General features: G+C 41.1%; 4 protein-coding genes across 6 annotated transcripts; 2 read left to right on the plus strand and 2 right to left on the minus strand.

Annotated features, from left to right (window-relative positions):
- Positions 1 to 17,264: 17,264 nt before the first annotated feature.
- CRIPT (CXXC repeat containing interactor of PDZ3 domain) lies at positions 17,265 to 26,982 on the minus strand. Its single transcript, XM_019748592.3, has 5 exons — positions 26,838 to 26,982; positions 24,795 to 24,860; positions 23,978 to 24,032; positions 20,697 to 20,800; positions 17,265 to 20,388 (listed from the first exon to the last, which is right to left on the minus strand). The coding sequence occupies exons 1-5, from the start codon at positions 26,851 to 26,853 to the stop codon at positions 20,324 to 20,326; spliced, it is 306 nt and encodes a 101-aa protein (XP_019604151.1). The 5' UTR covers positions 26,854 to 26,982; the 3' UTR covers positions 17,265 to 20,323.
- Positions 26,983 to 27,075: 93 nt separating this feature from the next.
- Positions 27,076 to 54,468, plus strand: PIGF (phosphatidylinositol glycan anchor biosynthesis class F). 2 transcript variants are annotated; one of them, XR_012496343.2, is made up of 7 exons: positions 27,076 to 27,206; positions 29,061 to 29,309; positions 29,934 to 30,025; positions 31,271 to 31,387; positions 43,759 to 43,867; positions 47,231 to 47,377; positions 54,162 to 54,468. XR_012496343.2 is itself a non-coding variant. In XM_019748619.3 (6 exons), exons 2-6 carry the CDS (start codon positions 29,082 to 29,084, stop codon positions 54,273 to 54,275), a joined length of 660 nt encoding a protein of 219 aa, XP_019604178.3. In that variant the 5' UTR covers positions 27,077 to 27,206; positions 29,061 to 29,081; the 3' UTR covers positions 54,276 to 54,468. The 2 variants fall into 2 exon arrangements, 1 of the variants encoding a protein (XP_019604178.3); XM_019748619.3 differs by lacking the exon at positions 47,231 to 47,377 and having other exon boundaries at positions 27,077 to 27,206.
- Positions 51,545 to 90,062, minus strand: RHOQ (ras homolog family member Q). 2 transcript variants are annotated; one of them, XM_019748620.3, is made up of 5 exons: positions 89,244 to 89,998; positions 88,619 to 88,677; positions 58,513 to 58,677; positions 58,102 to 58,197; positions 51,545 to 54,822 (listed from the first exon to the last, which is right to left on the minus strand). In XM_019748620.3, exons 1-5 carry the CDS (start codon positions 89,383 to 89,385, stop codon positions 54,667 to 54,669), a joined length of 618 nt encoding a protein of 205 aa, XP_019604179.1. In that variant the 5' UTR covers positions 89,386 to 89,998; the 3' UTR covers positions 51,545 to 54,666. The 2 variants fall into 2 exon arrangements, with proteins under 2 accessions (XP_019604179.1, XP_019604180.1); XM_019748621.3 differs by lacking the exon at positions 58,102 to 58,197 and having other exon boundaries at positions 89,244 to 90,062.
- Positions 90,063 to 90,080: 18 nt separating this feature from the next.
- On the plus strand, positions 90,081 to 112,144 carry ATP6V1E2 (ATPase H+ transporting V1 subunit E2). The gene is made up of 3 exons (XM_088796180.1): positions 90,081 to 90,881; positions 105,341 to 106,040; positions 109,891 to 112,144. The coding sequence occupies exon 3, from the start codon at positions 109,992 to 109,994 to the stop codon at positions 110,670 to 110,672; it is 681 nt and encodes a 226-aa protein (XP_088652306.1). The 5' UTR covers positions 90,081 to 90,881; positions 105,341 to 106,040; positions 109,891 to 109,991; the 3' UTR covers positions 110,673 to 112,144.
- Positions 112,145 to 124,670: the final 12,526 nt, after the last annotated feature.

Below are 124,670 nucleotides of genomic sequence, written 5' to 3' on the forward strand. Positions count from 1 at the left end.
GTAAAGCCTGGAGTTTTGGGACCAGTGTCGGTCCTTAAAGTCCTCGTCACTGTTTCTCCCCACAGGCCCACAAGGTCTCTCATGCAAATAGGCTCTTTAGGCCTGTCCTCCTATCCCTAAATTCAGGATATGTTTGTAGACTCCACCCCACCCCAGATGTGCACTACTGTACTCATTTGGCCATTTTCTTAAACCGCTGGCTATTTTTTTTTTATAGTTACAGCAAGTAATACATGTATCGGCATCCCAATTAAGTAGTGAGGTACTTTGTGTTTAAGTACGGAGCACTTACTGTGTTGCTAAGTGCCTTATATAGAATATCTCATCTAATCCACACAATAATCCTATGAGGTAGGTAGCATAATTTATAGCCCCACTTTTCTGGGGGAATAAGGGAACATAGATGTCAACAAACTTGCAAGTTATAACCTCTCTGTGCCTCAGTCTCCTGATTTGTAAATGGGATGAATAATAAAAGTACCCACCTGATAAGATTTCTATGAGAACTGAATGAGCTGATATGCGTCAAGTGCTCAGAAAAGTGCCTGGGTCGTGTGCGCTTGCTAAATAATAAATGAACATCTAAATTGCAGAGCTGGATATAACCCAGATGGTTTGATTCCAGAGCACACATTCCTAACCACTCTCCATTTCCTTGTTGATTGCGTCCTGTTCTGTTTCTTCTAAAAGCTTTTGGCAGAGCTTTTGATTTCCACTTTAAAAAGATGGGGAAACAGCTATAGAAGGTGATCGGTCCAGGGTGATACACGTTTCTCTTCCTGAGAATTACATGGTGACACTTGATGTATTCTTCTGGGCCAGCCACTGATTGGAGCACTTTACACATATTAACTCACATACTTCACACACACACGCTTAGGAGGTAGGTACTGTTATCCCATTTTACAGATGAGGAAACCAAGGCACTGACCAGCCTGAGTCTGCTGTCATACCTGTCTTCTACCCGAGCCCTCCCTCAGGCCTGAGGCCAACAAGTTCTGCCCTCAGGGCCTAGAGCAGGAGCCCTGAGCTGATAACCCAGGGACTCAGCACAAAGTGATCTTCCTTTGTCCCACCTTCTCTGCCTTGGTCTATGACCAAGCTCCCAGTTGGAGCCCCCGTTTCAGGAATGGCCCCAGCCTAACTTCCATAGGTATATCAGACCCTTCTAGTCTAGCCCATTTCTGGGATGTCCAATCATCATGGTTTACCCAGAAATGTCCTGCTTTTAAAGCTGAAAGTCCTGTGTTATGGGAAATTTTTCAGCCCTGTGTAAACTACCCTACCCATTGCATAGGCTTGTAGCCATTTCCTCACCCAGTCAAGTTTTGTTCTTGGTGCTTGGTAATCCTTGAATTTTCCTATAGGTCTCCAGACAATAATCTCTCTCCTCCAATTGATCCCTCAAATCATTTTAATTTAGCACCAGCTGCATCACAAGAGCATAATGAACCTTATTAGGAAGACTTTCTTCCCTGATAGAGGAGACCTCTCAGGTTCACTTTTCCAAAACACACTAATGGAGCATCACGAGGCAAGTCAGCAGCTTCCTCTCTGCCCTTCACACATGACCCACCAAGCTATTGTTCTAGTTTCCCTTCACGTTTTCATTCTTTCCAAATGCTTCTTCTAGTAGTTTCCTTTCGGCCACATGCAAGCAGCAGAATAAAGAGGTCTGGGTTTGGCATTGGGGAGACAGCACAAGCAGCGGAAAGAATATGGACTTTGAAGGCGGAAGGACTTGGGTGTGAATCCTGCCTGTGGCATGTCATTTTGTGTAAGTTACTTACCCTTTCTGACCATCATCTGTAAAAGGATGTGAGATCGGTGATGGTGAAGGCACAGTGACTTGCATCGTGGAGGATGTGATAGTTACAACACGACTGATGAAAGAGGCCACAGTCTAAGACTGGATCGCCAAATAGTCTGGCAAGATCCTGCTCTTAAACGGGAGTTGAGGTATCCAGAGAGATGCTAGGTGTCTGATGCATGCCCGATGTGGTCTTTTAGCCAACTTCTCTCCTTACCCTTATTGCCCCATCCCTAGGGAAGTCTTATCACAGACGCACAGGATTCTGTAGTCCTTCATACCGCTTTTCAGAATTCGAATTCAAAAGTTACGTGGACAATGATTTAATTTCTGTCTTCCCCACCTGCCTGTAAATGCCTTAAAGGCAGGGACTCTATCTGTTCACTGTTGTTGCTTCAGCAGCCAAATCAGTGCCGGCACACAGGAGGCATCCAATAAATGCTTGTGGAATGAAATCAACAAATCAATCAAGTGACTATCAAAAGTATGTACAAGGGGAAGACGGAATTGTGTAAGGAAGCTTAGGCAGGGGCACACCACTAGGAGGAGCTAATACCAGGCATGTGCACTATCCAGCTGGCTTCTGAAACCAGAGGGATGGGTGGACCATGCAATTTCCAATTTGAATTGGGAACGATTATGCGGAGATTATAACATCGATCTCTTATTGAGCAACTTGATAGATAATTAACAATGAATTTTCTGTAGTTCTGACAATAACCACAGGAGAAAATACCTATTTTACAGATGAAGAGAGAAATTCCTAGTAATTTTGAGTAAATTTTGTAAAGATACACAACTTGTACAATGTGTCTAAGGCTCTGAACCTGGGTCTGTTGGCCTCCAAGCCTGTGTTCTCTTCAGTATACCCCAGTGCTTCCACTTTCGTGGTCTAATGCAACCTATAAACATACCTCCTACTGTGACAGGTTGCCCCGCCCCCTTTATCCCCCTCACAGCTGGTTGTTATTTTATCAGAACTCTTCTCACAGGCACAGATTTCTAAACAGTCAGCTGACAGGAGAGGGGGAAATGAGAGGGAGAATAAACTCAGTGGCTCTTAGACCTGACATTTGATTTAAATCTTGGGCTCATTAATGAGCTAGGTTGTAGCATTCTGAGTGACGAGGAAATAATCTTCAATTTAGCAATCATCAATAGTTCTTCACTCAGCATGTGTGCTACACACACAGGGATAAGCAAACACAGATGGGCTTACAATCTGGGGATATAAGACATAAGAGACATATAAGACATATGGGACTGTCATGCGGGGGACTCTGCTCACTGCGCCATTTGTTGTGCGGGGCGGCCTGCGGGGTCTCAGCTCCTGCTCCCCACACAAGAACGCAGGACATGGTGAGGCCAAAAAGAAACACCTACGGAGCCATAGGTAGGAGAGTAATACTACTATATTCTCGCTGGCGACTGGGTTGGAGAAACAGGAAGCAGGAGCCACAGAATCTGCAATCCACACCACCACACTCTGCGCTTGCTAGCTGCAATCCGTGCTTGCTAGCTCAGCCACCATCTTCTTGCTGGTCCCCATTTTCTGCTAGCGTAGCCACAGCAGTTATATTAGTGCCCAATGGCTTACTGGTTACAGCTGACGGCCAAGTAGCCACCGCTGATAGCCATCCAGTCACAGTTGATGGCCATTTACTACCTGAGCCAGCACCTTTCTATGTGAGTCCGAGAGCCTGGAAACTGCTTTCTGGGGCTCTGCCCCCACACTCCACCCCTATCGGGTCTCCCCTCACAATCTACGCGACAAGCGTCTTCCGCGAGGGGCCCTGTGCGAGAAGCCTGGAGGTGAATGCAATATCCTGGACACAGCCAGTCTCTCTGGACACAGCCAGAGTTTCTCAGGGCACTGCCACTCTCTCTGGGCACAGCCAGACTTCCTGGACACAGCCAGGGCTCTCAGGGCACTGCCGAAACTCTCCGGAATATACTGGAGCATTTTACACATAAAAGTTCAGTTTCACGAGCAGGGTATGGTGCCGGCCAAAGCTCTCAGAAGGGTGGTGGAGCAGTTTGTGCGTATCAACACTCAGTCTGAGGAAGACCAGGAGGAGCAGCTGCCAGAGAACTGGACCCCTATGGAGGGGTGGGAAGACGCGGACGGTTCTCCAACCAGCACAGGCCGGAGAAAGCAAAGGTCATTGCGGCCCTGTGGGCTGGGAAGTGCTTGCTGAGGCAGCACGGATGCAGGACTTGTCCCAGGAGGAAATGCTTGCTGAGTCCTCTGTGGGAGATGAGGGTGAGGTCAAGGTCATCCCTCACCCCCAGGACAGCCCTGGCGAATGACTATGGACTATGGGGAATTGCCTTCCATCCCTAATTTAATGGACCGCATGACAGGGACATAATACACAGCAGTACCTAAGTGCCTCCTGGATTATACATACAAACAGAAGAGTCCTAGGACCAGAGGCCAGAAGGATTCTTATGACTGGGGTGGTCACAGATCTGAAAAATCAGGGTTGACCTTCATAGAAAATGCATTTAAGAAGGCAGGTAAACTAGTTCCTTCCTACTAAAGGTGTGGACCAAAGCTCAGTGGGATTGACACCACCACCTGCCACCACCACCTGAGAGCTTCTTTAGAAACGCAGAATCTTGGGTCTCATCTCAGACCTCCTGACCCAGAATCTGCATTTTAACAAGATCCCCAGGTGATTTGCACACATTAAAGATTTTTGGGGACTAACATTTGTATTCATATGTCCCTTTAAAATAACACTCTAAAACACTCTTTAATTTCACTGTTTCGTTTTAACTTTGGATTTTGATTTGCTTTTAAAAGAATGCTACTAAATATTCGAAGCTTCTGCCACTCCTCTCTACAAAAACCTATGACGATTCCTAATAGCTCAATTTTCCTTGGTCTGATGATTTATTAACTGGGACGAACGCTCTTATCCAAAGCCCCTTTGCATGTATTTATGCAATGGGAACCGTTCTCCAAGAAACTAGGCCTTGGAAAATCCTAAAGGATATTTTTTTAATCACTAAAGGAAGTTTACCTTATGTTCAATATAATTTTGGCACATCCTAATTCTTTGCAAATGGCTCATGTATGTATGGTATTTGATGGAACCACGTTAGTGGATCACGTCTCCTCAGATCACGTCTCACCTCCTCACTCTGTTCTTCCATCCATCATTCTGGGTAAATGAAAGTTGCTGGAATTTGGAATTTATAACTGATGGAGAGAGTTACACACTCGGACGCCAGCATATTGATAAGACTTGATTTAACACCTTAATAAGAAGTGATGATGACCTTATGTCTAATTGTGGTTCCATTTCTCTTATCCACTCGTGGAAGTTGAGTCCATTCAAAAAGGCAGCATGATACAAAGAAAAGAGCACTAGAAAACTAAGTGAGGAAACAGGGGCTCAGGTCTGAGACATCAGCTGTGTAGCATCGCTTCTCTGAGTCTTAGTTCCCCATCTATAAACCTGGGAGGTGGAGCTAGATAATTGCTAAGGTTCCTTCTTGGTCTAGCATTAGATGAGCCTAGTTAACTAGAATTTAGAGCATGGGTAGTTAGTCATTAAACCCAGAAAAGATAATTCCAAATAGAAATGGCCCACACCAGCCTAATTTATGTTAAAGTTAAAAAGGCTGGTTTCCATAGCAATTCACCTTCATGAAGTCATTTACAAATTCAGTTCTGTAAAGTGACAATATTCTGTACTGGCACCTGCAAAACTCCCTGTTTCCTTTGCTTCCACTCTTGCTCCAGGCTACGGTGCCAAAAGTTGTCCCAATCTGGAGAAGCAGTCAGAGTTCTCAAGCTGCCTGTCGGTCTGCTAGAACAGAAGGTGCTGACAGGGGTGGGAGTGAAGGCAGGCCTCCTTTCAGTTTACTTATTCTGCAGCCGCCCTTCACAAACTTCGGCAAATATTTTGCGATGTTGCAAGGTGTTAACGAGAAGTGAAAAGCAAGCTGTGATTCAGCTGGTATGAAGACTTTGCAAACAAAAAAAAAAAGAGTGATCTGTTTTGCAGCAAACTATTATTTCTGCCAGAGCCCACAGATTGGAATACTGAAAGAAATATTTATGCAAGACATTGCCATCATCCATTTTGGAGTTTCCAACTAAGACCAATTTCAAACTGATTGCCCAGCGTGTCCTAACTGGTGGCTGTGGGGTTAGATACCTTATAGATCTGCAAACCCATGTGCATGTTCTGTCCGTAGACTGGATGAAAAATGTACTTATTCATATGCATACATGTTGTGATGAATAAAAGAAATGAACTTACAATGCACTGAGTATATCTTAGCTTTTTGTTATGTGTCTTCTTAATCAACTGACACTAAAAGTAGAGTTAATACCGTGCTTGAGTTTAAGAAGAAAACTTTTTCTGATGTCAAAACAGTGTTCACGTGTCAGATCATTTGACTTCATTCTTAGCTCAGTAAATATGGACACCTTGCCACTAGCAGAGAAACTTTCCCTCTAGGTACCAGTTCTACTGGCAATTGTTGGATAGTATACCATCATTTGGTGTCTAGAACCTTCAAACCAGGTAGGAAGACATTTAAGTAGCGAGTTGAGAACTGCTCCTCTGTGAGAAATGTCATCCTGGAATACAAGCTGTAAGCAGTGGATACATTTCTTAGTCCACACCTTTCTATAAAGAAATATAACTTCATTTTTATTTCAAGCTTCCATTTTTTTTGGAATTGTCAGGAACTCGATCTCAGATAACTTGTTGATTTCAGCCTCCCCTTTCCCAGGAATTGTGTCTAGTTTCTGGGAGGTGATTATGCGATGCCAAGGTATGCGATAGGGGGAGGAGTGGTGCGAGTGAGGAATCTGGTCCCCAGTGGCATCCTTCCACACTGGTATTTATCCACCCATCCTTCATCCTGTTTGCATGACACTTTCAGGTCCAGGAGCACCCTCCATTTCTCCAGTGTCCTCTTCAGTACAGGAGATATGCTTCCAGATCTCACTGGGGCACGGACAATTCTGCAAGACTTCTAAGGCCCCTTCAGGGGGACCTACTATGTACCCATTTCTTCTCTGAGGCCTTGTAAATTTCCTGGGGCTCTACTGAGGATGCAAGAAACATGTCCTCTCTATTCTGACACCCCACAATCAGGGATTGTGCCACCTTCCCAGGGTGAGCCTGCAGAGCAGCGCACAGGACCGAGCAACATCTCCGCTCTTGGTATTTTCCCATGAATTTAGTTCATCTCCCTCTGCCCCCACCCACCTCCCCTCAGGAATAGGGAACTTTTTTTACCTTAATTATCTTCCAAACATTTTGTTTAAGCTACTAGTTTCTTATTTTCCTCCTCCTGCCTCCCTCCGTCTTTCTCCTAAGGGCAGCTTCTGAAACCAAAAGCCAGCAAGACACTCTTATTTCTCTGCCTCTTGCTATCACATCCCTCCTCTGATAAAAGAAGCACAAACTACACTAGCTGCCGCTTGAATGAGGCGAAGGAAGGAGGAGGATAAATGTGGGGGAAAGGAATCGGCTGATATCATTTTGCCACATACACAAATTAATATAGATTTCATGGGTCCAGGGCCTGCAAAAGAGGAAGTCAGCCCCCAAATGAAATCAGACACCGAACAAAAAGTGCATGTTTATAGAACAATTAAAATAAGTCCCCCAGCACTGGTACAGATTTCCTACACGCTCTGCACATTGTCTGCAGTGCGGCATCTGGAGCTAAGTGACTTTTAGACACAACACGGAAACACAGGGATCTTTTCTAAGAATGGGGTGAACAATGAAAGCTCCATTAGTGGTATATGGAGGTTCTTCAGCCAATTAGACTGCGGTGTTGGGAGAGGAAGGGTGGGAAGGGGAGGCAGCTGCAAACTGCCAGGCACCACCTTGAGCTCTCCTCTCATTTAGGCCCTCGCTGGAACTTCCCTGTCTCTGGGGCTGTAAAAGACGCAGCTGCCTCAAACTCTCAAGTTCCTGCCCCAGGCAGATCTAAAGTCCCTCATTCATTCCTTTATTCTTTCATTCCAAACCACTGAATTTCTATGCAGGGCTATATACTGGGGAACAAGTAACCCTATTTTGGTCTTGGTGAACTTATCTGAGAGTCTTATTGAACAAAAAAGACCTAGTCTCTGGATTTAAGGATTTTACAGTTCAGTTGGAGGGAGGAGCCCATGAAAAAAATAAGTGAAAGAGCGATCTCAATATTGTGATGGAGAAAATGCAGATTGCACCTTGAGGTGTCAGAGAAGGGTTTCCGGGTAGGACAAGAGGGAATAGATGGAACTTGAGAGAAGGAACACCAGAGCTCTGAGGCAGGGCAAGCTCTGACAGGCCTGACTACAGGCTAGACAGATACCTCTTAAGTGGGAAAGGGCTCAGGGAGCAGCCGATCTGACTCTGAACCAGCCCCAAATTTCCAGCAGTGATGGCTAAACATTTCAAATTTGGTGATTATGAACACACATTTTTCTAATTCAAAAGAACTAACTACTGCATGTCTAGGCAAGAACTTTTCATTTCCCTGTTTCTCAACTTTTTGCTATTTGAATCAGGAGCCTCGGGGAGCAACACGGGGGTGGAGAGTCCTTCACGATGGATGCAAAAGCCACAAAGTCTCTCCCCCGTGCCTCTTGGATAGAGAGTGGCGGATGACTTAAAAGCCCTATATTTCAGGCAAGGAAGAGTTTGTTGGCAAAACCACACAGGAGGCAGCAGAGTGCTAAATTAGAGCTTTCGCAAGCAGGGTATTTTTATCACTGAACTCTTGGCTAACACTCCAAATGGTCTGCCTTAGCCGAGTCCACTCACCTGCGGATGGGTGAGGGCCTTGAAATTACAAGTTTGTTGCAAATGGTCCACAAAGAAACCAAATTAACATTTATCTTACTTTCTATAAAAAGATAGTATGAGAAGAGGAGGCTCTTTGGCTACTAAACTGTGAAACAGGATTATGTTTCTCCGGCTGTGAAGAGTACAAATTAATATTCTATTTGGGGAACCTCAACCACATCACCAAAAGGCCAATTCCATGTTGTAGAATCATGTCGCGGGTAGATATGGAGTAATGCCACAACATTCCAGATCACACAAGATATAAATGACATACTATTCATCTTAGGTGAATGTGGCAAGAAAATATAATCCTTGGGTGAGTAATCAGAACAGACTAAAGACATTTGGGTTTCACTGTAAACCACGTCCTCTAGATCAAATTACGTAATAGGTTAGCCCATGAGTGTAGAATAATACATGCATTAGCTTATGACAATAAGACAATCTTCAGAAATGCCTTAGTCACTTCTGGCCCTAAATTTAGTCCACCAAGTGATTAAGGAATTAAGAAATAATAAAAATAGCCTGGGAAAAATTGTACCGCAACTGTGCAGCCACTAACCTTTTACATCAACCCAAGGTTTCTCCAAAAATGCTAATCATTTCTAGAACTATCCAGGGGGGGGGGAGCAGAAATTTTTTCTTAAAGGGCCAGATAGTAAATATTTTACGCTTTGCAACTCTGCCATTGTACACAAAAGCAACCATAGACAACCTGTTCATGTATGGCCATGGCTGTATCCCAATAAAACTTTATATTCAAAAATAGGAGATTGGACTGTGGGCCATATGAGCTAACAATTAAGTTCGCGAACTTGTTGCAACGATGTCGCTAATTTTTTTTTGGTATCAGAGGGATTATTCATTATGAATTTGTACCAACTGGACAAACAGTTAACCAAGTTTATTATTTGGAAGTGCTGAAAAAGCTGCATGAAAAAACGTAGACTACCTGAACTTTTTGCCAGCAATTCGTGGCTCTTGCATCACAATAATACACCAGCTCACTCGGCACTGTCTGTGAGGGAGTTTTTAGCCAGTAAACAAATAACTATATTGGAACACCTTCCCTACCCACCTGATCTGGCCCCCAGTGACTTCTTTCTTTACCCGAAGATAAAGGAAATATTGAAAGGAAGACATTTTGATGACATTCAGGACATCGAGGGTAATACGACGACAGCTCTGATGGCCATTCCAGAAAAAGAGTTCCAAAATTGCTTTGAAGGGTGGACTAGGCACTGGCATCGGTGCATAGCTTCCCAAGGGGGGTACTTCGATGGTGACCATAGTGATATTCAGCAATGAGGCATGGAGCGCTTTTTCTAGGATGAGTTCACGAACTTAACCAACCTTATTTCTCACTTCATTCCTATTTCCATGTCTTTGCTTATTTTTGTCCCCACTATTTCTCCTATTAATTAGAATACTTCCTCCCTGGGTCAAAATATAACTATAATATTACCTATAACAAATATAAACCTAATATTATCTGTAAGAAAGAGACAGGGTGAAAAGAAAATGAAAGCTGTATCTGTTCCCTTCCCTCTGACAGCCAACATTCTGAAGTAACAGTCAATGTCTGGTGACCATTAGAAACATGACAAAACTATAAAAAATACATGAAATTGAAGCTTCTGGATGAAGATAGCAGAATGAAACACACATTTAGGTTTTACGCTTCTCAACCTCCCCACATAAAACTACATTAAAGGTATTTATTTGGGTTAGGGAGTTGGAGTAAACCGTAAGGATAAAGAGAGCGAAAGAAGATACCAAAAGAACCAAATTTTTGGAGGGTAGCAAGCAGAAAAATGGTATTGGACTTGGCTGACAAAAGACCAAACTGTAAACTGACTTTAGATAAAGATAAAAATAAATTCTTTATCTTTCTTTACCCAATATGTGCCCCAGAATCCTTCACACAGGTGAGGGTGGGTATGAAGTACTTAAAACAGGAAAAATAACCGAATGCATATATACTGAATACTAAGTCTTCCTGCTTTCCTCCTCCACTTTACCTTTCAGACAAGAGAAACTGGAGTACTACTATTCTGTGTAAAACATGATCATCTCCAGAGGCATTATCTAAAGATGCTGACTTCAACAGTCCCTTCACAAACAACGCAGAGATCATCTGACATCAGTGATTCTCAACTAGAAGCATATGGCAATGTCTGGAGACGTCACAAACCTCAGAGGAGTGGTACTGGCATCTAGTGAGTAGAGGCCAGGGACGCTGCTAAATATCCTACGATGCACAGGAAAGGCTCCACAACAATTATCCAGTCCAAAATGTCCGTAGTGTCACTGCTCACAAGCTGCCTGACATGAAACTCATGGTCAACCTGCCCACCAACACAGGCAGGTTTCCAATACTCTTCCCACTCTGTTAAGAATAAGCAGAAAACAAACAAACAAACAAACAAACAAACAAAACCTGACCAGACATATGAGGAAAACTTCTAACAAGGAAGATAGAGAACTAGACAGAGAAAAGCAATGTGAAGAAAATAGAGTGTAGGAAGAGGAAAACTCCAAAAAACTATACTTGACTTTCACTTATGACTATGATGGATTACTGGGGACATTTACCTTTCTGCTCTAAATTAGAAAATTAGACATTTAGATAATTGCTTTCTGATATTGAACAGCAGGCACAGGAGGACTGCCTTTCACATTTAAGTCATGGATTTGACTTTTGTGTGTAGGGATCCAGTTTGAATTTACTGAAGAATTTCCCCACTGATTTATAATGCCACCTGTGTCATATACCACCTTTCTATGGATGTACTCGTCTACTCCTGGACTCTGTCTGTCTTTGTTAGGTACCATACTGTCTTCAGACTTCATTTTTGTAATAAACTTCTATACTTGGTACCGCAAGTCCCTCCAACTTGTTATTCTTTAAAAGTGCCTTTTGGCCCTTTGCTCCTCCATATAAATTTTACAGCTTGTTGAGTTCTATCTTGTTTGATAAAATTTTATAACTTTCTACATAAATGACTTGGACATCTTCTATTATATTTATTATATTTTTGGTTGCTGTTACATACAGTGTATTTTTTAATTACATTTTCTGTTTTGGCTGCTATGTAGAAATGCATTTTACTTTTGTGCAATGGTGTCCTTTGTGGTAAATTGGATAAACTAAGTTTATTCATCCTAATAATTTGCTGTGGATTCTTTTGGAATCCACAAAGTACTGGAATACCACAAATAATGACAGTTCTGTTTCTTCCTTCTGGTCTCTATATTTCTTCACCCTTTGTCTTGTTAGGGTCTCCAGTATGTTGCATAGAAGTGGGAGAGTAGGCATTCTTATCATTACTGATTTTAAAGGCAATGCATTTAACACTTGATATGAATTTGCTGTGGGCTTTTTGATGTTACCCTTTACTAGGTTAAGAAATTTCTGTTCTAGTCTACTTACAGTTTTCATTATGATTGGTTATTGGATTTTATCAAAAATAGCTTTTTCATTAATTTGTTAACGTGGGTATTAATAGGTTTTTCTAATGTTGGCCAATCTTGTATTCTAGAGATTAATCCACATTTGTCACAAAATACGTATTAACTGTTGTGCATTGCTGGATTCATTTTCAAATATTTCCATCTCTGGTCCTGATTGATAATGCCCCATAATTTTCCTTTACAGTATTTGCCTGGTTTGGGCAACAAGGTTATACTAGCCTTATAGGTGAGTTGGGGAGTATTCCCATTTTTTTCTATTGCTTGAAAAGTTTAAGTTTGGAATCACCTGTTATTAGAATTTTTATATAACTCACCTATAAAACTATCTCATTCTGGTTTAACGCCTGATAAAATTTATGGTTTCTTTAACTTCTTATAAAATTTCTTTAACGATTATAGGTCCTTTCAGATTTTTAATTTATTCTTGAGTCAGTTTCAATCCCTATTATTTTTATATGAAAGTGTTTCCCCTAATATTTTTCAAACATTGGAATAAGATTCTTGAAAACATTCTTTTTTAAAAAAACCTGTGCTGCATCTGTAATTACATTTATTTATTCCTAAAATTGACTGTTCCTTTTTATCAGTCTTGCTACAAGTTTTAGAATTTTACTAGTCTTTACAAAGCATTTTTTGTTCTGTTGAGCTCTATTTCTTCTATTTTATCTTTGTTTTATGTAATTCATTTATGATTTTATTTTTATTAATTCCTTTTTCCTGTCTTTGGACTTGCTTTCTAACTTAAGTTCAATTCCTAGCTCATTGTCAGACTTTTCTTATACAGCATAAGCATTTAAAGCTATATATTTCCTTCTAAATTCCACAATATTCTAAATTTAGCTGTATCCCACAAGTTTTGATAAAATATTTTCGTTATTGTTTGATCTTAAGTATCGTCTAATTCCGCTATGAGTTTTTGATTCACTGGTTATATAGTGTTTTAAATTTCCAAATATATGGTTTTTAAAAATTACCTTTCTGCTATTGATTTCTAAGCTAATTGTATTATGGTTAGAAATTGGTTTTTCTGATAGCAAATTTCTGAAAATTGTTGAGACCTGTCATGGCTTAATACATGGCTACTTTTTGTAAATGTTCCTTGCAAGCTTAAGAAGAATGTGTATTACTCAGTTATTGGGATATTTTATATGTCTATTAGATCAAGCTCATTAATTATATTGTTCAAATCTTACTGAACTTTTATCTTTCAGCTGTTTTCCCAACTACTGTAAGAAGTGTGTAAAATCTTCCACTACAGTAGTTTGTCATTTTTGCTTTATGTATTTTGAAGTACATTACTAGGAGGATAAAAGTTGAGGTTTTTTTTTTTTTAATCTTCTGGAAAGTTCAGCCTATTATCACTGTGTAATAATGTTTTTTCTTCTAGTTATGCTTTCTTGCCTTATTTTCTCTATATTAATATAGCCATATCAACTGTTAGTATTTGCCTGATATACTTGCCCATCCTTTTACTATAAACTCACATTTAGCATACATTTAGCTGGAACTTAAAAAAAAAAATCAATGTGATAATATTGTCTGCTTTAACTGGAAATTTTAGTATATTCACATTAATTGTTATTAGAGACATATTTGCATTTCCTCCATCTTATTTTCTTTTCTCTTTCTTTTCCTTTCCTCTCCTTTCTTGACTTCTTTTACATTGGTATTTTTTCCCTCATTCCACATACTTCTGGTTTGGAAATTATGCACTTTATTTTATTCTTTAGTCATTTAAGAAATTTTAATATATATTTTTAACTTGACCAAGTTCAAAGTTTGTCATTATCTTTTACTTTTTGAATAGTTACTCTAATCAACCAAACTATATTCTATTATTTTCTAGTATTTTAGTTATTTACTCCACAAATGTGATATTATCATTTTATATAATCAATGTTTTTCTACAATTATAGGTGTATTTACCATTTTCTGGGACTCACTATTCTTTCTCACATTTTATATCTTTCTTTTGAGCTCATTTCCTTCCGTGTGCCTTTTGGAATGTCCTCTAGTGAGGATGTTAGTTGTAAACTCATTTGCTTGCCTAAAAATGTCTATTTCATTTTTCTGTTTTTTAAAAGAACAATAATGAAAAAAATTTAAATATATCTGTTCTGGAACATTGGGTGGTAATGTCAGACCATTTTTCCTCTTTCATGTTTCAATTTCGATTTCAATTTTTGATTTCTGGATTTTTGTGCTGCAGTCTCTGGTGAGATTTTTTTTCTCCCTGGTTTTCCCAGAGCTAAGGCCAAGACACAAAAGTATCCCCACTATCTTTGTGCATATGTGGGGGTAGTCTAGTAAACCGACTGAAATTGTTGCCTTGCAGGGCTCTATACTTCATGCACACGTCTCTGATCTAATCTTCCCATCTTGCTCAAGCCCAAGGGTTTGTCTTCCATGTATGTGATGCCCTTTAAAGCTTAGGTTTTAGATCCTGGGAGATTGGCAGATATTCCTTAAGGCAAGCACTGGCTTTGGTGTTAGTTTACCTTTTGAATTTGTACTTCTCCTTTATTTCTGGCCTCCGAGGATCATCATTACTTTCTTGCCAGTGCAATCATGTGCATATTTAAAATTACACACATACATATAAATTTTGTATACTTATATGCATACGAGGTCAGACAATTGTTTGTGAACCCATCCTAGAAAAAGTGCTACATACCTCACTGCTGAGTATCACTAGTCACCTTCGAAAAAATCCCCATGAGAAGCTATGCACCTATGCCAGCACCTAGTCCACCCTTCAAAGCAATTTTGAACTCTTTTTCTGGAATGGCCATCAGAGCTGTCATTGTATTACTCTTGATGTCCTGAATGTCATTAAAATGTCTTCCTTTCAATATTTCCTTTATCTTCGGGTAAAGAAAGAAGTCATTTGTGGCCAGATCAGGTGAGAAGGGAGGGTGTTCCAATACACTTACTTGTTCACTGGCTCAAAACTCCCTCAGACAGTGCTGTGTGAACTGGTGCATTGTCACAATGCAAGAGCCATGAATTGTTGGCAAAAAGTTCAGGTCGTCTAAGTTTTTCACGCAGCCTTTTCAGCACTTCCAAATAGTAAACTTGGTTAACTGTTTGTCTAGTTGGTACAAATTCATAATGAATAATCCTTCTGATAACAAAAAAGGTTAGCATCGCTCCAACAAGTTCACAAACTTAATCGTCAGACCTCGCATGTATGTATGTATGTAAATATTTTCCAGGATTTTTATTGTTATATGGTTAAGTTTCCCTGGCTATCTTGTTCACAATTTTGTTGGAAACTTAAGTCCATTTATTTGATCTTTAAGTTGCTAAAACTAAATCTTTTAGTATGACGAAAAATTAAAAACCAAGAAAGAACACCATTGCCATCTGGTGGAGAAAGCTTCTATTACCACACCTAAATGAGACCCACTATGACTAACCTCATTCCCCCTACATTTAGTCAACAAATCCTGTGGAATCTTCTTTTACCAGGTCTTTCCATATCTATCCTTTCATTTCCATTCTCCTAGTACCACCTTAGTCTAGTTCCTAGTTTTTTGTTTTGCTAGTATTGCTTTTGAACCAGCTTCTCTTTAGTCACTATTTTTTCAATATATTTTCTTTGTTCCTATTGTCACACCTTACTTTTATAATTTTACATTAATTTGATGGGTTATCAATTTCCTGCTTAAAAGAAAACATTTTAGAACCAATAACAGCAGTCTGACTAGGTATGAAAAGAAAGTATAGATCCAATAAATGTTAGCTGAACTGAAAAAAGTATTTAGTACCATTTGTTCATTTGTCAAATTTACCTGCGAGGCAGCTTACGTACAGAAGTTTCCAAGGTTTTTTTTTTGGTAATAACAGACTGATGAATGACACTCACATGTGTAATTCCCCTGTGGGCTTGGCTTACCTAAATTTTTTAAAAAACTTAAAATTATTTTTAATTACAAAATGCATGACCAATATAAAAAATGAGTAATATATTGTTGGGAGCTAGCATTCCCACTGTAGAAGATACAAATACGGAATGGAGAAAGGCAAGGAAGAACCCTGTGGGGTTTGAATGGAATTGGAGTTATCGATAAAACCTGTGATGTTTAATACATATGTTTTCTAGATCTTTCTGTTGAGGCCTAGAGGCAATGACAACCCAACAGGCCCAGATCTTAGTTTCTAAACACTATTCTCCACTAAAAAAAACAAAGGATCTTTGGAGAAATGGCTGATTCCAGAGCTGGGGTGGGGGTGGGGGGGAGATAAACTTGGAACACTTGTGCTGGGAAGTATTTTTCAAAAAAATGGTAAGAACATGTCAAAAAGACCCAAGAGACAGCTTGAAAGGTCTCCCACTGGCCAAATCTAGGACAATTTGACATCAAAACATGAAAGTAACAGACTGAATAAAAAAGGAATCCATTAGTTCATACTAATATAAGTGAGAAGAAAGAAAGTATTTTCTTACAATAGAATGCCAACTAATAAATGTAGAAGGAATGATAGAATTGTAAAACCACCATTTGGCAACCATCAGAGTATTAATTCAACCAAGAAACATCACTGGATTAGTGTGAAAGTTTGCTGAGAAACAATAGTCTCAAAGAATCTCCCCATGAAATGCTTAATTTAATAGGAAAAAAAAACACTTTATAATGGAGAAATCTAGCAGATGCCACGTAAAACAAGTAATCAAAATTAACACCTTGAAATGGGACAACCGACAGCATATGATGCACTGAAAAATACACATCACTTCTATGACATTCAGGTCAAGATGTATAAGCTCAATCTAATTGTGAAAAAACATCAGAAAAACTCAGACTAAGGGGCATTCTATATAATAACTGGACTATATCGTTCATGAGTTTGACATGTTTGACAGATTGAAGAATTGTTCTAGATTAAAGGAGACTATAGAGACACAAGAGGTAAATGCAATATGTTATCCTGGATTGGATCCTGGCCCAGTTTTTTTTGTTTTGTTTTGTTTTTTGACAAAGGCCATTATTGGAACAACTAGTAAAATATAGAAAAGATTATAGTATTGCATTAATGTTAATTTTCTCGTTTTGATAATTGTACTATGGTTATATTATAAAATATCCTTGTTCTTAGGAAATACACACTTAAGCTTAATTATTTGAGGTAAAGAGGCATCATATCTGCAGCTAACATACAAATGGTCAGAAAAAAGGCATTTATTCTATATTGATAAAGGGAAACCTGTTCCTTAGAGTAGAATGACAACTAATTAATACACAAAGAATAATGTAGTTAGAAAATAACAATTTTGTAAACATCACAGTAAAATTTTTTTCAGATAAGACTCATCAAAGGATGCTAATCTAGGAGGGGCGGATTTGATGACTAGAGTATCAAATGGTCTCAAAAATCTCTCTTCACAAATTAACCACTAATTGCAAAGGAAAAACAATAACTGTGCAGTGGAAAACTGGCAACATCTTACCGAAGCAACCAAAGTGAGTATCACCAATAAGGGGCAAAGGGAAGTTCTATGAGTCTGGATATGACACTGGAGGATGCATCAGAATATTTCAGCCCACACTGCATAACCTGAATTTAACCATAAGGAAACATTGGAAAACCCACACTGAGGGATGTTTTATACTTTTTCTGTCCTATAGTCTTCAAATACAGCAATACTACAAATGACAAAGAGAGTCTAAAGAACTGTCCCAGATTAGAGTCATGATAACGTAACATGATCTTGGACTAGATCCTGTAACTGAAAAAAAAACAAACAAAAAACAATTGAACAAATGAAATTGGAATAGGGACTATAGATGAAACACTGTTACCGATGTTATAATAAATTCCTGAATTTGATAACTGTACTCAGTATGCACATCTGTTGTACTGAATGGTAAAGGGTATAATGTCTGCAATGTACTCTCAAAAGGGTCAAGGAAAAGACATATAACAAGAGATCGAAAACGGTAAAGCAGATATGAGAAACATTAAAAAAGAAGTCAAAGTGCAGAATATATGTATTTTTTCTATTTAAAATTCTCAAAACAAATACATACATGTGCATGTAATTGTCTATTTCTAGGATACTAAAATTAGTAGTACTCTCCTGCTCCCCTAGGTAAGGGAACTAGGACTAAAAAGTATTAGGTGATTGGCATGAGGCTGTAAAGGGTTAAGTCTCTCTTTTCCCAACCCTGAGTTCCACTGCTCAGAAAAAACAACACTAATAGCTTTCAGATGTTTCCTATATGTATACCCAAACTTCTGCACATATATAATTCTTATATCATCTTGATGGCTACATATTCAAATGAATAAATGTATTGAAGAAGTGTTCTATTGGTACTTAAGTTGTTTCTAATATACTGGAGGTGCCAAAAACAAGTATACACATGACTTGTATTCAACTTTTATTATCGGTATATATTGAGTATTACAATTTTAAGTATTTTTCCTTTCTTAAAATGTGTATGCATTTTTTTGGCACCCTCTGTATATATTTAGATACGGTCTGAGATTTAAAAAAATACCTTATTTCATCACTTTTTCATTTACTTTGATGAAAACTATGTTTGGCCCTAATTGTGTCATCTTATTTAATGTTACAGTTTCTGTTTTTATGACTTTTAAAAAAATATTTTAAATTCATGTTTTGTTTTGGGATTTGACTTCTCATCTAGTAACGTCAATGTATGGAAGTCATATTATTACTTCAACAATATGAGTATTTATAATACTTATATTCTGTTCTGTGATTTAATATGAACAAAATTCTTCATAGGAGAAACTGAGTCTGGCCACTGGATCACTTATGGAAGGAGGCTCCTCAAGGTAGGAATATGAAATGTGAGTTGCGGAAGACCAGATCCCAGTTAATACCTAAGAAATGCACCTTTCCCTAAGTCGACCAACCCAACTTTTAACGGATCTGGGCCACTCTCTAAGTGGGTCCTATTATGAGTCCCTTGTGGTAATTTTAACTGAAAATCCCCAAAGTGACTAAAGCATGAAAAGATACTTCCTGTCTTCACAGCTATTGTTATTTATTGTATTTTACATTCTTCTTGTGCTTTCAGAATATGAATAACGTATCCTAGAAACACTATTTAAACAACCTTATAAACAGTTAAAACTTTACTTTCCATAATAACTTTAATATAAAAAAGCAATATCTATACTATGTATAGCATCATGTTACCTATTCTACACATTTTATAGTGATAAGTATTTATACATACTGTACTTGGTAGCAGGGAATGCTTTTTTGGTCTCCCCTAGTAGGCTGCAGATTTCCAATGAAGGCAGCACAAGAAAAAAATCTTTCTTTGAAACCTAAAAAATATATATATATATATATATGTACATATATACATACATACATATAAGTATACATATATATATGTATACATATATATATCAAAATGTTCGTTTTGTTCTATTTATTTCTTTTGGGGGGCGGGGGGGAATACAAGAAGTTTGATTTCTGCTTCAAAAAAACTTTCCCAAAGAGTGGTGACTCATTTTCATTATACATCATCATGGATGAACACTGTTCTCCAGGCTTTTATGACAGTATGAATTCAAGGTAATGTGTATGACATATTTTTCTGAAATCCAGTGCATTTATTTGGACATATATGGGGTGTCCCTTGTGTTCTTGTTCTCAGATGAAAGGTATTAGCACTTTGGCTTCAAGAACAAAGTTTTAAAAACCATAAATACAACTTGTGTTTGATTTGGGTCTTGGGAACCATTCAGCAATAATGGTCTCAGATATTTAAATACTCTGTGAAGCTGCAATTAATTAAGGGACTACTGATTCTAAGAACTATGCAACCCACAAGAGAATGAAGGTAGAATTATAAGTCTGGATGCCAAGTTCTGAGCAAATATCAATAGTTTCCTTCTCACTTTTGCAATATCTATAAATAAAGGCGAGGGAGAAGAATTATATGAATAATGTTAAATAAAAAGTGCATATAGAACTGGGAAATTTTTTGTTGTTGTTAAATTTGCCACTTAATTCCAGTTCAGTAAGATGCTTATAAAGAAAATACAGGAGCCTTAGTTACATTGTTGCTATTTAGAACTTCTTGAGAGCAAAGAATGAATACCAATCAACTTCCCTGGTTTAAACTTAATTTGTCTTAAAACATGTTATTTTGTAACTTGAACAACTATGATACACCTTGAAAATTTAAAGCAAAAAGCAAAATGATACAGAAAGCCAGAAACTTCATCAATACATCTAGACAGACGTTTGTTTGTAGTTCTTGGTATCCAAAACCTTTTTCCCACACATTGCACAGATGCCTAAAACAAACAAACAAACAAAAACATGTGAGCAACCAAATCATAATACAAACTAATAATACCAATCAAATATCTAATACTAACAGTTTGGTTAATATAAAGCAATACTGAAGCTAAAAACATAATTTAACAGCATCAGAAAAGAGAAAAAAAACCTTTTAATAATGAACAAGTTCTATTTTGCCTTAGGAAAAAAGAGAATTTTACTACAATAGGATTTACGAAAGGCTACTCCTTTTTCTCTATTATCCAAATCAGTACTAAATGAAACAGGTTTGATATGAACAGAAAAATGGTATTAAACTTACCCTTTTTGTAGGCACAGCCCTGGCAGTAATGAGAACCGGGTTGGTGCACAGAACTTTTACAAATTCTGCAAGTGGAAAATTTATTCTTTCCATATGGATCGAATCTAGAGATTTTTTTTTAAAAGAAAGAAAAATGTATAATGGCAACACTCTTAAATAACCTCACTTAAGCAATAAATGAGATTAATCCATGCTCTTTATCCCGTCAAACTCTATAACTCTTCCAGATGGCTACTCTCTAAAATGCCTACACACCTCTGCCCCTTCCATGTAAGTTGTATGCTTATAAAGAGTCATTTGTACTTAACCCCAAACCTGTTTATATTAGCTGTATTTGGCAATCTATTTGTGTGATAAAATTAAATGCTATGAAAACTGATGAAATATGAGTGCAGAAACAGTGATTGATTCTATGAAAAACCAAGTGAACGCTTTAGGATGACTATGTAAGTGTGAATCATTAAAACTTCGATTGTTTTAAGTATGGATAAGACAACTGTTAAAAATTGGGGAAAAAATCATAGCGGGAGGATTTGGTACTTTGCTACTGTTAGTTCATGCTCCACTTTAAAGATATTGGAAATATATATTCTGGTTATGATTTGTGGGAGAAAAATGTAGAACTCAAACAGCCTTATGTCAAAATCAAGTGGTTGATGAATTCATGTACAATTATGTGCTTTAAAATAAGGTATGTGTATTTTTAATGATAGTCTAATTTAACTGACATCTTCAATTAAGTGATCCAATATCTTCAGATAAAAGGGTTCCTACTATACAAAAATGCCACCTTATAGTGATTGAAGTGCAAAATAACTTCAGAGGAAATACCTCCCCCTAAATTGGCAATAACTTTTTCTAACAATACTCATATACTGAATAGCAAGACTGTTTCTTCTCTTGGGGTACAGTACAATAGTTCACATTCAAAGGTTAATTTTCCCAAACTCAAAAGAACGTCACTTTACTCCCCACAAGAGAAGACAGGCACTATTCTTCTTTTCAATAAGCTCAATTTGTTTGGACCTGTATGTCTGGAGATTAGTTTTTCTTAAAACCGTATTTTATCATTCTAAGATGTATATTTTATTATCTCTGAAATCTTAAAATTAATTGGCAGAGCTTTTTCTTTCTTAAACCAATGATGCACCCTATAAATGATGGTATCTTAGCTACAACACAATACAGTAGTAAAAATTTCCAAAGTGAGATATTTAGAGAATCAAAACTAATAGTTACTTTTTAATATCAGAGTAAGTTTGGGAACATAAAGGAACTAGAAGTATGTAAAATTTTACAATCTATAAAAATAACTTAGTAATAACTGAATGGTCATAGAAGAGCTCATTAAGTCTGTCAACAATATAGTGTGACACTACTTGTCACTTAAAAGATTAAGTCTATTGTGCTATTTTACGTGCCAGGTACTGTATACAGTAAAAGTTTTACTTTTATTATTTCTAATCCTTGGGATGAAGTCATGAAACAGGTATTTATTTATTCGTTCAGCAAATATATACTGAGTGTCTACTATGTGCCTATTACTGTTCTAAATACTAAAGATGAACTTGGCAGTCAAAGTGTCTGCCCTCATCAAGCTGACGTTCTAGTGAGAGGAGATGGGCAATAAGTAATGAAACAAACATGCTTTTCAGATAGTAATATACAGTGTAGATAAAATTCAAACAGGATACTATGGCAAACATGAGGGGAAGGAGGGAAGACATTAGTTTAGATGCCAGTTAGGGACACTCTCTGAGGAGGTGACATTTCAGTTGAGACCAAAGTCACAAGGAGCCAGCTATTTAAGCTCTGAGGGGTGAGCTGTAGGAGAGAGAAGCAAACACAGACCTCTTCCAGTGGGAGCGGGCTTGGCATATCTGATGCAGAAGTTGGTACAATAGGAAGCAGGAGGGGACAATCATGGAGGACCTTGTAAGAACATACATAGTAGGGAGCTTGGATTTTATTCAGTACAAAAAGAAAACCAATGGAGGGTTTTGAGCAAAGGACTTACATGCCCTTTAAAGGACCACCCTGGTTACTTTACGACTTAACTGTAGGGAACTAGAGAGGAAGCAGGGAGACAGACAGTTATTAAGGTATCCAAGTAGGAAACGACAGTGGTTTGGAGTATGATAATAGCAGTGAGATGGACAGAAGCAGGTGGATTCAGGTTATATTTTGGTGGCAATGCCAAAGAACTTGCTGATGGGTATGGGAAGTGAGGGAAAGGAGGCAACCGGTGAGCAATTCTAGCTTTCAGGCTTACACAACTGGATTGGACAGTGGTGCAATGATAAGACAAGATTAGAAGACTGAAGGAAAAAGAGGTTGCCTGTTAAGACATCCAATTGGCTAAATCAAGTGGGCAGCTGGAGACATGTCTGGAGCTCAAAGGATAAGTCAGAACTGAAGATACACACTTGGGAGTCATTAACGGACAGTTTGAACTTAAAGCCATTGTACTAAAGTCACTTGAGGAAAAATTATAAATTTATGAAAGTCTAGGATTGAGTGTAGAGGCACTTGATTAAGAAATAATAGCCAATAAGTTGGGAGGAAAGAAGAGCACGGTGTCCCAGAGCCAAAAGGCCATCAATTTTAAAGGTAACGTGTGATCCTGACAAGAGTAGTTTCAAAAGTGTGGTGGGGAGGAAGTCTTGACTGGAGTGTCTGAAGGAGAGAATGAAATTTAAGGACACCGAAAGTATCTAATAAGGCTTTTGAAAACTTCTGCTATAAAGGGAAGCAAGGAAATGGGGTGGAAACTGGAAAGGTTCATGGGATTTTTAAGACTGGATATAATAAAGCACGGTGTCAAGAATTGTGTTTAAGGTGGGAGACATTTTTATTCCCATTCTCAGATGAAAAAGTAAAGTTCAGAAAAGTTAAGAAAACTGACTTAACTTGTGTAAGGTCACACAGATAGACAGTGACAGAGTCTGGATTCAAATTGAGGTCTGACTCTAGAACTCTTTCCACATTTCTGTGCAGCCTCTCATTTGCAGGATAATTAAGAACTAGGAAATAAAAGTCATGTTTCTGGTGAAATTATAAAAAGAAAGTGGCACTAATAACTTCATATAGTGATACAGTGAGGAGGAACAGGGTGAAACTAGCAGGTTATAACAGATAGCTTGGTTTTGCGTGACAGGAACTACCTAACTCTATGTTTTATCACAATAGAATGATGCACACCAAATTCACTTCAGCACGCGTAATATTAAAAAGAGTGGTAATTTTATATATTACTGCTCTACAGATGCTCCTATACCTACCTTGCTTTTTTTGAGGTCAAAGCTTTATTTTCATTCAGCTTTCTTCCACCACTTTCTAGATCAAAATATACATGTATTTCAGTGAGTCATGTCTACACATTTCACATATAAAATATACGTATAACATTTAACAATGAGTTTAAAAGTTCATTTTGACATCCTACTAATAGACTAGCCTATATCAATATTTTCAAAAATCTTCATTTAATATCCAGGTTCTTAAGACACTACTTAAAACATTTATTAGGAAAACAAAAAGAAAAGCCAAAAAAAAAAAATTGGATAACACAATCATTTTATTTCTCAGACTCAAAGCAAGACTTCAGGAATAGGTCTACGTTTAATGTATGTATATAAAACCTAGAAGCCACACTTTGGTGCCATAGACCTTAAATACAGTGGAAGTATTTATTTTCCTTCCATTTGACATTTTCACTGTATTTAATGATTAGGAAGGGGAAAACATTTAAATGATTTGTTTAAGAATATAAAAATCAGGTGAGGAAAGGGGGAATTAAACACCAACTATAATTATATAAACTGAATCAAATCCATTACTATGATATACTCATTGCTTGAAAATTATTTAATTATTATGTCATCATATGCCTACCAAATTAGGAACTCTGACATGTAACTGAGAGAACTAAATAGAATAAGATATTAAATTGCTGGGGGATCCAGTATCCAGTATTCTTTAATATTTAATAGATGAAATATTTTGTACCCATAACATTTCATTTTACAAGTAATGTAAAAGTTAAAACATTATTCACAGGAAGTTTCTGATTCAACTGTGTTCAAAAAGGAAAAATACCTGTGGTATTCCTTGCACCATCTTTCCATGTATCTGGAGTGATAACAGTACCAAGTTTCTTTTCACCTGTTATAACAAGATATTAAAAAGAAGGGGAATTAGTCTTTACTATCTAATAAATACACTACATTGTACCTCAAGTTCACAGTAGCATTAACAGTCACATTATAGTAGGAGCCTGTTAACGCTAATGCTGGAGTCAGGGCCAGTGACCTGAGACTTCAGATATTAACTGTGGGCAATGGAAAACTGACTGACTCTTAGTAAAATCTGTAGTATAATAGTATGGTTTATAATAAGCTTCCTCTGTACATGTATACTTTGAACAAATCAGGTAAACGTATCTGTTAAGTATATTCATTCCATAAATAGTTACAAAGCATCTATAAACCATTCATACTATGTATAAACTATTGTACAAAATACAAAAGAAAAACCCAATGAGTTACAGTTCTAAATTTCAAGGAGCTTGCTGATTTCTCTAACAGTAACTGGGTTTCACCGGTGGACCTTAGGAGATACGTGAACTAGATGAAATTGTACACAAACCTTTTGTATATCCCTTTTTTAATAGATTTTGGTCAGAACTTACAGTTTTCAACAGATCCTCAAAGGGTTAAGAGAACCGAGAAAAAAAAAAGTTAAGAACCATTCAACTAAATATAAGCTACAAAACAAACAGTGTAAGCATTGAGAACTAAAATATATTGAGAGCTAATGTACTAGGAAAAATCCCATGGAAAAGAAATAACCTTGGCTAGGAAAATCAGGAAAACTTTGTGGGAAAGGCAACAGAGAGGATACGTCACAATCAGACTGTGACGAAAGAGGAGGAAAGATGATGGAGACAAACTAGAAGAACACATCCTGAAGAAAAGCCTGGAAAGCTAAAGGTAGACATGGGCATGCAACATAATTTGGTTTGGCCAAAGTGGGAAGACGATAAAGGTTAGTGAAAATGAAACTGGAAAGATAAGCTGAGGCCTTATTGTGGAGGGTGGTGCTGAATGCCAGGCTCCAAATATAGAAACCACAAACTATTCTCTGCAATGAGAATTTATGAAAGTAACTCGTCCATGTTCATTCTTTCACCTAACGAAAGATCTGTGATTCAAACTCATGGGTGTCTGTGTTCAAAGTTTTATCTACTGGGGGTATATAAACGAAATGGATCACGTTAGAAAGTAATCAGGATACGAGGACTTGAAACATGCCACAGAGGAGCCGGGGATGTCTAGCCTGAGGAAAAAGAGACTTGGGTAGATGACAGCTGTTTTAAAACAAACAGTTTGCAAGATAAAAAAAAAATCATAAGGTAGCTTTTATAAATCTCACGGGTTGGCATTAGAATCATTGATGGCAACTATAGGGAGGAAAGATTTTTCTGAAAGCCAGTGAAATCTACACACACTACTTGGAAGGTGTTGCGAATCTCCCACCACCACGCCTCAAGAAAAGAGCGCTTAAGTAATTGGATGGGAGATCGACTTAGGGTTGTTGGATAAAATACAGGATGCATAATTAAATTTAAATTTCAGACAAACAACGAATCCTTTTTCTGGAAAGACTGTCCTAAAAGTAAAGTGCTTTGGAGCAGCAAACAACCAAGTCTCGAATACTGCATGGGATATACTAAACATTATCCGTTCTTTACCTCAAATTGAAATTTAAGTGGGCGTCGATATTTTTATTTGCTGAAATATGGCAGATGCAGAAGTGACTAAGATCCATTCCAACCGTGAAGGTCTGTGAGGCGAGGGAGCCCGTTAAGAAGCTGTAGGGGATGAAATCCGGGGTAGGAGGAAAGCAACAGAAATGGACAAATAGGTGCCAAAACTAAAACCACCCCGAACGCACAACATATAGGGCTATATGGTCGTTGGGAAGGGGCAGGAATCGTCAGAGGGTAGGGGAGACGGACAGAAGCTATAACCAGAGACCTGAAGCCGAAAGAAAAACAAAGAAAGGGCAAAGTTTCTGGGGAACTTCAGTTAGGTTGTTCTTCCCTTTTCCCGCTCCCGCAGAAGCGACCCCTTAACTCACATTTTTCGCACACCATCCTTCCGCGACTGTTCTCTTCTTAGCCGCAAAAGCAGCAGCAGCTTGAAAACGTCAATATTATAGCCAGGGAAAGATCCCTCTTCCGGGTTACGAAAACCCACTTCCGGTCCCTCCTCCCTCCGCCCCGCCTATCATACACCTGGAAAGGCGAGGGAGGAATAAACAGCAGCGGGAAGGCGGGGCTGCTTCCTTTGCCCGCCCCTCCACTTTTCCGATTGGCTTTGCTACTTTGCGTCTCCGCCCCACAGGACTGCGCCTGCGCCTGCGCCTGAGCGAGGGTCCTGACGGCTAGGCGCACCTGATGGTGGGAGGTAGTGGCTACCTTTTCCTTTGTGCGGGCTGGAGAATTAGGTAAGCAAAGCCGAACGCTCCATCACGCGGGCCTCCTGGGTGTGCAGGCAACTCCCGCTAACTGCCCAAATGGCTGCTTGCTTCTGTGCCCCCGGCCCTGCCGCGCCCGCCACCTGCTCGTGCGCCACCCTTCCTGCGTGACCCACGGGCTGCCGTGATGGACGGGTGCTCTGACTGTGTCTGCCCCTCCGTTTCTCCTGGTCTCCACGCCTGTGCTTTTTGATTATGCCTCTCAGCTCGTCCCGCGCTGCTAAGCCGGCTGAGCCTTGGGCAGAGTCCCGAGCGACATAGTTTGGGATGGGGATGCTAAAGGTCCGGCGATCCCGGCGAAATCGGGAGCCGTTCAGAAGGGCCTTCTTTCCCGCCACAGTATCTGCGGGCACTGGCCCGGTCAGACCTGGGACGCCAGGGCCGTGGCCCCCGGAGGGGAAGCCTGACGGGTGTCCTCGTACACTCGCCCGGGCCTAACACAGGACTGGTTTCTCAAGAGGGGCAAACCCTTGACCCATTCTCCTTTGTTTCTTCGTTGCCTCGTTCATTCGTTCATTCATTCAGCAAACATTTGAGTTGGGGTACTGCTCACTGTATTACATCCAAATCTGCTCACATCAGTTGGGATTCTGAGAGTGGGCCATAAAGAAATGCCCGAAGGAGCGTCGAGACATGTATTGTGGATCCCCCTCCCTGCCAGGATAGGACCTGTGAGAAACTTTTCCTTTCTCCCTCCTTGCCATTCATTCTCTTCTTGAGCCCTAGTATATACATTTATAACAAAGAGGCTAGGCTTTGAAATGGCTTTAACACTTGGGACCTTGGACGTGTCCCTTAATCTGTCTTAGCCTGTTTCCTTATCAGTAAAATATTTGCCTTTGAAAATTATAATGTGAATTAAATGAGAGCTGTTTGGATAGGGCCTGGACTTTTCCCTTTTGCGTTAGTGGGTGTCTCCTCTGTGTGTGTATAATATATACATATATAATATATATATTATAATATATTCATATATAATACTATATATTATATATATATATATTCTGGAATATTCACCACAGTGTAACTAAATTAATAAGGTCCTTAACATTAGTCAGTGCTATGTATAAACTCTGTTAAGTCATTACAAATAAGTATATATGTATAAAATGTTTTATTTATATATATATACACACATATATATAGAGGAAAAGAGAGAGAGAGAGAGAGAGAGAGAAAGTAAATTTTTCTGCTCCCTCCCTTTATGCTGTACTTTTGATTGGAAGCTGCACCTGTAACAGACATTGTCATTTTGGTATTTCTGGAACACTGGGATCTCTTAGTTTAGCACAGTGTTCTTTAAACTCTCTTGATTACACACTGGCCACGGTTTGAATATTCGAGTGTGTATTGGTGTCACTTGGTGTTTGCTAGAAGATGTGAACTACTGTGATGTTAGGCAAGGGTCCACAATGGCAAAATATGCCAACAGTTTAGCCAAAGTATATTCAGGGAGGTTCTAGAAAGCCTAGGCTATATTTCCTACAGGGGCAGATCACAGTTTGTTTTCACCTCTGATTTTGGCACAAAAAAAAGAGAGAGAAAAGAAATTGCTTACTTGGTCCTAGCACATGACCCTTTGCAGAAAACAGTCACACATATTTAAGAAATTAGAAAATTTGTTCTTTTTAGGTTCTGAGAGCTGTTGACCATATTAGTCTACATGTGCATTTATACGTATGTATCTTCCTATATTCTGAAACTAATATATTATTGCCCATAGAAACTTGTCTTTGGTTCGTGACTTATTTTCAGGTGTTGGAGCATTTAGGACAGTGGAAAAAGTATTATTGCATATGCTCTTCTTAATTTGCTTTTCATTAGGTAGCCACTGAAGAAAACACCATGAAAGATACTGATATCAAGAGACTACTGTATATCCATCTTTCATGCATATTCTCAGTTATCCTAAGCATCTTCATTCCATCATTCTTCTTGGAGAACTTCTCAATATTGGAAACACACTTGACGTGGTTGTGCATCTGTTCTGTTTTTGTAACTGCCGTCAATCTAGTATTGTATTTAGTAGTGAAACCAAATGCATCCTCTAAAAGAAGTTCATTATCATATAAGGTAAGGCTTATTTCTTGATAACTGATTTTTACATAGAGGTTGTGTTTCTCATAATGGAAAAACAAAGCATTAGTCAAGTACTTATTAGGTTATTTACAGTGAGTAAAGAGGACCTAATTTTTATTTCAAATTAGTAACCTGTTACTTGCTGGAAGGCTACCCACATGGAAGGATTTATGTTTGATAAATCCTTGCCTTGCACTAATTGTGGAACTTGGATGTCTTCAGGCTAATATAACAAATGTTCCATGTATCATCACATAATAAGGACTGTGTTTGTGTTCTTATGTTCTAGCAGTCTGTTATTGGCAATTATTTCATAAGTACTGATTCACAGCATAGCTCAGTACATACCATACAAATAGGCAGGCTTTTTGACTCTAATGTTAGTTGGGTGGGTGGAATATGAGGGGATTCTTGCCTTACAGACATGTTTACAGGCTGTACTGAGGGCTGTGCACGTGACTATGCACAGGATATGTGATCTGACTTCAGGATACCCACATCCAAGGAACATTCAACTGTTTCACACATGGGAATACGCTCTATTTATATATAAAATGGAAGCATTGGCTGCCCTTTAGGCATTCTCTTGAGTTTTTAAATTATTCATTTCTTTTTTAGGTAACCAGATTTTTGAAATGCTGTGTCTACTTTCTTATGTCTTGTTTCTTCTTTCATGTAATTTTTGTTCTGTATGGAGCACCACTAATAGAGTAAGTCTGAAATTTCTACCTTAAGGCAATTATATTTTAAAACATTCGTTGACTAAATAAAGGGCTAATTCTTTTGGTGATTAGAGAAAACTGGTGTGTTTGATTACTGGGTCATGGAAGGATACTGACCTCATTGCCCTTCCTTAGCAGTGTTATTTTTTTTAAAAACAGTAGAATAACTTAATTCATCAAACGCTCCTATTACCTAGCCTTCTATTACCTATTGCATGTGGGAGGAGGTCATGAGAAACTATACTATACCAATAAATGTGTGGCCCTTAGGAACCTCTAAGAGAACTTGTTATAGTAATACGGACAAGTTAGTTATAGTAAGCATGTAAGTTCTTAGTAAGTGTGATTCTGAAGTGCTTGAGAATAATTTGTTTTCTTAAGAAAAGTCAATAGAGTCCTGTATTTAAATGCTTGGTATGCTAATGTTTATAGTTTAATGGTAAAATTTAGCTCAATACTTTTTCAAATCTGACCAATTTTAAATTAGTGAAAATTAAATTCATGAGTATTTCTTATATAATGTTTATTATAGTTTGGGAAACTTTAGTTTAGCAGTAATTAATGATCATGGTGAAATGAGTGATGTTTTTTATATTTATACACACAAATATAGCTATACAGCTATATTTATACACACACACACACACACACACACACAGTAAATTAACAGGTAATTCTTTTCTAGAGAAGGGAGGACAAGACCTTTGTAATGGTAAATGGATGTTTGTATCTAGTCCTTATTAGAGGAGAATGAATGTCTAGACCAGTGGTTCTCAAACTGTGGTTCTAAAACCAGCAGCAGCAGCATTTTATCGAAATGCAAATTCTCAAGTCTCGGTAGAAACTCTAGAGGTGGGCCCCCCCATCTTTATCCAGCTTTCTAAGTGGCTCCAAGATAAGCTAAAGTTGAACTACTGGTTGCAGAGAAAGTTCCAGCGACTACTGAGGAAGAAAGTTAATGATCTAGAATGGGGTTTCTTGCAATGGACAGTATGGATCATAGGGTATTTAACACTTGTGAGCTCATTAAAGTCAGATGTTTGATAGATTTTTTTTTTTTTTTTGCTTGCATTTTTTATAGTAATCATTTGGTAGGACTTATGTTACCTTTCAAGGTAAAGTATAAGTAAAATATTTTCATATTAAATCTACTTAAATAACAAAGGTTAGGTATGTGTGTATATGTGCTCCTTTAACATTTTTTAAAAAATTGACGAAAATTTTTTTTTCTAGGTTGGTGTTGGAAACATTTTTATTTGCAGTTATTTTGTCTACTTTTACTACTGTACCTTGTTTGTGTTTGTTAGGACCAAACATCAAAGCATGGCTAAGAGTTTTCAGCAGAAATGGGTAAGTTTTAATTTTATATTTTAGTGATGTTTGAAAATCTTAAAAACGTAATGTACTTTTCTATTAATGGCAACTTGCTGATTGTTCCATGAGTGTTTCTCAGCATTGTATAGTTCTTGGAGATGCCTAACGGCCCATTGCATTTGGGGACCGGGGACAGGGAAGGGGTGGTGTGAACTTGTGGGGGATACAGACACAACTACAGGTTCCTCCCTCTACTTTAGCAAGATCAGCTCTGCATTTTTTCTGTGGTAGAATTCCACTTAGCCTTTTGTTTGAAAAAAGGTTTCTGCTACCAAAGGTTTGAAAAACCCCTTCTCAGGGATAATTTGTCACTGTGATAAAATTGCTACAGATAAAATTGCTTCCATCCATCTTATAATGTAGAATTGGGGTCCACAATCTAAAAATGTAAGAACTGTTAATTTCTCGTTTAGCCTCTTTTGTGATATGACATCCGGGTACAAGTTTTACAGGATTTTATTTCCTTGGCAGCCATGTGTATTTTCAGTATAGCTAAATGAAAATGTAAGCTTCTTGAAAGGCATTGAAATGATTTCTATCAGAAATGGTTAAGTTGTAACTAACAAAACTGGAAGGTTATTTGGTGTCCACGATTTTGTCCTGTTTATCAACTAGCAGTAAAAGCTCTTGAGCTCTTCCTCTGTGTTCCATGTTGTACAGCTCTGTGTGGATTCTCAAGTCTTAGCCATGATTCTCTCCCTGAGGAACTTGTATGTTCAAGGGACAAGAATGAAGTGAGTAAACTGTGAGGCTAAAATTGTGTAAATCAGAAAATCAGGATTCAAAGCGGTAGGCGACCACCGAAGAATGAGCTGGAGGGGGCGTGATCTCTGAGGGTCTTGGATCAGGAACATGAGATTTGGTGAGACGAGGGGAAAGGGAAAGACACTTCGTGCTAGGAGAATGAATGAAACCATGGAAACTGAAATGAACGTGGTATTTTTGTGTGATTTGGAAGGGAACAGCCCAAGTAGAGCAAAGGTTGCATGCTGGTTCATAGGCTCCATAAGATTACCAACTTTTTCCTTTTAAAATGAGCACTGTTTGTTCCCCATCAGAATCATCCTGTAGTGTTCACAAAGTTTCTGGAAAACAAAGTGTAATCGTTGAAAACTTTTCCCACACTGTTACCATAGTATCCCAAATGGCATTACTTTCTTTTAGCATTTTAGTTTCAAATTTTTAAACAGTAAAAACTGGTTGAAACCTTGTTGGTTTGGGTTGGTGATCATCCAGCTTTGAATTCTGTTTTTTACAATGGTGTATTTGGGGGAGACATTGTCATCTGATTCCACAGTTAATCCTGCTGTAACATGGCACATGCATTCCTAAAATCCCTGCACTGTGCAAAATTGGGCAGTAAAAAACAGAGCTTATAGGAAAGATGGGATTGGGGTATAACACTCAGAAACTTCATCAATAACACATTTGAAAAGATAGGAAATTAATAAAAATGGTAGGACAGTTTTACACATTAAATAGTTAAGGAATACATGAATATTATAAATAAATATGGTACTGTTCCTTAAATTCGCTTTTGGGAGTAGGTATGGGAAGGGTTGCCTCTTGCAAGTTATGAAGTAGTAAAGGAAGGTTGTTGGAAATCTGACAGAAAGTTAAGAACGGATGTGGCTCATACACATGAGGGGAATTGAGGTAGCCAGGAGGAGAGATTTTTTTAAATAGCATTACAATATAATTCAAATACCATATGCTTCAGTTAAAGTGTACACTTCAATGGTCTTTAGTGTATTCATAGAGATGCACGATAATCACCACAGTAAATTTGAGAACATATTCATCACTTCGAAAGGAAACTGCATACCCTTTAGCTGTCACTTCCTTTTCTGCTCTTCCTAGCACTAAGCAACCACTAAGCTATTTACTGTCTCTATAGGTTTACCTATTCTGGACTTGTCATTAAATGGAATAATATAACATGTTATCTTCTGCATTGGGCTTCTTTCACGTAGCATAGTGTTTTCAAGGTTCGTCCATGTTGTAGCATGAGTCAGTACTTCACTCTTTTTTATGGCTGAATAACATCCCATTGTGTGGATATATACTACATTTGTTTATCCTTTTATCAGTTGATAGACATCTGGGTTGTTTCTACTTTTTGCTGTTATGACGAAGCTGCTTTAAATATTACTGTGCAGGTTTTTGTATGACATATATGTTTTTATTTCTCTTGAGTATATGCATAGGAGTAGATTGCTGAGTCAGTGGTAACTCCGTGTTTAATCATTTGCGGAACTGCTAGACTGTTTTCCAAAGTGTACATTTACATTCCCACAACAGTGTATGAGGGCTCCAATTCCCCTACCTCCTCACCAACAGTTGTTTATCTGACTCTTTGCTTATCACCGTTCTTGTGGGTGTGAAGTGTTATCTCACTGTGGTTTTTAATTTGCATTTCCCTACTGACTGATGATGGCATCTTTCATGTGCCTGTTGGCCATTGTATGAGGTCTGAAAATTAAGTTCACGAACTTGTCCTAGAAAAAGTGCTCCATACCTCATTGCTGAATATCACTATGGTCACTTTCAAAGTACTCCCCATGAGAAGCGATGCACCGATGCCAGCGACTACTCCATTCTTCAAAGCAATTTTGGAACTCTTTTTCTGGAATGGCCATCAGAGCTGTTGTCTTATGACCCTTGATGTCCTGAATGTCATCACAGTGTCTTCCTTTCAATATTTCCTTTGTCTTCGGGTAAAGAAAGAAGTCACTGGGGGCTAGAGCAGGTGAGTAGGGAGGGTGTTTCAATACAGTTATTTGATTACTGGCTAAAAACTCCCTCACAGACAGTGCCGTGTGAGCTGGTGCATTGTCGTGATGCAAGAGCCATGAATTGTTGGTGAAAAGTACAGGTCGTCTAACTTGTTCATGCAGCGTTTTCAGCACTTCCAAATAGTAAACTTGGTTAACTGTCTAGTTGATACAAATTCATAATGAATAATCGCTCTGATATAAAAAAAGGTTAGCAACATCATTGCAACAAGTTCACGAACTTAAGTGTCAGACCTCGTATATTTTCCTTGAAGAAAAATCTCTTGAGATCCTTTGCTCTTTTTAATTGGGTGATTTGTCCTTTTGTTACTAACTTGTAAGAGTTCCTTATGTATTCTAGATGCTAGTCCCTTATCAGATAAATGAGTTGTAGATATATTCTCCCTTTCTGTGTGTTGTCTTTTCACTGTCTTAATAGTGTCCTTTGAAATACAAAAGGTTTTAATTTTGATAAAATCTAATATATCTTTGAGTTACTCTTATGTTTTCTTTTAAGAGTTTTATAATTTTAAACTTAACATTTGGGCCTTTGATCCATTTGTTAGTTTTTGTACATGGTGTGAGTTAAGGGTCCAACTTCAGTCTTTTGTGTGTGGCTATTCAGTTGTTCCCGCACCATTTGTTAAAAAGGCTATTTTCCCCCTTTGAGTGATCTTGGCACCCTTGCTGAAAATCAATTGATCATAAACAAATTTTATTTTTTGGACTTTCACTTCTTTCTGCATTGGCCTATAAGTCTATTCTTATGCCAGTGCCACACTATCTTGATTAGATGGTAGATGTTTGAGGGGTGTGAATGCTTTACCTATTCTGTTTGATGAATTGGGTGCAGTTTTTTGTATTCAAATTAGTGTTTTAGACTAAATTGCTCATATTATTCCTTGATATATCAGTCAAATTGAAACAACTTTGAATGTTCAAAACAAGCATTATAGCAGAACTGATTGTATATATAAATTCCTAACATTCTAAAATTAAAAAAACAACAACCAAACTTTAAAGCTCAAGGGATTTAAAACTTAGCTATTTCTAGTTTCTCTTAGTAACTTGTCATGAATTTAATATGTATACATTTTCTGAACTTGTTTTAATCCTATTTCTACTCTTGCCTAAACCATATCTTACAGTAATGCCTATTATTTTCTGCTGGGTTAAAAACTTCTTATTTTTTATTCATTATAAAATTTGCCTTTTGCATCTTGGGAGATTTGCAAAATATATCTGTTGTCATCTTGTTTCATACCTACCAGCACTTCTCAGAAGGATCTATAACAAAAGTAAAACTAAAAAGTATAGGAAGAGGAATACCATTTTCTAGCTAGCAGATTCACAAAGATCCGTAAGTTTGGTAATACATAATGTTAAAGATTTGGCGGAAGTAAATGCCAGTGGGAACATAAATTGGCTCTAACTCTATGAGGGCAGTTTGGTAATACCTATAAAAATTACAAATACCCATCTTTGACCCAGCAGTTCCACTTGTGGGATTTTATCATAGAAATATTTGCACACTTACAAAATGTATATATAAGATTACTCATTGCAGCTTTGAAAATAGCTTAAATGTCCTTTAATAAGGGATGGATTAAACTTAATTGAATCTACACTATGCAGCTGTGAAAACAAACGCCTAACCCACTATTTACTGATGTGCTGTTAGGTGGAAAAAAGCAAGGTGAAGAAATGTGTGTAGGATGCTACCATTTATTTAAAAAGTTGGCAGGAGACAATAGATATACCTGTATATCTTTGGTAGGATACATAAGAAACTGATAAAATACTGGTTCTCTCTGGGGAGGGATCTGAGAAGCTAGAAGACAGGTAAGGAAGCTTTCCACTGACTGGACTACCCTTTGGTATCTTTTGAAATTCAAAGCATACTAATGCATACCTACTCAAAATCAAAATGAATATATTCAATCTGTACTAGTTTAATTTAATTTGTGGCCTTAGTATTATAATTGTTGTGGGTTATTTTTCATTTGCAGACTTTCTTATGACGGAAAGTAATAATCTACCTTAAACCTATGCTTCTCATTGAAGTTTGCTTTTTCACTTATTACTTCTTTTGTGCCATTATTTGAATATTTAAGTCAGAATCGGATCACTTCTGGTGAAATGAAAAAATAATTTCTGAATAGATTCCTAAATCTGGTTGTCTTGCCAAGGTGAAGGTAGTAGATCTATTTGTGTAGACAAAGACAACAGGCCTCTTTTTGTCATCTTTGTATTGAAATGGATTTTGTATTGAAAAAACCACTGTGAACACCAAGTAAAACGATATGAATAACCAAAAATGTATACATATAAAAAATAGGTAATTTAGCCTAGATGTGGGCACAAAAATTTAGTGGCAAAGAGGTATATTTTAACTAAATTTCCTCATGATCTTCATATTTCTATTTTTTTTTTTTTAAGAGGCAGTGATTTTAATAATCATTCAGTGGCTAAGGGGAAAGTTTATATAGAATTATGTGAAACATCTTCAGCCACTAGGAGGAGTTGTGTGGTGTTTCTTTTTCATATGAAGAGATGAACTGTTAAAAACATCATCTCCATCTAAAAAGCGGTTGTGATGACAGGCTGTCTAAGGCATAGTAGTTACTTTTAACTACCTCAGGTATCTGATAAAGTCTGGCACATACTAGCCATCAAAATGTTCTACTTATTTCAATTAATGTTTGATGTAGTGAATTTCAGTGGAGTCAAATAATGTGGACAGGTACTCGGAACTCATCGTCATAAAGACTGATCTGCAATACTGCTTTAGTTACTTTTTAAGTTTATTCATGGTGAGCCATTTATTCTATTCTCAGCCCTATTGATTATGTGTATACAATATGAAAAAAATAGCCAAAAACCATAGAATTCAGATGACTTTATTAGGGAAACATAAAATGAGAATGAACCAATGTCAGTACTGCTATAAATTAGTTTGTAGAAAGGAACTTCCTTTTTGTTTGTTTTTATCTTGTTTATTACCAAAGAATATATATTGTAAACATTCAAATAATAGAAAAATACAGAAAGTTAAGCATCCCACTAATCCTATCAAAGAAGCAGCCATTACTAATAGATTTTATATATTCTAACTTTGTCTAACATGTATGTAATTTAAAAATAAAAATGGTTATACTAGACAATGCTTTATAAACTTGCTTTTTTCCCACTTTTTAGGAACGTTTTTAATTGTGTGTATATATTTCTTCAAAGTGTCCTTAGTATGTCTTCCTTCATCTATAAGTAATAGAAAACTTCAGCTTATTCTGGTTTGAACAATAGGGAAACTGATTATCTCACATAACAGGTTGTGTGGTTCTAGATACAGATGGTCAAGGTGTGGCTGTGCTTCTCACTGATCCTCCTGGTTCTCATCCTTGGATTGGTAGTGAGATGGCAGCAGCTTCTCTTCCTTGAGTTTTCCTTAGCTAGTCACTGGGAAAGAGAATGGGATCACCATGGTTTAGTCTAATCATCAGGTGTGAGATGAATGTAGGGTAATTAATCATCATTACAAGTATTCCATGTACCATGAGTTATTTAACTAACTTCCTGTTGAATGTTATCAAATTTTCATGATTATAAATAATGTTGCTATGAACATCTTTGAACCATTTCACTGTGTATAATTATGCAAGGATTTCTGTAGACTAGATTCCTGGAGTAGAATTTCTAGAGTAAAAGAAGTTGCTAGGCAGTGCCAAACTAAAGTTCTAATTTGAAGGATATGTATATACTTACATACCTGTATACATATGTATAAAGGTGCTGGTTTCGCTGAGTCCCCATCAAAGCTATATACATTTTATCAATCTACCAGGGCTTCTGTCTACTGGGCTCTGCCAAAGGGGCAGATTGTGCTACAGTAGCTTCATCTGATTTCTAATGGGATGCATAATCCGGGGGCAAAATTTTTTTAAAGTTTGATTTGTGGAGCTACCACTTATTAAATTTCAACTGAATATTACTGGTTAAACCTCAGAAATAGCATTTTCCTTTCTCTGTCTCCTTGAACCCATTCTCTCCTGCCTCATATTACAGAAAACTGGATAGAAAATAACAGCTAGTCCTCAAAAGCAGCTTCAGCACAGGAAAAATTGGTGCCGGTTAAGATGGGATGACCACTGATTGTATCTGGGCAAATAGGTAGTCTGGGCAGCCTGCCCATGTGAAGTGTGGCTAAGATGAAAAGAAATGGCATGAAAGCCCTAAAAACGCACTGTAGAAGAAGAAAAAGGCATGTGGAAGACAAAGAATCCAGCCTGGAAGAAAAATACTGCCCAAGGAATAAAACCCAGAAAACACAGTTTACCATAGAGTAATGTTATTGAGGATATAATTCAATATAAGAAGAGCTCTGAGATGAGATAATGAAACAAAATGAGATGGAGAAGGAAATTCCAAATTAATGAAATAAATTGAGAATCCAAACCACACCATTCAAGATCATAAATTAGAAACAAATGAGAAAATCAAATTCTAGCATGGAGGAAAGATTTGAGCTGAGGAACAGCTCTCAATGAATCAGGGATAGGGAGGGGGTTGGGAAGAATAAAGCAATTCGAGAAGAAATGACAAATAGAGAACAAACAAATGAGATCAACTTAAGATGAGTTAGTGCCCCTGAAATACAAAATAAAACATTAATTCAAAGATAAGATAGGAGACAAATTTCCCCAAATGAAATAATTAGTTTGCATATTAAGGGGACTCACTGTATCAATGAAATAATTGAATTAGGGTTACAGAACAATGTAAATACTATAAAAATAACATAAGCAATAGAAGTTATACAGTAGGGGAAGGGAAGATGGAGAAAATATAATTGTACCCCAAACTACTCGCTATCGCCAGATCCTGAGCCTATTCGGTGCAACTTCTTCAGAGAATAAGGATTAAATAAAATTCTACATACTGAACAATGAGTCCTCACCTTACGCCTAGTTCTTTTTATCTGCTTGGCTTAGAATACTGACAGCCAGGCTATATCACCTGGGTAGAATGTTGAAATATTTCTTTCTGGGAAAAATGGTACAAAAGAAAAACAGCTACTGACCTTTGGGGGTTCTCTAAAAGGCAGGGGTCCTACCCAGTCCCTAGAACAGTGAAGCCCAGCAGTTGAGTCGTGCTATTCATGCACAGTGAACATCCAGTCAGCTGTTTAGTGTTTCACTTTTTGGTATTTAAAAATAACTTTATTGAGATACAACATCATACCATAAAGTGGTTTTCAGTATAGACACCGTTTTGCAACCATCACCACAATTTAATTTTAGATCATTTCATCACCCCCCAAAAAAACAATGCTTACTAGCAGTCATCCTCCATTCCTACTTTTCTCTCCCACCCAGTCCAGGCAACCACTAAAATACTTGCTGTGTCTACAGGACGTTTCATATATAGTGTTTTAAGCAGAATGAGAAATGAAGAGTCACTAGACATCTGAGTAACAGTTGTCTGAAAACAAAAAACAAACTCAGTGGAAACAAAGGCAGAATAAAGGTAACTAAAAAAGCATATGTTTTACATCCATAAAAAATGACCAGGAGGCAATCAAAAGGAGTACTGAGAGAACAAGAAAGCTCTTGAGAATTAAAAATACGATAGAAAAAAAATTTAGTAGAAGTAGAGACAAAGTTAAAAAGATCCTTTAGTCAAACAAAAAGTCAAAGATACAGGAAATGAGTTAGAAGGTAAGAAAATAAGAGAATTAATTCCAAATGGTAGTATTCCTAGCAAAAGGGTAAGAAAAACAAAATTCTTAAGGGATCTGGACAGAAGAAAAGCAAGCCTTTAAATAAAGGAAAATTTCAAGAACCGAAAGACCTGAGATTCTAGATTAAGGAGGCCCATGTATGTCCAGCATAATGGATAAACCCACTCAAAGACACATTATTGTGAAATTTTAAATAACCAGGAATAAAGGGTCCCAGGGAGGGAATGGGACAGGGGAAACATCTTACCTACAGAGGACTAGGATCTGCATGGCTCTGAACTTCTCAGGTGGGAATCAAAACAATGGCGTTATACCTTCAGAATTCTGAGGCAAAATGATTTCCAACAATTACAGCCAAGTCATTTTCAGACTTAAAACATCTCTCAAATCTGTTTTCCGCGTACTCTTTTCAGGAATCTAATGAAGGAGGTGCTTTAAGGGGGGAAAAAAAAAGGCAAATGGAAGCAGTCTCGGAATCTAGGAAACGGGAGACCCAAAAGCACTGAGAGGCAAAGGGAATTCACAAGATGATGGTGTAGGGAGCTCGGGCAGCAGCTGTGCCTCAGGCTTAGGGAGCAACCAGTTCGCTTTGAAGCAGGTGAAGTGTCTCCACAAAAGAGAAAGCTCAAGCGAGCATTTAGAGGTGACGCTTAGTTTCTGTGGAATATTTAAGGATGATTTCATGACAAGTACGTAAGCAAATGGAGGCGAAAAGGGAGGCAGTTCTTAACATCCAAGGAAAATTAAAAATTATATGTACTATAAGAAAGGAAATATAATTGTGGCTTACTGCGTGATTCAGCTGTGATGAATATTTTCATAATCGTAATACTGTAGATACTGTGTTCGGGATTCAGCCGAGAGGAGATGTTATCAAAGAGGGGGCGATGAGTCAGAAATGTGTATGTGGGAATAGGAGGCTTGTGGGTAGAGTGCTAAATCTTCCATCATAGAAAGCAGAAAGTAACTAAATCTTGAAAAATCCATACATAATGTATATTCTTTGGAATTTGAGGTACACAGAAGAACCCGTGAAGAATTGAAAGCGTCTGTCGCAGGAAGGGATTTATATTATGATTAGCCTAATTGTAATCTTTGACTTTAAAAGTATTGATATATATTACTTTGATAAATATAAAATTTTAATTTTAAAAAGGCTACAGAGTATTTTTTAAACTAGGCTTTGGTTCCATTTTCTTTTTACATTTATTATATGTAAGATCATAAACACTCTTGGATACATCAAAAAAATAGAGGACAGCCTCTTAGATGTTTGCACTTTTTAATCTTAACAATTATAGGATGGCCACAAATGTGCTGTAACAAAACTGTGAAGCCATCGGTCTTGCCCCTTAGCGCAAGTAGCTTGAAGCTTAGAGGTTCGACAAGGCATGTACATAAATCCTATTGAAACGCAGGTCTGGTCATACTGCTGTCTTGATGTAAAAACTTCAGTGGCTCCTTTACTCTGCCTTTTAAGGCTTTTCTAAAATGCTTACCCTGAGTCTACCACAGTGAGATAACACTTCACATCCACTAAGATGGCTGTAATCAATAATAGCAAATGTTAGCGAGGATGTGGAAAAATTGGAGCCCACATACACTGCTGGTGGGAATATAAAATGGCTCAGCTGCTTTGGAAAACAGTCTGGTAGTTCCTCAAAAGGTTAAACATGGAGATACCACATGACCCACAAAATCTATTCCTTAGTATATCCCCAAGAAAAATGAGTGCATACTTCCACATAAAACTTGTACATGAATGTTTATAGTAGCATTATGCATAATAACCAAAAAGTCAAAACAACACAAATATCCATCTACCGATGCATGGAAAAAAGAAAATGTGCTGTGGCCCTACAACAAAAGAGAAAGAAGTATTTTTACATACTACAAAATGGATGAACCTTGAAAACATTATGCTAAGTGAAAGAAACCAGTCATAAAAGACCACATGTTGCATGATTCCATTTACATGAGATGTCCAGAATAGGCAAATTTATAGAGACAGAGAGTAGATTAGTGGTTGCCTAGGGCTGCGGGGAAAGGGAAATGAGGAGTGACTCCTAGTGGATGGAGTTTCATTTTGGGGTGATAGTTGCACAAGTCGGTAAATATACTAAAAAAAAAATTGGGTTGTACACTTTGAATGAGTGAATTATATGCCTGGAGAAGGATTTTTTTTTTTCAGCAAGTGTTTACTCAAAAATCCTAACTGTAAACTACCTGTCTAGTCTTATTTCTCATTCTTCCACTCAGTTTCAACCAATTTTACTACTAATCCTTTTTTTACCTGCAGTGCAGCTCTTTCTCCAGTTCTTCAAGACCAAATGCTGCCAATTCTTCCAAATCCAGCGAAACTTCCTCCTCTTCCATAAAATGGAAAGAGTAAACTCTTCTGAGCAGAAAGTAAACTCTGCTCTCAACCTCTACCAGACTTTGTGTCTTTAGGCACAGCATGTTATGTATTGCAACATAGAGGAGTTTCATGTTAACTGAAAAGCTACTCAATATTTGTGAGCCACATACAAGTCAAAATTACTCTAGAAAATCCTTCAAATTGCCTGAACAGTACAGTTCTCTACGTACAACTTGCTAATTTTTTTTAAAGCTTGTAACAGATATCTGTTCTGTTGAATGCCAGTTGAAGAAATTGACTTGCATTTATAGGTGTTATGTAAATAAAGAACAATAAAGCCCATCAAATAACAAATTTGCATATGTGGTGATTGGCACCAACCTTCTTTCAGCCCCAATTTTCAATAGAACAAGCTAAAGCTCTTGTATAGGTGAGGAAAGCAGAGTAATGAGATGACCAGGTGATGGAGGGATTGGTTTATGAACTGACTTCTCATTTGAGACTTCTTTAATTCAGTGTACCTTTTGGTGTAACAATTGGCTTATTTCTAATAAAAGAAATTATCTAACAAAACAAACGTTCTCCCCTTTTGCCACACTAGCTGGAAGAAAGTGCATTTCATAAAATTCATAATAACCCCGCATCTTAAACAATTATTTGGACCCTACTTACTGCATTGTGGTGGGGTTTTACTCTACTGTAACCAGACTCAACGTTCCCCATGGCTAAGTGGTCACACTGTTAGGAGCAGGCTGAAACCAAGACCTACTAAGAGAATGGCAGAATTATGTCTTTCCACCTTTGCACTCTAAGATGTGCACTTAATAAGAATGGTAGGCAAAATTACTGAATCTTTTGAAATATTTTGTTCTTGTTCTCTACTCCTCCACCAAATAAATAGAATTGATTTGTTTAAATAAGATGTGCCATAAGAAGGACTAGCTGAATAAATGATATTCCCTCCTTACAGTGGAATACTATTATAACTATTAACGAGGGAAAACATAACAGTAAAACTGGGTTTATAACATGATGCGTTGAGTTTTGTTTTGAAGGATATATACATATATGTGTGCATATATGTAAATATACATATGTCATTCTAAACAAAAGTGTGTGTATTTGTGCATGCATAAAACATTTCTAGAAGGATATGTAATACGTTGGTAATAGCAGTTGCTTCTGGGGAAAGAAACCAGCGGTGATGATAAGGGTGGGAGGAAGACTTAGATTTCACTGCAAATGCTCTGTCGTATTGTTTGACTTTTACTATGTGCATATATTACTTTTCCAACTGAAAAATACTTATTACCATTTAATTGTTAATATTTCATGGTAAATAATTGTCAATTTGAGATGCTTATTTTAAAGGAAGAGAACATATATGAGTATGTATAATGTTCCTTTTGTGCTTCTGTTTGATTCTCCAGCAGCTAAAATATATACCACCAATGATTTACGTGTTTGTATTTTACAGACTTACATCCATTTGGGAGAATAGTCTCCAGATCACTACAATTTCTAGTTTTATAGGAACATGGCTTGGAGCCTTTCCTATTCCACTTGATTGGGAAAGACCATGGCAGGTTGGTTTCAGCTACTTAAAGCAACAAAATAAATGTTTGTACAATAATAAAACTGATGAAGCTATAAACTGAAACTGATATATGTATAAGTTGTTTTGTTGTTCGATTAAGTAGGGACGCCAGTTCCCTCTGTCACTATAACCTAGGTGATTTCTTTTTGGGGCCTGTCTGTGTCACAGGCGTCTACAGCAGTCTGGGTCTATCTTCCAGCACTATTTTTTCTACATGTATAGGTGAATAAACAAGCTTGGTTTGTGGGTATGGATAGGAGTTTTTGAAAAATAGGCCAGAAGTTGCAGGGATTCCCTATTTTCAACTTGATATTCATTGTCTTTGTGGTCTTAGATTCATATTTTTGTTAACTTGATTGATGGCCAAATTGAATGATCTTGAAATATTTTTTAAAAGCATATAGCAAAATAAGTTTTTAAAAGGGATATGTGAGACCGATGTACGCCTATAAACATCAGGTTTTTTGTTTCCTATCCCAGTAGGATATAGCTAATATGCTAGGTAAAGCAATTTGACAAAAGTGTTCTTTTTATCCCCATTTTACAGTTGAGGAAAACAGGTAACAAGAAGATATGCAGTATTTCCAAGGTCACTGAGCTAGTAATGCATATATCTTTGTCTTAATTTTTAATGGCTTACTAGTATGCCATTACATAGTTATTCCAAAATTTATTTAACAAATTCACTATTGATCATTTAGGTCATTATCAATATTTTACTATTAAAAATAGTTCTGTCATAAACATCTTTAGATCTGTATGTCTTCATAGATTTTTTTACAATTATTTTCTTAAGATAATTTCCCCCCAATTTAACTGCAATATTAAAAATATACTTTCTTTTTCCAACATGAAGATAATTTTTTCTGATTACAGTTTATATTTAGAAAATTTAATCAGTATTAATAATTATAAAGAAAAAAGCAGAAATTCTCAAATATCCAACCACCTAGAGGCAACTCCCATTTGTTTTTTGGTGATAATTTTTGCAGCTCTCTCCATGTCTATTAACTATTCATAACATGTTATTTTTAATCTGCTTTTTTTTTTTCAATGGAGCTTCAGGTGGAGCTCATTCTGTATCAGTGAAAATTTACATACATGTAATATTCCATTATTTGGGTAAAATCACATACCAATTTCTTATGAATGGACATTTAGATTTTTTATAGTTTTCCCTACTATTTTATTATTATTATTATTATTAAGGGTGATTATCATACTTAAACATAGATCTTTGCATATTTGCCCAGTTCCCTCTTTAGTATAAATTTCTAGGCAAGGAATGGCTAGGTTAAATCTTTGATACGTATTTCACTTTCCAAAGGCCCTTGAGGGAGCCAGGCTGTATGTCTTCCACTTAACTGCCTGCTTTTAAGTCCTTTCTTTGTGCTTTTTAGTAGATGTTGTGTCTCTCCCAGACAAGTTGTTCTTGTACATTCCATAAGTCTGGTGGGTTTGCCATTCCCTGTATTGGTTCTTCATTTACTATACGTTATAGAAATCCCTAAGGGTTTGGAATATATGCTGTCACTGATACCCTTCCCAAGGCTTTTAGTACTAAAAAAGGTTTCCTTTATATTTCATTGGCCATCTCAGTGATCATTGGGAGATGGGGATTCATTTGTACTGTTACTATCCGATGGAACTTAATTTCATTCAACAGTGTCAGTGATTTCCAAATTGGGGGACAATAAGAGTCATTTAAAAGTACACATGGAGAATTGCGTTTTAATCTGTAGTAGAGTCATTACTTTCAGATACATGCAATTAAATCTAAAGTATTGATATACAAAGCATCATGGACCATCAACTTTAATGAGTTGGTAAGGTAATGTGTAATTAACATGTCAGTTTGCATATAGATGGACTATTTTATAGTGTAAAAGTTTGATATCTTACACTTGTTTAAAACTTCTGTTTACAAGATTTAGAAGTAGAAATTGAATTATGGGGAGTAGATGTTTCTTTGTAAAATCTGGGTTTAGGTTTGTGTAGAAAATATGTATCTTATTTATAATCCAATTATTCATTTTGGATTGTTCAGGCTTTTAGCTACTCTCCTTTTTCAATGTCAGTGCTTGTTTACAATAAGAGGTGAGCTGGATCAAAATTGAAGGAATCAGACTTTTAAAATTAATATAAAGTTTCCATTTGAATTACTGACCTTTTTTTTTTAAGTTTATTGGGGTGACAATTGTTAGTAAAATTACATAGATTTCAGGTGTACAGTTCTGTATTACATCATCTATAAATCCCATTGTGTGTTTACCACCCAGAGTCAGTTCTCCTTCCATCACCATATATTTGATCCTGAATTATTGACTTTTTAAAAAGATTTCTAGCTGTCAATTTAAATATGTAACAAGTGTTGATCTTCATTAAGAATGTTTAATTCGACTAGAATATTACTGGTTGTTTAATTATCTTTACCGTTGTGTTGTTTTTAGAATAGTCCAAGTTAATGACCCACTCATCACTGTTTTAAAATTATGATACATACTGTTGGTGGAATGGTAGAACTGATGTATAACGAATCATCTTTTATTTATATGATAACTACCCACCCCTCTCCCTTTTAGCAGTTATTGGCTAGAGAAAAGGTGAGGATTCATTTTTTTGGCTTTCATTTTTTATTTTGAGCAAACAAGGTTTTTTATTTTGTTTTCTTCATGAGTCTGACTGCACGGAGTAAGTACTCAGTGTGGCTCATTATGCTGACAGAATCTGCCAGAAGAACAATAAACCAGATAAAAGAACATGGCATTATCTCAAAATGGAGACTTTTCTAGAATGTCTTCATGAGAAGACACTACTGTATTTTGTATCTAAAATATAACATATTAAGAAGAGATTTTAGTTTTCTGTCCCTTGTAGCCCAATTCAGATTTGATACGTTTGTGGTAAATCAAACTTTACTGGATTGTGATCAAGTTTTATTTGTATTCCAGTCAGAAAAACAAGAGTATCTGGTTAAGCAATTATACCTTCTTTAAAAATGCTCACGCACACTGCCACAAAAACTTTTACGTTTTATTTCAATTTTCTCTACTTTGAACTCAAGTCTGACTTTGTATAAAGTTCCAAAGGCAAAATGTAAGATTATAATGGTGTGAGTTCTGTATTGAGCAATTTCAAGCATATTTATATTTTTAAAATTGTTTTATCATTAAAGGACTGGAAAGGCCCACTGAAAATATGTAATCTCAATGAAAAAGTTTTACTTACTAAGAGGAATTTTAAATAATTGTAAATAATGACAAGTGACGAAAGATGTTATTCATTTTTCTCAGCAGTCCTTCAGTTGGTAGAGTGGATTGTTAATTCATCTTGTTGTTTCTCTGGTATTTAGGTTTTTAGGGTATTTGGACTTCAAATAATTTTCAATCCTGACATTTCAGATGGCAATAGAAAGAAAGCCTAATGTTTAGATAACCCTATGTATGTGGAACTTGGCACTGTCACACAAATATCTTAATCCTGACAACCGTAGTGCGAGGTAGGTTTCATTCCCATTTTTACACATAGGAAAGTTAAAGTGTGGGGAGAGGAGTACGTATCTTGCTTAACATGACTTGGCTGATAAGAGGAAGACTTCCTTTAGGATCCAAACCAGACCACCAGGACACAAGTCTCTTCATTGCTGGAGACACTAAAACAGTTTTTGTTTTTAAAAAACGGCCATAGCTTACTCGTACATCTTTTCGGAAAAGCTTTAGTTGTTACATTGTATTTCTCTTCCCACATAAGAATTTCATTTAAATGCCATGACCACTCTGCTGGTGTATGTATTTTAGACCATAAAATTTAATACATTTGTAGGAGAGCATTTGAAGCTAATATGCAAAGCTTTTGTGCCTCGAAAACCTACAAATGCCTTTAAACTTTGGACTTAAGTGCTACTATCTCCAAAATGGATTTGAACCAGGTAATCAAATCTCTTCTGACCTTACTTATTTTTTAAAAAGCAAAGCTGAGATTGTCTTTAAAACAATTTAAAATGGTTTTAAAATCCTTGTATGTATTCCCATCAGATACCAGATAAAAGAAGCATTGTTATATTTAAAAATCCTTTTTGTTCTCTCTGGTATTATTAGGTTAAAAATGTAATATTTGGGAAACATATTCATTTTGTAAAGTCACAGATGCCACAGATAATTCTTCCATAAATTGAAACTAGAGAACATAAGGATTATGACTAAATGAATGACTACAAATAATGCTACGTGGAGTGGGGGATAAAACAAAGATTATGGCTTTAATTATTGAAGAGTTGCCTGTTTCTAGGTTAATTAGTGTTTCTGTTGCCAAAGGTATTATACAGTGTTTTAGACAGACCAAAATAAATTTATATGAATATGATTTATATGTTCCAAACATGGGAAAGAAACTGTAACACTTAACTGACAGAAAGCGGTCTTGGATTTAAAGGCAGGTTCATTATAGGGTAATCATGTTGCTCGTGCTCTGCTCGCAGGACTTTCAATGTGAAAGGAACAGTGCTGGACAAGTTACCTTATTTGCATGTGATTGTGGCAAGGTCCATTTAGTGTCACTGACAAGAAGTTCCGACCAGACTGTACTCTGAGGCGTAGGACAGCAGTAGCGTATACATGCATCGGTGCAGATTTACAACTAGAGAAGTGTGTGCAGAAGAGATCATCTGTACATGTATTCCTGCATCAGACAATATTTGCTTTAAGAACACCTGGAAAAACATCACTTACAACCAAATTCAGAGGGAAATATAAATGGCCATTTAAAATCAGTAGAAGTGTCAGCAAGCTTTGAAAGATGAATTGTCTGTCCTGCAGATACAAATTTGTGATAAGCACAATAAACAAATATTAGGTTGGTGCAGAAGTAATGGCGGTTTCTGCAATTTGTAATCTCTTAAACTGCAATTACTTTTGCACCAAGCTAATACATTAAAAAGTAGCTCGTGAGAAGTTTAGAACCGACTGCCTGGGTTTTATCTTCCTTTTTTATCTGAAAAAGCCAGTAATCCTAATGGTTGTTGAGTTGTTCTAAGTGTTTTTAGGTGTTCTGGTATCTGTGATGGCATATACCTCTCCAACACTTATAATTAATTATATTGCAACACATTTTTAAGAATTTGTTATTCAAACATATCTAAAATTAAATAATTTGTACCTTAACTGCTTGGTTTATAGAGACATAATAGTTGTGAATGAATGGAATCATTCATAAGAGACGCTTAAAAATGACACAAATGTCTACCAGTGGTTGGTTTAGAACCTACATTGTTCTGTACTGATGCTTTTTAAAATTTATGAAAAATGACAGCTAGGAGCAGGAATTGCCCTATTTCTGAGGTGAGGCTGCATATGGTTAATACAATGCAGTGTGTTTTCTGTTGTAAGCTTCTTATTCCCCAGGTATTTCATGTAAAGAATAGCATGGATTAAAGATGATTATATTACAAGGGCAAGGGAGTAGTTCCTACAGCACAATATAACATTGCTCATGAACCATTTGTTCTAAACTGCTGGATCTAATTATTACCTCGCAGTGTCGTTACCTAAAAAAGATTTACATTAGTGATCATAAGTTTAATGTTTTTCAAGTTAGAACATGTAATATACAAAATGATACTGATGCATACATGGTACTTTACAGCTTTCATGACAATGTAAAAATGTTACTTCATTTAATACAGTAGCCCCATGTTTTAAGTACTAGAGGTGCTAGTATCCTGGTTTGCACATTGGGAAACTGAGGCTCAGGTGTTAAGTGACCTGGCCACGGTAATGTGGTCAGTAAGTGGCTGACTTGGCCCCGCAAACTCACATCATTCTCACTCCACTGTCCCATGCTGCGTCCCAGAAAAGCAAAATAAAGCTCCCAAGTAAAATGTGAAGTATTTTTAAAAGTAGTCTAATGTTTTCCTATAATTATTTTTCAACTTTTTGTTGAATATTTTTAATTTGAAAAAAATCATAGCTATCTAATTTCAAATACATGACCATTTTAGGAAATCTGCAGCAGCTAATAAACAACCATAGTCAGTGACAATACCAACTAGCTGTTATATGGAGTATGAAAAACTCGGGAATGTCATTTTAATGACATTACAGGGTTAAAAATCTATTTGTGCTTAATATAACAGGAACCTACATAATAATGTGCATATTATAATTAAGTACAATTTAAACTTTTTACTCAAATCATATAACAAACAAATGCTATCTACATCACTGAAAATGATCCTTAAAATTCTGAAACCAAAATGTAAAAGGTCATCATATTTCTTTGGCTAACTAGAACTGTTAATAAAAATACTTGTTAAGAGTGGTGGGCTTCTAACCCAGGAGTCCATAGATGGGCTTTCAGAGGTCTATGTACCCCTGAAGTGTGTATGTATGTATATATGTATTGTGTTTGACAAGAAGGAAACATGATTCTGTTAGATGTAGTTTTTTAAAAAAATATTTACAGTACTTAAAATTTGGGCAGGACTTTTTTTTTAATAGGGGCAGCGTTAGAGATGGTGTATTTCGGGAATGACGGTGTTCTACACTGTAATACACTTATTTCATATGTGCCCATTGGGAATATGAACTGAAAGATTATCAAGGACAGTTCACGTGTACTATGTGCCAGATACTGTTATAAGTGTGGTTGTAAGTACTACATTTATCTCATTTAATCATTACAGCAACTCCAGGAGGCAAGTCTTATGATGATCATTTTGCAGATGAGTAACCAAGGCACAGAAAGGTTAGGTGACCTGCCCAGCGTCACATGTTAACAAATGGCAGAGCTGAGGTTCAAATCCAGTCTAATACAAAAATCAGTGTTCTTAATCACTGTTCTGTACTACTTAATACGTGCTTTGAAAAGTAAGCACTACATAGGTACACTGGTGCTTTCCTTTCCTAAAATGTAAGCAGAGTTCTACAGTAATGCATGATCAGAAGAGAGCAATGTGGTTTTCACCTTGCCATAGTGTAGTTCTAAATGTTTTAAAGCAATTATAAGGTTAGTGAGAAATTGCTTGAGGAAAGTTTCTTAGTGGGCAACCTCCCCCAATTCCCTTCAGCTCGTCCTTTGCCGTACCCTGTCTCAGTCCACAAAAATCAGGAACGTTGCCCTTGTAGAGAGATTCTTTTTTAAAAATGGCTGTTACAATTAAAGACAACTTAGGAAAGTCAAGCTGGAAGACGTGATCCATCACTAGGAAACAGTCTTCAAAGCCAGTCTAACATTTTAATTTGCTGATGGCATGAATTTCTCGAGAAATTTAATAATAGTAAGTGTTCCAAGCCTTACCCCTTCATTAGACAAAACTTCTAATATTTATTTCATTTTTTGGCTTTCCACTGGAGGTGAAGTATAGCAGCTGTTTAAGGAATGTGTGTGTGTGAACGTATGTGTTTAGAAACAAAGAGCCATACTGAAATTACAACGTGATTAAAAAAGAATTTAGTAACCCAAATTGGCATTTGGCAGGGATGCACGAGGGGTTATTGTTCTCACCACTCTGACACTGAGCTTTTTAACAAAGTGCAGGTGCTCACACTTGGCCGATGATGAGTAGACTCAACAGCATGAGAAACAAAGGAAAGAATATTATCCCAAATATTTACATAGGGTGTTAAATAAAAACTATTAAGGTAAGAAGTTCAATGCTTTACATAGATAGTAAACTATGCATATTATTTTATTTGTAACCCCATGTGTTAAGATGGGACACTGTTAAAGTAACAATCACTTAAAAAGCAACAACCAACAAACCAGTATTTAATTTGGTACTTAAAATTAATAAGTAAAAATCAAATGGAAGCAATGTCTAAAGTAACTAAGATAATGCACAATAAAAACCATTAGTTCAGGCTCTACTTATTGGAAATATAGTAATTCAAAATGGGCTAACCTAAAACGTACCTTTAGAGATAGGTGTAATGTAAGTTAGCAAAGTATTAAATAAGATTTCAGGGAGCCTGTAAAATCACTTTTAAGAACTTCAGAACTGATTATACACAAAAAAATATTAACCAAGTTTAACTTCATTCGTACATGGCCTTATTTGAAGCAGTATATTTGCATTCACTAGCAAAACTCATGTAAGATATTTTTTGAAGTATTTAATATCCCAGGTATTTCACTAGTTTGAACTAGCTGTTCCAGGACTAGTTTGAATTTCTGTTGAAACCTAAGCCTTTAATGAAGATGTACTTCTGAAAATAAGGCAATTTTCTACAATCTGCTTATGAATAGAAAACAAATCTTTGGTTTTTAGTTAAAGCGGCAGGAAGGGTTTTGCAAAAAAAAAAAAAAAAAAAAAATACTAAAGAACCAAAGCAATGAAATGGCTCTTAATAAGCAATGGGAAACTCCAAACCCCATCAAGGTCAATAGAATACCTAAGGCACCTCAGGTTAATGATACAATCGTCTTTGCTTAGAGTTCTAATAATCTATATACAGGATTTTTACCACCTTAAGAATGTGAAGCTGAAAAGGTAATGTCAAACCATTATTGTGAATAAGAAACAAGAGAAGCATGAGTTGATGAATGGGAGAGATACTGGAGAGCATCTCTTCTACCTCTCATATTTATAGATGAGGAAACCGAGGCCCAGTCATGAAACCAGATGACACCAGAGCTGTGTTTCCAGATTCCTAGTCCATTTCTTAGGGTAGGACAAATTCTAGATTTTAAATTTCATTGGCTAGTAAACAAGTGTGAAGAGTTTCAGAGATGAGAATTTGAGGGGGGAAAAATCCCATCAAATCCCCAAAGGCAAGTTGGAAATGTATAATACTTTAGTGTCTTAATTCTTTTATACCAAGTGTTGGACAACTTAGCTAATATACTAACTGATTTATACAATTCCTTTCAATTCTATCTAAAAATAGCAGACCAAAATTAAAGGAGAAAGTTACATAAGATTCCATTTGAATATACATAAGGCCGTGGTACTTAATGTGAACGACCACTTCTTGGGAGATAGAAGACAACTCCACTGTCCAATTCCGAGAGAAAGCTCCTGACTAGGTATCCAGTAGACTCTCCACTCCTCAGTAGGGAAGATGATGCTTACATTTCTTAAAATCTTTACAAAGCTCACATACAAGATTGTACATCCCAGATTTGTGACTGATATGATGAGCATTTAAGGCTGTCATTTTCAAGTATAAAAGTTTAGTGTTCCATTACCCAATCTGTGCAACAGACACAGCTATAAGCTCAAGTCATGGAAATTAACAGGAGCTCACAAAAGGCATAAAGAAATCATAATTTAGGCAACAGCAAGTTTAAATGTAAGAAAGACTGTTGGGGGGAGAAATCTATGAATTAGGTTGTTTCTCTGAACTGCACTAGTTTGTTCACACCGAAACCTTGTCTAACACTACTGTCTGTTGCATGGCATTTGGAATAAGGCAGATCCACAGCAGACCAAACAAGGAAGCTTAATTAGGTAACAACCAGTAATTAAGACGGTTCACCTCTAACACAATTCTATGGCCTATTCACCCAGAGAAAGGTTAGAAATGGCTCTACTATACCAAATAAGTTTCATAGTTGAACATGAAAAAAATTTTAAAGCAGGACTTTTCACCTAGGGACCAATATACACTGCTTGTGGATGAAATAAATCAACATTTACTTCTGGCTTGATGTAATATTGTGAAATGTAATATGGCTAGGGAAAATATGGGTATTTGGAAGCAAGTATTTTGTTTAACTTACATTCTAGGCATTTGACTTAAGTTGTAGTTCTGTAACTTCTGCCATGGTGCCAACATCTGTGTCTGAAAGGTGACATCAGTTTTATAATGGAAGCAGTTGCTTTGTTATAAATTCCATGTAACATGCTTGAATTGGAGGTCTTTTCTCTTTAACACAATTTAAAATTTCTCGTGGTTTGGTCAGCATACATACTTCTCATTTCATTTGCTATACAGCCAATGTGGAAATTCAAAAACAAAATTACCAACTAGTTCAGAGAGCTAAACTGAGTCCAAGATTATGGTCAACTCTGACCCAAAATTTTAATTTTAGGATGTCTGTCATGCAGTTTGGGGAGCATCAAACTAAATCTACAGTCGCCAGAAGCCTTGTTACAGTTAAATGCACATGAACTAAAACGTGTACATTTTTAGTGTTCATGATAAATGCAGTTACGACCTTATTACACTTTTGGCATTGTTTAAGAAAGCACATTAAGCTTTAATATAGAAATATGTAGGTTACACTTGTGCTCAAGTAATAATAAAACATTTGTTCTTTTTTGACCTCATACATTCTCTCCTCAGGTATGGCCCATCTCCTGTACGCTCGGAGCGACCTTTGGCTACGTGGCTGGCCTTGTTATCTCACCATTCTGGATATACTACAATAGAAAGCAACTTACATACAAGAACAATTAATTGGAACAAAGGGAGAAGATATTTCTTTGTGCAGATTCCATCAAGACTGTGCAGAAATGTATATGGTCTAAGCCAGGCAGTTCCATTTACAGCACTGTTTTTTATGTAGTTACAGGATGTGACTGTAGCTTTTTAAACTATGAAACCCCTGAGAGATTGTACCTTCTAGTTGAAATAAAGTATTTATAATGGATTGTGGCTTCAGATGCTGTTTGCTGCTTCTTGGACCTTTAAGAAACATTCTTAACTTTATAGAATTCTGAGGAAAGCTTTGTTTTTTTTCTTTCAAGTTTTAAACTGCTTCAGTGTTTATAGGAGGTCTGGGTATAGCTGTAGCATTTCATACGCTTTCTTAGAAATGGGCAGTTTCCTTGGCCACTGAAGATGTTTCTCACGTTATCAAACAACAGTTTATACATCTTGATCCTATTCTTTTTTTTACTGTGTGTTTCTTTGGAGTCAAAATGGCTATGATAGCCTCATCAAAAACAGTCTTCAGTCCCTTCTGGGTTAAAGCTGAACATTCCACATAGCAGCACGCTCCTATCTGGGAGGGGAAAAAAAAAATCACAAATATATAAAATCTTTTTTACATAATTGGAATGACACAAAGATACCATTATAAGAGAATTATAAAATACAGCTATGCAAAAAGAATGAAATCATAATACCCAGAGATAGCTAACTTAAAATACTAGTGAATATCCTTCCAAACTTTTTCTATGAAAAATTCCTTTGTTCATCAAATACTGGGTACCTACTATTATATGCCAAGCACTGTTTTAGGTGCTGGGGATAATGTCAGTGAAGTGAGTGGTAGAGCAAATCCCTGCTGTGTGATGCTAACCTTTGCTGAGGTCCTACTGGGGGCGGGGAAAGGAGGCACTATAGAGCAGATGGTGGTACATGCTCTGGAGAAGAAGACAGCAGACTGAGGGAGATGAGGAGAGCAGAAGACGGTGGTGGTGGTCAGGGAAAGCTGCTCAACAAGGTGAAGTCTGGGCAGTGGGGGATACCTGGAAGAATTTCTAGGCAGACGGAGCCACCAATGCAAGACCCTGATGCAGGAGCTAGGGAGGGGTATTCAGGGACCAGTAAAGGAGCCAGAGTAGCAGGAGAGAGTGAGCAGCAGGGGGGATGGCAAGAGATGAGGTCAGTGAGGTGGCCTGGGGCCACCCTAAGGACTTGCACTGCTTCTTTGGGAGGGAACCTATTCATTTCCTCACTCACAGAAAATGTATTGAGTACTCTTTGCCAAGTGAGAGAGTACAGCAAGGAAAAAAGTAAGTCTGCTCAGGAAGTTCACACTTCAGAGGGAGAAGACCATGAACTCATAGAGACGTAGAATGTCCAAAGGTAATATGGAGTCTGGAGAAAACAGGTCAGGAGTGGGGACAAGATCAGGCAAGGTCTATTAAAGTGATACGTGAGCAGAGATCGGTAAGAACATTCCAGGAAGAGGGAGCAGCAAAAGGAGCAAAGCCCTGAGGTAGACTTCGGAAAACAGCAAGGCGGCCTCGTGTCTGGAGCAGTGAGGCGACCAGGTCTCGGGGGCCACAGTGAGGACTATCGCCGTGACTCTGAGTGAGCTGGGAGCTGCTGGAGGATTCTGAGGAAAGCAGTGAGCTGGTGGAGCATATATTTTAAAACACTCAGGCCGCACTGTTGAGCACAGATTAGCATGCGGCACAGACCAACGCAGAAAAGTGAATTAGATGCGGTCCCATAATCCAGGCCAGAGATGGAGGGGCCTGAACCTGATCGATGGGGGCAGGGTGGGGACAGTATGGTGCGGAGGGTTTGGATTCTGCAGGAAGAGCAATAGCTTTTGCTGCAGGGTTGGCTCTATGCTATGCGAGAAAGATGCAAGGTCAAGTGTGACTTCAAGTTTTTGACCTGAGTAACTGGGAGGATGCGCTTGGAGGGTAAATTTAGGAACTGTTCTGCACATGTTAATTTTGAGATGCTCAGCCACCCAGGTGGACGTGTCAAGGGAACAGCTAGATAACGAAGTCTAGAGGTTAGGGAAGCGATCCAGGATGGAGACAGGTATTTGGGAATCTTCAGTCACAGACTGTTCAAACCACAAGACTTCCTATCAGCTCACCTAGCCCTAGAGAATGAGTGTGGATATAGCAGAAGAGATGTCAAAGCAGTTGAGTGCTGATCCCTGGGCCCTCCAACATTCAGACACAGGGAGATGAGGAGATAAAGGACAGGCCAATGATGGGGGAGAAAAACCAAAGAGAGGGCATTCAAGGAAGCCAAGTGAAAGCATTTTAAGAAGGAACCAACTGCCACATGCAGCTGAGAGGTCTAAAAAATGGGATTGTATTGTTTTGCAACCACTTTTTTTTTTTCTTAAACTACATAAAAAATATGAACATCTCAATGGATATATTAGTATAAATTTTTAATAGTTGCAGAGTTTTTTGTCCTTATAGACAGTGTAGCAACTTTGTAGCCATCTCTTGAAGTACATCCCTAATGATTTTCTTAGGATAAATTCCTACGTATGGAATTGCTTGATCAAAAGTGCATGATTTTAAGGCTTTTGCATATCATCGAGACTGCTTTTATGCAACGACCAACAGTACAACAGACTGCCCACTTCCTTGAACCCACAGAAGAGTAGCTATTATAATTAATTTCTCATTTGTTGCCAATTTTGGAGGTGGACATCGACTACTAAGGAGTCTGGACATATTTCCTAACTTCAACGGCAATCTGCATTCTAAAAGTTTTCCACTGATGTTCTTTTCTATTGGGCTATATGTGTCTTTTTCTGATTATTTCATATACAATGCTTCCTGTAAACCAAGGATATTAACACATTTTTCTGCCATATTTGTCAAGTTTGTGATATGACTTTTAATTTTATTTCTGGCATTTGACGTATTAAATTTTTATGTAAATCATCAATATTCTCATTTATGACTTTTATCTTCATGACATTTAGAAATTCCTTCTCTCCCCAAGATTATAAAATTGAATATGTGGAAGTTTTAAACTGATTGGCTGGTGAAGCTATTTATCTTTTGCTTTAGGAAAAACTGTCCTCCAAAAAGTGTCCTTGCTTTCTCCTGCCTTCTGATAGTACAATTTAAAAGACCTTATTAGATTCCGTTTTCCCCAAAGTCCTATTAAAGTCACAACATATAAAAAATAGAATCCAATAATGTTAGGACCCAATGGAGAAAAAAGTAAGCCTAGCGTTAGGACAAGGGAAGAATACAAGTTACAAGGTAGTATGCATATCACAGTTATGTGTTTTTTAGAATGCTACTATTTTCCTATCTTTCATAAAAAGATTGGAAGAAAATTCAACTCACTTTTCAAACCTACCCATCATTTTTCGTTTTTAACAGATTTAAACTGTCACCCTACGCCACTCCACTACCTTCTCCATGAGTGTTAACTGAACCCAGGGCCTGATCTGGCACAGTACAAATATTTAAGTGATTACGAAGAACTTAAAGATCAGCACCTTTTTCTGATGTCTCTTTCTACACATGACTTATTAGGAAAATATTGGTGGTAGTGTAAGACCCTGGGCTCTAGAGTCAGGCATTGACTGAAAACCAGCTCTGCCATTCATTACCTGTGAGACCTGACAAGCTACCTGACATAGCCAAGCCTCCGTTTTCTCTTCTGTCAAACAGGGAAGTAGCCAGATCTACCTCACAGTCAGCACAAGGATGAGATAATGCACGGAAAGCACTCAGCACAGTGCCTGGCATACAGTAAGTACACAATAAATGTTAGCTTCTATTATCACCTTAGCTGCCCTTACATTTACTTTTAAATTCTTTAAAGATTTCATTACCTCTTTTGCTAGTTTCTGTCCTTGTTCCACACATATAGGTTTTTCTTTCATATCATTCAGTCTTGCTAAAGTTTTGGGGTCATCCCGGAGATCAATCTAATTAAGAAAGGTCAATAATGTCCCATAATATTATAAGTCTTTAAAGATAAATCAAAGCATGTAGACCCATTTAATCCCCACATTCCAATAAAAGATTAAACACAAGAACTTAATTTTTAAAACCAACTAATATAATAAATGCCTCCTTTTGGCACTACTTTTTCCAAAAATGTGATAGCATTTGTTACAACTTACAACTGAGATTAAACATGTGCACCATTTGCTAAACCTTAGGACCATTTGTCTGAAAGCAACACCACAAGTTAGGCCAGAGAAATTCTTCTGAAATGGGTAAAATCAAAGCAGACATACCTGAGTTCCTATTAATAAAAAGGGTACATTTGGTGCGTATTCCTTCAGTTCTGGTACCCACTCCTCTTTCACATTTTGAAATGAGGCTGGATTTACCACAGAGAAGCATATAAGGAAGACATCAGTCATTGGGTAAGATAAAGGCCTCAGACGATCATAGTCTTCCTAAGGAAGAAAGAAAAATCTCATTATTTCCATTTCTTTAGTTTACTAACAATATGTACCTTAGATCACATGGTCAAAGAAGCAAAGTCAGGAGTACTCCACAAGTGGAATATATGGTACTCTACGTAAAATAAGATAATGCCATTTATTTTTGCTATTTTTTAATCTCTGAAGTTCTGAACACCAGTGGGGTAAAAATATGACAAGATCATTGACGACTACAATGAAACGTGGAGAAAACATGTGGTTACTAACGCTGTCATTGGAAACATTTTTAACTGAAAAGTTTGCACAATGAATTGATTGTAGCTAGATGTTGTCTAAGTATTATCATTTATAATAACTAACACCGAATGTTTACTGCGTCAGGTACTGATTTGTATGCTCTCCCAAGTATTATTTATTTAATCCTCATAACAACTACATGATAACGTAAATACCATTATCCCTGTTTTCCATTTGAGTAAACTGAGGCACAGAAGTTACATAACTTGTGTTAAGGATGTGAGGCAGTAAGTAAAGGAGATGGGATTTAAACCCTGGCCGTTTTACTCCAGAGCCCATGCCTTGCCCACTATACATCTTCGCTGAGACCGTAAATCTTTGCTTTCCCTGTGTTTTTTTTTTAATTGTGTGTGTGTGTGTCTGAAAATTTAAAGATAGAAAAATATAGAATAAATCCACACAATGCCCCCATTTCCTCCACAATTTCCAGTCCCTTCCTGAAATGGAGATGTTTTCACATGTATCTTTCCAGTTCTTTCTCTGTGCATGTGTGTACCTACAACTGCACACATTCAAACACCTGTACATAGAAGAGACCGTGCAATCTGCGTTGTTCTGCACCCTTCAGTATGTCTTGGAGATCTTTCCAGACCAAAATATGTTAGACTACAAAGTCATTTTAAACGGCTGCTTCATATTCCATAGGAGAGCTGTGCTACTGGTGGCTGTTGTAGCATCTCTGTCACAAAAGGCAGCGAAGATCTTGTCTGGCTTAGACTATTTTCTGTGACACAAAATTCTGCTTATTTACATTCTGGTGAGTGAACAGAGGCAGGATTCCATTTTTTTTCAGGGCTAGCCTGTCATTTGGTTTCAAGGAAACTATTTTTGGCGTAGGCCACCACCCCACTTAAATGACCCACTTTACTACTAGAACTTCAATGAACGTGGAACTAAAAGAACATTTCAACACATCTTTCACTCTCAGTCTCAGCAGTAGAATTTCCCTTGTGGAACCATTTTCCTGTCATGTCCTCTTCTAACACCTTTTCTTACTGCAATGTGCAACTCAAGCATATGAATATCTCAGAGTCATGATTTTGGAGTTAAGCCTGTTTTTCTGCAGTGTTTTCGAAGAGCCCACCCACAGTCTGGAGCCGTGGGCACTGAAAGATTTCTCAGGTATTAGCTATTACCCGACAAGAGGGGAAATGCCATCTCCAACCTTCTTTACCCTTTATTTTCAAAAGTGGAGGCCTCTAACTGGTCTTGAATAAAGCAGTGTCTGGTGTTATGAAATTATTCATGAAGAAATCAAGTAGAGGCGGGTCCCAGCCAGCTACTATTAGAGGACTATTATCAAAAACAGAACATGTTTTGAAAAATCAGTTTGAATGTTAAGTAGTACGATTGGGTGCATTAAATATACTGTCTGTGCTCTGCTGCCTATTTCAAACTGCATGTCAGTGGTGGTGGTGGTGGGGGGGGGAGAGACAGCACTTAATCTTAGTATCTAACCATAAACTACATTCCAAGAGAATTTGGCATGGTCAAGGAATGGGGGTACTTTTGTTTAAAAGTCTCTCCTCATCCATATGTAGACCTAACTTTCACAGAATTAGAAATGCAGATACTATCTCATTGGATTATGAGGAATGAATGAAATAATGCCACGAAAGCACTCAGCGTAGTGCCAGGTACAGAAAAGAATTCCTCCAACACTTTCACATAAATTTTTCATCCCACGGGAAACTTGATTCTCCTGTTCTTCCACAAATCCAAGCAGGGTCCCAGCAGTCCCACACCAGGCCTGCTTTTGCATCTCCCTCCAACCACAGAGAAGAAAATCCTTTAGTGAGAAATAAAATTTTTTACACTGGCATCGACACACACGAATCAAACTGAGGTCTCTTGAGGACAGTATACTTTTCAGATTAATAAAAAATAATATTATTACTGTACTAATTAGTCATTTGGGGACTCAAAAACCTTTCGACTATTTAAAATGTAACCAGAAAAAAAAAAAGATTTATATATTTCTAAGAAAACCAAATTAGGTTTTTTAAATGAAATTTTTACTTTTCAAGCAAGTTAACCTACCTCATTGGGGAAACAGAATGTGCACTCTTTCTCTAGAAGAGTATTACAGGAATGAAAAGTAAGTGAATGCAAAGTTCCCTAGAAATGCTTAATAATATTACTCCAAATATTCTGCAGAACATAAGTTTGTTATATGATTTGCCTTCATAACCTTGGTAAATACTGACTTTCCTCAATGAGAGACATGTGAGCACAAAGGAAAGATGCTAGACTAATCATTTCTAGATATTTGTTAAATTGCAGATTTTGGTGAAATAATTAAAATGTGAAGGATTTGGGTTATAAAAAAACAAAGACAAGTATGTTTAGAACTCCTTAATAAATAAATTTTACCCCTTAAGTCTGAAGTCTACTATCTAAAATGAACTCCTATCTGTAATCTCCAGGTAATAAATTGGCAGTTATTATAAGAATGAGACCTTCCTACTTCAATCCAGCCAGAGTAATGAGAAGCCTAATAATAAATAGCAAATTAAAAAAATAAATTATCCCCTATGCATACTGTACCCTGCATCATATAAAATCATGTATATCCACTGAGCAGGATCTTGGGTGAAGTTAATGGGAAATTCTGGATTTGGGGAAAAATAAATTGAAGCACGCATCACCTTTCATCTCCAGCTACTGAAATTTGACAACACAAAGAAAGTTAAAATGTGGCGCAACTGCCCTACTTTTAAATAGCCCCTTATCAAAGACAGAACTTCACACTAATTCTCTAGTGTCCTCCTAATTAACAAATCAATTATATTTTACTGCTTTAAAAAAAAGGTAGGTATTAAAACATTTCAACATGGTAACTGGAACATAGAGAAAAGTGTATTAAACACTTTTAGGAATAAAGTGCATTAAACACAAATGTTTTACATCAAAACCATGAAAAACAATGTGTGAGTTCGGTCAACAGGATTGTTGGACTACTCTGTAACATCTTTAGTTTCTAACCAACTGGCTAATGACCAATTCTTTAGAAGTGTCTTTTGGTAGCTTAGGGATTAGGCTCTCCATTCTTGTCACGACTCTTTAATCTGTGAAGATGACAACCTTAACACCCGAGAAATATCCCACACTGACAACCTGACAAGGATTCACAGACAGAAAGAGACCGAAGAAATGTGCTCTGAGAGGAAACCAAAGACCTTCCGGTGTAACAGAGCTGTAGCCAATGACCATCAGGTGGGAGACCCCCTTTTTATGTACAGTTCAGCCAGCAGTGCCCAGGAGCACCCCTACTTCTCTATTACCTTTGTCTCCCTCATGTGGACCTGGGGCTCCCTTCTATTTTAGTGGATTCTCTTTAAAATACACATTTTTTAGCATGTGTATTTTAAAAACATATCCAAAACATGAATTTTAAGCAAAACCACTCACAGCACAGGCCTTGCCGTGCTTTGTTAACTGGCAGGCTGTCCCACACTGGTCACTTCAAATCAATTAGCAAAGATTTATTAGCTCCTACTGCATGGAAGGATACATCTAAGGATACACATAAATATAAGAAATAACTGTCGCCCTGGAGCTGATAGTTTAGTTGGGAATTTAAGACACATACATATAAAAAGATAGTCATACACAACAATGGGAGAAAGAAAAGTGTAAACTGAGCAGATGAATATATAAATGCTTAATCCAAGAGACATTAATAAGGCACCTAGTATGTGTCCAGAATGGTGCTAAGTGTAATGAATCACCAGAGAAATGAAGGAAGGACAAGATTCAGATCCCATCTGATTTGTATAACATCGTAAAAATATTTGCAAAGATACCTGGATGGTAAAAATAAGGTAACGAGCTCAAATGAGCAATAATAGTACACGCAATGTAGCCGTGCACCTCAGCAGGGCTTTGCAGACCTCAAAGCCACAGTCTAGAAGAGAAGAAATCGTGATGCTGGTGTGGGAACATGCATAAGGTTAGCACAGAGGAGGAAGAATTTGATAGGTGGGGAGAGACACAAGCATTTATAACAGGCTCTGCTCTTAAGGAGTTCATGGTAATGGAGAAAAATGTATGTGAACGCAATACTACAAGTCAGAATATGGTAAACAGCAAGAGTGGTAATTAGGAGACACCAAGGAAAGACTTCTTAAAGGAGGTGGTATTTGAGTTGGGGCTCACAGAATGGACGGGATTGGCACATACACAACCTATTAGGTTGGTGTAAAAGTGATTGTGGTTTAAAAGGTTAAAAACAACTGCAAAAACTGCAATTACTTTTACATCAACCTAATATTAGCAACGTGGCCCTGGTCAAGTCACTTATTTCTCAGAGGCTTAGTTTCTCTGTAAAATGGAAGCGTGTCAGTGACAAACGCTTTGAAGACTATAAAGTGCTATAAGAACATACGCTACTCCTGAATAATCCAGGATGTTCCTTTGATTTCAGAAAGTCATTTACCAAAGCCTCTAAGCGTTTCCCTCTGTAACAACCTAGAATGAGAAAAAGTGGGATCACAAGCAAATAATTCTTTAACCGACACGCCCCCGACTTCAGAAGTTTAAAACAGCTTCTAACTACTTTAAGAAATACAGAAAATGTAAGACAACTAAGAATGCCCCTGACAACTGGTGGCTTGTGGTATATGAAGGAGCAACTCTGTCACTTCCAAAGTGCACAGTAATTTCCATCTGAAACATCTGTTTCTCGTGAGAAGCCCAAAATAGGTATCAGGCACGGCTCTTGAAGCACTGCAACCCCCAAAGGGTGCTGTACTAAAGCCAAGAGGCCACGTGGACCGAAGCTAGCTTCCGAAGATGAAAAGTGTTTTGTCATAAATCTAACTTATAAATTACAAACATTCCTACAATAATGCTTAGTAATAGTAGTCTATGAAACCTCATTTCCTTTGCATATTCCTTTTTGTCATTTCTGAGTTCATTTTGTATTTAACTTTCCGAAATGAAAATATTGTTTTTCACCCCCTTAACAATAATTCTGTTTTCAAAGGAAGCTGGGTTGGATCCATACGGGAAGCATTTTGATAAGTTTGGTTCCAAATGCATCAGTAATGAGTTTGTTGAATTTGCCTGCCACCACCTACTACTGCTGGATGAAACAAAGTTTGGGGAGGAGAAAGAACTTTTTAAAAGTGCTATACATTCCTAAGAGGTAACTGTTTTTCAAAAAGTTTCCAAACATTTGGCCTTTTTAATAATCTTCAGTTCAGTTGTAAAATGGTATTTATAGCTATCACTGACCTGATTAGCTCTTAGTAAAAGAATTCTTGAAATTGAGGGTTTAGCTTCTAACTTTCAGCAACTGTCATCTTCATATATTTTGATGTATAAGTCAGTCTCCCAAGTGATTTACCAACTATTTAAAAGCTAGTGAACCAGACAGTTGGCTTCTTTCCCGTCACTATTTTCCTTTTGACTGCCTGACTGACCCTACTAACTCCTGTTTAGGTTGGCTGGAGAGAAAGGAGAGAAAGTTTAAACGTGCTATAGCAGAAAGACAATCCGCTAGAGAACTAGCCCAGCCCTTATCTAAACATGTCATTATGAACCAGCACTTCCTCTTCTCTAAAAGGACAGGACTGAACTAAATCGCCCCATTACATGCTTCAAAATGCTCAAACTAACACTTTTTACCCTGGTGAGCAGCCCTAGTAACAGATTTAACGTGGGAGGAGATTTAAACGACGGGTAAAAAATCAAGCTTTAGGATTCTGTTTTATCTAAGCTGACCCCACAAGGCAGAGGATCAAGACTTAGCTAAATATGGCCCTCAGGCAAGTTCCCCATCTGTGAGGGGAGAATAAATATAGCATACACATGTTAAGATAAATGAGGGAGCTGGTCAAGTGTTTTGAGCTCTTCAGTAGACGAGCCTGACTTGCCAAAAAAAGACAAACCACAACTTCAGAGCTGGTGCAGTTTTCTTTTGTGCATGGTGAGACGACTTCCCTCATTGTAAAGGATTTAGAACCGAAATTCTACATAGTCTGGAGCTATAATGACAAATCTCTTTCACTAAAACAGAGGTCAGCTGGCCTACGGCATGCAGAAAGAAGGTAAATAAATGTCAGGTCATGCTTCCAGGCGGTCTATTCCTTTTTGAACTTTCTCGGCACAAGTTTCATGCTGGTGGACTATTCATTCATTTATTAATTCTAACAAATAACGACCAGCTCGGTGCTAAGCATTGTATGTGCTCTAGTGAAAAACAGAGCGGGTCCCGGCCTTCGTGGAGTTCCTAGTGTAAGCGGTGAGGGAGCAAGAGCCTCTCAACTAGGGCTGTGCTACTCTACGTCTGGCGTCTGGTGGACGTTTTGGAAATGTGGGAGATGTTTTTGATTGTCAATATGAGTGGGGGTCACTATGAATGACAGCAACTGTCATTCAGGGGTGGGAGTCAAATGTTACCACCTGTGTGCATGACTGGTGAGTGTATGCGAGGCATTGATGAACACGAAAAACCCCTTTTATAATTACTCGAATCTTAGGACCTCCTAACTCGTGTACATAAAAGCACAAAGTATGTTTTGTACGGTTTTAATGAATTTTCTAGGAAGGTAATTTTAGTGCAAATTGAAGGAGACTGTGCTTACCACTATAGAAAATTGTACAACACCGGCAATACTGCTCTTAGTATTTGAATCACCAATAAACCACAACTACGTCAGGCAACATTTGTAGCTGTTGTATTCATGGTAATTATACTTCTAGGTGCAGGCACAGGACTGCTCATTATGACTTCTGGAGTACTTCAGCTCTGGGAACTTAGGAATTCAATACTGAAATAAATATTTTTATTATGAATTACTTTCTTTTTATTTCCCCTTCATTTACTGCAAGGATGTTATACTGATTTAAAACTATGTGTACAGAGAGGTTATATTACCTGTAGATTTCATTTGAGGATAAGAAGAAACATTTGTTTAAAAGTGGGGATAGTTCTGATGGGGTTGGGGTACTGAGCCAGGCATTTAATAAATTGGACAAAAATGACTATAAATGCAAATTGGAATATGTGCTATGAAGGAAAAGAGCCAGGTACTAGGAGAGAGGACAACCAGCTTCAGTCTGGGTGGTCGGAAAAGACCTCTCAGAGGGAGCAACATCTAACCTGAGGTATGAGGGAGGGTTTAACGAGCTAGATATGGGTCAGTGTGTGCAACAGTCCACAGCAGAAAAGCCCTGACAAATTCTGAAGGCCCTGGGAAAAACGCAGGGTGATTCAGTGGGGTTGGCGAGGTAGCCATTCTGAGTCATAAGAGCCCACTGCAATGGAAAGTCAATGAAAGGTTGAGAAAAGGGAATCATGTAATGTGTTTTTTATAAAAAACAATTCAGGCTGCTTTGTGGAAAATGAATTAGAGGTGGACAGGAGCACAAGGGGAGAGAGTATTACAATAATTCAGGTGAGAGAAGATGGTGGCTTGGACTAAGTGGTAGCAGTTGACAGCTAGAGAAATGGTGGATTCTAGATATATTCTGGAAGTAAACTTAGGCTTGAGTGATGGGCTTGATGTGGGGCTCAAGGTCAGGGAAGTCTCTGGAATAATCCATGGTTCAGCTTGTTTAGTTGCCTGGATAATGCCTTTTACAGGGATGAGGAAGGCTGAGGGTGGAGAAGAACATTAGGGAGAAAACTCAGGAAGCCAATTTTGGACATGTGAAGCTTGAGGTGTCGAGAAGACTGTCGGAAACGTCTATATGGAGGAGCTCTCTACCTCTGGAGTTCCAGACTCAGCGACGGACACCTCCTTTTGGCTAAGAAGCATCTTAAATTCAGCATTTCTAAACTAAACTCATTTCTTCCCCCTCACATCTGCAACACCTCCTGTGTTCACCATCTCAGTAAAAGACATCACCACCCAATCAGGCTCAAGCCAGACCCCTGGAAGATCTCAATATCCACCCCAAACACACAGCAACTCAGTCACTTGCCCAGCCAGCATCCCTGTCCTTTCCCTCGCCACACTCCCTTACCTGAGAAGCTCTTACTCATCTTTCAGGCTTTGGTCTAGAAATTTCTTCATCCAACAAATCTTCCCTGAACCCCCATTCAGATTTAGCATCACCCCTTAGTATTTCTGTAGCACCCTGGCTTTTCCTGTCATCCCCTTTCTTACCCTGTAATAGAATTGCCTCTTATGTGTCATCTCCACAGGACTCCCTGAGGGCAGGGACTAGTCTACAAAGCCTGGTGTATAGTAGCTGCTTACTAAATTCTTGCTGCGTGAAAGAGGATAATATGGGGAAGGTGAAGTCAGAGAGGTAAACTGCAGCCAGATCACAGGTGGCTTGCACTGTGCTGGCCTGCACCTCCTTCACCGGCTACAAAGTGGGAGAAGGTGGATCAAGTGTCTGACTTCTGCAATAACAGGCTAATTTCTCAGGTTGCATTTACCACATTCAGCCAAGAATCAAACTGCCTCCTGTGATCAGGGCTATTTTTCTGTGGTGTACTGATGGGTCCAACCTATCTGCCCAAACAATGGGAGCTCTAAGGGGGAGAGCCTCAGATTGGGCCATAGACGTTGAGCATTTCAGTTCCTGCTACTGTTTTTTTCACCGCTGCCTTTTTTTCTCATTGTCTAGACATTTATTTTACCTAGGTTGACTGTCTATTGAGCATCCTTCTATTTCCTTCTTCTTCCCAAGGACCTACCTTTCCTGTATCTAGACATGCCCCTGGGGACCCTGACCCCGTATTTAGCTAAAAGAATTCCTGGTTGGTTTAAGCCAATCATGGAGTTTCATTCCCTGTGCCGTAGCCAAAGCCACTGGTTCTCAGATGGGCACATGACCTAAGGAGTCCAATCAGAATGAAGTATTCCCTAGATTATCTAAGGTGGCTTCTCACTCACCCTTTTTCTCCTTCTGCTGGTTCTCCTCGTTTCTCCTTCTCCTTCCCTCCCTCCTCTCACGCACTATGTAAGGATTGGCCACTCACTGAACCTCATCTCTGCAGCTCAGGAAGACTGTTCAGGGATCCCTTGTACATCAATCATTGTTGTGGTCCCTGTATCATACCGGAATAAATGCTACCCAGCACCAGCTATCTAGAGGGAGGCACATACACGTTCCGGGCCTCACACTTGCATGGGAACAATCCTCTCACCCTTTTCAATACTTAGGCTATAGGACCCTTGGGCATTGTGGATGCAGGTCACCGGGCTTCCCACAGTGGGGCTAGGGGTGGGGGAGGGGAACAGCCAACACAACTCTAAGTTATGGATGGGCCAAATCTAAAGAAAACACCATACTCCTCAGCGGTGGACTAACACCTGCTGCTGAGGTTGGAGAAGGCGCTTACAAAGACTTAAGTCTCTCACTGGCATGTACCCTTACACCTGGCCTTTTAATGTACCAAGAAGACAAGTAGCCAAGCAGCAAGAGAGGACCCCAGGAACTACAGTCTGATTAAACCTGACATACTGGTTTCCTCCATGACCAGATGAGGCAGCCAAGCTGCATGGAGGAGTGAAACCATGACTGACAAACCCATTTGGAATTTGAGTACTTGATCCACGCTCCTTGGCCGAACAGTGCAATCTACCACCTGAGGACGAGGAAGGCTTCTCAGCAGGAGAGCAAAATCAGGATGACCCAATGCAGTTTGAAAATACACTTTTTTCACAGAACAGACGGTTTAAAAACTACAGTTTCTGTTGGGGTCATGAAAATGTTTTGGAATTCTATAGAGGTGGAAGTTGTGTGTCACTGTGAATGTACTCAATGCCACTGAATTGTCCACTGTAAAACGATTTTAGGTTGTGTGAATTTCACCTTAAGAAAAATACACACAGGTCCAAAAGTGCAAAGCTGGGACCTTGCGGGTCTCCACACACAGGCACGTACACGCTCGCGCGCACACACACCCACACACACAGCCACAGAAATTTCTTTGAAATTCAGAGAGGTGCTGCAGATGGCAGAAAGACCCTGCAGGAAATCCCCAGAACCCGACACATCAACTCCTCAGGACCTGTATTAATTAGAAGTTTTGCTGGTTTAATAAGTGCTTATGTTTACATGGTAGGCAAGAACTGAAGTCGTTTCTTAATTAAAACACCTGAATATAGTGAACCCAATATACCTCAAATATGATTTTTTTAAATGATGGTTAATGAGACCTAGGAAGTGAAAAGGAGTCAAGATGCATGTGGATTTTTTCCCCCCTTCTTCCGCCTCCCCCGCCTCCCACTCTGGTTCAAGCCATTGTTTCTCAGTCTAGTTGTGTGCAGGACACAGCTCCCTGGCCCATGCTGGTATTATGAGCCTTGTACTACCCGCCCCTGGCTGAGGCAGTTGGTCACCAGTCATCGGTTGGCAGCTCACGGCAGCTCTCGCCGGCTGCCGGCCACTCACACTGGCCACTGCCCGCTCCTGGCAGCACATGGTAGCCGGTAGCAGCACACAGCAGCCTGCGGCAGTACTCCAGCAGCACTCAGCCGGCTGCAGCTCACGCCAACCTCCAGCTGCTCACGGCAGCCCAGCTCCAGGGAGAGTCATTGTTCACAATCTTAGCTGTAGAGGGCGCAACTCACTGGCCCATGTGGGAATCGAACATGAGACTTCGTCGTTAGGAGCATGGCACTCCAATCACCTGAGCTACTGGGCCGGCCCTGTGCATGTGGATTTTGATGTGACCACTGAGCCCTTCCTTGCTCGTGTGTTGCACACAGCCACAGGCAGTTTTCAGTGGCTGACTGTAAAAGGTTAATTAGACACACGTTTGCACCAGAATCCTTTGTGTTCTAAGAAGCTCAGCCAATCCAGGGTCCGACTTCCCACTACAAAGAACCTGGCTAGGGAGACATGACATTTACCGATGTGAACCGAGAGCCAGGGAAACAAAATCAAAGAGAAGCCACACTACAGGCAGACGAGGAAACTGGCAACAACTACAAAAACAAAACTCAATTAAGAAAAGCACCAGCTAAAGGTCATTCCAGTGGTTTCAAGTGTCCATTCTCTTTAGCGTATCCTCATAAAACCTTTGGCAGCAGCATTAGGACAGGTGCTTTCATCCTGCCCTCCAGGACAGTGAGCGCAGCAGCTGAACACAGGGCCCTAGGTGAAGTGTTGCCAAAACTATTAGTGGGGCATTTGGACTGGTCAGGATGAGAGTGGGGGTAGTTTTTAAACTTTGAAGTATGGACCCTATGGTCTGGTCAAACTGCACAGGAAACCACGAGGTTCCAGCTCTTAGCCCTGCCCTGTGTTACCCACTAAGGTGAGTCCTGTAGGAGCCAACAGTCGTCATGTCAAGTCCTTCACTGAATCTGTGTTATGTGCTGCCTGGAAAACCACACAGCATACATCTCCCTTCAGAGAGCCCACTCGCTTAGTTAGGCAACCTAGTAAGACACTGGCAGCCAGACGAAGTCACTAGAATAATGAATTCTAGATCTAGAATCAGATGGCCTGGTCAGAGTTCTAGCATTGCCTCTCATGGGTTGTACACCTAACCTGTACAGGACATTTCAGTGTCTCAGAGTCTTTACGGATCCATTAAAAAAGGCAGGGGAAGGGGGAGGATAGTATCACCCCAGCAGGTCACTGTTATGATGAAATGGGATAAACAGGCCCACAGAAGTCCTCAAATTGTAGACACGACATTATTGACAAGAGACCCATATGCTAAGTGCCACAGGAATTCAGAGGGGAGAGAATACATCTACCTTTGAGGCCTAGAAAAGGCTGCATGGAATACCTTGTCCTACCTGTGACCCCTGCCCATCCTGAACCCATACACACATGCCATCTCCTCACTTAGGAAAACTGTTCGGACTCTCCTGCCACCATCCCCAGAGCTGAAAGTGCTCCTTCCAGCCTCCCAATGTCATTGACACCTGTAAATACAGTTAATAAGTATAGCAGAACTACAGTAGGATACCCTAATAATTTGGCTTAAGGCTACATTTTGAGAATTAAGGAAAATCAAACCATAACAGTTGTTAGTCATCTGCTGTGTGGGTCATACTAAGAGATGACTGAAACACTTGAAAACAGCCTTCTAATCAAAGTAACTAAAGAATGCTGTAACCTAATAGAGTATGTTTTGGCCTGTCTGAAAAATATTTACTGAAAAGTCATGGTCTCTAAAGACTGTACACAGAGGAGAAAGGAGAAATTGCATAATTAGAATGTTAATGTCTATCCAGCTCTGCCCGATGCTAAGATGCTGAACTTGATGGGTACACAGGTCCTGGTCACTAGAAAGCTATGCTCTCATGCGGAAGGGAAAGTTCATCATGAGATTCCAGGACCTGGAAGAAATACAAATCTCCTCTAAGACTTCTAGCTCCTTTTGCTCCGAAGCCTCAACCCCAAACAAGCTTCTCATGAATGCAGTTCCCCAGGTACCCTGATGCTGAGAAAAGATACACTGGATAGCAGGCACTGGAAAAGAATACCCATCACTGTAGCTTTGTTCTTCATAATTTGTTTTCTAATTGTAAAAAAAATTGGGGAAGACTTCAATTAAATCCCAGCTGATTGAACACATATATTTATCTCTGATATCGCCTAAGTCCTCTCACAAGTACACTAATTTAGAAAAAGAAAAAGGAATAGAGTCACAAGGACAAAGCAAACAGGAAAGGAGACAACAGCAACATGATTTTGGACACTAGAAGGCGAAAGAACAAGTTGGAAGTGATTTAGCAGAGCCAGGGAGCCAAATCCTGGGCCAGCAAAGAAGAGAAAGGTGAGAAGCACAACAGAACGCCCAAAAGTGTGGGAACCGTACCGGTGTGTTCTGCAATTGGGTTGAAGGTAGAGCCACCAACAAGAGGGTGGATTGACAGTCTGCTCAGGAAGCCACTAAATCCCAGATCCCTTTATCTGTCATGGGAAACACTCTCCCCAAGCCTGATGAAAAGCAGAGAATATTTATTCTCTGGAAAGGGTAGAACAGCGGGTTCCGTGGTTGGGAGGACACAAGGCCCAGATGAACGCACCAACCACACAAGGCCAGGGTACACACTAAAAATTGAGATTCCTACCCTACTTCCTCTACTCACCTCCCCGAACACTGGCAGCCCCACAGGAACCCCTCAGGCAGGAGAACAGAAGATTCTTTTCTGGAGAATATGACCAGCCCAAGAAAACTAAAGTCTGACATTAGAGCTTCCCCAATGTAAAGGCTCAGACAGATCACCCTACAGCAGTGGTTCTCAACTGAAGGAGTGAGGGGAACAGTTGGCAATGTCTGGAGATATTTTCGATTGTCATGACTCGCATGGGAGTGCTCCAGGCATCCAGTGGGAAGAGGCCAGGGATGCTGCTAAACATCCTACAACACACGGGACAGCCCTGCACAATGAAGAATTATCCAGCCCAAAATATCAATGGTGCTGAGCTTGAGAAACCCGACCTCTAGTCAAGGCCAGAGTCAGCCAGCCCCACGCATACACAGAGCTTTCCACATGCTTCAGTGACATTCTCGTAAATATGAGTAGGCACTTGAGGAACTCCCAGGAAAGCCAGAGATCAAAATGAGAGACTACGCAGGGCGACATAAGCTTCAAAAAACTACCATTAATATCCTCAGAGAAATTAGAGAAGATACTCAATCAAAAAGCCAAACCCAACTTAGAAGACGCTAAAGAAAAGGAACATCCAGAGAACAGGAAAAGACTCCTGAAAATTAAAATTAGAATTACATTTAAAAACATAGTAGAAGGGGGAGATGATAATATTGAGGAACTCCTCCCAAAATAAAGCCAAAAGACACAGAGGAAGCAAATCCAAGGAAATCAGAGGCCCATCCTAAGAACTCCAACATCTAAATGCTAAGACTTCTAGTGTAACAGAGGAGATTAACTGGAAGCAAAGAAATCAAAGAAATAAACCAAGAAAATTTCTCAGAATGGAAGGACTTGAGTTTCCAAATTGAAAGGGCCCACATAGGGAGCTAGCCACTCCAAAGTCCATGACCGTGAAATTTCAGGAGCATGAAATGGCAGATCCTGAAAATTTCCAGAGAGGAGAACCAGGTTCCTAACAATGAATCAAGGATCAAATTGCCATCAGACCTGTGATAGCACAAATTGAAGCTAGGAAACAATGAAGACGTTTTTCTTCAAAGTTCTGAAAAAAAGACGATGACTTCCAATCCATTTTCAAACTGTCAATCAGGTAGAAGGAAATAAAAACACTGTCAAACACAGTAGGTATCAAAATGTTTTGCCTGCAATGCATCTTTTCTCAGGAAATTAATAACATATATGCTCCACCGAAATGATGGAATAAACCAGGAAGACATGAAAAATAAAAATAAGGATCTACTACAAGGGATAGAGCTAAAGGGAATCCCAATAACGAAGAAGGGAAATCCCAGCACGACAGCTATGTAGCAAGCTAGAGGCAAGCAGGTCAGGATCACGAGGGATGCTTCCAAGAAGAAACTGACAGAATACCTGATATGCTACATTGCATGGAAAGGCAAGTTTGACATGCAGTGAAAACTAAGCAAGGGAAGAAACAATTATTAGTTCCAAGGGAAACGAAAAATGGTAAAGAAGGAAAAAGTAATTATAGTACACTAAGTGGCTCAACTGTGATAACATAGTAATAAATATAACCACTAGTCAAATATAATTGAAAAATAAAACTTAAAAAAAGCAAATGGCAGCAAGGAAAAAGAAATGTATAACCACTGATCAGTGATCAAATTACAATATAGCTGGGGGGGGGAGGATGAATGGGAAGTGGAAGGTAAGTGTGAAAGAGAGCTAATGCCTCACCATGCGGGCTGTGAAGTCAATAGAGGATTTTTTTTTTTTTTTAACAAAATAAACAGCTAAAAGTTAAAGTGGTTGCCTCAGAGAAGTGGGAAATGGCTTTACTGTAGGGGAAGTTAATAGGGGTCTTTTGTTTCTCCATAATAGGATCTTATAAAACTGTTGATCTCTAAGCCATCTGCATGCATAACTTTAATAAAAAACGACCTTTTTAAAAAATTGGAGGAAACCAAAATAAAGCATAAAGTAAATTATTAAAAATATTTAATATCACCACCGAGAACTAACCAATTTAACAATTGGACAATTTTGTTCCAATCTTTTCCTTGCACATTATACATACGCATATTTTCCATTTTGTAATTATTGTTGTAATCATTCTATATATATAGTTTTGACTTCTGCTTTTCCACACTTAACACATAATTAGCCTTTTCACATATCTTTAAATATTTTTTTGTTAACTTTTTTTAATTAAAGTTTATTGGGGTGACCATTGTTAGTAAAGTGACATAGGTTTCAGGTGTACAATTCTGTAATCCATCATCTATATATCACATTGTGTGTTCACCATTCAGTCAGTTCTCCTTCCATCACGATATATTTGATCCCTTCTACCCTCATCTACCAATCCCCTCCCCACTTTGTTGAAAGTAGTTTTTAATGGCTGTGATTAATCTAATACACATCATGCTATCATTTAATAAACCCCTTTTTACTATGCATTAATGTGCTTATAAGTTATCACTATTATAAATATTGTTGTGAAGAATATTATTTTATGTAAATACAGAGGGTGCCAAAAAATGTCTATACATTTTAAGACAGGAAAACTGTATGAAAATTGTAATACTCAATATATACTGATAACAAAAGATGACTTCTGCAATTACAAGAGGTGCTCAAAGTGGTTACCATCAGCGTCCAGATACTTCTGATTATGATGAACTACTGCTTGAGCAACACTGACCAAAGTGTCCACTTGCAGATGTTTTTTTTTTGGCACCCCCGGTATTTGTGTACTCTGGATGTTTCCTTGGCATAAATTCACAGAAATGGATCTTTAAAAATTTAAGGTCTTTGCCAAATTAACCTCGGTGATATTGTAATTTATAAGAAGAAATATGTATTTGGTTTTGGTCCCTTTTTCTCGCATAGAGCTAAAACCCTCGGGATTTCCTAAGTGATGACAGCATAAAGGTGTCTCTTGTGTTGATGAGGTGACTTTTGGACCCTATCCTTAGGTTACCAGGAAACCCAACCATGTCATTATAGGGTTGGAACTTGTAGTCCCAACCCCTCCCCACCACTTCCGGGAAGTGGGGAGGGAAGAGGGGCTGTCATTGAACGAATTACCAATGGCCAATGATTTAATCGTGTCTATACAATGAAGCTTCCACAAAAACCCAAAAGGAGAAGGTTCAGAGAGCTTCTGGGTTGGTGAATACGTGGAGGTGCTGGGAGAGTGGTGTGTTGGAGAGGGCATGGAAGCTCCATGCCCCTCCCCACCTACTTTGCCCTATGCAGCTCTACATCTGGCTGTTCAGGAGCTATATATCCTTTTATAATAAACCCGTGATCTAATAAGTAACATGTTTGCTAGAGCAGTTCTGTGAGCTGCTCTAGCAAAATAATTGAACCCCGAGGAGGGATTCATGGGAAACTCTGATTTATAGCCAGTCAGTCAGAAGGACAGGTAACAATCTGGATTTCTGATTGGCATCCAGAGTTGGAGGGGGTCCTTGGGAACTCCAACCTGTAACCGGTATCAACCTGGGCTTGCAACTGGTATCTGAACTGGGGTGGTGGTAGGCGAAGAGTCTTGTAGGACTAAACCCTTAACCTATTGAATCTGATGCTGTCTCCAGGTAGATAGTGTCAGAATTGAGTGAAATTCTCGGACAACCCTGTTGGTGTTTGCTTGTTGTATGGGGGAGGATGGCCCCCACCACACACACACATTGAAATTGAGTCTCAGAACACTAAATGAACCTCCAAATGGTTTGTATCAGTTTGTACTCCAAACAACAGTGCACAGTGTATCCATTTCTGGGCAACAATTTTTCCCATCTTGTCCAATGTGATAGGTGAAAAAAGAAAGTTTTTATTTGCCTATATTTGCATATCACCTGTTCACTGACATTTTGCTTTTCTTCTTTTGTGAGCTATTGGTTTATGTCTTGTGTCCATTCTTCTACTGAGACCACATGGTAAATTAATCCTTTGGCAACCTCATTTATATCTGGATCTCTTAGGAATCAATACAGATCAGACCCATGGACCTGATGACCTGTGAGTGCCTCAATAAAATCAAGTTTCTGAATCTAGACGGCCCCACTGAGGCCCTACCTGTGAGGCTCTGGGCAAGTAGCCAAGCAGTTGGGCATCTTCATGACATTCCTCACACTCCACAATTTTTGGCTTCTCAAGGCATGTCCCATTTTCTACCTGCATTTTGGTCACCTGTATATATCTTTCCCTGCCACTAGACTCTAAACTGCTATGGGGAAGAACCCTATCTGATGGCTCTTTATGTCCCTCATCTCTCACCTGTGGTAAACAGATGTTCATAACAGATGTTCACTTGATGAATAAAGATATAAGGGTGGGGACAGGGGTAGGGGAGGCTATGAACAGAGCCACAGAAAACGAGGACACTGGAAGGGTAGAGGGGAGACCACGCCCACCCCTGCCTAAGGCAGGGATTAAGACAGCACAAGACTTGCATGACCAGCAGAGCCTCACTTTCTGCCTCACAACCTGGAAAATGACTCCCAGAGCCTGGGGCAAAATGCCCATGTAATAAAGACTGATAAAAGGGAATAAAAAGCAAAGACAATGATTATTCAGCCATAAAAAGGAATGAAGTATGATACATTCTACAACACGGATGAACCTTAAAAACATTATGTTAAGCGAAAGAAGTCAGACACAAAAGGTCACTTATTGCATGATTCCATTTCTATGAAATGTCCAAAATAGGTAAATCCACAGAGACGGAAAGTAGATTAATGGTTGCTACGAGTTGGGGGGAAGGGAGAATTGAGAGTGACTGCTAATGAGTACATGGTTTCTTTGGGAAATGATGAGAATGTTCTGGAATTAAATAGCAGTGATGGTTGCACAACTTTTTGAACATATAAAATCCAATGAATGTGAATTACATCTATATTTTTAAAAATACATCAAGCAGTTTGGCCCACCAGGAATCTCTGACTAATCACTTTTTTCACAACACCAGCTTGCCTAGACTCTGATGATTCCCGCGCTGTTAGGTCTGGCAGCAGAATGTCAGGGGTCCCTCCAGGACAGCAGGCAGCATTCAGCTCCTTCCTTCCTATCAAGGCAGAGCTGAGCAGGTCAGCCATTCTCTGCGCCCTCCCTGCCCTGCTTCTAACAGAAGGGGCCACAGGACACTCTAGAGCAGGGGTGTCCAAACTTTTTTCAACGTTTTTCACCAAGGGCCATATGCGGTAAAATACACAAACAGTTGGGCCACTAACTCGAGGTGAAGTACGTATTGCCTCACCTGGTTTATTTAAGTAAACTAAATGTATTTTTGGAATTTGCTGCGGGCCAATTAAAAATGGATTGTGGGCAGCAGTTGGCCCACGAGCCGCAGTTTGGACACCCCTGCTTTAGAGGGACAAATGACATTAAGCATACTGAAGTATTCTTTAAATTCCAGAAGTGCTAGAGAACAGTTACATACACATCTTGGCCAATATCTTATCCAAACAGACCTGGCAGCCTTTCTGCTAATGGGCACCATGAGAAGAAATGCGTTCTATTGTGCTTAAATGAGCAATACTTTAAGATGACCACTTATAACCTGATTTTAAAGACATTTAATAATGTCCAGACAGATCAGAATCCCCCTTAAAGTGAGCTGATAAGAAAGCCAATATGGAAGTGATGTAAAGTCATGGGAAAGGTTCTTTCCACAATAATTGTGTGAAAAGATTTCCCTAAATCCAATACATACCTGGTTTCTACTGGAGCCCCCCCAAACCTTGTGCTAAGTGCTATGTGCCACTTTACCATCTGGGTGCCTGCCAAGTAAAGATTTACATGTGAATAAAACCAAATGCTAGACTACAGCCTATAGGCAATTTACTCAGTTGAAATTGAAAGAAGGGGGGCCAGCCAGGTGGCTCAGGTGGTTGGAGAGCCGTGCTCCTAATGCCGAGGTTGCAGGTTCGATTCCCACATGGGCCAGTGAGCTGCACCCTCTACAGCTAAGATTGTGAACAACAGCTCTCCCTGGAGCTGGGCTGCAGTGAGCAGCCAGAGGTTGGCGTGAGCTGCTGCAGGCTACTGTGTGCCACCGTGAGTAGCTGCCGTGAAGTGGCCGACTGATGACCGACTGACTACCTCAGCCGGGGGGGAGTGCAAGGCTCATAATACCAGCATGGGCCAGGGAGCTGGTCCTACACAACTAGACTGAGAAACAACAGCTTGAACGGGGGGTGGAAATGAAAGAAGGAGTTCAACCTCAAGAGGGCTGGGGTCACTGAGGAGAGCATGAGATGCCTCAGCCTCAGAAGGACCTTTTCACTTTCTGCAACTAGATGAAGACTTAGCTACCTCCTAGCAGACAAAGGCCCTGTATGAAGAAAGCAGGGACCCCACCTCTCAACTCTGTCATCTCACCCCATCTCACCCCAGTCCCTACCCCATCCCTCCAGGGCCAAGGAGCCCACTAGAAATACCTTAAGGTAGTAAATGTGAGCCCTCAACCAGGTTACTGGGGAGGACAGCCCTTTGAAAATTAAGCTGGGGTTGATGGAACTTTAATTGAACTGGATAATCAGAATTAAATGTGCTTTCTCGGCATCAGCTCTTAGAGGGAGCATACTTTGAGACAACTCATTTATAATCCCAACCATTATGCTGTTTGAAAGAGGATCGTTTTTCTACACTGGCACAGTGTGGAAAAAAAGAGAAAAGTGGGGGGAGAAAGGGAAAGAGAAAGGAAGCTAGAAGGACCAAAGAATTTTAAAGTGGTGTGTGTGTGTGTGTGTGTGAGAGAGAGAGAGAGAGAGAGAGAGAGAGGACACTTAACACAGAAAGCTTGAATCAGCCAGAGAAGTAATAACTGCCAATATGGATGTCTGAGTAACAGCCTTTCCTCCAACCTCTCCTGCTGACCTGCCTGAGAAGTTTTAATACAAAAGGACCTCATTGCCCATCTGTTGCTTTGGAACTAATTTAGCACAAACCACACTGGCATCCTCTTCAGGGGCTGGCCTATCACCACCCAACGTGCTAACCTCAGTTACAGTAAACAGAGCAGAGCCCGGGCCCCAATCTGTCTGGCCGTTTACTGTACAGGAGAGAAAACGGCTTGGCCCTTCGGCCTCATCAAGGAATACCCATGTTGCATACTGTGTGCACAGCCCTGGGCCAGACTGTGTACCAATGGAGCCAAGGGAGGCTTAGGAAATTATGCTTCCATTTTCTCCCTAGTGCCTGGGCCCCATCTCCACCAGGTGAGCTGGGAAGAGCGTACCTGTGGCTGAATGATGTTGCAACCATGTGTCAAGAACTACAGAAGAGGTGTGTGTGGCGGAGCTGGGGTTTAAAAAAGGAATAAATTATGTGCTCCGGGGCAAGTGTGTAAGGTGGGGGTGCCTCTGTGTGTGTGTGTGTGTGTGTGTGTGTGTGTGTGTGTCTGCGCGCGCGCGTGCGCACAAGGAGAAGGGGAGAGGAAGAGGGCTCGCTAGGAGGAAGCACATAGTACACAAACACTAAGTCACTCAGTGGCTCTGACAGTTCTACCTGCATCAGAATCACCTGGAGGCCTTCTCCCAAGAGGTGGCCAAACCTTCCTGATTCAGGGGGTCTGGGATGGAGCCTAAGAATTTGGATTTTAACAAGTTCCCTGGAGATGAATATTGGTTCAAGGAGCACATTTGAGAGCCGGTGCAGTAATTCAAGCCCTTCTTAAGCACCTAGTACATGTAAGAATCCAATCTGAGCATTTTCTCCACCAAAAATCAATCTGGAAAATCCCGTGGTCAGCTTACCTCTTAGGAGCAGCTCATCTCCTTAGAAGGACAGACCTGGCCTTCTCTGTATCCCCAGTGAACAGGTACCCACGTCTCCCCCATCACTCACTGTTGGCCCAACCCCTTCATTGAACTGTGAGCTCCTGGGGGTAGGGCCTGAGCCTGACCTGCTGTGTAAGCCATGCCCCTGGCCCCAGCCCAGATTTGGTGCTTGGAGAATGTTCCTCCAGGCCTGACAGCCAGCCCAGGCAGGAAGACAGGAGAGCCCATACAGAGGTCGATGGGGACAGCCCAGGAAGACGTGCAAAATGAGCAGCAGGTGGCAGAGGAAGCCTGGGTGTATCCAGGGCCTCTTCAGATGGAAGAGGGAGAAAGATATGAAATGGCAGTTTTCACCTAAATAAAAAAACTCTTAGAGGAGAGAAAAAAGGCTTGGGGCAGCTGCTTGGGATGCAACAGACACCTGTCGTTTGCAGGCCAGAACTGCCCTATCCAAAGCCCCCAAACAGCAAGCTAATGTCAAGGCTGGCAGGCAGAATAGGGGTGACAGTGCAAAGGGGCTGGGAGGTAGTTCTGGGTCTGAGGAGAGTCAGCTTTTGTCAACATAAAGTAGTCCCCTGGCCTCCTTCCCCGGAAGAGGCTCCACAAATGGCACTGAGCTTCTCCCACACACTCACCAGTAATGCGGCCACCCAGGCATGCCTCTTTTTAAGCAAGAGTAGAGATTAATGAACAAACTGACAAAACACCTTAACTTCCCAGGTGGGCGGGGGGCGGTTTTTTGTAGTTATTTTAGCAGCAGCCCTTACTGTTCCATCTACAGACACCAATCCACCAACTCTTCTGTCTAGAAAAGCAGTGTGCTTGGAATTTACTCTTCACATTAAATATTCAACGATGGAATATATGCAATTAAGGGAGACATTTAACATTGTCGAGCTCTTTGGCGTGAGTACTTTAACCCAGGACTCACAGGTGGACAGCCTGCCCTACAATCTTGGTGTTGCCTTTTATCAGCTGTGTGGCCTGGAGCAAGTCACTGAACCTCCTGGAACCTACAAAATGAGGCAAATACCACTGGCTTTTTTCACTCTTGGAGCAGGTAAGAAGGCTCAAGGAGGTACCAAATGCAACATGCTTTGTACTCTGTAAAAATGCCGCTCAGTGATGAGTGTGTCATTATTCAACCCCAAGTTCTAACCTGAGCCCTGGAAGGACTGGCAAGTCTGGGGATCAGGAGAGAGGGAGCTGGTTTACTCCTCCCACCAGTCACTTGAAAAGAAACAGCGACAACAATAAAAGCCCCTTCCCCCACTTCTTGTTTTTTCTATTAAAATCAAAAAGCACCACAGCACTAGATTAATACCTCTCTAATTACTAAGTTGTCAGTTACTGGGTGAAAAACTCTATAATTTAGTTATCAACCCTACTCCACATGTTGATACTGACAGCAGGGATCCAGAATCACAGAAAGACACATTCGGGAGCCCCCCTTCCCCAGTGCCTGCACTCCCCACACTGCTCCTTCCTATCCTTTCTATCCAGCACGTGAGCTCCCATGACCCTCTGCCTGTATGAACTCATTTAGTCCAATGCTTCCCCAGCTTTCACTTTATGGTACAGAGAAGAGAGATTATGTGTTCAACACACAGCAGTTGAGATGGAACGGCCATGAGGCAAGTGACAGAAGTTGGACTTTTCAAACTGGAAGGGACAACCCAAGCCCAAGGCTGTCTGTCTCAAGCCCCACCTAGCCACCTTGAGCCTGAAAAAAATCCATTTTCTGGGACATGGGAAGCTCTGAGTTGATCCAATGACTCTACAAGGAAGTACTATTGTAATCCCCATTTTACAGATAAGGAAACTGAGGTTTTGAGAGGTCAAGCCCCTTGCTGAAAAGTGAGCCCTAGCAGTCCAATGTGAGGACCTGCCATGGGAACCAGGATACTCTACTGCCTCCCATCTCTTCCTGAAAGTCTAGATCTTCCAAAAATCTTATCCCTGCCATCTCTTCCTAGTTGGGACTGTGGAGCACTCAGTTTCACATGATGAGCTTTCCCAGTTGCATAGGTGGACCTTTCTGTGGTCTGATCCCCCTTTCTTCTCCTGCAGAAGGTAGGAACACAGAACAGGTACTGAGTCAACCCCCACTGAACTGACCTGGAGTGCAGCCCCCCACGCTGGTCTGGGCTATCACTCTGACTTACCACTGACTGAGCACCAGGCCGTATGGGGCAACTGCATACTTCACCTCTAACTCACAGCAACCCTGAAAGGCAGACATTATCTCCCATTCATAGGGAGGGAGAAGGCTGGGATCACAAAGGTGAGCAGGCTTGCTGATTGTCTCACAGCTACAAACAGGAGGACCTGGTATTTGAAGTTGGTCTGCAGAATCTAAAACCCACACTTTTACTGCCAAGCTGCCTCCTCCTCAGGCAACCTGGAAGTGAGAAGTCTCAGGAAAGATGCAAAGGCCTGAGCCCAAGAGAGAACCGGTGGGCCACTGGGGACCACGACGCCCCAGGTGCTGGGTGGGGTAAAACTGTATACCTCTATACAGTCACTCTTTTGAACCTTGGAGAACCTACTTTTTAACAAAGCTTTTTTCCCCCAAGAAAGGGGTGGTGCCTGAAGCTATAACCTTAGTCTTTAGTTAACCTTTTAGCAGAAATGAGTTGACAGCCAAATGAGAATCAAATCAATCTAAGAAATATTTTGTTGCATGCCTTCTACACACCAGGCTCTGGAAACATGGAGAAAAAGACAGACATAGTCATCTGTCCTCATGGAGCTTAGAGAGAGCAAAAGCAGAGCAGGAGGTGCTAGCAGGCAGTGGATCTGGGAGAACTCTTTTTGGGGAGGTGGGAAACCTGGGGAAGTTCTGATGACCTGGCCACAGCCATCCTGCCACCCCATGCAGCCTCCTTGGCTGCATGTCCCCTCGCTTCCTCTGGCAAAGCAGCTGCCTGCCAGAAACTAAAAGAGGAAGAACAAACTGCTGAGGTCAAGGAAAGCTGCTCCTCGACTCACACAAGCCAAAATAGGATAAAACCAAGCCCCTCCAAATAAAAGGATATTCAGCAGAGGTTCAGGAATTTTAGTTTTTGAAAACGACCAGTGGTCTTTGGTTTTGTTTTTTTGCAACTGCTTCTCTTGCTTCCTTCTTGAAGTATTGCTATTTTGTATATGAGGCCTCTTGGACCTGCTGCTGCCAACACATATGTCATTGCTAGAAACTGATACCCCCCACTCCTTTGGACAGCTGCTTTGTTTTGTTTTGTTTTAATGCCATTAGGTCTCATCTCCCGAAACTCCAAATTCCAGGACAAAACCACAAACACGCAGCTCTCCAGAAGGCCTCTGACCCATGAACTTGAAAGCCATTCTTCCTTCCCACCTTCTTCATATCCTGGCATGCACAGAAAATGGCAACATATGCTCAGCCCCCTTGGGGCTGCACTGCGCACCCCCCAACTGAGAGGATGGTATCTCAGCACACCTGTAACACCCATTCCTGATACACCAGCTGGGGAGCTCCCAGAGTTTAAATGTCACCAAACCTCAAGAGAATCATGACCGAAGTGGAGAAGCCAAAGGGGTCAAAGAGTCAGGAAGGTGACAGGCCCATCTGAGGCACAAAGAGAAACCAATTAGAGCTGGTTGGGGACTGTTCCCACCCCGAGGTCCCTGCCTGCCGGTCTGAGGTAGCATTTCCCAAACGCACATGACAGTCCCAAGAGGGGGAGCATAGGGCATTTAGTCACTGCAAAGGCTTTGGAGCCAACAAAGGCCATCCACCTTCCCAACACAGAGGAGGAAGCCAGCATTCCATGTGATGTGGTTCAGGCTGGAGATATAAATAGCTTCTAAAAAGGATAGCAAAATGCAGATGACAAATCTACAGTAGGTTACTAAGGGAAACCAGGATGCTTAGTGCCAGCATCTCACCTGTTGCAGCTGATATCTGGAAGGAAGCCTGTGGCTCCTCCCAAACTCTGCTCCCTAGGTCCCTCAGGAGCCTGGGTGATGGGAGTGGGTACTCCCTAAGCCCTACTGGTGTGCCCTGCAGGTTCCCTGCAAAGTAAAGAAAAACTTTTTTCCTAACCGCCTCTCTGTCTGCTTTCCATAAGCCCACTCACTCTCAATTTCCTCATCTGGGAAAAGTCTACCTGGGAAGATATTGCGAGGAAGGCAGCCTGAAGGTGGAAGGAATTCGATGAGTGGCAAAACTCTGGCCCTCTTTCCGTTATACTGAGCCCTTGGTGCTGCCCCATGACACGCAGAAGGGGCATTCTGAGGCTGCCTCTCGGGAAGATTCCCTTCTGGAGGGGAAGTGCTTCCCTGACTGTCCAGAGCGATTGCAGGGCAGCCACAGCTGCTGGGCTATGTCAAGTGAGACACAGACTTTGCTTGTCACTGAAAAAGCAACCCCAGGGGACCCCTGAGTTAAGGAAATTTATAGCTCTCATGTATGCGCCCTTGAACTTGTGTGTGTTTAAGTTAACAGACATAGCAAACAGCATGCCCCAAGCGCACATATGGACTTCCACACACCGAGGCACTGGCTAAATCTGGAACTCTAGCGAACCCAAACTCACCCCTAACACACTCTCCTGAGTGTGGGTATTCCGGGACCTGGAATAAACTGGGCGTCAGTCCTCTCTCTTCAGGGTATCAAGTTCTGCCTTCCTGCCAAGAATTAAGATATCAGCCTGGAGCCAGCAACTGCAGAGCAGCTTGCCAGGCAGCTCCCCCTGGCTTGTCTGCACAGAGAGTGAGAGCTCTTCCCACTTCCCATGTGCTTCAAACAGTGCAGAGGCAGGGGAAAGTCTCGTCTCTCCAGTCCTCCCTGAGCAGACAGTAGGGCTGGCAGCAGCCTATGTTAAGTCCTCAAAGCCAGGCAAGAAAAGAGAAGCTCCACAGAGGCCCAGGCCGGAAGCCAGACCCCCGCACAAGGCCCCAGGGAGGAGGAAGGCGATGCCCTCAACTTCCACTCCAGAATGCTTGGCAGTCAAAATGTCAGCTGCTCCTGGACCACCCAGGGGCTTGGCCAGGAGAGGGGGCTTTCCTTTGGCAGTAATGCTAATGAGCGTGTCAGGGATATGGAGGGATGTCCCCAGGCAGAGCACGTGATGGGGACTAACACTAACCAACACACTTACATTTGTATTTCTCCCTCTCCCCTCTTCCCTCTCCCTGTCCGGTCTCCTGTCCCCTTTCCCCTCTCACTCTTCCTCTCCCTCTCCCCAGTAGCAGCAGAGGTCAACAGGGGAAGTAGCCTGCTCTGGAAGGCACAGGGTCATCTACTGTAGGCATACCTCAGAGACACTGCAGGTTCTGTTCCAGACCACAGCAATAAAGCGAGTTGTAATTTTGTTGTTGGTAGAAGGTCTTGCCTTCAATTTGTAAAACAATGCAACAGCTATGAGATGCAATAAAGCGAAGTGCAATAAAATGAGGTATGCCTGTACAGTCATCCTTTGAGTTCCCTAATATAGGAGTATAAACTGGGCAAATGTTTGACTATGGTTTTGAACTTCGCGGGAGTCAGAGTTAAGCACATTGACCAGAAGTTCCAACCAGAGGGAGGCGCTGTTGCTGTTATTAAAATACAGTGAGTGCCCATGTGGAAGAGCAAACTTTCTACAGAAAGCATCTGTGGGCTTTCAGTGCTGTGAGCGTCCTCCCCATCCCACCTTACTTCCCAAAGTAGAATCAACTGAAACCTACACACGCCACTTGTTTCTCAAACTCTACACTGAACTCTTATTTTTCTAAGAGTTCCTTTTACATCACTGGGGACACAGGCTGTGATTAAGAAAGGAAACCATATTAAAAGGAAACAAAAGGAAACCATATGACACAACAGTGCACTTAGAGCAGGGAGCACTCAACGCTGTCCATGAGTCCGTGATGGGGGCTGTGGGAATTAGAAAGTGCAACGCTGGCTCCACAACTCTGCTGAGAACAGTGTAGGATCTGGCATCCTAGTAGAATTGCTATCAACTCCAGCCATAACACGCTGTCCTCTTCCACCCGCGATCCGTTCCCCCCACAAAACTGCCAAGAGTGGAGTACAATAATTTCTTGTAATATTTATTACACATATACTACGAACGAAGAACAGTGTCTGCTGCTTTTACATACATTAAACAATATAAGCTGACCTACAACACTACACAGCATAGAGTCTAATTATTCATATTTTTACTAGGTCACGAAGAAGGTAAATAAGTTAGCTGGAATCACATGACTAGTAGAACAAGCAGGAGATCTGAGCCCAAGCCTGTTTGGTTCCAAAGCCCATGGGCTTTCCCTCTGCTGCCCATCAGGCTTAAAAATTCTGTGTGCATGCGCGCGCATGTGTGTGTGCGTGTGTGTGTATTTATTGTTATTGTAAGATTAATCTGATACAGATTCATAGACATATAGAGGTATGGAGTCTTCATGACCAACATAACACAGAAATCTGCTACATAACACACATGAACAGGCATCTGTTCCAGACAATACTACCTATGCTGTCAGCAGCCATGGCAAATCTCTATTTTAAATTCATTCTTTTGTAACCCCCAGGTGCTTAGCGCAGTGCTAAATACATGGTGGGCACCTGTCATTTAATCGCACTGATGATTCATTTGCTAAGATTGCTTATGAACAATAAACTCTTAAATGCTGAAAAATGAATTATCACTAACTTTGATCCAAAACCAAAAGTCTTAAGACACTGGGAGAAACACCAAGGGTGCCTAATACACTCCTTGGCTAACAGAGGAGATGTTCCATTACTGGGTAAAAACAGTAATATATCATTTGAACCTTACGAATAGGTTGATCCGATTTGTATATCTTACCATCTCCACGGGAAAAAGAAATTATGATGACATATGGAAAGCCCTGGTTTTGTGAGTGGGCCCACATTTGGGTGACTCATTGGATCTGAGTTCTCTACTCTGTAGGGGTGGCATATAACCCCCACTCAGAGAATGGCTGTAAAGATTCCAGGTACCCTATCTACAGACACACAAGCAATCCAGTCAACCCAAGTGGTATCTCAGCACCTCCCATAGTTTCCTGTGTATATAACCACCTCCAACTGGGGCAGAGTCAGGTCCGAATCCCAGCAACACCTCTCAGTAGCTGTGTGACCTTAGGTTAGCAACCTAACTTCTCTGAGCCCCAGATTCCTCATCTGCAAACATGGAAGATCACCTATCGTATAGGGTTGTTTTGTGGAGAAAATAACATTTGCATGTGGCTGTCCCATGCCTGATATGCAAAAAGAACTCAGTAAATATTAGCTGGGTTTGAATGTGCACAGAATAGCTCTGACATATACAAGTCCTGCTGAATAGGGCTCATGGTCCAAGAATGGTCATAGTGACAAGTAAAGGAGAACAGGAAAGAGGGAGAGTGACAGAAATTAAAATTAGAGACAATTTTTTAAAACCACTGTCTTTTCAACCAATAATTTCAACCTTTTCTTTATCAACTGTACTGCTGAAAACTTGGTCTTATCTGATTGAATAAGTTCTGCCTCTTTGCCCCTCCATACCTTCTGATAGAAGGCATAACAACTACAAGACACAACCGAAAGGGGCCCTGAATCACTTTGGTGAAAGGGGGCAGCCTCAGGCACCTCTCATTGCCAACAGGCTATCTTCAGATGTTCCTCTAACTTAATTGTTCAGAAATCAAAGGCCATATCAAGGCACCCCTCCCCCCATAAGACGTTTTTCAGAATCTAACCTGGTACCACAATTTTGAAACCCAAATCTAGAAGAACCACAAAGGACAGCTCTCCTTTATTCAGCACCTACCTAGTATGTGCTCGACTCAGTGCTAAGTATCTGGCATATCATATCTGCACAGCGGAATGGTCTGGGTCTTTTAAGCCTCATTTTACAGGTAAGGAAACTACTACTGGACATCTCCCAAAGACACTCTCTAAGCCCCTCAGCTCCTATGTCCTCAAGGAAACAAGTCTGCATGACAGGTGGAAACTTCAGACCTAATCACAGGGCTGGATTCTGCAAAACTTCATCACACACAATCATCTTAGCCTCACAGTAAAAGTGGGTCTGGGAAGAGGGTGAAGCTGGGACAGAGAGAGAGAGAGGAGATATATTCATCTTTTAGGAGCCACCTCTAGCTTGCAAATAATGGTCAGAGGCTATCTGGAGGAGTATGACATTTTCTTTCTGCACAATAACCTCTCCCAGAAAAAACCCAGACAAAAGTGACCTGGCATTTCCAGGGAAAAATAAAAAAATAAAGCTCTTCCTCCAAGACTCACACTGAACTCCTAACCCTTCCTGCCCCTCCCTGTGCCAGAGTGTGGCTAGATGGTTATTGTTTCTTTTCTTTTTTCCCCTGTGGTCCCCTGGTAACACAAATTACGTTTTCAGGGACTGGAGTCCCAGAGTGCAGTGATGTTGTAATAAACATAACCAGGACCAAATGCCTTCCCATCATATTAGATGATGCCATTTTCCACCAATCAGGCTCCTCCGGCGGCAGACCAATCACCAATGAGGGACCAGACGGAGGCTGTGAGGGGGAGACCTGGTCATCTGCAACTAAAAATAAGGGCGCTTCACGATTGGCCGCTGCCACTTTGCAACAGGAGTTGGGACCCACACACCAAGCACCATACTGAAGGCACACACAGGGAAAAACTTTCACAGCCCGGGGGTTCATATGAGGTGGGCTAGTCTGGGGTTGTTGGGTCTTTTTCCTTTTCCTAATTTGCTGACTTGAAAAAAGAAATAAAGACTTGATCCAGAGGGGACCCTCGCAGACACACCCTCCCTCCTAGATACCTCAGTTTCCAAAGGCCCTTCGAAGCCACCCTGAATCGAGAAAGGGAAAGGGGTGTAGGCCAGGGGCCAAGACACTCACCTGTCCGGCTGTGTCATAGAGTCCCAGGAGGTACTGCTTGCCCCCTACGGTGACGCTGACTGCAAGGGCAGAAGCGGGGGCAGGGAGAAAAGCTCACAATTACTCTGGAGCAATTTCGCTCCCCACCAGGACCCTCCTTTCCCAATCCAGCTGGAGGCAAGAGGGTGCTCGCAAAGAGATGTCATCCCTTTTCCCTCGCGCCCGACTCACTGTGAAGTGGCTTGAGGTTCGGGGTGCAATGGGGCCCCTAGCTGCTCACTCCCTTCTCCCAAGTCCCTTAACCACGACTCTCTCGCCCAGTACCCCCAAATATTTGGGACAGTAGGGGAGGCGGTTGTGGGAAGGTCAAGGAGGTCGGCCCAGGACGCCAAAAGGGTTGGGAAGTGCGGGGAGCTGGCTCTGGGCGCGGGGGTGGGGGTGGGGGATAGGAAGACGGGTCCGAGCTGCCTGCGAAGGGGATGGCTTAGAGGCAAAGCCTGGGGGTGGGGCCGGGCGCCTGGCAGAGGGCGCGGCGGGAGAGGGGTAAGGAGAGAGCCCAGGGGAAGCAGCGAGGGGGCTCCACCAAAGTTGCTCCAAAGTTCCCGGCCCGGGGAGCGGCCCCTTAGTCAGCAGTTCCGACTCTTACCTGCGTAGTGGTCGAAGACGGTGGGCACGTACTCCTCCGGGAAGGCGTCGTTGGCATAGCTCATAAGTAGGCACGTCTTGCCCACCGCCCCGTCGCCGACCACCACACACTTGAGCATCAGCGCGCCGGGCCCGTGAGCCATGCTGCAGCCAGCCGGCCTCCGGGCATGGTCCCCCCGGAGCCCCCGCCCCGGTCCCCGGCTCAGCCCCAGCCCGCCTGGGGGGTCCGCCGCCGCCGCGGCTCCGCGCAGCAGGACCGCCCCCCCGGCCCCATGCAGCGGCTCCCCACGCTGGAGGGGAGGAGGCGGCGGGCCCGATGTGCTGCCGCCGCCTTGGTTGCTGCGCGGATCCCTGCCCGGGCCCCGGTCGCAGAGTCCGCCCGCTGCCCTAGCCGCTCGGCTTCCGCGCCCTCTCCCCAGTCCTGCCTCCCCAGGAGAATCCGCTGGATCATAAGACTGTCCGGCCCTGGGGAGACCGCAACTTTAGGGAGGGCAGAGAAGGGAGGGGCCAGGCGGCTCTGCCCGCCCCTCGCCGCGCCGGCCCCGGGCCCCTCCCGGCAGGGCCCAGGAAGAGGGCGGGCCGAGGCACCTCCCCCAAATGCGGGCTCCTGCGCCCCGCGCCCTGCACCCCGCCCGCGGCAGCCACTCGGCCCTGCCGGCTCACCCTAGCTTGACTCCCCGCGAGGGCAGCGGAGAGGGGGCGTGGAGGAGGAGCCGAAGAGGAGGGAGGGGAGGTAGGTGAGGCTGGAGGAGGGAGTGGGGAGGGAAGCGCTTGGGAGGAGCCGAGGGTTCCTCTCGAAAGTGCCCGCAGCGCCCGGAAGCGTCCAAAGGCCCGGTTGCTGGGAGAAGACGTGGAGGCCTCATGGGGGACCCACGACGACTCCAATGATGACGCAATACTCATGCAAAATTGTACATATAGATTTAAACTCCACCCGGACGGCAAGATCCATCCCATCGGCCTCTAAGTGCACAACCGCTCTAGAAATAGGAAAGGAAGAAAAGATAAGAAGGTTAAAAAAAAAAAAAAATTTAAGGCGCGCGGAGTGATGGGAGAGGAGTGGTGGTGGTCCCTGACTTGGAAAGTAGGTACTCCTGGATTATTGCTTGGGCCCCCTTCCCACCATCACCCATGCCGTTCACAGCAGAGACTTGAATCATTTACTATGAAACTGGTGACTAAGGAAGTTACAGCATCTTGAATCACTGAAGCATCCGCAACCAGCCAGAATAGGGAGACACTGCTGGCTCTGAATGCGACAAATGTACCTGTGTTCCCCTGGAGACGACCTTCTCTGAAGCCCCCTGGCAGTGTCCCTGGAAGGTGTTAAGTTGTGATCCCTGAGGAGTGATACACTCTTGTGCTGTAATACTTGGCCTGTGATCCAGGTGGCAACCCCTTCCTGGGCAAAGCTTGGAAACACCTGGCTGGCCAGATCCAGTTCACTGGCCAACAGTACTGCTTTGAACATTAGGCACTGGGGGAGTGAGGTAGGGGAGAGTGAGTACACCCCCCCACACACTGCTGACCTGAGATAAATCACTTCCTTTCATCGATTCACAGGATTAGGAAATGCTGTCTTGAGAAGCAGCACACAGCTCAACTGGATCGTCTTCCTTAGATCTCCCTTACTTTGTAGGTAAGCAAACAGACCTAGAGAGCTGAAGTGGTTATCCCAAAGGCTTCCCTAATTCCAGCATTTAAGGACTTGGAGCACACTTTGCGAAATACTGCTATGTCCCCACACCCCACTTCTCAGTCCTCAACTCTCAACCCCGAAATATGATTTCTGTTGTCACAGGAAGATTTCCTGGATGATTGGAAGTTCCCTGTGGAGTCACAGGCCACATGTCACCTGACCCCTCCATGTGCATCTGAGTGTGGGCATTTGCAATGCCTGCTGCTTTAGATTAAGCAAGGAATCCGAAAGATAACTTTGTATGTACTGAAGGACAGGTTAAGAAAGGCAGCTTTGAATTCAGGTCTTGGTTTAAGACCAGTTTCTGCTGCTTCTTAGAGGGGAAGAAAGGAGGACTGGCTCCCTTTGCCTGCAATACCATTTTTCAGGCATTTGCTGGGATCAGTATTCTGAAAGGAGGGTCTATCAGAAGAGGTTAAGGGGCTACTGGAGTACACTCAGCCAGGAGAGTGCATTTGTCCCATCTCTGATGCTAGTTAACAGTGTTACCTTAAGCATGCCACTTCTCTAGACCACGACTTTCTCATCTATAAATGTGATCGCATCCATAAGAGTAAGATCAGGTCTCAGCCTTGAAACTCTAGGGCTGTCTGGAATGTGTTCTGAGAACTCCCAGTAGTAGCCTTGGAACAAGGGGAGAAGCAGTTGATGGAGACATGGGGAAGGCCTTTATAAAGGATGAGCAGGTCTGCCCCAGGCCTGGAGGATGGAGGCTTCCTGGAGACTTCCTGTTCAGGGCTCCAGCCTCCCAGCTCTTACTCTAGTTCTCAGAGGGGCAGACATTTACTAGGGATGCAGAGATCTGGAGGATCAGCTCCAGAACCTTGAAAAATATCAGGGACCCCAGGTTCTGGATGCTCTGGGAGAAGCTCGGGGAATATCAGAGCACCCCACGTGAGGAACTGATGTCAGATGAATCATGCAGTGGTGACTTCATTGGTGAGAGTGATCTCATTCCTTTGGCCCGTAGAAAAGCCAAAACTGACTGCCAGTAATGCTTAGAGCTCTGGGCTGATTCCACCAGTGTGTGTGTGAAGTGGAAGGGGAGAATTATCCTGGATGACCCAGGTGGGCCCATGAATGGGTTAGCTGGAAAGACCAAACAGATCTTAACATAAATCTCACCTTCCTATGTGCAAAGAAGACAGTGTCTCAAGTGGATTAAAAAAAGTCCTCAAATTTCAGGGATTGAGAGACAGAAAGCAACCGATTCTAAGCCTCCTATAGGCTCTGTGCTCAATTTCCTTCCTTTGTGTCAAATGCAAATGTCAAAACACATTGATTGGTCTGTGTGAGGACAGTGAAATCTCTCCTTAGCTTTCCCTTTTTCCTGTAGTTCCCACTCTTCATTGATACACTAGTATTTCATTTCACAAGCATTTATTGGGGTCTACTAGATGCCAGGCTTTATGCCTGGGCAGGGGACAAAGAGCTGGAAAGCCACAATCGCTGGAGGGAGAGGTGGAAAGGAACTGATGAGCAGATAATTACTATATAATGTGATCAGTTTTGTGGTAGAGGATAAAGGACGGGCTTTTGGAAGTGAAGGGGAGGCAGTTAGTACCTGGCTAGCTCTGCATGTGCTCAGGAAAGATTTGCACAAGGGTGTGTCATTGGGCTGGGGTTTAAGAGGCTAACAGGAGCAAGAGAAGAGTGCCTGGGAAACACAGCCCCAGACCACAGCAAGAAGGAACAAGCACACAACTTCTTGGGAATGATGAGCCATCTAGGGTGGACAGTGCAGGATCAGTGGTGCAGAGGAGCTGGTTTGTGTTTAATTGGGAACTGAAATGTAGCCAGTCCTTGGGCCTCTGAAAGCTTTGTTAAGGAGCATGCAGGAACCCTCCCGGTCTGTGCAGTCTGAGCACCGTAAAAAAGGTGAAGGGAGAAATCTGGCCCACTTGATATCCATCCACAAAGCCATAACCCTGGCTCAAGGCTGTGTTCATTGGAAGAAGGAGCATTCTTTTCTTATCACAGGTATGACTTCTGGTTTGTCAAACCTGTGCCCATAGGGCTGCGTCCACCCAGAGAGGGGCACCATTTTCTACTTAGCAAAAAACAAAGGCACTATCTAGGTAAACAGTGGCTCTGGGAATGAGAATGTGATGAAGGGAGGAAAGGAGAGCTTGCAGGACATCTGCTGTGTACTTAGCTGTATACTATGCCCAGGCACTGTCCTGAGTATTTGATGCTCACTTTTATAGCGCATCTTGTTTCACCTCCAAAGCAACATGCAAGATAAAGTTTGTGGAGAGTATCTATTTGTTTGCCTGTCCAGAACAGCACCATTTGCTTCTGCTAAATATTCTTTCTAATTTAGTCTCTGTGATCATGTGGTTTAAATGGAAGGCGCCATCTTCTTATATATCCTGCCCCTGACCCCCGTTGATGAGCCCTGGGTAGGTAGCTGATCTAAGATGGGGCAGTCTGAGCCATCCTTGAAAGGTTTGAATTTAGGATTCAAAACAGGAGTCTCCCCTCTTTTACTTACTAAACTGGAAGATGTTGGCCTTTCATGTTTCATGTTTCAGCCATTCATAAAAAAGCCAATCCAAGCAAATGAACCTAAAATGCAGAGAGAATAAAAAAATGGAGAGATAAAGCCCCCTTCTAAACAGCTCCAAAGGTAGATATAACACAGACCATTTGTGAGTTCCTAATTCTAGGTATCCCCAAGACCCTGCTGCGCTACTGTTCTTCATTTGGTCACTTGAGTTAATAAGTCCCCCTTCCCTTTTTGCCTAGTGAGTATGGGTTAGTTTTCTGTCACTGGTAACCAAAGAAATCCTGACCACTACAGTATTATCACTGGAGTTCAGATAGGTGACGTGCAGAGAGATTAAGAAATTTTCCCAGTCACACAGCTGTTAAGTGGCAGGGCTAGTTTTCAAAATGATCTGTCTTCAAAGCTCATGTTATTTCCCATTGTCCGTATCAAGGAGGCATCAAAAGTGTTTCAGTAAGAAAATGACAAGTTGAGAGCTGTCATTTGAAAAGAAAATGTATAGAGAATTTTGTCACTCTGGGAGTGGTGTAGAAAATGGATTTGGAGGGGATGAGAGTGAAGGCAGAGAGAGTGAAGAAGAGACAGATCGTGATGGTCTGAACCAAGCATGGTTCAGAAAAATGAAGAGGCAGCCATGGGTACCAGGGATATTTAGATATGAGAATCTTCAGGGCTTGATAACACAGCATGAGAAGACCTAGGGTAACTCTAAGGCTTCTATGTTTTGATTCCATCAATTTTCTCTCCCTCTCTCTTTTCCTTTTTAATCTCCTCTGCCTTTACCCCTTCTACTTCTTCTTTGGGCTTCTTCCTTACTTTTTAAATCTTTCCCATCGCCTATGGATTCCTAACCATGCAACCAACTGCGTAAATCAAGCTGAGAGTAGGACTCCAGGACAGTAAGATTCTAAAATATACTCATTTTTGTCATTTTGTTTGTGTTCCCTCACATCTATCCCAGAAATGGCAAAATGGATTCCAATAGATCATTTGATGTGACTAGGATGCTTTGGGTTGCAAGGAATAGAAGTCAGCCGAAATTGGCTTCAACAACAAAATAACTATAGACTTCTTTAACTGAAACATCTAAAAGTAGCTCAAACTTCAGGTATGGCTTGATCAAAGCTCTGGCTCTATTTTTTTCTACACTTTTTCAGTTTTTCTCTTCTTGGGTCAACTTCCTCCTTACATTGCGTTCTCTCTTAGAAGCAAAATGGTTGTATCAGGACCAGGCCTCACAACCCATCCACCTCAGTGTCCAAGAGAGAGACCTTCTCTAGACCCACTCATTAAACTAAAATCTTGGCTTTCCTCTGATTAGATCAGATTAGTTCATCCCTGAACCAATCATGGTGGCCAGCAGAATGTCATATGGTTGTTGCCTTAGGTCTGGACCACTGCCCATCCCTGAAACCATTACTGTGACTCTCTTGATTGGGCCTATCAGCGCCCACCCCAAGGCGAGAGTTTTATTCCCACTTAAAGTATAGGGTACTTGTACAGTGGGTGGCAGGTACTGGGGGGAAATGCACCCTGGGGAGGCACCTAGCAATATCCATTACATCTGGATCATAGCTCACCGAGTGTGCTAATCCACACCCCCATTCTGAGCTGCACAGTAAATAAAGAACTTTAGAAAAGAAGCAGATTTTGAGGAGAGAGGGAGGTAAGAAGGATCCAAGTGAAATCCATGATTTATTCCAAATTTCAGTCAGTTGGTTTGTCGATACATGAATCCATACTCGCTCTGAATCCCTAATTCTTGGCCTATAGTAGGTACTCTTATTCCTCTCTGAACCTCCTTCTTAGAATAATTGGTAAGGAGGTAAAATGGTTATCATCCTTTTCTCTGGTTCACCCTGTTCTTCTATTAATGCTATTCCCTCCACACATGCCCAGTATCTTCAGACTACCGCCCTTTCACTCTTCAGGGCTCTCTTGCTTCCCAGACTCCACTTGGCCCACCTTTATAGCATCTTGCTTTATGCCACACCTATTCCTCTTTTTCTCCCCACTTCTAAAACCTCCTTTTCTCTTAGGGCTCAAATGTAATGTACATTGCACAAGTTTTTGAGCTAAGGTATTAATGGCTTAAACACTGCAGCAATTTCTTAAAGATCAGTGGTCCCTAATGATCATAGTGATAAATAAATCCCATAAGATTGGGTCACTTGGTTTTCATTTCTAGTTATGCTTCTAGAATGCATCTAGTTCCCTTTTCCCATTTCATAACAGAAACTCCAAAGTATGCCCCAGCTTCAGAATTTTGGCTCAAGCTCCCTTAATAATGTTTTGCTATCTTCATTTCTGTCTTCTGCTACAACCTTTGGTCAGGAGACCAGTTGTTATTAAATGATGGTATTGGCACTCATTGCTGGGCTATAGGAAAGGACACTTCCTCAGAGGTTACTGTATGGAATATTCCAATGATCTGGGAGTGGCCCCTCTCATAAGCTCAAAGGAGGCTGAATCACAGACCCCTCTTCCAGCAATGAAATTAGTGATGTTATTCCACGCGTCAGTACTAAGAATGCCAGAAACCATCCGAGACTCACTTATGGTTGTTCCTTTAAAGCGCATGTTTTGGCTACCAAGCATCATGATCACATTTCGAATCTGGGGAATCTCTCACTTTGAGGGTCTTGGTGGGAAGAAAAGAGCATCCCTTATAGCAGCTGAAAATTACAGTCCTGGTTTCCTTGTCAGATTCAAGAGCTATTGCAACTACAATTAAGTACAGGGCACACTCCCTCTGGAGGCTGCAGCTTTAGCGGTGGGTATACAATTCAATAACTGACACAGGAAGTGGCACATAAGGGTAGGCCATGGTGGCGGTTGTGGTATAATTGAGTTCCTGGTGCAGAAGTGACAGCTGTACACATTGATTGTTTAGAGTTTGATGGCAGCAATGGTACCAAAAGTGGTTTTCTTATTAGAGCAATTCCTGAGACATGTTGGGCACAGTTCCTATAAAGACAGTCCTGAGCAGCGTCTCTAGCCCTCCCACAGTCCTGTGAGCTACATATGATCCTTTGAGGTTCCTTTTTCATTCAGTCAGCCACTGATAGCTTCCGTGGCTTACAACCCAGCCTCCTAAGAAGGGGTTGGAGGAGCAGATCACTGTAGTGAATGTGCTTTACGCAGAGGTTCCCATTTCTGCTATACCCAAGGAATTGGTCCTAGACCTACCTGCTGTCTGAGTCCAGGCCAGCCGCTACAACAAAATACCATAGATTGGGTAGCTTATAAACAACAGAAATGTGTTTCTCATAGTTCTAGGGACTGGAAGTGCCGGATCAGGGTACCAGCATGCTTTGGTGAGGGCCCTCTTCTGAGCTGAAGAATTCTTGTTGGGCCCTCACATAGTGGAAGGGACTAGGGAATGTTGTTGGGCCTCTTTTCTAAGGGCACTAATCCCATTCATGGGGGTTCTGCCCTCATGAGTTAAATCACCTCCAGAAGGCCCCATCTACTAATACCAACACTTGGGGAATTCGGTTTCAACATATAAATTTTGGGGGGACACATTCATCCTACAATACCCTTCTGATGTAAGCAACTTGGAAATTGCACAAAATATATAAAACCACTGTTTTCAGATAGCGGACAGCACATAGCACAAGACTATGATTCCTGAAAAAAAAAAAAAAAAGAACAAATGGGGCAAGCTCTACTATCACCCTTTCTGCCAGAAGTACTTTCTGAATTGCAGCACAGTGAGGGGAAACCAAAGCAGACCATAGTGGTTTTGCTGAGTTGAGGAGGTAGATGAGGAGACTTTTCAAGATGGAGTACCAGAGACGAGGGAGTAAAGCAGCACAAAAAGCTCCAGCATGATTCTCTTGAGTCTGCTGCTGATACTAAATTGTACATGCATCTACAATTCCACAGTGCCAGGGAAAGAACTGCCAGGGAGCATGAGCTGATTGGTTTCCATGGCTCACGCAGGGCGGGGAGATGTTTGACTTTCAAACCAGCCAATGGGAAGAGACCTGATAGAATGTCCAGAGGATTCAGTAAAAACTCTAGAAGGGTTAACATTTGTAGAAGGGCTAAATTAGCCCTAGAATAAAAGTAACTCTAGATGTCCCCCAACAAAGTTTATAAACAAATCTCATAAAGAAAAAGCTCATCCACAATTACCATAACTACCACCTAAAACAACGTTCATCATTTTTAAAAGGACAACAACAAGATACAGACTTTCAACAACATAAAATTCAGAATGTCAAGAATTACTAGACATGCAAATAAGTAGGGTAATGTGATCAGGAACAAAATCAGTCAATAGAAACAAACCCAGAAATGACAGAGGTAATGGAATTAGCAGACAAGGATTAAAAAAGGAATTATAAATATACAAAAGAATTTAAAGGAAAATGTAAAGATCAGGAGGAGAGAAATGGAAGATATAAAAAAGTTACCAAATTGAACTTCTAGAATTGAAGACTACCTGAAAGGAAAATTTCACTGGCTGATCTTAACAGCAGATTAGACATTATAGAAAAAAAAAAAATGTCTGTGACATTGAAGACATAGCAATATAAACTATCCAAACTAAAGCACACAGAGAAAAAGACTAATGAAATAAAACAAAACAAGAAACACAGTAGCTGTGCCCTAACCTATGTATTGCTGAGGCCTTTGGTTGAAGGTGAGAATTTCCAGCAGATGCCTAGGGATAAGACTAACCTTCAAACCTTTTCGACAGTGTAGCCGAACAGGTTGTATAATAACTGAAATAATTTCATGTCGGTTGGTAAATGTTCCCTGCCCTGAGTCCTCCTCCCCCAGGTGCTCCAGTCACCCCAGACCTTTCCCTGGCTCCCTCTGACCTCCTGATTCAACATAAAGGGCTAATGCTTGGCGGAGCAAGAGGCCTTCAGGACCCTGTTCCAACGGAGGCAGGCAGGGCTACTCTGATTGGTTAGCTGTTAATTAGGTTGAGAGCCATCTCAGATTACAGGATATGTTAGGATTGTGGGAGTCTTCCTGGACCTTCAAGTTACCTTTTGTGTATAATAGACTCCACGAGAGGACTGAGGGAATTCATTGAAATAACTTACATTTTTAAAGTTTTTGTTGAGTTCTGTGTTCCAGGAATGTGGGCAGGACTGGAGGAGGTGTCCCTCTGGGGCAGGCCACGGCTGTTCCTGTTCCCATCTCCCCATTCCTCCCTCTTTTTTCTGAAAGAGGGTTGCAAATTCCTAAGGTTGTGATAGTCTATAGGGGAGACTTCTTTCCTCACCACCATCTATTCATCTATACGTCCAACTTATTATTAAGCAATTGCTGTCTACTGGACTCTGTGGGAAGTATTAAGATGAGTCAGAAATGGTCCTTTCCCCAGTGAGCTCATCATGGAAGTGCCACTCATGATGAGGAACAGAGTTTGATGAATATACTCTCTTCCTCGCAAACCAGAAACCCGTATATCTCAGTAGAGGTGAGGCCACGACCTATCACAATGAGTGTTAAGTCAATATTAAAGCAGTGTTTGGCATCTGAATATGTGCCCTGAGCTGAGTGAGGACCGTGTGTTTCTGAGTAAGCGGAACATCTGAGCTCTGTTGATGCTGTCCTTGCCCTTGGCTCACAGGCTGGAGGCTTAGCCAACCATTTCTCTTTGAAGGGCTTGTGTCCTGAGGCTCCTTGCTGACCTCATACTAACTCTCAGCACCCTGGAGGCTTCCTGGGGCTCTAACCTCTGGTCTGGACCTACCTTTCCACAAGCACCTCAAGGAGCGTGGTTCTAAGAAGGGCAGAATGAGGGGTGGGGTGTTTGTGAATGACATCTGACATCCAGTAGCACTTTACAAAGCTGTTCTAGCCTTGCATCATTTGGCTTTCACAGCTCCATTGAGAGAGCAGCAGAATTCCTCATTAACATCCTTATTTTACAGATGAGCCTTTGTGTCTTTATCTGGATGGGATTCAGGTAGATTTTGAGCTTTTATCCAGATTGCCCAGCCTCTGAGTGACATCAGGGCTGAACCCTGAACAGTCTAATGCACTTCTCATGACACTAAGCTGTTGCCCGTGGAGGCATTGGAGGCCAAGAGGGAGACTTCCTATTTCAGGGGCAGCCTGGTTCCTACCCTCAGATGTCTCCTGGTATGCAGAGGGAGAAGTGGGTCCTACCTTGGAGGAATTACCATCCCATGACATCCCATAACCACCCAGAACATGGGGCGTGCTCAGTAAACATTAGCCATATAAACTGCTTATACATCATGTATTATAACTGGAATCTCAGACCACTCCCACTCACCCCCATCCCCACCTTATAAGAGGCCTATTTTGAAGGGTGAATACTTTGAAAGGTGGATTAAGTGAGATCTTCCAAAGGTCTGCTTAACAACAGATGGTTGCTTAACTGCTTTCTGAAGAGGGTGGATTCAGTTAACTTGATGCCAGTGTTTCTCAAAAGTTTTGTACTGCCCATCACAGTAACAAATGCAGTTTTCACTGTGTATCAGAATATATACAAACGTACTTGTTACATATATCTATGCATATATACATGCATGTATACACCTAGACATATACATATAGGAAATAAAAGTTTGACTACACAATATTTAACCTTATTACCTGTAATGATCTCTAGATTTTTCTATTCCATTTGGCTGCATGGCCCACTCTTTGAAAAACCCCTCTGTAGAGCTCTGTTTGCTGGATGGCTGTCTGGCTTGCAACTGGAAGTGAGTGCTCAGGACCACAGAGGAATAAAGAACTACAATTCAACAATAACAGCAACAAACAACCTGATTAAAAAATGGGTAAAGGACCTGAATAGACATTTTACCAAAGAAGATGTGCAAAAGGCCAATCAATAAGCACATGAAAAGATGCTCAACATTGCTAATCATTAGGGAAATGCACATCAAAACCTCAATGAGATACCACTTCATACCATTAGATATTAGCAGTTATAAGACAAACAAACAAACGAAAAACAGAAAATAACAAATATTGTCAAGGGTGTGGAGAAATTGGAAACCCTTGTGCATTGCTCGTGAGATTGTAAAATGGTGCAACTGCTGTAGAAAATGGTATGGCAGTTCCTCAAAATATTAAACAGAATTGCCATGTGATCCAGCAATTCTACTTCTAGGTATATACCCAAAAGAATTGAAAGCAGGGCCTCAAACAGATATTTGTATACCCATGTTCCTAACAGCATTATTCACAATGACCAAAAGATGAAAGCAACCCAAATTTTCATAGATGTATGAACAAAATGTGATATATAAATTCAAGGGAATGTCATTCGGCCTTATAAAGGAAGGAAATACTGACACATACTACAACGTGGATGAATTTTGAAAACATGCTAAGTGGAACCAGCCCATCACAAAAGACAAATATTGAATGTTCCACTTATATGAGGTACCTATAGTAGTCAAATTTATAGAGACACAAAGTAGAACGGTGGTTGCCAGAGGCTGAAGGGAGGAGGGAATGGGGAGTTAGTGTTTAATGGGTACAGAGTTTCAGTTTGGGAAGATGAAAAAGTTCTGGAAATGGATGGTGGTGATGGTTCCACAATAATGTGAATGTACTTAATGCCACTGATCATTACTTAGCGGTTAAAATCGTAAAAATTTATGTTATGTATATTTTATCTCAGTAAAACAAAGAAAATGGATGAATTTTACTTTTAAAATGGCATTTCCAACTTCTATAAAATACCAGATCGTATGACCCCAAGTCCACATTTCCTAAGGCGGCAGAAGTCTGGGCCCTTTAGACAAGGATGGAATCTTTTCGGGGAAACCAGGATTGAAAACCTTTTAGCTATGCAACTTTAAGCGATTTGCTCTTGGGGAGAACCTGACTGCTTTCAAGTAACTTTCCTGCAGAGGTTTGAAAAAGAGAAATTAAGGTGTGAATTCTTAATGTAAATTATTTGAGGAGAAATGTCTCTTGCCCTGCCTGGTTCTCTCCTTTATATGACCTGCCTGGCCGCTGTAGGAGGTCTTTGGAATATTTGGAATAATATTATATGTGTCATGTGGTAGCTCTATTCTTAATTTTGTGAGGAACCTCCATAATGTTTTCCATAGTGGCTGTACCAAATAAATTTAAATATATTTCTGTATTTGTATTTGTATATATTCGTATATACACACATATATATGTATATATACCGGGGGTGCCAAACAAAAAAAATGTATAAAAGTGGACATTTGGTCAACGTTGCTCAAGCAGTAGTTCGCCGTCATCAGAAGTGTCTGGATGCTGATGGTAACCACTTTGAGCACCTCTTGTAACTGCAGGAGTCAAACGTGACTTGTATTCATCTTTTGTTGTTGGTATATGTTGAGTATTACAATTTTATTACAGTTTTTTCCTTTCTTAAAATGTGTATACATTTTTTTGGCACCCTCTGAATATCATATATACATATATATATATATATATATATATATATATATATATATATATAACTGTATATGGCCCCTTACTCATCAGCACTGAAGCAGAGACAAAGCTCTCTGGGCACTTCTGATTTTCTGTCTGGGTGTCTCCCTCTATGTCCAGACCATTGCCTCTCTGTGGCTCTTGTTGGTCTTTCCTCAGTTTGCTCTGAAGGCAGCAGGGCGCTTAGTGCCTGCTTTCCCTCCTCCTCACCCTGAGCTGAGCTGCTCGGCCCCGTGAGTGGAGGTGCAGGAGGCACCGTCAGGGCCTGACTCTAAGTCGTCAGACCTGCCATCTGGCTCTTGTACCACATCTTTTTCCATCCCAAAGCCTCCCTTCTTGTGTTCTTATCTAAGCCTTCATCCACACACAGACTCCACCTGGCATTTGGCTTATAGCCAGACTCTCTTGCCTCCGCCACCACAGGGCTAATCTTCCTACACCCAGGTTTGGCCAAGTTTCAATCCTGCTCAGAAGCCTTTGATGGGTCTCCTTTGCCTAATGACCCAATCTCAGTCTGACATTTCAAACCTTCCCCAGTTGAACTAAAACTGGCTTTCTGGACACTGCTCCCTGCCACGGCCACTGCAGGCCTGTCTGCTGCTGCCAAACCAATCTGGTCTCTGCACCCAGACCTCCTGCAGATCCCCACCGCCGTCCTTTGCCCATAGCATTCTCCCCATCTAGACAATCTCGCCCTCTCTTTCTACTTATCAAGATGGTCAGTCCCTCAATGCCTGTCTTCACTCTGCCGTCCTGGATTGACCCCTTGCCCACCAGACCACTCCTTCAGCTGAAGCCTGCAGCCACTCAACCTGTATCCATTCCTGGATCTTATACCATCCGATTTTGGGTGCCAAATACTGTTCCATATTTCTGAACCATGGTTCTCTCTGGACACCCAAAGGTATTGCCTGTAGAGTCAGGTGTCCATAAAGACTCATTCGATTCTTGTCTATTTGTATAAATTCTTCTCAATGAATACTATCAACTTGCTACCTTTTCCAGGTGACTTGTCTCCAAGTTAAGGCATCTGTCAGTGATGGTACGTTACCCATTATAGGGTTTACCTGTCTGTAGGACAATACATTGTAAAAGAGCCTGTGATGAACTTGGAAGAGGAATCAGGGACTGGATCCCTTTCTTCACTTAGTTTTCTTGAAACCTCTGGTTCCTAACATCCCACACTGTCACATGATTATCTGCTTAAGGGTTCCTCTCCCCCATTACATCATGGGCTGGGGAGGCAGGGCTGGTATCTGTCTTCTCTATTCTATCTCCAACGCCTACACAGTGCCTGGCATGTAATGTAGAATAATACTGTTCATCAAGTATTTCTTGAAAGACAAAAAAAGGAATGCCTCCTTCCCACATATTTAGCATTTGAAATCTCCCAAAGGACACAGTATTCCTCTAAATTGCCTCACCTACGTCCTGGGCCCTGTGAGTTGCCCAGCGCTCCAGGCCCTGGAAAGCCCCTTCCCTTCCTCACTCTGCAATTTCTCTGTGTGTGGAGGTCCAAATTGGGTTACCTCTCTTTTGGCCAGAGGTAGGGAGCCCACTCCCAGACATATTTGCCCTCAGACTTACAAATCCTAGCTGGAATGAAGAACAGTTGTTTCAGGGTCTGGGCAGGGCTCCAGACTGACAGACATGTTTTGCCCATTGAGCACTTCTGCCTGCCCTCCTCCCTCTCATGGTGCCGTGGATTCTACACTTCCCCACGGTGCACACAGGCTCTCTCGTAGACAAGGATGAGGGGGCCAATGAAGGGAGATTTCTAAGCTCACACTTCCACCAAGGACTCCTCCTATGGCCATGAATACAAAATCATCAGTTGTTTTTTCGTGTTTTTTTTTTTAATTTTATTCAGGAATATTGGGGAACAGTGTGTTTCTCCAGGGCCCATCAGCTCCAAGTCGTTGTGTTTCAGTCTAGTTGTGGAGGGTGCAGCTCAGCTCCAAGTCCAGTTGCTGTTTTCAATCTTTAGTTGCAGGGGACACAGCCCACCATCCCATGTGGGAATTGAACTGTCAACCTTGTTGTTCAGAGCTTGCGCTCTAACCAACTGAGCCATCCTGCCGCCCCAAAATCACCAGTTTTGAAATGTCTCCTTCATGTCCTACGGAGGGGCTTCTGGGGTGCTGGTAACGTTCTATTTCTTGACCTGAGTGGTGACTACAGGATATTTGTATATCATAATAATTCATTGAGCCATACCTTTACATTCTCTACACTTTTTCCATACGCATATTATACTTCACAATAAAAAAGACAAAAAAAGAAAGTCCTCCCCAGACCCTCAGCCCTTAATCCAATCAATACATGTTAATTCATGCCTATTTCCACCCATCCCATTGGTGCTTGTCCTCAAGGAATATCCTGGAAGAAGCAAAATAATTGTAAAAATGACACTGAATCCAGCTCTAACTTGTATCTGGAACATAGGCCATGCTGTCATTTTGAGGAGGACTCTAGGGGTCAAGGAGGTGGTGAGACTCAAACTGAGCCTGAAAGTATCAGTGGTATTTAGGTAAGTGGAGAGGAGCAAAGGAAGGCATTTCAGCTGAGAGACCCGTATGACCAGGTGCTGTTAGGTGGGGCAGAGCCTGCCATGTTTAGGGGGCCAATGAAGAGACCCTGCTACTGAACAGCTCATGGGAATCAGACCGTCTTGAAGGGCCCTAGATGCTGTCCTGGCCCCAAACGTGGGCAACGGGGTTGCCACTTGTAGCACAAGCCTGCCTCATCTTATCACAGGGGTCTGGGCCCTCACGCAACAGCAGACATGGTGCGTTTCACATTTCTCAGTTTGTTTTGCTCAAGCCACAGGCCCATGTGGCCTCATAATCCCCATCCCAGACAGACTGGAAGTTACATCTGCCAGACATATTACATGGGTACCCAAATTCCTGCAGAAACACTTGCTCAATCCCTGACTTTTAACCCTGCCCCACCCTGCAGCTGCCTTCTGGTCGCTGCACTGATAAGCTATTTAGTAGCAGGTGTGTGGGAGGAGGCAGGATTGTGATGTGTGACAGTCTGTGAGATGACTCCACCCAGGCCCACGAGCCCTGGAATCTGGGGACTTCACCCACCATCACTAAGGATATGGCCAGCCACCTGAGCCTGTGGGGAAAGGTGCCATGAATTGTTGGGGGGTTCCCAAACTCCAAGCAGGGCTCCTAAGTTTAACACAATACAAGGAAGCAAGACTAGACTGCATTTCCACTTACTTTAGACTGCAAACCAAATCAGTCACAGGTACTCTGTACACACAAAGAGTGACTGAGAAGGAATGCGGCATAAAGCAGAGGAGAAAAGAGAATAAGTAACAGTAACGATGATAATAATAACTACCAAGCATGACGATTAACTATGGCCTAGCATTATGCTAAACATTCATTTCTTTCATTTCATCCTCATAACAATCCTGTGAAGGGGATATTATTTTTCCATTACACAGATGAGGAAACTGAGGCTTCAAGGGGTGAGCGGCTTTGTCATACAAATGGTAAATACAGCACTAGAATCTGAATTCCGGCAGTCTGTCTCCAGAGCCCATCCCATGGAAGCTGGCGATGCTCGTGTCAGCCCCATCTGGGCCTGCAGAAGATGTCCTCCCTCACCAGCAAGAGCAGACTAGCCCCTGTGGGGGGTGTGGCCCTCTTAAAGACCATCTGGCACATTTTACTTGCTCTGGTTTCTCGTTAAACCGCCTTTGGATTTATCTTCCCAAGCGACTCACGTACAGGAAAGAAGGCCAAGATCTGCCAACACGACAGCTGTATTTTTCATTAGTAAATTAATAAACTGGCTGCCCGTGTTCACAAGCATATCCATTTCTGAAGGCTTGGCTAAGGTGAGCCCACCCCAGACCTGAAGGCCACCATATGTCAACTTAATTGCGATTCCAAGCATGCAAGGGTAGTCCCTGGCATGGCCCGTGTGCCAAGGAAATCCCTGTTGGCCTCCCCTTGCAGACTTGGCCAGCCTTCCCCAGTGTCAGTCTGGCTCTTTGGATTCAAGCTGCCTGGGCAGCCTGCGAGGGTCGTCTGAAGAAAGAAGGAAGTAACAGTGCCAGGTTCCAGTGTGCGTTCCAAGTTCCACATTCCGCCTGCAGACTCCCGGCGCCAGAGCAAAGGCTGGCCTTTGGCTGGGGGCTGGTAAGATCTCATCTGGTACATTTTATTTTTCAACACGCATAACCTGGGGCTTCCTGGCTCTCCCACTCTCTCTGCTTTCATTGACAGTGGTTTCCAAAGCTGGTGACCAGCAGGGTTACCCAGGGAGCCTTTTTCCCCCCCAACCATTTAATTGACTGTCTTATTTAGGATCAGAGAATGTTTTGCTCTATTTAAAAAAGTGCAGTTTAGAAAAATATATTACATTCTAAAATAATGGGGCAATGGGTGGGATAAATCATTTTCTTTTTAAATTCCAATGACAGTGTGTTAGGTTGAACCCAAAGTCTTGGTCTTTGTCACAAACACTGGGTTATTTTTCCACCAAATTTGGTGAGTGGTGCATCTTTCTGGGGCAGCATTCTATTTTTTTATTTAAAGTGTGTGAAAAAACACATAACAGGAAATCCACCCTCTTAACAAATTTTTAGGTTACAGTGCAGTATTGTTAGCATTGTAAACTATATGCATATTGTTGCATAGCAGATCTCTAGAACTTGATCTTGCATGACTGAAACTCTGTACCCATTGAACTTCAACTTCCTAACTCCTTTGCCCCTGGCAACCACCATTTTATTTTCTGCTTTTATGAATTTGTCTACTTTAGATACTTAATTTAAGTGGAATCATGCAGTCTTTGTCCTGTGACTGGCTTATTTCATTTAGCATAATGTCCTCAAGTTATATCCATGAAGGAATTTCCTTGTCATATTTTAAGGCCAAAACAATATACCATTGTGGTATATACAACATTTTCTTTATCTATTCAACTGTCAATGGACACAGGTTTTCTTCTACCTCTTAGCTATTGTGAGTAATGCTGCAGTGAAAATGGAGGGCAAATACCTCTTTGAGATCCTATTTTCTATTCTTTTGGATAAATACCCAGAAGCGGGATTGCTGGATCATATGGTAGTTCTATTTTTAACTTTTAAAGGAGACTTCATACTGTTTTCCATAGCTACTGCTCCTTTTTACATTCCCAACAATAGTGGACAAGTGTTCCCATTTCTTCACGTTCTCTCCAACACTTATTTATTTTTTGCTGCTTTTTTCTTTTCTTTTCTTTTTTTTTTTTGTTAATGGCTATCCTAATAAATGTAAGGTGATATATCTTTGTTGTTTTGACTTGCAGCTCCCTGATGATAAGTGATGTTGAGTACTTTCTCATATACTTTTTGGGCATATGTATGTCTTCTTTGGATAAATGTCTATTCAAGTCCTTTGCTAATGAAAAATTTTTTTTTAATTTTTTGCTTTTCTTTTTTGCTATTGAGTTGTAGGAGTTCCTTATATATTTCGGTTTAATCCCTTATCAGATATCTAGTTTGCAACTATTTTCTCCCATTCCATAGGTTGCCTTGTTGCTATATTTATTGTTTGCTGCACAAATTTTGAGTTTGATATAGTCCCATTTGTCTATTTTGCTCTTGTTGCCTGTGCTTTTGGGCATGTCAAGAAATAATTGCCAAGACCAGTATTATGAAGGCTTTCCCTATGTTTTCTTCTAGGAGTTCTATAATTTTAGGTCTTATGTTCAAGTTTTTAATCCATTGGAGTTGATTTTTGTGTACAGTGTAAGATAAAGGTCCAATTTCTGTCTTTTGCACACAGATATTCAGCTTTCCTAACACCGTTTGTTGAGGACACTATCCTTTCTTTATGCTGTAGTCCTTGTACCCTTGTCAAAAATCATTTTACTGTATATATATGTATGTTTATTTCTGGGCCCTCTGTTCTGTGGCATTAGTCTATAAGTCTGTCTTTTTTCCAGTACCATACTATTTTTATTACTGTAGATTTGTAATAGGTTTTGAAGTCAGGAGTGTGAGGCCTCCAGCTTTGTTCTCTTTCAAGATTGTCTTGGCTATTCAGGGTCCTTTGTAATTCTAAATGAATTTTAGGGTTGTTTTTCCATTTCTTTAAAAAATGTCATTGGGACTTTGTTAGGGATTGCATTGAATTTGTACATAGTTTTGAATAGTATGAACATCTTAATATTGTCTTCTAATCCATTAACATGGGATGTCTTTCCATTTATTTGTGTTTTCTTCCATTTATTTCAGCAGTATTTTGTAGGTTTTGGTGTAAAAGCTTTTAGCTTCCTTGGTTAAGTTTATTCTTAGCTTTTTTTTTACGATACTGCAAATGGGATTGTTTTCTTAATTTCCCTTTTAGATTATTCATTGTTTGTGTAGAAACACAACTGATTTTTATATGTTGATTTTGTATCCTGCAACTGAATTTGTTTATTAGTTTTAACTTCTTTTTTTTTTTTTTTTTTTTTTGGTGGCACTGTTAGGGTTTTCTAGATATGAGATCATGTCACCTGGGACTAGAGATAATTTTACTTCTTTCCAATTAGGATACATTTTCTTTCTTTCTTTTGCCTAATTGCTATAGCTAGGATTTCAATACTATGTTAAATAAAAGTGGCAAGAGTGGGCATCCTTGCCTTGTTCTTGATCTTAGAGGAAAAGCTTTCAGTTTTTCATTGTTGAGTGTGATGTCAGCTGTGGGCTTTTCATATATGGCCTTTATTATGTTGACGTAATTTCCTTTTATTCCTAGTTTGTTGAGTGTTTTTATCATGAAAGGGTGTTGGATTTTCTCAAATGCTTTTTCTGTATCTACCAAGATGATCATCTGATTTTATCCTTCTTTCTGTTAATGTGGTGTGTCACATTGATTGATATTTGTATGTTAAACCATCCCTGCATCCCAGGGATAAATCCCACTTATTCCTGGTGTATGATCCTTTTAATGCAGTGTTGAATTCAGTTTGCTAGTATTTTGTGAGGATTTTCACGTCCGTGTTCATCAGGGATATTGTCTTGTAGTTTTCTTTTCTTGTAGTGTCCCTGTCTGGCTTTGGTATCAAGGTAATATGGGACTCATAAAATGAATTTGGAAATGTTTTCTCTTCTTTAATTTTTTTTGGAAGAATTTGAGAGATATTGGCATTAATTCTTCTTTAAATTTTTTTAAAATTTTTATTGGGGAATATTGGAGAACAGTGTGTTTTTCCAGGACCCACCAGCTCCAAGTCAAGTCGTTGTTTTCAATCTAGTTGTGTAGAGCGTGGCTCACTGGCCTGTGTGGAAATCGAACCAGTGACATTGGTGTTATGAGCACTGCAATGTAACCAACTGAGCCAACCAGCTACCCACTGGCAACTCAGCTTCAAGTCAAGCCGTTGTTTATACTCTAGTTGTGGAGGGCGCAGCTCACTGGCCCCTGTGGGAATCGAATGGCGACGTTGGTGTTAAGGGCACTGTGCTTTAACCAATTGAGCCAACCGGCCACCCTCTTCTTTAAATTTTTGGTAGCCTTCTCCAATGAAATGATCTGGCCCTGGGCTTTTTTGTTTGTTGGAAAGTTTTTAATTACTGATTTAATTTCCTTACTAGTTGTAGATAGGTTCATATTTTCTACTTCTTCATGGTTCAGTCTTGGTAGATTGTATGTTTCTAGGAATTTATCAATTTCTTCTAGGTTTTCCAATTTGTTGGCATATAATTATTCATAGTAGTCTCTTCTAATTCTTTTTATTTCTGTGGCATCTGTAGTAATGTTTCCTGAGTATTGAGCCATCGCTGACTAGAAAACTTCTGGACTAGGTCTGCCCTAACCATCTCATTATTGTTTGATGATAAGAAGGTAGTGAGTGTAGTGGAGACAGAACTCTAGAAGCCCAGGTGCAAGTCTTTGTTCTTTTATGGTATCGCCTTGGACAGGTTGCTTTCCCTTTCTGGGCCTCAGCAGTGGATAGCTGTTCTTCATGATCCTTCCCTTTGGACGCTGACTCTCTCCTTCCTCCCTTTATCCACAGCTAAGGAAGTGGAACTCCAGAGACACTCCTGAAACTGCCCTAAAGCAAAGGAACCAGAAGATCTGCCAGTTCTCCCTCCACCTCCCTTTCTGGGAGCAGCCATGGCCCTGAGTGATGTTGACGTGCAGAAGCAGATTAAGCACATGATGGCTTTCATTGAACAGGAAGCCAATGAGAAGGCAGAAGAAATCGATGCCAAGGCTGAGGAAGAATTCAACATCGAGAAAGGACGCCTTGTGCAAACCCAACGACTAAAGATTATGGAGTATTTTGAGAACAAGGAGAAGCAGATAGAGCAGCAGAAAAAAATCCAGATGTCCACTGTGAGGAATCAGGCAAGGCTGGAAGTCCTGAAAGCCCGAAACGACCTCATCTCAGAGTTACTGAATGATGCAAAGCTGAGACTCAGCATGATTGTGGCAGACTCAGAAGTCTACCAGGGGCTGTTGTTTAAACTAGTGCTCCAGGGTCTGCTCCGACTGCTGGAGCCTGTGGTGATTGTCCGCTGTAGGCCGCAGGACCACCTCCTGGTGGAGGCTGCGGTGCAAAAAGCCATCCCTGAATACATGGCAGTCTCCCAAAAATGTGTGCAAGTCCAAGTCGACCGAGAGCTGCACCTGGCTATGAACGCAGCTGGAGGTGTGGAGGTTTACAGTGGCAATCAGAGAATCAAGGTTTCTAATACCCTAGAAAGTCGACTGGATCTCTTAGCCAAGCAAAAGATGCCAGAAATACGAAAGGCCTTATTTGGAGCCAATCCCAACAGGAAGTTTTTTGCATAAGCCTCTGGGAAATGTTGAACTGTTAAGTCATAATATCATAAGTTATTAAGGCAAAGGAAACTATTTATGTTTCCTGTTCTTTGTTGCTCTGATATTATTCCACCTTCTTTCATGATATACCTTTTGAATAGCTAAAGGCATTATACTTCGGAATAAAGCCTGACTAAATGCATAAACATCTAATTCTAGTTCATCCATAATACCACAGCTTCTGGTCAATTCTGCAGTCTGGGTTGAAGGGAGTAAAGACATCTATTCTTTAGCTCATCCTCCAGATGAGATGGGAATAGTATACTTGACTTATGGATCTGAGTGCCCCAAGTTTCTTTAATATGTCCACGAAATGTGTTTTCCTCTTTTCGCTTCAACTTCCTGTACTTATGTTATTAAATGAGGTTTAGAGATCTTCCTTGTATGTACAGAGCCAAGTTCATGGGCTATGTAACCAGTGCAATCACACAGGGATCTCTGCTCAGAAAAACTTGGTGCTTGGGGTTTAATGCTCTGTAGCTACTGCCTTGATAGTCTTAATTTTTATCTTTGAATGTGTATGTGTTTTGTAAATGAAGCCCCATGGGACTTTGGAGCATGGGCCAGGGCTTAGAGCCTTGGCTCATACATGGTGCCAACTCTCGAAGTCTACCCACCACCCTGGGATGGGTTCTTGGCCATCCACTGCCCAGCTTCCTGGTGCCCCTGAGACCCAGCCTTCCTTTCCCTCACTCAGTGCTTCCTTTCCCTCACTACTGCTGCCCTCTGCCCCTGGTGATGGCCTGGCATGCAGGCAGGGAGGGTCAGGGTAAAGTGTGCATTGCGTGTTCTGCAAAGTCTTATGAATGGGTATAATAGAGGCCATCTTCACCCCTGGCTGGCAGCTCCATGGCACATTCATCAGGTGACTCAATGAGGGTGAGTCTCTTACCTGTCAGATACTGAGCACATCCCAGTGTGGAGGTTTCAAGACCCTGGGGTTCGCCTGTCTGCTGTCAGCCTATTGGAATAGAAGATGCCTGGTTGGGCTTTCCTGACCCTAGCCATGGCATAGCACATAGACCTGGGGGCTATTGGAAAGAAGGATGCAGTCGTCGTCAAGCTTGCTGGTCCTGAGTCTCAGGGTGGGAACGTCAGGGTCTTATGAGGCTCTGCACTTGCCCTGTAAAGTATCCCATGCCTGACAGAGTTCTCCATCAGACAGCTCAGCGCCTGGGGGGCACTTGGGCTCATCTCTTCCGGCCAGCTTGATGAATCTTCCAAGAGAAGCCAAGAAATACAGACCGTAATTTCAGTGATTCAACATATGGGCGTTGCACAATATAGAGATAAATGGTAAAATTCATGCTAATGGTTTAAAATTTTAATTTTAATTTTCTTAGACATTAAATAACAAATGAACACCATGACTAGTCAAAAAGAGACACTGCAGAAAAACGGAAAAAGCTTTATATTTTAATAACTTTAGTAACTTTAACTTTTGAACACAGGATACATTTTCATTTTGCATTGAGCCCTGTAAGTTATTATATGTAGTCAGTTCTGCATGGATATGATGATTTAAAGTCTAATTTATACCCGAGTGTGACTTATGTATTAAAATAAAAGTTTTTTTGAAGGAAAAAACCCCAAGTAACTCTCCCAAGGGCGAAGGTTGCCTTGTGTGGTCAGGAATGTGTAAGGAACAGAAATTTTGTGAAGCTCCCACACAAATTAGGGGACAGGTTATTAGTAAACCGGGGTGTCTCCCAGAACCTAGGGATAGGACTCCCTCATGGTCTCAGGAGAGGGCTGGACTTGGGGATCAGAATCCATCTAAAATCATCTGGCCACTTCATTTTCTTTCTTTAAGGAGTGACTTTCTCTACTCTTCAGTTTAAATGTGGAGTATGCATACCCCACCAAGTTTACATTCCCAAATTTACATATTGAAGTTCCAGAAACAAATTTGCTTCTCGTAGAGTCAATTCCACTTTTCTGAGAGGGCATCCATTTGGCCTAGCTCAGGTCAGATGTCCACCTATGGTCCAGTAGGTGTCTGGAGGCAGTTCTCAAAGAAAAGGGAGTCTTCTTCAGCTAGACAGACTCCCCACAGGGTGTCTTCTATGTGGGCTCTTTTGAGTTGCAAATCATCATTCAATGCATTTTCTGAATGCCAACAATGAGCTAGGCCCTGTGCTAAGTGCTAGGCTGCAAAAAATACAATTTGGTCCTGTCCTTCTATTAGTCACAGATACATAAAAAGATAATCGTGGAAATGAGACAGTGTAGAAATGCCAGTCTAGTGCTATATACAAGGTACTGTGGGAATATAGTAACAGGAAGAGAGGGTCACAGAAGGCTTCTGGAGTGTTGGATATTGAGTTGTGGAAAGTACTCCAGGCAAAGGTGGTGGGAAGGAAGCATAAGCAAAGGCCCTGGGGTATGAAAAAGCAAGTTGTGTTAGAAGAACTACCGTGTTTCCCCGAAAATAAGACTTAGCTGGACCATCAGCTCTAATTAATTTTTGGAGCAAAAATTAATATAAGACCCAGTTTTATATTATATTTATTATATTATATTATATTATATTATATTATATTATATTATATTATATTATATTATATTATACTGGGTCTTAAATTTATATTAAAATAAGACCGGGTCTTATATTAATTTTTGCTCTGAAAGACACATTAGAGCTGATGGTCCGGCTAGGTCTTCTTTTCAGGGAAATACGGTATGTGCAGTTTGGTGTGATGAGTATGGGGGTGAGGGGGAAGTGACCATGGATGAGGCCTGAAAGACGGACAGAGCCTGATTGCATGGTGCTTCAGGCCCTGCTCAGGAGTTAGATGAATTGGTGGGTGGGTGATGAAGGGTCATTGAAGGACTTTAAATAAGAGTGACACCATGAGAGCTAGACTTTCAAAAGATCATTTTAGTGTCACTGTATGTGGAAGCCACATTAGAGGGAGAGAGAGACTGGAGGCAGAAGCTCCATTGGTGGCGATTTATCCGCCCAAGGGAGAAATGATAAATAATCTACCCAGATCTTCTGTGAAGTAGGTCAAATTCATTGATACATAGGCTGGAAGAGATTAGAATCTGTGACCTACATCCTATCCACTCCCATCTCCTTTCCTCCCACCTGAATAAATCCTTGCACTTGTCTAGGACTTGAGGCTTTTCATCACAGTTTCACATCATCTTACAACTTTTTCTAATCAGAGTCCCCCACCCTCATAGTCTTCACCCTTTTCTCCTCGCCATCTCCCAGACCCAGCAAAGCAGTCCCTTCCCAGATGACCCAGCACCTCAGCATCCCCCCTTTCTGAGCACTCAGACCCCACTTCCTGTAACCCAGGAGTCTCTGAACCCCATTGGCCTACTCCCAGCTCTGGCTCTCTGAGCTGCCCTCAATCCATTATTAAGGCCCCGATATTAATTAATCTCCAAAACAATTGATAGGTAGATTCTGTGAAAGATTTTGTGGGAAGTTGAGGAGAGCTTTCCATCGCGCTGGTGGGGCAAAATTTCCCCTAAGTCCCATTTAAACATCTCTCTGTTTTTCCAATTTTCTCTCTCCCAAAGCCAACAGATAACGTTTTCTTTCTCCCCAACCTTCTCCACAGCCCTCTCAACCCATGGTTCCAGTCTCCTCCCTCAAAATGTTCCCTCAGCAAAACAAAAATTGGTGGGCAACCAAGCCCCGCCCCCCCTCAGTCCCCGGTTGCAAGGGACGGGCCCTCCCAGTTAGGCCTTCTCCTCCTGGATAGCAGCTTTTCTACTCATCCCACTTTTTTAAAACCCCACTCCTTGTGGGCAGGAATATTGTTTATTCTTTGCATTCCCTACTGCCTTGTTTTTTCAGTGCCGATGTTGGCTGTGCATGTAGTAGGTTCTGAACAGACATTTATGGTTGCTACATTCTTCATTCCCGGCCTGACTCCGGTTTCTGGATGGAGACCTCCAGAGTCTGTCTCCTCTTCGGCCCATAGATTGTGCCATGGAAAAGGGCAAGGATGTGAGATGGGGGAAGGGAAGATGGGGCCGCACTGTCATCCAGAGATGGTGCTTGACAAGAAAATCCTTCTCTACTGCTCCTGGGGAGAAAGCTGTGGATGTGTGGAGCCTGAATTTAAGCAGGATTGTGCCCTTTACTCACCTCAGTCAGGGCTTGGTTACTTTCTGGACAAACCTAGGGCTTTATTGCCTTTCTTCCCTCCTTGGGAAACTAAAGGGGGAGAGGGGGTGTTTTGGACCTGGGTGCAAAGCTAGGGTCTGTGGACAGGCTGGGTCCTCCTTAGGGGCCTCAGCTATGGGAGAGGTGACCCCGAGCTTTTATGTTTCTGTAGCCCCCAATGCTAGCCTTGCCCTGTGGGGCAGACTGCTTGTCACCATTCTGACAGCTGCACTCCTGTAGGGGTCTTTGCTTTAGAAATGCTTGCACTGGTACTTTCTGTTCCTAGACTGGTAAAATCGTACAGGCATTCTTTATTAGCCTTAACTGTCCTACCCTCAAGAATGCGTGTTGCTCCTTTAAGCTCCTCAATCCCTGAGAACCAAAAAGAGCAAACTGTTACAACCACAGGCAGGCACAACCCTTCCCCACCGCTTTCCTCATTGACACTTCTTCCTGAGGTGCAAGGGAAGCTGTTTGCTGCTGATGCCGACAGAGGCTGTACTTAGGGCGAGGCTGCTTTTGTAGGCTCACTCCCTGCTGGCGGAGGACTGAGAGATCTGAACACTCACGCACAGCCAGGCCCCGCCCCTGGCTGAGGCCTCCACCCCAGGAATCCTGTTGGCAGGGGAACTCAGAGCAGAGTGTAAAGGTAGTTCTGATTTTAAGCTGCCTGGACAGCCAGAAATGGAGGGGATACTTTGAACCTGTGCTAGAACCTCAGAGCAAGCAAGGAATGCAAACCAGCAGAACAGAAAATGCTGAGGGCCTCCTCTCTGTCCCTGGGGTCCCAGGACCCCCGGAAGAGGGTCAGATCCAGAGCTGGATCAATCATAACCCCCACGCCTCTGGGGAGCAAACGCAGCCCCAAGCTGAGCTTTCCTGAGAAATTGCTCTAGTTTTTGTCCCTCCCTGTGCTTTCCTCAGTTCCCATCCCTACCGCCTTCCAATTCATCACCTCATCCTGAAATCATGCCTGTTACTGACAGCACTGGGAAATGACTGAGTCTTTCCTCCCTCCTCCATCTTCCTAGACTCTTCTACCTTGTTCTCTCACAGCACCCTAAGCTTGCCAGCACAATCTCACAGTTCACCCCGTGGCCTTTCCCTGCAGGCCAGCAGCCCTTTCCCTGGGAGGCAGGCTACTCCACTTCTCTCTGCAGACGCAGCAAAAGGGACCCCTGCTCCCAGAGACAGTCCGGAGACCCTTGCCCCAGTCACCACACCCTCCCACACACTCTGGGATCAATGGAATTGAGTGTGTTCTTTTTTTATTATTATTGGGAGATGAGCTCATAGAGGGTGATGTTTGACTCATCCTGGTGGCTTCAAACCTGAGTGGATTCACATCCTGGAGGTTCCAGAAGGTTTAGAACTTAAAAGAATCTTGAGAGCCAAATGTTCATTAGAATCTGAAGCTCAAAGGAAGCAAGAAAGCAGTCCAGGTTCATAACCGGCTAGTGAGACTCCTGGGACTGCAAAGAAAAAGCCTGAAAAGACTGGGTTGTTGTCATTCATTTTATGAAAAACTTCCTATATAGAAGCTTCAGAACTTTGGTTCCCAGCAGGACAAATACCCGGGGGGGGGGGGGGGGGGGCAAAAAATGTATACACATGCCTTGTATTCATCTTTTGTTATCAGTATATATTGAGAATTATAATTTTAATACAGTTTTTCCCTTTCTTAAAATGTGTATGCATTTTTTTGGCATCCTCTGTATGTTAGCAAATGCATGGCCACAGACGAGAATCCTTCTTTTCTCTTTTCTTGGGTGTTCTAGCCTCAGGGCTCAATCACAATGAAGGCCCACAGAGAAGGGGTACCAGTGAATGAGTGCATGAAGGATGTGATTTGAGGGGACCCAGGGAAAGACTGGGGCCCTGTGGGAAGTCAGGGCACTAGGGGCATGTTGGGGAGCAGAGTGGTTAGGAAGGTGGGGCCATCACATAGCAACTAACCCAGAGTTAGCACAGAGCAGGTGCTAATGAAGCTCTGTGAAAGAAAGGAGGGAAGGAAGAGAGGGAGGGAGAAGAGGAGAGGAAAACGTGGAAGCAAGATGTGCAGGGGCTCATTTGGAAGAAGGTGAACAATAGGGAGTGTTTGAACTCTTTCCTCATTTGGAATTTGAGCCCTGGGTTTTCACGCAGTTAAATTCAAATCAGCAGACCTCTTATTCATTCATTCATTCCACAAATATTCATTGAGTGGTTATCAAATGTCAGGCTTTGCCAGGCTCTGCAGCTCTTGTAGTGAACAGGACAGTTAAGGCCCCAGCTTTCACAAAAAAATATTCTAATGTGGATGGGGTGGGTGGGTGGGAGGAGTCAGGACTGGGAAATGGACACCAAACAAGTAGACAACTGGTGATTTGGGGTTGATCTCAGTGCTACAGCGATGTCAGGGGCTATGGGCAGTGAGGCCTTCCCTGACCACTGCTCAAGTGGGGCCCATGCATCTAAAGCTTGAGAAGGAGCTGGCCATGCAGACAGCAGAGGGGGAGGGTGGGTGGGCAGAAGGGAAGGGCATTTTTAGCAGAAGGAACCACAAATGTAAGGCACCAAGCCAGAAAAAATTCTTCTGGTTTGAGAAGCAGTGAGGAAGGCCAGTGGAGCTTCACTAAGCCAGTGAAGGGGAAAGGAAAGGGTCAGGGACAGATCATAAAAAGGTCTTGTGGGTGGCACTAAAAAATTTTAGATTTATTCCAAGTACACTGGGAAGCCATTGAGGGCTTGCAAGCATGGAAAGGGCATGACCTCATTTTACCGTGTAAAATATATAAGGTTGGTGCAAAAGTAATTGCGGTTTAAAAGGTTAAAAATAATTGCAAAAACCGCAATCACTTTGCACCAACCTCATGGCATGTTCTCTGTTTGGTTCCCGATATATAGCACTTGCCCCTTTCCCTTCTTTGCTTACAAACCACACCAACCCCACAGAAACAGGAAAGCAAATCAGCCAGTTCAAACCAATGGCAGGTCTCTTTATGGGCAACATTGTTTTTTGTTTGTTTGTTTGTTTGTTTGTTTTCTGAAAAGCCCCCTGTAAATAACATTCGGGGCCAATGACATCCCCTTTCCTTACAGAAAGTACCATCAACTTTATTTTGTCTTCAGTAGCAGGAACTGCTAACATTCAGATATTCCATGGTTTCTACTCCGAGGTGGGAACAAACACTTAAATGCACTATTTACAGAAATCACCTTGTTAGGCCATTTTCAGGCGGGGAACAGGAACCTTTTTATCTTAAAAGCCATCTTGTCTTGCTTTGTATCTTGTACCTGTCAGCTTGTGTTTGCCTTAGGCCTGCAGAAGCCGCCTGGAATGTAGAAACCATCTTATTCTGTCTTGCTTTGTACTTTGTTTGTTTCCTAGGGGCTTGTGATCTGCAGGCCTGGGCTGGCCTGGACGGTCAGGTCAGGTTGGAGGCCTGGGAGCCAGGGTGAGAGGGCTTGGTCGTGCCCTATATCCTTTGTTGATAGAGACAATGCAAGGAAAACCCCCTGAAGCATTGAAGGGGGAAAACCCCCCTCCTATAAAACTCCATACCCCTTTTTGCTTGGGAAGGTTATGGTCTTTTCTAGCCTGACCTCCCACAGCTCAAACATGACAAATAAATTCTAATGGGCCAGTTTTGGTCTCCGGTGACTCATTCCTCCTAACAGAGCCGATCCAGTCACTCACACCTCCGTTTCTCCTCATTCAGGGCCTACCCTGACATCAGGATTGCTAAACCTAGGCTTAGCTCCCCCTCGTAATTCTTTGTGACACTACCATATCCACAGAAACTTTTGGTTTCTCTTAGCCCTTTATACTAGCAGGCTTCTCTTTCTGGGTCACTCAAGTCCTACCTCTTCCAGACTCCTCTGGCCTTCTGGAACCTTGCCCCACCTGGCTCTGGAATCCCTGGACTTGGACACACCCTTGGACTCTCAGCCCATTGGTTTGTTTCCTGTGCTTTGGAGTTTGGGTTTGTCTCCCTGGAGAGGGAGTTACCTCCTTGCTGGTTACTTCCCAGATTTTTTCCACCTTTAACTATGGGGTCTCTTGACCCCCAAGAGGGGTGGGATTGGAGATAGGGTACTGGCTCTAGCCCCATGAGAACAGAAAAATCTGGTAAGCAGGGATGGCACTGGGTTTATCTTGAATTAATTAATGAGTCTGACTCTGTGAAGTCTGGTGGCCTGGCCTTTGACTGATTCCCTGGGGTTTTGGTTTGGATTCACTTCTACTCTCTTTGGCAGGTCACACTCTATCTGTTAAGTGAGGGGCAGGGCCTGATGACGAAGTTCCCTGGGGCTTCTCAGACCCCCAGCCCCCTATTGCTGGGTTCACACACTGCGGCTGACCTTTGACCTCTTCTGATCTCTCTTTCCAGGCTTGCATCTCCCGTGTCCACCTGGTTTGCAACTGGCCTTTGACTCGTGCTGGCCTATGGGGTTCCTGCTCCTCTAATGGGGGCTGTGAGCAAGGCTGTACCCTAAAGGGAGAGGGGGAGATTAAACTGCAAATGACTGACCTCTCTCTCCATCAAAGGGCAAGATGTTTCCTGAAAGCCTGTTTTGGGGACAAGGCAGGCTGTGTGTGTGGGTATGGGTGTGGGTGGAAGGGTTTGGAGGGTGGCTGGAGACAGCCTTAGGCGTGCCCTCTCTGAAGACAAAGAGCATAAATAGGGTATGCTGCCTGCTTCCAGGCTCTCACCCATTGGAGAGAATCAACACTTGGATTTCAGAGATTGAGGTCTTAATAACAGTAGCTCGTATTTTCTAGGCAGAGCCATGCAGCCTTTTACATAAAGGAATGGTTGTGGTTTATAGGCCAGAGGCCTGGAGTGGGAGACTTCAGGCTTAAATTCTAATCCCAGGGTATATTAGCTAGTTTACTCCAAGTAACTCATTCACCTCCTTATGCCTTAACTTTCTTATAGGTAAAATGGGAGAGTAAAAGCCTATTTTCATTGGGGTGATTTGGCAATGAAATGAGCAAAACAGAAAGGCAAAAGAGATTCCCATGGAACACCATGCTAATTTTGATAATTGAACCTTAACTCAAAATATTTGTATTATTATGCAAGAAATAGGAAAACATTATAAAAGCTCAAAAACTTTTTAAAATCACATATAATTTTACCGTCTTAATACAGCTACTGTTTTCTTTCAGATTTCACAGCGAAAGCCTCAAATAATTATTCATTATATGCTTCCCATTTTATACCATGATTTTTCACATCATGGTATCACTTGGTCTTTGTTACTTTCCTTTTCAATGCCTGCAAATTATTGAACCTGATATGTTTTATAATTTATTTAATTATTCACACAGTAATTGACATTTGAGCTACTTTCAAGTTTTCATTATAATAAATAATGCTGTAATTGACACATGGCTTTTTCGTGGAATCATTCTGTATATAACATTTTGTCTACTTGTTAAATTAATAGACACACATTGTAGAAAAATTTAAATATCCAGAATAGCATAAAAAAAAATTAAATCATTGGTAATTGTGAAAATGTGGTGTCTGTTCTTCCATTCTTTTTCTAGGTATATATTGTGTGTAGGGACACACAAGTGCATACACGTTTGTGGCCTGATGGTGTGTATGAACAGTGCTGCATCCTGAGTTTTTTTCACCGGTTACTATTGTGGCACACAGTTGAACGCATGGGAGTTAAGAGTCTGGATTCTGAATTCAAATCCTGCCTCCGCCACTTATTCAGTGAAACCCTTTGAATGAACTCTAAGCCTCAGCTTTCATACTTTACTAGCTAGTCAACTTTAGGCAAGTTTCTTCTCCAGGTTGCAGTTTTAGAAGGATAACAATAATTATCTGTCTCCTAAGTTTGTAAGACTCAGTCCATATAAAGCATTTAGCAAAACATCTGGCACATAGTGAGTTCTCAACTTGAGTGCTCCCTATGGAGCACTCCCTATGGTCCCTATGGACCATACTCCCTATGGTCCCTATGGACCATACTCCCTATGGTCATTTTTTCATTTCATGGAAAATTCTTGGAAATCACCATTTATGAGTGCCCAATATTGTATTGTTCTTTTATACCCCAATCTAGTCAATTTCATATATATATATATATATTAGCTTCAATAACAATGCAGTGAAGTTTGTGTACCTAAATCCTTGCCCCAGGTTGGATTATTCCCATAGGCAAGCATCCTACTAGAACTGGAATTAATGGGTTAAAGAGTATGACGATTTTCAAAAGACTCTTTAATACATATGCCAAATTACTTTGGCAGAAAAGATTTTAAAGAACAGGAGCTTAAGCGTGGTTTTCAAACTCTAGGAGCAAGAATCTTGGACTTTTTTCCTCTCTTCTCTCCTTTCTTTCCTAGCCCTTAAGTTGTAGCATTTGGATCCAAATCTTTCAGTGTCTTAGACTTTTGAGACAGTCCCTTGGCTTGAAAGGGGCCAGCTCTCCAGAGAGGGAGGAGGGAGATAACTGGTTTGAATGTCACACACCTCAACTGTCTTAGTAATTGCACCACAGTTGACAGATGCGGCAGCGGTCACGTGACCCAAACATGACCTCATAGCTCCCAGCTCCACCGGTTCCTCGCAGCCGACCCGGCGGCAGGAGGCAGGAAGGGGAGGGCGTTTTCGTCACTCCTAGTTAGGAAGTTACCTGTGCAGACCTGGAGATTTGGGAACTGTCTGTCCTTGGTTCCCTGGGCGAAGAAGAAGGGGGACACTAGAAAGCCCAGACTTCGGTGATCACTGGCCAGCGAGAAAATTTAACCGCACGATCAGCAAGTATTTGATGAACACAACTGGAAGCTGCAGGCTCGGCTCGGTGCCAGGCGCTGTTTAAATTCCATCTCGCTTAATTCTTTTTATTCACATCTTACTGTTGAGGAAAGAGACTTGGAGACACAGACGAGAAAACTTAAGGCCTAGTTGGGGAGTGAGCCCAAAGCAACAGAAAACTGGAGGAAGCAGTGGGTGCCACACGCTTAAAACTGGTATTAGACTGCGGCCACGAGGCTGCATGGCGTGGGGTGGAGGTGGGAGTGGGGGCACTGTCTGCCCACAAAGTTTCCGGAAGAAAGGAAGGCTTGAGGCAGCAGGGGAAAAACGCAGAACAGATCCCACACAGACCTGATGGGTCATCTATATTGGAGAGAATGGGATTTTGGAGGAATGCTTAAAACAAAACACAAAAGACTGGAGTAATGTATAGATAGGAGAAAGGGAACGCTTCTTGGCTCATTTCCCAGCACCCGTGATAGTCCTCCTCCCCCTTTAAGGGTGATGACAGGTCCCCCAAGATTTAGGGACCAGTCAAATCTGTTGATTTTGCGTTTGTTCTAGGCACACTCCCCTTGCAGGCAAGAGCCAGACTCCTCGTGATCCTAGGGCTCTAAACATTTTCTTGCAAACTCCTTAAAGAATTTTGAAAATTAAAATGTTTTCATAGGATAGTTACATAGGGTGTGCTTTCATACATAGGGTGTATGCAAATATTGACATTTTAAAGTAAAACTGTTTCAGTCCTCTGAAAAATCTTTCTAAATGAAATACTATAGTGATTGGATATCCACCACCATCCTTTTAAAAAAAATACGTGAAGTTCTTCCTTAAAAGAGGGAAAAATTTTCATCTTTCTTTTTTCTCCTTGGATTTATATTTCCAGTTTACTTCCCCTACAGAATTTTATCCTAATATATTTTTATGATTGAATTTATTTTATGTATCATCCTATCATGCTGCTGTCCAACAAAGCTATGCATATAAAACAAATTTATTTTTTAAATTTCCTGTGACCATAGACTGTAAATATTAGAAATATTTTGTCTGGATTTGTACCATGATGTCTAGTACACAATTAATCAAAACAAATGCTATTAGACATTTTAATAGATACTAAGGAAGCATAAAAAAATAAAGCTTAATTGGAAATGCATCTCTTAATGAGAAGAAGCTTTTCTCCCTCCACACTAATTAGTTCATATATCCATGGATGACTATTACTCATTGCTAGAAGGGGTCAGGGTTCAGTGTTCTATTTCTGGTATTTTTTTTTTTTTTTTAGATCCAAGAGCTGAGCTCAGAAACATTTTCACATACATAAGTACAAAGGAATGTAAAGAGTTTTGTTACCATAATGTCACTCAATTTCACAAACTCCTTTTGAATTATATGCCAAAGATCATATGGGTGGATCATTAAAAATTAGCTGACAACTAGAATAGATTTTCTTTCACTTTAAATGAAAGCAGAGAATTGGAAGCTAGTTGATCTGCCCAGTCTTAGTAATTCCTTTTCTCAACTTGGATACCAGAATTTTGACTGCCCCTTTGTTTCACCATATGTTTTCTTCCCTAAGACAATGTAATATTTGAGATGGGTGCCACAAGGACCGTTCTTTTGGGAAGTGGAAGAGATAGGAGAACCAGAAGCAACATTCATCCATGTGCTCAGAGATCATGCCTGTATTTTGTGGAAGTGGAGGGCTTGTCGTGTGAGGCTCTTAAAATGACCCACACCCAAATATGTACCCTTTGGAGAATCTTCATGTAACCCAAAGAGTGCCTGTACCTTAGTCTGTACTGTCCTTTGCTGGATTGATGAGAAAAGAGGGGAAGGTAATAGGGTGAGGGGTTCCTGCAGGTTCTGAAGGTCTATTTATAGTAGGAAAGATGCTCTGGGCAGATGTGTCCTCCCTGATGGGTGATCACCTCTCTGTAGCATCTTTCTGAGATAGCAGAAGCAACAGCAATCTGAACCCCAGATACTCTGGCTTCAGTTTGTCTTATGATCTAGACTCTTTTAGAGCCTTCATGCAGGGCCTCTGCAGGCCAGCATGGGGTTCTCACAGAGTAGTCAGAATGGAGAGGACATAGTGGGGCCAACAAGGGCCAGAGAAAACTAGAGTCCCGGTCAGCCCCTGACAGAGTGCTGGCTGCTTTACTGGCTAACCTCTCCTCTCCATCCCATGAAGTACTCATGCATGGGGCCTTGGTTGGCCTCAGTGGCACCTTTGTATCATTAGAAAAAGGCCCCCTCTGGGTGGATGCAGACCCATAATCCCCTGGGTTGGGGCACACAAGACACCTTTGTGCTAAGGAAAAGGCTCCCCTTCCACTGCACTGAAGAAGCTGTGTGCTGAGGGGCATGGCTTGGCCAGGGCAGGGTGGGCTGCCTTTCACCTCCCACTTGTCCCCTCAGCTGGGCACCTTCTGGCATTGCACAGCAGCATGATCATATGGGTATGCTGCTTGTTCCAGCCTCTCTGCCTCTGAATGCACTGTTTCCCGGAGCTGAAGTGTTGACCTTCTAGCTACATTAGCCAAATTCTACCCATCCTTGGAGGTCCAGTTTAGATGTCACCTCTTCCTCTAAGAACCAGGCTGTCGCAGCCCACAGTCATCTTCCCTTCCGTGGGCTTCCTGCAGTACTGTCAGTGTATAGACATTAATTACGCTGGAAATTGTGGGGGGTTTACACTAGAGCAGTGGTTCTTAACTGGCAGCAAATTTGACCCCCGGGGACATATGGCAGTGTCTTGAGACATTTTTCGTTGTCACAACTGAGGCAGGGAGCCTTTTATTGACATCTAGTGGGTAGAGGCCAGAGATGCTGCTAAACATCCTACAATGCACAGGATGGGACCCTTTACCCCCAACAAAGCAAATAATTTTCTGGCCCAAAATGTCAATAGTACCAAGCAGAAACTCTGGATGAGATGATCTCTAGTCTTGAAAGGACTTCATGTCACACCCTAAATGGTATTGTGGGATTTTTTTCATATTGTATTTTAATGACTTCAGTGTCAGTGTTATTGCCTCCACCAGATGGTGACTTCTTTGAGGACAGAGACCACGTGTC

The sequence above is a fragment of the Rhinolophus sinicus genome, chromosome 2, assembly GCF_057876585.1.
Source record: "Rhinolophus sinicus isolate RSI-liver-muscle chromosome 2, RSI-T2T, whole genome shotgun sequence".
Taxonomy (NCBI): domain Eukaryota; kingdom Metazoa; phylum Chordata; class Mammalia; order Chiroptera; family Rhinolophidae; genus Rhinolophus; species Rhinolophus sinicus.

Bases quoted from the DNA above. Each gene is read 5' to 3' on its own strand.
- CRIPT (XM_019748592.3), bottom strand. The intron at 20,801-23,977 runs GTAGGTATAGGA...AAAAATCTCTAG, and splicing joins TTGACCTCAAAAAAAGCAAG to ATTCGATCCATATGGAAAGA. The intron at 20,389-20,696 runs GTAAGTTTAATA...TGTTTGTTTTAG, and splicing joins GGGCTGTGCCTACAAAAAGG to GCATCTGTGCAATGTGTGGG.
- PIGF (XM_019748619.3), top strand. From the start codon at position 29,082: ATGAAAGATACTGATATCAAGAGACTACTGTATATCCATCTTTCATGC. The intron at 31,388-43,758 runs GTAAGTTTTAAT...TGTATTTTACAG, and splicing joins AGAGTTTTCAGCAGAAATGG to ACTTACATCCATTTGGGAGA. The intron at 43,868-54,161 runs GTTGGTTTCAGC...TTCTCTCCTCAG, and splicing joins ATTGGGAAAGACCATGGCAG to GTATGGCCCATCTCCTGTAC.
- RHOQ (XM_019748620.3), bottom strand. From the start codon at position 89,385: ATGGCTCACGGGCCCGGCGCGCTGATGCTCAAGTGTGTGGTGGTCGGC. The intron at 88,678-89,243 runs GTAAGAGTCGGA...CTGCCCTTGCAG, and splicing joins CGTCTTCGACCACTACGCAG to TCAGCGTCACCGTAGGGGGC. The intron at 54,823-58,101 runs GTAATGAAATCT...TTCCCCTCCCAG, and splicing joins GACAGAAACTAGCAAAAGAG to ATAGGAGCGTGCTGCTATGT.
- ATP6V1E2 (XM_088796180.1), top strand. From the start codon at position 109,992: ATGGCCCTGAGTGATGTTGACGTGCAGAAGCAGATTAAGCACATGATG.